Here is a 144,179-nt window from a genome sequence, read left to right as displayed (position 1 = left end):
AAACACTCAATTTAGTCAGCAACACGTTATTTCATTCTAAAGAAATATTTGCATGCAAAGTATGAATGTTCCTTAGAAATTACATCAGGATTATAGAAAAACTATGTAGAATAAAGCTGATAAGAAGCAGTGATGGGCTGTATACCTCATGAAATATTTAAAATACTGCCTGATAACCATGACTTCAATGCCTATATTGCCTTTTCACTTGGGGGGTTGTCATATCTTACCTTAGCAATGAGAATAAAGTACTGTATTCTTCAATTTTATTCCAGATGGGCTCGGAGAGAATACCCGTGTGAAAATACAAGAGATTTTAGCACTGCAAGTAGAAGATGTGCCTGGTGAAAATCCTCCATTTGAAAAACAAATAATTTTGTCTATATAAAATCGACACCACATCTAAAAGTTAGACAAAAATGCTGGAGAAACTCAGCGGGTGAGGCAGCATCTATGGAGTGAAGAAAATAGGCAAAGTTTCGGGTCAAGACCCTTCTTCAGTCTGACCCGAAATGTTGCCTATTTCCTTCTTCAGTCTGAAGAAGGGTCTCGACCCGAAACGTTGCCTATTTCCTTCGCTCCATAGATGCTGCCTCGCCCGCTGAGTTTCTCCAGCATTTTGGTCTACCTTCGATTTTCCAGCATCTGCAGTTCCTTCTTAAACACCACATTTAAAAAATCGTTTTGAGTTTTATCTGACATTTGTTATTACACAGGGGAGATAACAATACCACTCACCCCCACAGGCCAAAACACTCATTATTAGAAGGTGCAAATTTGCATCCTGCCCTAATATATAGTTTGATAAATCAGGGCTTCAACGGATGTTGACATCTTTCTTTAATGTGCCACTTACCTCGTATCTAGGGGGCGCTGACCTGTGCGCGGCTGCCCAGCCAGCAGCTGTCCGTCTTTTCATCTTTTTTTTATTTTTAGTTAGTTAAAGTGTTTTTGTTTCTGGAGTTCTAGACTTTTTTATGTGGGGGGTGGGGGGGGAAGGGGGAAACTACCTTTCAGGGTCCCTACCTGGTCGGAGAGGCAGCTTTTCTCCGGGCTGCAGTTTCGACCCGTCCTCGCGGCCTACCAGCGGGCCTGGAGCGGCGTTTCCTGTCGGGGACCGCCCAGAACCACGGCTTCGGCAGCGGCACAGCGCTGGAGCGCTATCGTGGAGCGGGCGATGCCTTGCCTGGGTCGCCGCGCTGGAGCTCCGGTGAGCTGAAGACCGCCGGGAACAACATCGCGGAGCTGCGGGTCTGAGGAGCGGCCAGCTGCGGGCGGCGGCGCCGAACTGTACACCGGGAGCCTGGGATCTCGCGACGAGATCGCCAGTAGTGGAGCTCCAACCGGCGCGGCCTTGTTGGCTTTGGAAGCCGCGGCCTCCAGTACGGAAGCGGCCGTTCCAGGTGTCCCAAGCCGCTGTGAGGATTCTCCCGACGCCGGAGCACCATCACCCGGCGAGAACGGCCAGGAACATCGGGCCTCCGTAGAGGCAACTGTGGAGGCCTCAATGGGCCCGACTATGGGTGAACTGGGGTTGGGGACTGGACTTTGTGCCTTCCCTCATGGTGGGAGCCATTGTGGGGGGATGTTCTTTATGTTTAAATCTCTTATTAATGTTATGTCTGTATTCTTTCTTTATGTGCTGCATTGGCAAGAAGCATTTCACTACACCTAGGTGTATGTGACCAATAAATAACCTTTGAACCTTTTGAACCTTTGAACCTTTCTGGGAGGATGTGAAACCAAATCCCGACAATCTCCTGTTCTTTATGATGCATCGTGCAGAGAAAAACAAGAAATGGAAAAGGCAGTACTTTTAAAGTAAAAGAGAATTAACCCTATAGACAGGAATATTACAAGGAGTACTACAGGTACAGACACAGGGCATTCAGGTTAACTGGTCTAAGCATGTTACCATTCCAGAAATACAATGCAGCTACAGCCATTTAGTCCCTTGTGACTGGTCAGGTTTTCAATTGGATCACTAGACTAAGTGGGACCCTTTGGGTCCCTGTCACACAGGAGGCTTGGTCCCCCAACGCAATATTCCACCACTCACCCATAGCCCCCTACTGCACAGGCGCAGCTCATTTCCCCGCACTCTCTCCCCCTCCTCTTCACCCTCACTCTTCATTCCCCCTCTCCTCCTCCCCTCCCCAAATCCCTCCCTCATCTCTCTCTCCCTCCCCTTTCTCCTACCCTGCCACTCCCTCCCTCCCTCTTCTCCCCTCCCTACCCCCCTCCTATCTCTCTACCCCCCTCTCCTCACCTCCTATCCCTCCTCCACTGCTCTCATGTCCCTCTATTCCCCACTCCCTACCTCCTCCACTTCTCTAACTCTATTCCCCCTCCTCCCCACCTTACCTCTTCTTTTCCCTCTCCTCCTACCCTCCCTTGATCCCTCCCTCACCTCTCCTTTCCCCTATCCTCAGTCACTCCCTCCCTCCTCTCCCTTCTCTCCCTTCCCCACCTCCCCTCCCCTCCCTCTATCCCCTCTCCTTCCCCACTCTCCCTCCCCAGGATCTCGATGTTGCCGCTCCTCTCCCTTCTTGCATGCCCCGGAGGAATATCAGCCGTCGATGCGGATCCTCAGCTCGGCCCAGAAACACCAGCAGTTCCGGCCGCACTGACGTGTGGGCAGGGACAGGGGGGGGGGGGGGGAAGCCATGGGGGAGAGGGGGATATCAGGGGAAGGGTGAGCAGGAGCCAGCGAGGGGGACCAGAAGGGAAAGGGCTGGAGCTGTAGGGCGTTGCGTTTGGCAATATCGGCAACATCTCCGATTTCGCGCCGGCCCAAGCCGGGCTGGACTGCTTCCAATCCCTCTGAAAACTGTGTCCAGTTGGAGACCTCCGTCGGCCACCCGCAGTGTCCCACAGCTCCAGTAAAGACGCGATGGCGCAGGAAGGGGCGGACCGTCCCGGGGAGTGACAGGAGAAGCAACTAATCTGCGCGGCGCTGACTGGCAGGAGAATCTGCGCATGCGCGTTTTTAAAGATTTTTAAACCTTGCTAATTTTTACAACATACTACTGATTGGAACAAATCTTAGTGCACTCGCAGCACAGGAGAACGGTGATACCCCAACAAGAAATCGTAGCGCTATCGCGTACCTTTTATGCGCAAATAGAAAACCGCGCAAACCGGAAGAGCACAAGATCAGAGTTTTAGTTATGTATAGATAGATGGTTCAGCATAAGATTCAGAATCAAGAGAAAATTCAACGGTCCCCCTAGTTACATTGCCTTCAATAAGGGCTTGACTGATTATATGCCTCACCTTTTTTTCCTGAGGCCTCCTATCCTCTGATTCTCTCCATCTCCAAAAAACATATTCAAGGTCTCCACCTTGAATATATTCAGCCAGAGCTCTCATCAGCTCATTCTAAATGGCTGACCCCTGTGACTGTGTGCCCTGGTTCTAAACTCACCAATGTGAGCAAATAGCTTTTCTGCATTTCCCTATCAATTTCTTTCAAAATAGATTATTTGTCATTCTATTAAAAATGTACAAGCTAATCTTGGTTACTTTAGCAACTACTTCATCCTAGGTGTGAAGCTAGTGAATCTATGCTGCAAGACTACAAAACAATTGCATCCTTCGTTACATACAGAGCCCAAAATTCCACAGTTCTCCAAATGAGCCATCTCCAAATTCCGGTATAAGCTTATTAAAACTACTTTACAATAACATCCACTATTGTAGATGATTTGGAAAGTGGTGATGTGCTGATGGTGAAGGGGATAATTTTAATTTATAGATATTGATCAGCTGGTAAATTTCGTGGAGCAATGGTGGATGGAATTTAGTCTTGGAAAATGTGAGGTCAAATAACGTAAGAACATGCGCCATGAATGGTCGGGCCCAAGGGAGCATTGAGGAACAGACCTTGATGTACAAATCCATTGATTTCTGTATGTGGCAGGACAGGTAGATGGGGGATACGGTTGGCAAAGAAGGCATATGGGATGCTGGCTATTAATAGATGCTGCATAAGAGAACAAAGGTCATGGTACAACTTTATAAGACATTAGTTATACCACATATTCTACATTAAGTATGGTGTGCAATTCTGGTTGCCATAGTATAGAATGGATGTTATTGCTTCAACAAAGGTGCATGTGTGATTTACCCTGATGTTGCTTGGTATGGAACATTTGAATTATGAGGAGAGACTGAATAGACTGTGTTTGTTTACCTTGGAGTAGAAGAGGCTTGGAAGTATGGGAGAGAAACTGCTAGAAGTATACAACATTTGAGAGGCATAGATAGGGTGGATGGTGATAAATGTTTCCCATAAGATAAGTCTAAAACCAGAAAGTTTAGGTTTATATATACATATATATATATATATATATATATATATATATATATATATATATATATATATATATATATATATATATATATATATATATCATGGAAACAGGAATCTATGCCGACCATTGATCACCCGTTCACAATACTTCTATGTTATCCTATGTTGTCTCCCTTTACATTATGGGCAATTTTATGGAGGCCACTTAACCGGCAAACCCACAGGTCTTTGGTATGTTGGAGGAAACCAGATTACAAGAATGAAGCCACGTGGTCGCAGGGAAAACGTGCCAACTCCACATGGGCAGCACCCGAGATCTGGATTTAATCTGGGTCTCTTGTGCTGCGAGGCAGCAGTTTTATCTGTTGAGCTGCCCGGTGAAGAGTAAAGAGGTTTGAGGGGGATCTGAGGAAAATAAAACCATGCAGAATTTGACAACAGGAATGCACAGCCTAAGAAGGTCGTGAAAGCAGGTACACTGACAACATTTAAAAAGTATCTGAACAGCACCTGAATCACTAAAACATATAAAGCTATGGAGTAAGTGTAGTAAATATTAATTATAGATGGGTACTTGCTGGTCAACAAGGATGCCAGAAAAGCCCGTTCCATTCTCTATGATTCAATTATGGTTTGCCTTCTTACTTGTTTGCTCTACCTGCATATTTATTTCCTGTGGCTGATGATCAACGTATCAAGATCCATTCTTACACCAATATTTATTTGTTTCCTTTGGGTGAGTGGATAAATGTTGAGGACTTTATGTTTAATTTATAATGACCTCAACACTTTTCTTTGGAGTTTAACTGTCAATCACAATGTTTAATTTTCAAATTATTAAGTATCCAAAAATCACAGTTGATGTATCTCCATACACATGTCTTTGCCCAATTTCCCTGATATTTTGAAGGTACTTTAGGTATCAGAACTAATTCATGCTGGCTTAATCTTATGTATCAGCATATTCTTGTAATAATTTCTCTCCTGTGTTTTTATCTGTCAACTGATGCATCTCTTCTCTTCATCTTAATTATTCCATGTGATAGAGAGTTTCACACTCTCACCAGTCTCTGAGTGAAGGAGTTTCTTCTGAATTCCCCATTGGCTATATTAGTGAGAAAGATAAATGCAGTCAACTCCACTTAACAATTTTTCCCCCCCAATGTCCTTGGAAATTCACATAACACCTGGTATAAAGCACTTGGAAATTATACATTTCAGCTTCCTATACAGGCTCCAATTTCAAAACTGTAAGAAGAGAGCAAATTTCTCACTGACTCAGAAAATGTGGTACAGAGATGCAACAATCTGATTAGAAACTGTAAGTGTCTCCCCTTAATGATGTACAGGATTTACAACACCTTTTCGACAGAAATTCAGAGTTATTTTTGTAAATGTTACAAGGCATTTCCCAATGAAGTAGTTCACTCTCATCAAATCTTTTATGTTCTGGATCTGACTTTATGACAATGTGATATGTTTTTTACTGTGTAGTAGATACGAAAGAAAAAAGTAATGTTAAAGGAATGTGAAAATAAAGACATTATTTACCCATGCATTTCAATAGATTGTTCATATATTATCCCAGAGGACAACCTAATACTTTATTTAACATTACCTAAAATATAATATTTCACTTTACTTAATGAAGTGGTACCAATTTCTCTTCCTAATCTTGGATATGCGTATTTACTGGTGATATTTTCTATATTACTAAAAGTCTATTCTTGACCGGTTTTGGCGATCTGTGCTGCGATTTCCGAGAGAACGCCGCCACCTACGGCCGTAATTTTTGGCCACCTCGCTCAGAGCCCCCCTCCGCCGCATGTGTGCTGAGGATTTTACCAGTCGATGAAAAATGACAGAGATATTAATGATTAAAAAAATTCCCCATTCTCTCTGCTGCCCCCGCTGGCGGCAGGGGGGATGGACTATAAAACCAGGAAGTGGTGTGCCTCAATTAGTCTGCAAGCTGGAGGAAGGCAGAGGGTCATGTTTCTCTGAGCTGTGAATAACACTGAACACATGTCCACACAACTGTGAGTAAGTACCCTTAATGTGGTTTGAAAATGAAAATATGGTTAAAGTAAAAAAGCACTGCCTGCAAATGGTGGTTTGGGTTGAAATAAAAAGTCACTCTCCCCCCCCCCACTCCTCTCTCCCCCCCCCCTCTCTCCCCCCCCTCTCTCCACCCCCTCCTCTCACCCCCCCCTCCTCCCCTCCCCCCTCCTCTCCACTCGCCCCTCTCTCTCCCCTCTTTTTCTCCCCCTCCTCTCCTCCATCCCCTCCCCCACCATCCCTCCCCTAAACCCCCCTTCCCCTCCCTGTTTCCCCACCTCTCCCCCTCCCCTCACCTCACCCCCCTCTCAGCACACCCCCTCACTCCCCCCCTCTCCACTCCCCCCTGTCCTCTCCCCCCCCTCTCTCTTTCTCCCCTCATTTTCTCCCACTCCTCCCCTCCATCCGCTCCCCCACCGTCCCTCCCCTAAACCCCCCTTCCAACACCCCTACCCCCTTCCCTCCACGCTCCCCACCTCTCCCCCTCCCCTCACCTCTCCCCCTCCCCTCACCTCTCCCCCTCCCCTCACCCCCTCTCTCTCACCCTCTCTCTCTCTCCTCCACCCCCACCTTTCCCCTCTCACCCACCCTCCCTCTTCTCCTCCTCGCCACCCCCTCTCCCTCTTGCCCCTCTCTCTGTGTCTCTGCCCCTTCTCTCTCTGCCCTCACTCTCTACCCCCCCTCTCTAGATGTGACTGCAAGTTGGGGGCTATGCGTCAGTAGATAGGATGGTTATGGGGTAAAAGGAGCAAATTAATAATATTGATATAATATCAAGGGGGGTAATTAGCGTGAGTGCAGGGGGGGGGGGGGGGGAATAGTTAATGTGTGTGACGCTGCATGCCGCCTCCCCCCCCCACAACCGCATGTTGGGGGAACAGACTCAACGGGTCTGCACTTTGTCTAGTAAATGATAGATTCTAAACCAGTAAATGGAAGCCTTTTGCAGTCATTTAATACAACAGCTGCAACATTTGTCTAGGCAATTGTGGATGCACATGTACCCATGAAGCATGGAACCAAACAACATAAATGATACTGTTTTACCGTACTCAAGTTCAGATAATTCAACGTTTTATGACTAAATTTAACATACTTGACTTAAGCGTGCCTTTCCATTGCTTTGTTAATATTAATGTCACAGAGCCCGACAAAATAAAGGAGCTGAAATAAGAACTAAAAATACTGGAAATACTCAGAAGGTTAACCAGCCTCCATGGATACAGAGAAATCATATCAGCTAGATAACTCTAGATCAGAACAGGTCAAAGATAAAGGCAATATTTAATGGAATTGCAGGCAGGAAATGAGGGACGAGGGAGCAGAAGTAAATAGTTTGTGATAGCATCGATGGCAGATTAAATTGGATTTAAAAAAAGGACAGGAAAAGGAAAAAGACGTTGATAGACACAAAATGCTGGAGTAACACAGCATCTGTGGAGAAAAGGATTAGGTGACATTTCGGGATGAGACTCTTCATCAGACTGAGAGTCAGGGAGGGGGACACTAGAGGTATGGGAAGGTAAAGATTAAAGCAGAACCTGCATCAATGTCTGAGGAAAGGTGGAGCCCACAATGGTGCATTGTTGACTGGGGACGAGGTGATAACGAGGGGATAGGAGCAGTGAAACTAGCAAGACAACCAGGTTGGTGGTGGGATGGAAAGAGATGGAATGCAATGGTTACTTGAAGTTAGAGAAATCAATACTAATGTCGCTGGGTTGTAAGCTAGCCCAAGAAAAATATGAGGTGCTGTTCCTCCAATTAGATTGTGGCCTCTGACAGTGGAGGAGGCTCAGGACAGAAAGGTTAGTATGGGAGTGGGAAGGGGATTGGTACTGGGAAAACCATGTAGGCCAAGGCAGACTGAGCATAGGTGTTCAGCAAAACGATCGCCCAGTCTACGCTTCATCTCGCCAATATACAGGAGTCCACAGCAAGAACACCGAATAGAGTAGGTAGACAAAAGTGCTGGAGAAACTCAGCGGGTGCGGCAGCATCTATGGAGCGAAGGAAATAGGCAACGTTTCGGGCCGAAACCCTTCTTCAGACATGGAGTTGAGGGGTGCTTTACCTCCCCCCCTTGACTCCATTCAAGGACCCAAGCAATCGTTCCAGGTGCGACCGAGGTTCATCTGCACCTCCTCCAACCTCATCTATTGCATCTGCTGCTCGAGTTGTCAGCTGATCTACATCAGTGAGACCAAGTGTAGGCTTGGCGATCGTTTCGCTGAACACCTCCGCTCGGTCCGCAATAACCTACCTGATCTCCCGGTGGCTCAGCACTTCAACTCCCCCTCCCATTCCGAATCCGACCTTTCTGTCCTGGGCCTCCTCCATGGCCAAAGTGAGCACCACCGGAAATTGGAGGAGCAGCACCTCATATTTCACTTGGGCAGTTTATACCCCAGCGGCATGAACATTTACTTCTCCAATTTCTAGTTGCCCTTATTGTCTCCTCCTCTTCTCAGCTCTCCCTCAGGCTCCTCCTCTTCCTTTCTTCTTCCCGCCCTCCCCCCCACATCAGTCTGAAGAAGGGTTTCGGCCCGAAATGTTGCCTATTTCCTTCACTCCTAGATGCTGCCACACCCGCTGAGTTTCTCCAGCATTTTTGTTTACCTTCGATTTTCCAGCATCTGCAGTTCCTTCTTAAACACCGAATACAGTAGATTGGGTTGGAAGAAATGCGAGTGAACCTCTGCCTCACCTGAAAGGACTGTCGGGGTCCCTGAATAGCATTGAGTGAGGAGGTGTAGGGACAGGTGTTGCATCTCCTGCAGTTGCACGGGAAAGTACCTAGGGAGGGGGTGATTTGGGTGGGAAGGGATGGAAACCAGGGAGTTTCGGAGGGAACAGTCTCTGTAGAAAACGGAAAGCGGTGGAGATGGGAAGATGTGACTGGTAGTGGGATCCCATTGCAGGTGAAAATGTCAGAGGTGCTGTATGCGAAGGCTGCTGGGGTGAAAGATGACGACAAGGGGGACTGTCCCTGGTGTGACTGGGGCAGGGGAAGCAAGTGCCGAGAACACATGTGTGAGAGCATTGTCCATGATAAAAGTGGGGAACCCCTGTTCCCAAAAGAATGAGGACATCTCGGATGTTCCTGTATGTCCTGTGTTGGGCGCAGTTGCGGCAGAGATAGAGGAATTGGGAGTAGAGGATAGAATCTTTGCAGGGTGGGAAGAAACGTAGTCTAGATAGCTGTGGGACTCAGTAGTTTTGAAATAGTCGTCAGTTGATAGTCTATCTCCTGTGATAGAGACAGTGAGATCAAGAACGGGGAGGGAGGTGTTGGAGATGGTCCAAGTGAATTTGAGAGCAGGATGGAAATTGGTTGTGAGGTTAATGAAGTTCATGAGTTCTGTCTGGGTACAGGAGGTAGCCTCGATGCAGTCATGAATGTAGCGGATATAGAGTTCCAGGATAAGGCCAGTGTATGCCTGGAGATGGAGACGATACCACTTTTGAATGGCCTGTGTCCATTTTTAAGTTATGTCCTCTTGTTTTGGGATGTATTGGAGAATATAGTTTACTTTAGTTAGAGATACAGCATGGAAACAGGCCCTTGGACCCACCAAGTCTACACTAACCATCTAGCACCCGTTAACATAGATTTTCTCTAATCTACCTTTGCAATTCTTTTAATCAACTTGAACATTTCAATTATGTGAAAGGATGAACTTTCAAATGTTCACATTCTCCTAATACAATCACTGTGCATTGAAATGAGTTAGCGGCAGGTGCACATGGTGTTAATTGCACTTTAGAATTGTTAACAGTGCCATATGGTTCTTGCTGCTATCACACATGAAGCGCCGTCAGTGCTCTTCTGTTACCAGAGCAACAACCATGAACCATTGGGACTATCTTTATCAGTATTTCACAGGGAGGGTCCAATTGCACAAAAGATTTGAAAGTTTACAGTACATTCTTCTTGTTTTTAAGTTACCCCACTTAGTTTACACAAGGGATTCACAAGCAATTGCCAAAACAGAGAATTCAAGTTCCAAAATATCAAAAGTTGATATCAAATGAAAGTAGCTGTTGACATTTTATTGCATATAGATATGAATCTTGTTTTGTTAAAATGCAACTTTTAATTTCATCGCCTGAAGAAGGGTCACAACCCGAAACGTCACCTGTCCATTTCCTCTCAAGATGCTACTGACCCGTTGAGTACTTCCAGCACTTTGTGTTTTGGTCTGAATTTCAAAAATGATATCACCTACTTTAGTATCATCTGTAAACATACTAATCATGTTTTGTACGTTCTCATCCAAATAATTAATATAGATGACAAACACCAATCAGACCAGTACCAATTCTTCAGGCACACACACAGGCCTCCACTATGAAATACAATCTTCCACCATCACCCTCTGTTTCTTACCATGAATCCAATTCTGTATCCAGTTTGCCTGCTCTCCCATATCATCTAACCTTCTAGAGCAACCTACTATGCGGAACTTTAGTCCATATACACTACGTCTACAGCCCTGCCATTGTTAACATTCTTGGATACTTCAAAAAACTCAATCAAATTTATGAGACATTATCTTCCATGTGCAAAATCATGCTGATAATCCCTAATCAAACTATGTCTATCGAAATGCATGTCGACCTTAACCTCAGAATCCTTGAGTAACGTTTCTACACCAAATTCAGAATTACTGGTCCACATCTATCCAGATTTTCATTTGCAGCCCTTTTTAAATAGAGACACAACATTATCCATCCTGTAATCATCCAGCACCTCACTCATGTCCAAAGATTCATATATCTAAGCCAAGACTCCTGCAATTTTTCCTGTAATTTCCCACAATGCCCTTGGATATATCTGATCAGGCCTGGGAAATCTATCATCATACGTCTTGGAACATCTAGCGCATCTTTGACTGTAATACAGACTATCCTCAAGACATCTCCACTACTGCCCCAAGTTCCCTAGTCCTCATGTCTTCCTCTGCAGAGGAGTAATATTCATTGAGGACATTGTCCAATCTCCTGAGGTTCCATGCATAGATAAGGCAAATGGGATGCTGGCCATTATTAAGTGCAGTATAAGAGCACAGAAGTCATGGTACGACTTTATAAGACATTGGTTATACCACATATTCATACATTAAGTATTGTGTGCAATTCTGGTTGCCACAGTATAGAACAGATGTGATTGCTTCAGCAAAGTACACGACTGATTTACCCTGTTGTTGCCAGGTATGGAACAGGCCTCCTCCCTGATTCCCGACAGCTCTCAATTCCCAATCATCCAAAAACGTATTTATTTCCTCTTTAAGTAATCCCCATGTTCTAGTCTCCGCAGCTTTCCATGATAGATAATTCCAAAGATTCACTACCCTCTGTGAGAGGTTTTAAATTACTTCCACAATTTTGTAACTAACTACATTCCCTCATTCAATATTCTCACATGTGGAAACATGATAACTTCTACCTTGTCATGCCCCTTGAAGGATCTTGAATGCTTCATTAAGATCACACCTATTCTCCTAAACCCCAAAGAACATGAATCTAATTTCTTTAGCTGCTTTTAACAGGATCACAACCCAACTCCAGCAGTTATCCTGGCATATCTCTTTTGAACTGCTCTAATGCCAATACAGTGCATTCAGAAAGTATTCAGACCCCTTCACTTTTCCCACATTTTGTTACATTACAGCCTTATTCTAAAATGGATTAAATTCATTTTTTTTAAATCATCAATCTGCACACAATAACCCCTAATAAAAAAGTGAAAACGGGCATTTTGAAATTTTTGCAAAGTAATAAAAAAAAATAACTGAAATAACATTTACATAAGTATTCAGAACCTTTACATGAGGCACCTTTGGCAGCGATTACAGCCTCAAGTCTTCATGGGTATGACGCTACAAGCCTGGCACACCTGTATTTGGGTAATTTCTCCCATTCTTCTCAATTCTTGAGATCCTCTCAAGCTCTGTCAGGTTGGATGGGGAGCGTCGATGTACAGCAATTTCCAGGTCCCTCCAGAGATGTTCGATCGGGGTCAAGTCCGGGCTCTGGCTGGGCCTCCAAAGGACATTCACAGACTTGTCACAAAGCCACTCCTGTGTTGTCTTGGCTATGTGCTTAGGTCATTGTCCTGTTGGAAGGTGAACCTCCACCCCAGTCTGAGGTCCAGAACGCTATGGAGCAGGTTTTCATCAAAGATCGCTCTGTACTTTGCTCCCTTAATCTTTCCCTCGATCCTGACTAGTCTCCCAGTTCCTGCTGCTGAAAAACATCCCCACAGCATGATGCTACCACCACCATGCTTCACCGTAGGTATGGTATTGGCCAGGTGATGAGCAGTGCCTGATTTCCTCCAGACATGACGCTTGGCATTCAGGCCAAAGAGTTCAATCATGGTTTCATCAGACCAGAGAATTTCCCATGCCTTTTGGCAAACTCCAAGAGGGCTGTCAGGTGCCTTTTACTGAGGAGTGGCTTCCGTCTGGCCACTCTACCATAAAGGCCTGATTGGTGGAGTGCTGCAGATATAGTTGTCATTCTGGAAGGTTCTCCCATCTCCACAGAGGAACTCTGGTGCTCTACCAGTGACCATCGGGTTCTTGGTCACCTCCCTGACCAAGGCACTTCTCCCCTGATTGCTCAGTTCTATGAAGAGTCCTGGTGGATTCAAAGTTCTTCCATTTAAGAATGACGGAAGCCACTGTGCTCTTCGGGACCTGCAATGCTGCAGAAATTGTTTTATACCCATAACCAGATCAGTGTCTCGACACAATCCTGTCTTGGAGGTCTACGGACAATTCCTTTGTCTTCATTGCTTGGTTTTTGCTCTGACATGCACTGTCAACTGTGGGGCCTTATATAGACAGGTGTGTGCCTTTCCAAATCATGTCCAATCAATTTAATTTACCACTGGTGGACTCCAATCAAGTTGTAGAAACAACTCAAGGATAATCAATGGAAACAGGATGAACCTAAGCTCAATTTTGAGTGTCATAGCAAAGGGTCTGAATACTTATGTAAATGTGATATTTTAGTTATTTCTTTTTAATTACTTTGCAAAAAATTCTAAACACCTGTTTTCGCTTCTTCTTTCTGGGATATTGTGTGTAGGTTGATGATAAAAAAAATTTTTAATCCATTTTAAAATAAGGCTGTAACATAACAAAATGTGGAAAAGGTGAAGGGGTCTAAATACTTTCTGAATGCACTGCATGTGCTTCCTTAAATAAGGAGGAGCAAAACTGTGTAGAGTAGTCCAGGTGTGGCCTCACCAGTTTCCCCCTCCCCACATTTTTAACAATCCTTATTGCAAAACTCCAACCTTCTTGCAATAAAGGCCTATAAGCAAATTTGTCTTCCTACTCACTTGTTGCACTTTCATGCTAACCTTTTATGATTCACGCATACGAATACATAGATCCTTCTGTACTTCACACCTACAATCTTTCTTCATTTGGATAAGTGTCTGCCTTTAGATTACTCATGCCAAATTAAACGACCACATACTTTTCCACATTATACCCCAAAGGTCAAGTTGTTGCCCATTCATTCACCTTATTTATATCCCATTGAAGGATCCAAATATTCTCATCGCAACATGCTGTCCCACTTATTTTTGTGCAATTTGCAAATTTGGACACATTATACGATGTTCCCGCCATAAATAATTGAGGGCAAATAAATTATCCTGAGTCGCTCCAGTAGTTATATACGTTCAGCCTGTAAAAAAACTATTTATTCCAACTTTCTGTCTTCTATGTGATAACCATGCTGATCATTATGTCCTCAATTGATAAGAAAGCTACTATAGCACGTACAGTATATAACACCCTCTGTAAGTGTGGAGTAAATTCCATTTAAGAATACAACTCTATCTATGCATTGTGACAAGGTGTCTTCAGCCTGAAATGTTAATTATGTTTTCTTTTCCACAAATGCTGCCTGACCTGCTAAGAATTTTCTATTTTAGTTTCTATTTCTTTATTCTCCAATTGCATATGGTTCTCCAATGGCACAGTACATCTTGGCACCTTTGCATTAGTGCCATAAATGGGTCACTATCCTCGGCAGCAGTTGCATTCTTGAGGGGCCTGCATAGCCACGCAATATGTCCTATCCAGTACCTATTAAAAGGATTGAATCTCCTTAAGTAGGTATATTGATGTTGGGTAATTGTGTTATTACTGACTCAATATCTTGCTCGCTGTTCATGTTCATGTTCCAAACAAAAAATGGTCAATGCCCTTTCCATTCAATAGCTTTCTCAACCTTCAGATAGAGCTAGAGAATGGAAATAGGCCTTTCAGCCCACTCGTCCATGCTGACCATATTGCCTAACCAAGTTAGTCACATTTGCCTGTGCCTGGACCATATCCCTCCTATGCATCTACCTGTCCAAGTGTTTTGTTGTAATTGTACCTGTCTACTACAGATTTAGTGTATCGAACTGTTTTGCTTGAATTCTCCTGTTTGTCATCCAAATGGGTGGACATTGTCTGGTCCATAATGAGTATTGACCTCCCACCATCACAGGGATCAACACAAAGTGCTGCCTCAAGAAGCCAGGCAATATCATAAAATATCTGAACCACCCTGGCCATGCTCTCTTCTCACTACTACCATTTGGAAAGAAAGGACAGGAGCCTGAGAACCGTTACCTCAAGGTTCAAGAACAGCTCCTTCCCATTAACCATCAGGCTCCAGAACCGCACCCACACAATCCTCACTACAACCCCCTCAACATCAAACTGCTATTTGCTTTGCATCGGCTGTATTACGTACTTTGGTCTGGTTAGGTTACCTAGCTGATATTAACTGATAATATATTGTACTATTGTTTATTATATATTTAATTGTTGTATTGTTGCAGTAAGTGAGAATTTAATTGCTCCATTCCAATGCAAATGACAATTAAAGACGCTTGACATAAATGATCCTGCATGCTCATTCTGAAAAGTTATTAAAATTTCAACCTTAAACCATCTCTTTCGATCCTGTTTGCACATATCAAATATTAAAGTGCACCCTCATCAGTCCTATTTCGACTTTCACAAATGTACACTGTCCTCCCCAGGACCTCAATTATATAATTTACTTTAGGCAACATCTGCATCCATTTCATTTTTCAGGATCTGAGCATAACTGACAAGGCCACCATTTATTGCCCATCCTAATTGCTCTTGGACTGTGTGGCTTGTTAGACTATTTTAAAGGAAATTTAAGAGACAGTCGTATGTACAGTGTGACAGTTGCAACCTGTCATATATTTTTGCTCAGCAACTTCCCCCACATGTTCGCAAACTGCCATTATTGTCCTGTTTTCCCTAACACTTGATTACTGCCTTGATACTTCCTCGGCAGTAGATGCCAATCCTTGTGATCAATGTGACATTGGTAGGTTCCTCATGTTGCTATTGAATAAGGCAAATAACAAGAAGCTTTTTTGTGAACCATCTTGACTTATAATGGATGGGATTTATATAGCGCCTTTCTAATACTCAAGGCGCTTTACATCGCATTATTCATTCACTCCTCAGTCACACTCGGTGGTGGTAAGCTACTTCTGTAGCCACAGCTGCCCTGGGGCAGACTGACGGAAGCGTGGCTGCCAATCTGCGCCTATGGCCCCTCCGACCACCACCAGTCACTCACACACATTCACACACATTCACACACAGGCAAAGGTGGGTGAAGTGTCTTGCCCAAGGACACAACGACAGTATGCACTCCAAGCGGGATTCGAACCGGCTACCTTCCGGTTGCCAGCCGAACACTTAGCCCATTGTGCCATCTGTCGTCCCCACTTATGGTATATAATAGTCGACGAACAACAATGGCCAATACATAAATGTATCAAAAATTATATAACATGGTACAGATAGTTCTTGAAGATATAAGCACATTCAATATATACCATAGTTAGGTTCCCATCCCCCTGACAATCCAGTGAAATCTCTTCCCAGCTGCAATAACAATCCTCTCCACAAGTCCCTGCCCAGTGGATTGCAAACTGTTTGGATTGTACTGATCCCATCTCCCCAGCACTGGTTCCAATGCCACATGATTCAAACATGCTCCCTTCTAAACCATCTGCTAAACTACACAATCATCTGCAGTTTTCTCCTACTTCTGTGCTTACTGACATGCAGTGTGGTAATAATTTTGAAATTACTGCCTTTAAGATCCTAATTATTAAACCCCTCCAATGTGGATCACACACACTGGTTGTGACCCCTCTCCCATTGGATTGTTCTGCAGCCACTCAGCGACATCCTTGAACCTGGGACTTGGAAGGCAAACACAGCATTGTGAAATTACATGTATGGCCACTGAGATAGCCTTCCCCAAAATATTGAATTCCCTATCATTGTGACTTTTCCAACCCCTTCCATGGCACTGTGGTATGCCCTCCCCATATACAGTGCCATGGACTTGACTCAGGCTGTCCTCCTTTGCAGAACCATTGTTCCCTTCAGTATTAATCTAAGAAAACTTTGATTAAAAACAAGCCAACCAAAGGCACTGAAAAATGGCCAGTCTATAATTCACTTTAGTCTGGCTCTGAGGTAGGAAGTCAGACAACAGCAAAATGCTTTCCAGGCAGTTCTAATTATATTCGATTGCAAGGTAAATCTTTGAAACTCTGCAATATGCTATTACTTTGTGAAGGAGAGTAGGTGGTTCCTCATCCGTGCCCAACAGACTGATTGCACAAAATCTGCTCAACTAATTGGGCTCTGTTTTGCTGCACGATGTGATGCAATTCAATAAAAATGTACAGCTCTGAAGCAACCTTCACAGTGATTGCCTCAGGTTCAATATTGCTTATAAGGGCAGTCACTCACTCTGTGTATAGGATGACATGAAGCACATTAATTTGAAAATTCTTGCTGGTTGCTTGTTTGTCAATTGCGCAGAATTGTATATCTCATGTCTTTCTTTTTTTTAAAATGGTAGTCTGATAGTGTCATTTGACAAAGGGCAAAATAAAACATGATAATATTCTCAGAAAGCAAGGGAATATATGGCTTAGTTGGCAACACTATCGACTGTTGGTAGATTTTTTGTTCAAGTCCCACTCTGGGATGAGCATGAAAATGCAGGTTGACGCATCACTGCGTTACTGTCTGAAATGATGAGCTGCTGAAAATCCCACCAAGTAAATGTAAAGGATCCTGTTTCTCTGATCAACATTTATCCGTCATTACTTGGAAACAATGAGGCACGCTATTTACGATGTCACTGTTAGTGGGTCCTTATAGTACATAAATTGTCTACCATGATTCCCACATTACAGCAGTAACCAAGCACCAAAAATACTTCATTAACTACAAAGGGCCACAAGATGTCCTGAGATCATGTCAGCCGACTGAAATGCCAATTGTTCCCTTGGTCATTTAAGTCCTGTATAACTGACACATCGGAATTGTTTACATTTCTACACCATTTTAATGGCACCATTTGTTTATTGTTTTTCCTGCCACTTTGCTCTGCAAGGTCTGAAGTACACAGTGATCTTTAATTCAAGGTTGTAAGATAATATTTCACTATGAATAGTACTTTAGCTCCCTCTAGAGTATTTGCAAGAACATACACTAAGGCAAGACAACCGAGGTCATCTTTCATGAGTATTTTATAACCGTCCCATTAGAAGCTATTATTTTGGTGTATGAATTTTGTGCTTAGTGAGGGAATCTTGTGCTGGCAGTAAAACACCTTACCTTCAGAATTTATTAAATATTCTTCTTCTTAGATGGTCTTTGGGATCGATCACTATTTTCTTTGTCGTGCTGACATTGAGGGAAAGGTTGTTGTCTTGACACCGGGTTACGAGTTTCTCAATTTCCTTCCTGTACTCTATCCCTTCATTATTTAATATCCGGCCCACTATAGTGGTGTTGTCTGCAAATTTGTAAAATTGAGTTGGATTTGTATTTGACTGCACAGTCATGGTTGTATAAGGAATACAAAAATTGCATTATTGCAGATTATCATAGAGAATGATTTGTCACCTATCCTCACTGACTGTGGTCTGTTGGTCTGGAACTTAAGGATCCAGTTGCAGAAATTTCTGCACCAAGTCGCTGCTCCAGGTTACATGAGTTTGGAACTCAATTTTACTTGGACCATCTCCGACACCTCCCACCCCTTTCTTGATCTCAGTCTCCATCACAGGAAATAGTCTATCGACTGATGTCTATTACAAACCCACAGCTATCTCGACTACACTTCATCCCACCCTGCTTCTATCCCTTTCTTCCAATTCCTCCGTCTATGCCACATCTGCGCATAAGATGAAGTATTCTATACCAGGACATCCAAGATGTACTCATTCTTTAGGGAACGGGGGTTCCCCTCTCCCATCATAGACGAGGCCCTCATTCATGTCTCCTCAGTACCCCGCAGTTCCGCCCTTACTCCCCCTTACCCTAGTCGCAACAGAGTCCCCCTAACCTTTCACCCTATCACCTATCATATACAACACATAATTCCACCACTAGCCACATTTTCCCATCTCCATCGCTTTCTGCCTTCCGCAGAGACCGTTCCCTCCGCAACTCCCTGGTTAACTCATCCCTTCCCACCCAAACTACCCCCACCCCATGTACCTTCCCCTGCAACCGCAGAGGATGCAACACCTGTCCCTATATCTCCTCCCTTGACTCTGTCCAGGGATCCCGACAGTCCTTTCAGGTTGGGCAGAAGGTCACTTGCACCTCCTCCAAACTCATCTACTGTATCCGTTGTTCAAAATGTGGACCCTTATACATCGGGGAGACCAAACACAGACTGTCAGCCCGCCTGAACCTACCCGATCTCCCAGTTGCTAAATACTTTAATTCTCCTTCTCATTCCCACAGACCTTTCTGTCCTAGGTCTCCTCCATTGCCAGAGTGAGGCTGAACACAAATTGGAGGAACAGCATCTCATATTTTGCTTGGGCAGCTTACAGCCAGTGATATGAATATTGATTTCTCTCACCAGGTAACCCCGGCATTCCCTCTCTCTCTCTCTCTCTCTCTATCCCTCCCCCATCTAAGTCACACTGGCTACTCGTTTTCAACCAACAAACAGATAACAATGGCCTTCCTTTATCGTTACTTTTTTGCATATCTTTTATTCATTGTTCTTTATCTCTCTACATCATCTATATCTCTCGATTCCCTTATCCCTAACCAGTCTGAAGAAGGGTCTCAGAACGGAGTAGGGAGATAAAAGATGTCCGCGGACACTTCCGCTAGTTGGTCCACACAGTTCCTAATGGTGCGCCCAGGGACTCTGTCCAGGCCAGTTAACCTTTAGGAAGAGCAATCTAACTTCTGCAACAGTGACCCTGGGAAGAGGCACACTGGAGTCTGATAGGACAGATGTCATTGCCCCATTAAATTCATCAGGTAGAACTGTACTACTAACAGTGATGTTGCTTGACTTCACTTTGCAGCCAATTATAATATTGAGACCATGACATAGTCTGTAGCTGTCCAAATGCTTATATTGGGTCATGTTTACCCTGGTATGGTCTCTTGGCATTCTTGTTCACTTTGGGAAGAGAAAGAGAGTGTTAGAGAGAAAGGCACTGATGGCTATATGTAATTTAATTCAATTTTATTAATCATCATCATCATCATCATCGTTGAAAACATTAGCGACATAGTGGTGCTGGTTTCCAACGGGAATGGTGACAGATGCACCACACATCTCTGTCCTCCAGTTCCTGCGGACTTCCGCCGCTGGAAGTAAAGGATTTTGGTGTGTGCTTTATCATCATTCCTTACAGTGCTATGTACGACAGTGATCGCAACTTCTACTGAAGTGTGGATGGCCGTTGGCTCGCTAGAAGCTCATCCGCCCTTTGACAGGTCTTGTTTTTGGTCCTGCTGGGGGTCCACAGCCCCCTAACATGACAAACCAGGTGGGGGAAAGACTGTTTAGACGCCGACTATCCGACCATGGACGGGATTACATGATACCCGTAGAGGCGGGAAAATAAAATTTTATTTTATTAGCCATTTACTAAAGACATTAATCATGAAGACTGAAGAAACTTCCTCGAATTTAGCTGCTTGCTGAAATCAGTATTCATATTATGTGTGCTTCATGAAGACATGCCATGATCCTTACTAACATGTTTGCACCAGAGCCATTCTCAAAGCAGCCCAGCGCCAAGGAAGCGTTATTACCAAATTCATTTTTTAGGATATTTCATCAAAATGCTGTATCTCACCTCGGATATGTCTCCTGCTGAGGTGAATCTAATCCACAGAAGTGCAGTATTAACAGCAGAGAAGCAGCCAATGTGGACCAATGAGATTATTGCTTTATATCTTCCTCTCACTGTACTTAGTCTTATTTGATCAGAGTATCCTTCTATTCCCAAAGTAACAAAGAAAACGGTAGCTGCTACATATTGGAATTAAAAACAGCTTAACTCGGAAAGGACGATCAGGTTTAACTGTTTAATACAGAGGATAATGAAAATTTAGGAAGAAGATAATGCAAAAATGGTCATGGTTGAATTTGGTTGACATTTTAAAGAGGGGGTGCCTGGGACTGAACAGGCAGACAGCATTTTTTTCCCTTTAGATTAAGAAGTATTTGGTTCACAAAGAAAACCACAGTTGAACCAAGACCTCTCACCCATGTCCACTCTCAACTTGTTTAAGAAGGAACTGCAGATGCTGGAAAATCGAAGGTACACAAAAATGCTGGAGAAACTCAGCGGGTGCAGCAGCATCTATGGAGCGAAGGAAATAGGCAATGTTTTGGGTCGAAACCCTTCTTCAGACTGAAGTTACTGTTATAGTGACAAACAGCATTTTTACAAAATCTAGTGTTGCAATTTTATTCTCCCAAAATTTCACTTAATTCCCCCCAGATTCTATCAATGCTTATAAACTTGGGGCAATTTACAGCAGCCAATTAACCTACCCATCTGTATATTTTTGGGATGCGAGAGGAGACCAGGGCACCAAGGGCAAACTTACCCGGTCACGAGATGAATGTGCAAACTTCACGCAGACATACATACAATCTAGTCTAGAACTTACTGGTAAATACACAATGGAAAGAATAGAAACAATTGGTATCCCAACTGTACTTCACTCCATGTAGTTCATCTTATTTCTTGAAAAGATACTGGGATCGTTTGGTTTGTGTGACTCACTGTCCATAGAATAAACTTACTAGACCCTATATCACTAATTATTCTTTTTCCTCTGCAACTATACTAAACAGTTTATCTGTAAGCAACAGCTTGAATTTATCTGACCTTTTAAACAATAAAATGCTTTAAGACGCTTAGAATTTTGAAAATATTTTTGAGAGCTTTGCGTCTCAACAGTAGAAGGCAGAGTCACCAAATGTAAATTGATCAAAATCTGCCAACTGTAAGAGATTGTATTCGGAGCACAGAGACTTTACAAGATTGTACAGAATCAGAAAATATTATAAACACTCAGCAGGTCAAAGCAGCATTTGTGAAGATCGGCCAAAGGATCTTCAACTCGAAGCATTAATTTTGTTTCTTTTTTCACAGATGTTGCCTGACCTGCAAGTCATAGTCATACAGCATGGACACAGGCCCTTCCACCCAACTTGCCTATGCCGACCAAGATGCCTCACTTAAACCCCTGTCTCACGGTGCGAGTCCACCCACGAGTGATCCCGAGTTAAAAACAAATCAAACTCGTGGTAATCACGTAGAATTAACGTAGCAGGAACGTCGGAACTCGTGGACGTAACTTAGTGACTCGTAATGCTAACGGCAGGTACTCGGGAAACTTGTTAACTTGTGAAAAATTTTCAACATGTTGAAAATTTCCACGAGTCAAATTTACTCTTGAAATAAAAATTTGAAACTTTTAAACTCGTTGCAATACCATAGTAGCCCGTGAGTTTACCATAGTGACTCGTGAGTAACCCGTGGGTTTGGCCTGAGTGCCAGAAGTGAAATGTTGAAGATTAGTCAGATCTTAATGGAAATTTTTTAGTGAAGGAGCAAAAAGCACTCACCGGGGATCTGAGAAACAGTGGCAAAAAGACTGAACCATGCAGTGTGGGGAAAGCCGCATTGCGAGAGTTAATTTACATAGAAACATAGAAAATAGGTGCAGGAGGAGGCCACTTGTCCCTTCGAGCCAGCCATTCATTGTGATCATGGCTGATCATCCACAATCAGTAACCTGTGCCTGCCTTCTCCACATATCACTTGATTCCGTGACTATAAATTAAACTAAACTATACATCTTGTATGTGTGCACTGTGGACGGCCTGATTCTAATCATGTATAGTCTTTCTGCTGACTGAAGCACGGAACAAACAAAAACTTCTCACTGTACCTCGGTTTACAGGACAATTAAATAAACAAAATATTCATCATAGTGCTGATCTCATGCAGCTGATGATGTGAAATTCAAAATACTGGCACGGTGGCCAGCGGTGGAGTTGCTGCCTTACAGCGCCAGAGACTGTAGTTCAATCTTGTTGCGTGCACCCAGTCAATGGAAATACTATATATGATTACAATCGAGCCGTCCAGAGTGTACGGATACAGGATAAAGGGAATAACGTTTATTGAGAGGGAATTGGTGAGCTTGGTTTTCAATTTTATTTCAGCATGGAACTATTGCACGGCTTCTGTGAATAATATTTATAGACTATGTTCTATATTCTACCAAAGATTGCATTACAAAATGGTTGAGCCCTGAATGACATGAACCTTTTACTGATAACATGGCTCATAACTCACCAAAATGCTGGAGTAACTCAGCGGGTCAGGCAGCATCTCTGGAGAGCATAGGTAGGTGACGTTTTGGGTCAAGACCCTTCTTCAGAAGGGCCTACTCAGGACTGTTTGACCCAAATCGTCACCTTTCCACGTTTTCCAGAAATACTGCTGCCCGACCCGCTGAGTTACACTAGCACCTTGTGGCTTAGGAACTGTAGATGCTGCTTTACTTAAAAAGACACAAAGTGTTGGAGTAACTCAGCAGGTCAGGCAGCAGCATCTCCAGAGAACATTGATAGACGGATGACGTTTTGGGTCGGCAGCGTTAACATAGAAGATAGAACAGTTCCTTCTATCTGCATTAACCTCGGAGTTTGTTTGTGAAATGCCTTCAGGTCCCCTGTAGAGAGAGGATATCTCTCCTATCTGTTGGTCAATTATAATCACAGAGCTCGCTCCCTCTCGAGGGTCAATATAGTCTATCTCCCACTTCATCATCAGCTGTAAAATCAGTTTCTGCCCACTGCCTCAAAGTGCAACCGAGCTGCAAGTCATCCAAGTTAGCTTTAACCCATGCTCTCTCTCACTATATCATTGAAATGATAAGCCATCGATCGGCCCGCTCCATGCTGGCTGCCTGCCCAGCCTGCGTTCTTAATGTTCTCACTGCAACAGGTCACAAGTCACCATTACTGGAGTAAACAGGCTCTCTGAGCAAGCCAGGGTGTACCCTACAGCAATGGTGCATAGATTAGCGTAATTTATACACGCTTTATGTTACAAACTGTGGTACAGAGAGAGAGTGGGAAGGAGAGGGAGGGGGGGGGTTAGAGGGGAGAGAGGGAGAGGGGAAGAGGGAGGGGGAGAGAGGAGAGAGGGAGGGGGATGAGAGGGGAGAGGGAGGGGGATGGGAGAGAGAGGGAGGGGGAGAGGGGATAGAGGGAGGGGGAGAGGTTGAGAGAGGGAGGGGGAGGGGGAGAGAGGGAGGGGGAGAGAGGGGGGGGAGAGGGAAGGGGAGAGAGGGAGGGGGAGAAGGGAGAGAGGGAGGGAAGAAGGGAGAGAGGGAGGGGGAGAAGGGAGAGAGGGAGGGGGAGGGGGAGAAGGGAGAGAGGGAGGGGGAGAAGGGAGAGAGGGAGGGGGAGAAGGGAGAGAGGGAGGGGGAGAAGGGAGAGAGGGAGGGGGAGAAGGGAGAGAGGGAGGGGGAGAAGGGAGAGAGGGAGGGGGAGAAGGGAGAGAGAGAGGGGGACGGAGAGAGAAACAGAGAGAGAATCAGAGGAACAGAAGAATCTGAAGCAAGCACCTCACTATTATTGGTTCTTATTTATGGGAATGAAAATCTTTTATCCAAGGCAACAAGAATAACAATGCACAAAATGAAAATGGTTATTGTGACGAAATGGGGAAGAAGGATTTAAAAAGCTGCCGCTAACAATTATATTAACCGTGTGGAAATTTCTGCATGGATAGATGACGACTCAGAGCATGTCAATAGCGATCTTTTTGTTTATTTCTCCTATCTCAGGATAAAGATAAAAAAGTAACCAAATAGTCCTGCATGTTCAGTGCATATCAAGAGCGACTAAAGGTCAGAGCTGTCCCTTCCACACCTCATTATGCACATACCAAAGATGGGTAAAAATACCAGATTTAAACCAATTCAGACAGGAAATCTTTTATCAATTAAACTTTCTCGTTGCTTTTGCTGTTTATTAACTGATAAAAATTTATCATCAGTAGCTTTTGCTTTCAATTCTTTTAATTGATAATTTTTTTATCATCCTGGCAGCACCAGAGACCCAGGTTCGATCCTGACCTCGGTGCAGAATTTGAGCTTTGTCTTTCATTCAGAGGTTCGCGGGCGAGCTGGGGTGACTGTAGGGCTCTGAAAACTTTGTTCCACAGCGCTGGGGTGAGTGTGAAAGGGGTGGTTTCTGGGCAGATCTGCCCAATCAGTAATGTTTTGAGCCGCTGCTTTTTATATAGTTTAAGTCGCGATGGTGGGACGGCTGCTCTGACGGACATACTGGGTGAGTAGAGAGACACACACTACTATCCCTCTGGTCTACGGACCTTGCTGTCGGGGTGGGGGGGGGGGGGGAAATAACGTTAATGTTCAATTTACCTAATCTTTTTGTTAGAAGTTTACCAACGTTTTGATGAGAGATAAATTAAGGGAATAAAACAATCTTACTAGACACAAAAAGCTGGAGTAACTCAGCCAAGCCGGCAGCATCTCTGGAGAGAAGGGTCAAAACTTTTTTTCAGTCTGAAGAAGGGACTCGACCAGAAACGTCCCCCATTCCTTCTCTCCAGAAATGCTGCATGTTCCGCTGAGTTACTCCAGCATTTTGTGTCTATCTTCGGTGTAAACCAACATCTGCAGTTTCTCCCGACACAAAACTGCCTATGCCTTTCAATGATTGATGCCAGACCTTGAACAAATGCAGTTCAAATGGACTTTTGAATGCAATTTTGGAAGGATTGTTTCTTGAAACAAACTGTTCTAAAAGTTTGAAGGAAGGAATTGCAGATACTAGTTTAAACCAAAGATAGGCACAAAATGATGGACTAACTCAGCTGGTCAGGCAGCATTTCTGGAGAAAAGAAAAAGGTGATGTTTCGGGTCGAGATCGTTCTTCAGGCTGGATCTTTTTATAGTGTAAAAAATAACTTCATTACATCATTTTTACCATGTGATGATTTTTCCACACGTCGGTAGTCGTTGTTGGCTCAAGAGTAACTCGGGAGAGGAACTTGGTAACTCAATAGACAATAGACAATAGACTAGAGGTGCAGGAGTAGGCCATTTGGTCCTTCGAGCCAGCACCACCATTCAATGTGATCACAGCTGATCATCCCCAATCAGTACCCCTGCCTTCTCCCCATATCCCAACTCTGCTATTTTTAAGAGCCCTATCTAGCTCTCTCTTGAAAGCATCCAGAGAACCTGCCTCCACCGCCCTCTGAGGCAGAGAATTCCAGACTCACCACTCTCTGTGAGAAAAAGTGTTTCCTCGTCTCCGTTCTAAATGGCTTACTCCTAATTCTTAAACTGTGGCCCCTGGTTCTGGACTCCCCCAACATCAGGAACATGTTTCCTGCCTCTAGCATGTCCAAGCCCTTAACAATCTTATATGTCTCAATGAGATCCCCTCTCATCCTTCTAAACTCCAGAGTGTACAAGCCCAGCTGCTCCATTCTCTCAGCATATGAAAGTCCCACCACCCTGACTGATGAAGAAGGACCCCCAGATCCTGTTGTCCTTCCCCATTTCCCAACTTGACACCATTTAGATAGTAATCTGCCTTCCTGTTTTTGCTACCAAAGTGGATAACCTCACATTTATCCGTATTAAACATCATCTGCCATGCATCTGCCCACTCCCCCAACCTGTCCAAGTCACCCTGCATTCTCATAGCATCCTCCTCACAGTTCACACTGCCACACAGCTTTGTGTAATCTGCAAATTTGCTAATGTTACTTTGAATCCCTTCATCCAAATCATTGATGTATATTGTAAATAGCTGCGGTCCCAGCACCGAGCCTTGCGGTACCCCACTAGTCACTGCCTGCCATTCTGAAAGGGACCCGTTAATCCCTACTCTTTGTTTCCTGTCTGCCAACCACTTTTCTATCCATGTCAGCACTCTACCCCCAATACCATGTGCCCTAATTTTGCCCACTAACTCCTATGTGGGACCTTATCAAATGCTTTCTGAAAGTCCAGGTACACTACATCTACTGGCTCTCCCTTGTCCATTTTCCTAGTTACATCTTCAAAAAATTCCAGAAGATTAGTCAAGCATGATTTCCCCTTCGTAAACTCAGGAGAGGAACTTGGTACATCGCAGAAATGAGAAGTAAAGGGCAAACTTAGACATACACGTGGGAACTCGTTTAAAACTGTGAACATAAACTTGGAACCTCATAGTTCACCACGAGTTTGATTTTTTCTTTCACTCAGCATCACTGGTGGGTGGACTCGCACCGTGAGACAGGGCTAATACACTAGTCCCACTTGCCCGCCTTGGGCCCATATCCTACTACAATTCATGTACCTCTCCAAATGTATTTTAAATGTTTTATAGTACCTGCCTCAACTACCTCCTCTGGCAGGTACACAAAAATGCTGGAGAAACTCAGCATCTATGGAGCGAAGGAAATAGGCAACGTTTCGGGCCGAAACCCTTGTGATCCCCCCTGCCCTCCAACACTGCGAAACCTCCTCTAGCAGCTCGTTCCAGATACCCACCTGTGTGGGTTAGCGCTGCTCCACTCTGCAGCCCCCGGTGCCCCCCAGCCCGTTACCATGGTAACAGAAACCGGGGCCGGCCAGAGCCGGGTGACGGAGGAGCGCCGGCGCGTCACGTGCCGGGGGGGGGGGGGGTCGCTACAGGATCTTTGCTGGTGTCATGGCCGCGGCGGATGGAAGCGGCGGTTGTAGCGCCGTGCGCGCGCCTTGGTTGGTGGAGCAGGCGCGCGCCCTGAGAGCAGAGATGAAGAACTTGAGGTGAGCGACCGTGGGCGGCATCTAGTCCCCGGGACCGGCACCAGTGGTGGGCCTTGGAGCGGCGGCATCTAGTCCCCGGCACCGGCACCAGTGGTGGGCCGTGGAGCGGCGGCATCTAGTCCCCGGCACCGGCACCAGTGGTGGGCCGTGGAGCGGCGGCATCTAGTCCCCGGGACCGGCACCAGTGGTGGGCCGTGGAGCGGCGGCATCTAGTCCCCGGGACCGGCACCAGTGGTGGGCCGTGGAGCGGCGGCATCTAGTCCCCGGGACCGGCACCAGTGGTGGGCCGTGGAGCGGCGGCATCTAGTCCCCGGGACCGGCACCAGTGGTGGGCCTTGGAGCGGCGGCATCTAGTCCCCGGGACCGGCACCAGCACCAGTGGCGGGCCGAAGAGCGGCGGCATCTAGTCCCCGGGACCCGACTAGCTGGCCGTCCACCCGCCCGTCTCCTCCTCCTCCTCACCAATGGCCCAGAGCAGCTGCAGACACTCGTCCGTCTTGTCTTTACAGAGCCCTCTGCCCATGTTACCGAACCATTTGCTAGATAGATGGAGTCTCGACCCGAAACGTCACCTATTCCTTCTCTCCAGAGATGCTGCCTGACCCGCTGAGTTACTCCAGCATTTTGAGTCCATCTTTGGTGTAAACCAGCGTTTGCTGTTCCTTCCTACACATTTGGTAGCCGTTACGATCATGCTGACCTATCACACAGCAACAACACAAGCCCTTCGGCCCAACTCCCTCATGCCAACCAAGATGTCTTCTTGAGTAGTTGATTAATTGGCCAATATAATTACTAGAGCACTCAAATTTTTAGCACAAACCAACCGTCCTTGGCTTTTGTGTCTGTGATCTTACAACTCTTCCATTGGTGTAATGATGGTACAGGTCATAATTAGTGCATATGCTGATATCTAGAAGAAATGGAGACACAAGAGACTGCAGATGCTGGAATCTTGAGCAAAAACAAACTGCCTGAGGAACTCGGTATGTCAGACAGCATGCATGGGGGGGGGGGGGGGGGGGGGGGGGGGAATGACATTTTGGGTCAGGACCCGACCAGGTTTTCTGCCCAATCTCTCCACAGATGATAAAGCTGACCTCTGAGTTCCCCAACACTTTATTTTTTATCATGAAAAGGGGTTGGTGGGCTGCTTTTCTGTGCTTCACAATGATTGTAAGTGCAACTGTACTGCCCATCACAAATGGAGCAAATCTGATGGAGGTGAAGTGGAGTCCCATTTGCCTGTAATTGACCCATATCCGTCTAAACCTCGTGTGTAGGAAAGAACTGCAGATGCTGGTTTAAATCAAAGGTAGACATAAAATGCTGGAGTAACTCGGCGGGACAGGCAGCATCTCTAGAGAGGAATGGGTGATGTTTCGGGTTACCTCTCTGTTCATGAATCTGTCCAAATGTTTGGGGTCACTACTTAAAGTGCCAATGTGTGCAATGGGAGATCTGAAAAGCAACAATGTGATAAAGCAAATAAAAGTACAAGAAATGCCAGAGACGCTCAGCAGAACTGGAAAGAAGATGAATGAAGCTTGTAAAACGGCAGGGTCGGTGTGACGTGTCGCATTTTAGGAGGTCGAATGTAAACCAAAAGTATACTGTTAATGTCAAGACCCTTAACAGCATTGATATACAATGATCTTGCAGTCCAAGTCCATAGCTCCCTTAAAGCGGCAACACAGGTAGATAGTATGATAAAGAAGGTGTTTGGTATGCTTACTTTGAAGGGTCTCGATCTGAAATATCACCTATCCATGGTCTCCAGAGATGTTACATGACCTGCTGAGTTGGTCCAGCCTTTTGTGTCCTTTTTTTCATTGGCTGGGCACAGAGTGAAAGAGGCAGGAAATCATGTTTTGGAGATTTACAGGGCTATGGTTAGGCTGTATTTGGAGTATTGTCTACAGTTCTTGTTGCCCCATTACAGGAAGGATGTGGAGGCTTTGGAAAGGTGCAGAGGAGATTTGCCAGAATTATTTCAGGATTAGGAGGCATTTGATGCAGGGAGAGGGGGAGTTAAGGGGAGACGATGGAAGAAAAGCAACTTATGAGAGGCGTAGACAGACACGGGTAAACATCCATAACATTTTTCCTAGGATGGAAACATCAAATATTACAGGACATGGGTATAAGGGGTGAGGGACAGTTTAAAGGAAATGCGTGGGACAAGTTTTTTTTACACAGAAAATGGTGGGTGCCTGGAATGGGATGCCAGCGATGGTGGTGGAGGCAGATACGATAGTGGCGTGTAGGAGGCTTTTAAATAGGTTTGTGATATACAGGAATGGAGAAATATAATTTAACTTGGTATCATGTTTGGTGCAGACATGGGCTTGAAAAGCCTGGTCCTCTGCTATTCTGTTATTTGTACTACGAGGGAACTGTCTCTGACAAGGTAAAACCAGGGTGACTATTGGGAATAGACTGTAAACAGGGTTATCTGATCAATGAAGAATGGACCAGTTAAAGAGAGGGAATGTCAACAAAAGAATGAGGGAGTTGTGAAATGCAGAGTATGAAGTCGGGTCAGGTTGGGCAAAACCTCCACTTTCAACAGAAAAAATTGAATCAGCCAAGTCAGTATTACAGGGTGGTAACTGATGCAAACCATGAAATCAAAGTTAACTGAAGTTATAAAATTCAATATTGAGTCCAGAAGGCAATATGCCTGGAATTGTACCCCATTTTCATCTAAGACTTCTGGAGTACCATTGGAGAATGGGGTACTGTTCTGGCACATTGCAGGCTACTGGATTCAATGTTTAATTCTACAACTTAAGGTAACTTGATTTATCTGTATCATTTGTCCATCCTGTGATATTAGTTGAGCTTATTCTTTTCTTCAAAGCTTCTTTAGCCTCTTTCCAGTTCTGACGAAGGATCTTTAATAGGGATTGAAGAAGGGACATGACCCTGTCATTGCTTGTCCATTCCCTCCATAGATGCTGCCTGATCTGCTGAGTTCTTCCAGCACTTTGTTTCGCTAAACCTTAGGTTCCAGCATCTGCAGACTCTCTTTGTCTCTCTTTGATATTAATTATGTTTCACTTCCCACATGTGTGGCCTAACCTGCTGAGTATTTCCAGCCTTTTCTGTTTTTGTTTTAAATTTTGTACGAAGCAGTTTTTTTTTGTGAAATGTGAGAAAGACTAGATACTACATTGATGTTGATTGCAGAAAAAGCATTGCCCTCAGGACAGTAGAACTCCCCTGTTCATTCATACAGCAGCCCCGGGATATTTTAGGTTAAAGGCAGATATTGCTGGAAAATCTCAGCAAGCCAGGCAGCATCTCTGGGGAGAGAAAGTTAATGATTCAGATTAACAATTCTTTTTTTAGATATTTTTATTTTCATTCACTAGAATCTTTAATCCATTTGTGAGGACAGTAGACTTATTGACAGGGTGTGCTGCACTCACTCTGTACTCCATGGAAGACTGATTTGATTTTCTTGTGCTCCAATCTCTGAGTGGAACTGAAAGTCACATCATTCTGGTGCAAAGGAAGAACTGGAAATGGGATGGGAGTAGGTGGATTGTGCAAGAGGTTTTAATTGATTTGATTTAGTAACACTAGCTTAATACACAGTTACACAGTTAATGCTGTTTATGAAACCCAGGGTAAATTGTCTGCAAATCCCTTGGGGCATCCTGAAATTGTGAAAAATTTTATATATTTGAAACTCCTTTACTGCATTTGCTTTAACAATTAATGACTGTACACATCACTTGTTCTAATCTCGTCTAATAGTCCCCAGGTGCCTCTCAAAAGTTTCCCTATGAGTAAATCCTGACCTACAATCATTCAAAAACTCTTATCTTCATGCTCTTTGGTCAATGTCCACCACTTCTTCCTTTTACTATTGATGAGCATACCATCAGATGTTTTGGTCCTGGAATTTTCTATCTTGAATCATTCATCCTCTTTTCCTGTCCTCAAAGCTTGCCTTTTTGAATGAGCATTTTCCCACCTTCCCTAATATCTTTATAGGTTCAGCATCTATGATGGCCTTCATTTGTTTCAAACATGCCATTGTAAATGTAAATTCTTTAAAGCTCATAGTGGTGTCCTAAATGCATCCCAAAACCCAAATATCTATTCGAGATCTGTTGAATGATTGCTGCACAACAGGTGGAATTCAAGATATTCAAGAGGACATGACTTCAGAATTAAGGGACTGAAGTTTAGGGGTAACATGAGGGGGAACTTCTTTACTCAGAGAGTGGTAGCGGTGTGGAATGAGCTTCCAGTGGAAGTGGTGGAGGCAGGTTCGTTGGTATTTAAAAATAAATTGGATAGGCATATGGATGAGAAGGGAATGGAGGGTTATGGTATGAGTGCAGGCAGGTGGGACTAAGGGAAAATAATTGTTCGGCACGGACTTGTAGGGCCGAGATGGCCTGTTTCCGTGCTGTAATTGTTATATGGTTATATCTCTTAAACCTGCTGCAAGGTATTCCCTTTGTTTCATGTACTCTTGTAGTGTTTTGAAAATGACACTGTTGCAAAATATATTTTATAAATATTAGTTGATGCTGTCTCATTAATTCAGTTGCAAAGTTGGAATGACTCTAAAATGTTTTGTATCTATTGGTGACACATGATTTTAAATATATATATATAGGCAGGAAGTCAACAAGGCTGTTTATGTATATAAGAATTCTATTGAGGATTTACGAACTCTCCTGCATAGTTTGAAAAGGGAACCTATCCAAGATGATGTTCCCGTCCAGAATGATGCACCTATCAGAAATCAAACGCCTCTATCTTTGGAGAAAGGTAAGAAATAATCGTTGCTTAATGCGTTAATTCAAAAAATAACCAATGTATTTCTCAGCACAAATTGATACTATTTAATTTCATTAGGTGTTTATTATGGTTTGTAGTATATTTTTAAAGAATTGTTTGGACAACTCAATGGTAACAAAGTAAGTCTTTGACATTAAAAATATTTAGATTATTTTCAGCCTGCTAGCCATGACTAATAAGTGGAGCCATTGATGACTGGTAATGGAACAACTATTAATTTTATTGTACATTTGACTGAGACTGTGCTAAATTGCTTTTATTTGATCTGCTTGTCTCTGATTTTCAAATACTATATTCAAGAGCAGACCATATGCCAATCATCATTTAATCTTCATCCTTTTTCACTCACATTTTGATGTTACCTAGGCTTAATTATGTCCCTCTGAGGTCTGATGAAAGGACCTACATGCAAAATGGTAACTGTTTCTCTTTCCACAGGTGCTGTCTAATCTGCATTTCCCATTTTCTGTTTTTATATCATCGGCTCAGTTTTTCTCTTCCAACGTATAGTTAAACCTGCTCAGTGGTTCCCACCACCTCCCAATTAACTACTCATTATTTAGAGCAAGAGGCTTAATGTGCTGGTGATGACTTTCCTGCCATTTCGACTCATTCTTGACTTATTTTACAAATTCCTCTTGCCCCTTCTTGTCTAATTAAAATGTAACTTGCAGCTTTCTGCCTTTCTCCTTTTTGATGAAGTGTCACAGACCTCAAGTGCTGCCTCAGTTTTTGGGCCTTTACTACTTTTATTTTAGACTATTGTCTATGTTACTGCAGTAAGTTTGATTGTTAAAGTATTACTTCTTTGTATTTGGATTCGGAACAGTCTGTGCCATGTTAGTATCAGAACAACTTTTTGTACTGTCCTATGCTATTCTGCCAATATTTATGTAAAATAAGGCCTGGCTAATTGAGTGCAATGGGATAAAACTATATGCATTTGGGTTGGGTTGGGTTGACGTAGCTTTAAGAAAGTCCTTGGTTATGGCTTGAGTTGGAATAGGTAGGATCGGCATTTTATTAATAAATGTATTGATTATCAGGACTTGGGGTCAAGGAAAGAGCGTTCACGTCGCAGCCCTGTTTCAACCAATCTTTCCACCACCACGCACAAGACGCACAAGAAGTGCAAGACAGACACCATTGTGCAGATGCCGAGAAGTGTGTTCAGCTCTTGCTGAACAACTTCTAATCTTGTGTGTGGACTCGATAAGAAGAAGAAGATCAGCACTTTATTTATAAAGTTGTTCATTTATGTATGTACATTGTTACATGTTGGTGTTAGTTCTAAATCTTGGGTGGTATGTTCATATGTCGGAAGCCTAGGGCGAGCCAGGATTCCAAATTTGCGATTGTTGGGCATCAAAAAATAAATTCTGTGGGCACATGTTGGATTTGGGTAGGTTAAGTTTGTCATAAGATCATTGATTTTGCAGTTCTAGGTTTAATATATACACATTGGTGGCAGCCTTTACCAGCTTTGTGTGAAGAAGATCCCAAATACAACCAAGAGTGGCAAACCCATAATGGTAACTGAATTAGGAAGCCAGAAGAAAAGAGAAAGTTGGAGTGCATTATTGAAGTTGCATTGACATATTTTTACTGAACTTTATAATAAAACTGACAGGGGAATATTATGCCAGAGAATTAGAAAGTCTTCAATTTGTGGAAACTTCACCTGCAGATGCAAGTATAAATGCTTTCAATGTAGAATATATATATTTGAACAACAATAATTGTACTTGTATATCTGGGAATAAATATATTTCCAAGTCACATTTCTCTCGTATATAGCTTTATTGTATTCAAGTGTGCTTACATTTTAATTCATCTTTTTTGTCTCTCCAGACATGCTGATTAGAAATGTAAATGGTATAATTCCACTGCAACTATGTCATGAAATAAAACAAATTATATTTTGGTAATTATTCAGGAAACATCCAAACTGCACCCATTGGATATATCGAATCGTGCTTTTCTACCAAAAATGGCACACCTCGACAACCAACAATTTGTGGTTTATCTCGTGCACGACTTAAAATTAGCAAGACTGTTTTTACCAATGCAGAGCATTCACTCATGGGCTTGGAACAATTTTCACATGTCTGGTAAGTTGGCTTTAATTGTATAATTGCATATGTGTATGACCTGCATCTTTTAACTTTTGTGAGTGATAATTAAGTTCAATGTTGCAATATGAATTAAAATCACTTCCAATTTCTCTAGAGAATTGTTGTTAAGTTCTTTTATTCTTTTGGCTGATCACTCAATTGTGACAAAAGATTACAAATATTGACTTTATTAAATTGGCTGGAAATGTTGGCTGTCAGCAAGTTCATTGTATCCAACAGTTTCACTTTGTGTAATCAATTGATTGATTTAATTACTTGTGTAGGAAGGAACTGCAAAAGGGTCTCGACCCGAAACGTCACCCATTCCTTCTCTCCAGAGATGCTGCTTGTCGTGCTGAGTTATGGGCCTGTCCCACTTAGGTGATTTTTCAGGCGACTGCCGACGACAGTCAAATCGTAGCAGGTCGCTGAAAAACCGGCGACTGGAATGGCGACTGTCAGAGTGAAACACACACACATACATACACAAATAGCATCCTTCACCAGCCAATTATGCAGGCGGGGGATAGGGCAAGTGGGGTGAGCGCTGTCTGAGTGAAATTCACACGGTGAAAGCCAATGTGATACAGACACGATGAACAGGAAGGTTGGCGCTGTAATTAAGACAGTTAAAGCACAGTGTATAGGAAGGGTCACACAAGTCCTTTAAAAGAGGGGGGTGGGAGAAGGAGTGGAGACAACTTTTAAGAAGGCAGAGATATGCGGCTGTGAAGCTCGGCGGACACTAACATTACCGGTCGGTTATCCTTGGTTCTGAAACCTACTGTTTACGTTTTATTTTTCCAATGAGCCAACAAAATTCACTGGTCAGCACCGGCGACAACCTACGACCTCCTGGCAACCCACTACAACTGCACCTACTTCATGAGAATTCTTGCTCTGCATGGCGTCAAAATTCTGGTCGCTGCGGTGACCAGAATGAAGCCGCGACTAGTTAACAGAATGCGGGAACTGCTCACCATCATGCAGGCGACTCTCCGGCGAACATGTGGCGACCTCGTAGTCGCCTAAAAAGTCGCGTAAGTGGGACAGGCCCATTACTCCAGCTTTTTGTGTCTATCTTTGATATAATAACTTTATAGGTGGACGTAATGGCAGATACTTTGCGTTTCATGCATGTTTGATTTATGCGTTTTTAATATAAAGCACGTTCTTTTAATACCAAAGCTTGATTTATGCGCTGGTATTTTAGGAATAACACGTTCAAATTTATTGCTGACAGCATAGTCATGTGTATATTTAATTGACTGTTTATTTAACTATGTGCTGCTTTTCAAGCACGTAATCCCTGCATAAAATGTGTGGTGCCTGTACAGCAGTAAAACTTTGGCATCAACCAAATTGTCTCTTGGGTTTTCCTTTAAAAAAAATAAATATATCTGATCTTTTCTATTAGGCTTTCCTTTAGTGTAAAGACTACCAGGTTATGGTTCATGCATATCCTGTTACCCTAAAAAGGAGTTGGTGGGCTGCCTTCCATTGTGCTTCATGGTAATTGTTACTGCAGCTATATTGCCCATCGCGCAAATTTGATAGAATGCAGTAGAGTTATTTATAATAGCATCTCCAGTATTGTAGGTTTCCTTACCTGACATTGCTGAACCAGTAGATACAAGGAACTACAGATGCTCATTTACAAAAATACACAAAGTGCTGGAATAACTCAGTGGGTCAGGCAGCATCGACATTAAGTGCTGGAACGTTGTCTTTGTATAAAGCGCTTGTTTTTATTGTTTTAATGAAAAATCAGCAGCCATGTCACCTTATGTGTGATGTCACTATATTTAGCAAATTTAATTTCATAACATAGTAATAGGATTGCAAATCACTCCCTCAGAGTTTCCATTCTTGCATTCTCACCTCAATAATAATTGAAAGTATACTGTGATCCACATTGTAAAAAGTCTCTCTCCTGAATTCCCCACTGGACTGATCAATGACAAGCTCTTATTTCTAACTTCCAGTTTTGAATTTCCAAACAGAAAATATTTGATGCATTATGTCTTTTTTTATCTTGTGAAACTCTAGAGGGACAACCGCCACTCTATCCACCCTGTATTTTATAGAGGAAATAACTGCAACAAATTCAACCTTAATGAATGCAAATTGACAGATTCTATCTTTTTTGAGTTCTATTTATGGAGACAAGAAATCTGTCTAGGACTGCAGGTGTTTAATAAAGCATCTCTACTTTTCAGGTGTACTTGTCAAGAAATGAACTCTGCTGATGTTTGCTTCTTATGGTTCATTAACCTACATCGTTATTTTTGGCCGTTTGTCCATCTGCTGCTATATTCCAATGAGCAATGCTGCAGAAAATAAACAAATCCATTATATTAAATTAGCATTGTCACTCAGATTGTGTAGGGAATGTTTGGAGTTGACAGCAAGGCAGCTAGGCTACTCCACTGTGAATTTAACTTTTATATTTAAAGGTTTGAATGTTAACTTTCAGCAAGATAAGAAAAATGTTGAATTATGTTTCGGTTTTAATGCTCTGCACTCCCAGTGGCGTATAATGCCGAAAGAAGTAATAAGAACAGCACCACAGCTCTGTTTCTTTATCTCAGACCAGCATTCCTTTTTGGTGTTGTTCCCAGCTAGGAGTATCGAATTACTGAATATATCTTTTGACTAAAGAGCAGAATAAAAACAAATTAGGAGAGTCTCTGACTCACACTCCCACCCTGAAATTCTCCTGGAGAGCAGTGGAACCGTGGAAAATCCTTTCTTAGTTTTGTGTCCTGTCAGAAATCTTTCTATTGGGAATGGTAAATGTACATTTTAAAACCAGTTACCCAGTATAGAAAGGATGTTGTTAAAGCTGGAAAAATGCAGAGAAGATTTACGAAGATGTTGCCAAGATTTGAGGGCCTGAGCTACAGGGAGAGGTTAGGCAGGCAAGGACTTTATTCCTTGGAGTGCAGTAACCTGAAGGTTGATTTTATAGAGGTGTATAAGATCGTGAGGGAAATAGAAAGAGTGAATGCACAGTGTCTTTTATCCAGAGTTAGGGAATCTAGAACCAGAGGACATAAATTTAAGGTATAGGATCCTGAGGGGCAACTTTTTCACACAGAGGGTGGTTTGTATATGGAATGCACTGCCAGAGGAGGTAGTTGCGACAGGCACGATAATAATATTTGAAAGACATTTGGCCAAGTACATGAATCGTAAAAGTTTAAAGGGTTATGAGCCGAGTGCAATAGATGGGACTAGCATAGATGGGGCATCTTGATCGACATAGGCAAGTTGGGGCCATAGGGCCTGTTTCTGTGCTGTATTACTCCAAGACTGATTCCAATGCCAACTAAAAGAAAGACCTATCTTTTCAGAACAGAATTCGTGTATATTTTGTTGAAGTAACATGCAGAATGTATTATTTTAATGTGACTTTGACTTTCCTTAAAGAATAGAAGAAAAAAAATCCACAAATTTTATGGCAATTGGGTACAGAATTTGCAAGATTCTTCTGTCATGAGTTGTACTAAACATTCCTCAGGCTGGATATTGTGTACAGTTTTAGTTTCTACATCAAGAGAGAGCTAGATAGGGCTTTTAAAGATAGCGGAGTCAGGGGATATGGGGAGCAGGCAGGAACGGGGTACTGATTGTGGATGATCAGCCATGATCACATTGAATGGCGGTGCTGGCTCGAAGGGCCGAATGGCCTACTCCTGCACCTATTGTCTATTACAGGATGGATGCGGTAGATTAGAAAAAGTTCAGAAGAGATTCACCCGGACTTAACTTGTAAGGAGAAGTTGCATGGGCAGGGTTATTCTCACTGGAATCTAGATGGCTGAAGGGTGACTTTATAGAAATTTATAAAATTGGAAGGGGGCAAAGATATAATATATAGTCAATCTTTCTCCTGGGGTAGGGCAGTCTAAAACTAGAGGACATTGGTGTAAGGTGAGAGGGGAGAAATTTAAAGGAATACTAGACTAAGTGTTCACATGGGAGGGCTGGTCCCCCGACGCAATATTCCACCTCTCCACCAATTCCAATATTGGTGGCCAGTGGGGGGGCTTTCTGGAGGGGGGAGGCTTTCTGGAGTGCTGGTATGGGTTCTTGGGGTGGCAGCTCAGTCCCTCAAACCTGATCTGCTGGCAGCTCACTCACGGCTGGTGGGCTGGCTGTTGACTCGTGACTATTCCTTGAAATTCCATTTCAAGTAGGGTGCAAGGCCACCAAATTCAAATCCATGTTCCTACCATTTCAAGCAGGGTGCAAGGCCACCAAATTCAAATCCATGTTCCTACCATTTCAAGCAGGGTGCAAGGCCACCAAATTCAAGTGCAGTTTCTTACCACTATGAGCAGGGTGCAAGGCCACCGAATTCAAGTGCAGTTTCTAACCACTTCAAGCAGGGTGCAAGGCCACCGAATTCAAGTGCAGTTTCATACCACTTCAAGCTGGATCCAAGGCCACCAAATTCAAGTGCAGTTTCATACCACTTTCAGTAGGGTGCAAGGCCACCAAATTCAGGGCAGTTTCATACCACTTCAAGCAGGATGCAAGGCCGCCAAATTCAAGTGCAGTTTCATTCCACTTCAAGCAGGGTCGAAGGCCACCAAATTCAAATGCAACTTCATACCATTTCATGCAGGGTGAAACCACCATAAAACCACAAAAAACACCAAACTCACAGTTCAGTAGACATTCATTGTGTTCAGTTGACTCACAGATCAGCCAGAGTCATGACCTCTCCCCCCCCCCATCAGGCAGAGACCGAGCCACACCAACACTTCCGGGTTTTATAACCCCTCCCCCTCCGGCCGGAAAAGGTGTGGCTTTCAGGGCGTGATTGACAGGAGAGAGATTCTCAACATTTTTTAAACACTAATAACACTTTTATTTTTAATTGATGGGAAGAATTCTCTGCACCTGCTCAGCGGAGGGGGGGACTCAGTAAGATGGCCAAAAATCACAGCCGCAAGTGGTAGCGTTTTATCTAAAATGAATATACAGAGCAAACAGGAAGTAAGTGCATTTGCAGTAGTGCCTTTTAACTTCAAGCCAAAGCACCCAAGCCGCCATTTACAGTAAATAGTGCATTTCAACTTCAAGCCAAAGCACCCAAGCCACCATTTGCATTAAGTAGTGCCTTTCAACTTCATGCCACCATTTGCAGTAAGTAGGGCTTTTCAACTTCAAGCCAAAGCACCCAAGCCACCATTTGCAGTAAGTAGTGCCTTTCAACTTCGCCAAAGCACCCGCCACCATTTGCAGTAAGTAGTGCCTTTCAACTTCAAGCCAAAGCACCCAAGCCACCATTAGCAGTAAGAAGTGCCTTTCAACTTCAAGCCAAATCACCCGCCACCATTTGCAGTAAGTAATGCCTTTCAATTTCAAGCAAAGCACCCAAGCCACCATTTGCAGTAAGTAGTGCCTTTCAACCTCAAGCTAAAGCACCCAAGCCACCATTTTCAGTAAGTAGTGCCTTTCAACTTCAAGCCAAAGCACCCAAGCCACCATTTGCAGTAAGAAGTGCCTTTCAACCTCAAGTCAAAGCACCCAAGCCACCATTTACAGTAAGTAGTGCCTTTCAACTTCAAACCAAAGCACCCAAACAACCATTTGCAGGCAGTACCTTTTTACATCAAACAAACCATATTTTCATTTTCAAACCACATTAAGGGTACTCACAGTTGTGTAGACATTTATTCAGTGTTATTCAGAGATCAGAGACGTGACCCTTGGCTTCATCCATCTTGCAGAGAGTGAGTGAGGCACACCACTTCCTGGTTTTATAGTCAACCCCCCCCCCTCCCTCCAGCAGGTACAGCAGGGAGAATGGTGATTTTTTTAAACTTCAAGCCAAAGCTGCCAAGCCACCATTTGCAGTGAGTAGTGCCTTTCAACTTTAAACCAAAGCTCCCAAGCCTCCATTTGCAGTAAATAATGCAATTCAACTTCAAGCCAAAGCACCCAAGCCACCATTTGCAGTAAGAAGTGCCTTTCAACTTCAAGCCAAATCACCCAAACCATCATTTGCAGTAAGTAGTGCCTTTCAACTTCAAGCAAAGCACCCAAGCCACCATTTGCAGTAAGTAGTGCCTTTCAACCTCAAGACAAAGCACCCAAGCCACCATTTGTAGCAAGTAGTGCCTTTCAACTTCAAGCAAAGCACCCAATCCACCATTTGCAGTAAGTAGTGACTTTCAACTTCAAGTCAAAGCACCAAAGCCACCATTTGCAGTAAGTAGTGCCTTTCAACTTCAAGCCAACATTTGCAGTAAGTAGTGCATTTCAACTTCATGCCACCATTTGCAGTGTAGTGCCTTTCAACTTCAAGCCAAAGCACCTAAGCCACCATTAGCAGTAAGTAGTGCCTTTCAACCTCACGCCAAAGCACCCAAGCTACCATTTGCAGTAAGTAGTGCCTTTTAACCTCACGCCAAAGCACCCAAGCCACCATTTGCAGTAAGTAGTGCCTTTCAACTTCAAGCCAAAGCACCCAAGCCACCATTAGCAGTAAGAAGTGCCTTTCAACTTCAAGCCAAATCACCCCAGCCACCATTTGCAGTAAGTAATGCCTTTCAATTTCAAGCAAAGCACCCAAGCCACGATTTGCAGTAAGTAGTGCCTTTCAACCTCAAGCTAAAGCACCCAAGCCACCATTTGCAGTAAGTATTGCCTTTCAACTTCAAGCCAAAGCACCCAAGCCACCATTTGCAGTAAGAAGTGCCTTTCAACCTCAAGTAAAAGCACCCAAGCCACCATTTACAGTAAGTAGTGCCTTTCAACCTCACGCCAAAGCACCCAAGCCACCATTTGCAGTAAGTAGTGCCTTTCAACTTCAAGCCAAAGCACCCAAGCCACCATATGCAGTAAGTAGTGCCTTTCAACTTCATGCCACCATTTCCAGTAAGTAGTGCCTTTTAACCTCACGCCAAAGCACCCAAGCCACCATTTGCAGTAAGTAGTGCCTTTCAACTTAAAGCCAAAGCACCCAAGCCACCATTAGCAGTAAGAAGTGCCTTTCAACTTCAAGCCAAATCACCCGCCACCATTTGCAGTAAGTAGTGCCTTTCAACTTCAAGCCAAAGCACCCCAGCCACCATTTGCAGTAAGTAATGCCTTTCAATTTCAAGCAAAGCACCCAAGCCACGATTTGCAGTAAGTAGTGCCTTTCAACCTCAAGCTAAAGCACCCAAGCCACCATTTGCAGTAAGTATTGCCTTTCAACTTCAAGCCAAAGCACCCAAGCCACCATTTGCAGTAAGAAGTGCCTTTCAACCTCAAGTAAAAGCACCCAAGCCACCATTTACAGTAAGTAGTGCCTTTCAACCTCACGCCAAAGCACCCAAGCCACCATTTGCAGTAAGTAGTGCCTTTCAACTTCAAGCCAAAGCACCCAAGCCACCATATGCAGTAAGTAGTGCCTTTCAACTCCATGCCACCATTTGCAGTAAGTAGTGCCTTTCAACCTCATGCCACCATTTCCAGTAAGTAGTGCCTTTCAACTTCAAGCCAAAGCACCCAAGCCACCATTAGCAGTAAGAATTGCCTTTCAACTTCAAGTCAAATCACCCGCCACCATTTGCAGTAAGTAGTGCCTTTCAACCTCAAGTCAAAGCACCCAAGCCACCATTTACAGTAAGTAGTGCCTTTCACCTTCAAACCAAAGCACCCAAACAACCATTTGCAGGCAGTACCTTTTTACATCAAACAAACCATATTTTCATTTTCAAACCACATTAAGGGTACTCACAGTTGTGTAGACATTTATTCAGTGTTATTCAGAGATCAGAGACGTGACCCTTGGCTTCATCCATCTTGCAGAGAGTGAGTGAGGCACACCACTTCCTGGTTTTATAGTCACCCCCCCCTCCCTCCAGCAGGTACAGCAGGGAGAATGGTGATTTTTTTAAACTTCAAGCCAAAGCTGCCAAGCCACCATTTGCAGTGAGTAGTGCCTTTCAACTTTAAACCAAAGCTCCCAAGCCTCCATTTGCAGTAAATAATGCAATTCAACTTCAAGCCAAAGCACCCAAGCCACCATTTGCAGTAAGAAGTGCCTTTCAACTTCAAGCCAAATCACCCAAGCCATCATTTGCAGTAAGTAGTGCCTTTCAACTTCAAGCAAAGCACCCAAGCCACCATTTGCAGTAAGTAGTGCCTTTCAACCTCAAGACAAAGCACCCAAGCCACCATTTGTAGCAAGTAGTGCCTTTCAACTTCAAGCAAAGCACCCAATCCACCATTTGCAGTAAGTAGTGACTTTCAACTTCAAGTCAAAGCACCAAAGCCACCATTTGCAGTAAGTAGTGCCTTTCAACCTCATGCCACCATTTGCAGTAAGGAGTGCCTTTCAACTTCAAGCCAAAGCACCCAAGCCACCATGTGCAGTAAGTAGTGCCTTTCAACTTCAAGCAAATCACCCGCCACCATTTGCAGTAAGTAGTGCCTTTCAACTTCAAGCCAAAGCTCCCAAGCCACCATTTGCAGTAAGTAGTGCCTTTCAACTATAAACCAAAGCTCCCAACCTACCATTTGCAGTAAGTAGTGCCTTTCAACTTCAAGCCAACATTTGCAGTAAGTAGTGCATTTCAACTTCATGCCACCATTTGCAGTGTAGTGCCTTTCAACTTCAAGCCAAAGCACCCAAGCCACCATTAGCAGTAAGTAGTGCCTTTCAACCTCACGCCAAAGCACCCAAGCCACCATTTGCAGTAAGTAGTGCCTTTTAACCTCACGCCAAAGCACCCAAGCCACCATTTGCAGTAAGTAGTGCCTTTCAACTTCAAGCCAAAGCACCCAAGCCACCATTAGCAGTAAGAAGTACCTTTCAACTTCAAGCCAAATCACCCGCCACCATTTGCAGTAAGTAGTGCCTTTCAACTTCAAGCCAAAGCACCCAAGCCACCATTTGCAGTAAGTAATGCCTTTCAATTTCAAGCAAAGCACCCAAGCCACGATTTGCAGTTAGTGCCTTTCAACCTCAAGCTAAAGCACCCAAGCCACCATTTGCAGTAAGTAGTGCCTTTCAACTTCAAGCCAAAGCACCCAAGCCACCATTTGCAGTAAGAAGTGCCTTTCAACCTCAAGTAAAAGCACCCAAGCCACCATTTACAGTAAGTAGTGCCTTTCAACTTCAAACCAAAGCACCCAAACAACCATTTGCAGGCAGTACCTTTTTAAATCAAACAAACCATATTTTCATTTTCAAACCACATTAAGGGTACTCACAGTTGTGTAGACATTTATTCAGTGTTATTCAGAGATCAGAGACGTGACCCTTGGCTTCATCCATCTTGCAGAGACTGGGTGAGGCACACCACTTCCTGGTTTTATAGTCACCCCCCCCCCCCTTCCAGCAGGTACAGCAGAGAGAATGGTGATTTTTTTAAACTTCAAGCCAAAGCTGGCAAGCACCATTTGCAGTGAGTAGTGCCTTTCAACTTTAAACCAAAGCTCCCAAGCCTCCATTTGCAGTAAATAATGCAATTCAACTTCAAGCCAAAGCACCCAAGCCACCATTTGCAGTAAGAAGTGCCTTTCAACTTCAAGCCAAATCACCCAAGCCATCATTTGCAGTAAGTAGTGCCTTTCAACTTCAAGCAAAGCACCCAAGCCACCATTTGCAGTAAGTAGTGCCTTTCAACCTCAAGACAAAGCACCCAAGCCACCATTTGTAGCAAGTAGTGCCTTTCAACTTCAAGCAAAGCACCCAATCCACCATTTGCAGTAAGTAGTGACTTTCAACTTCAAGTCAAAGCACCAAAGCCACCATTTGCAGTAAGTAGTGCCTTTCAACTTCATGCCACCATTTGCAGTAAGGTGCCTTTCAACTTCAAGCCAAAGCACCCAAGCTACCATGTGCAATAAGTAGTGCCTTTCAACTTCAAGCAAATCACCCGCCACCATTTGCAGTAAGTAGTGCCTTTCAACTTCAAGCCAAAGCTCCCAAGCCACCATTTGCAGTAAGTAGTGCCTTTCAACTATAAACCAAAGCTCCCAACCTACCATTTGCAGTAAGTAGTGCCTTTCAACTTCAAGCCAACATTTGCAGTAAGTAGTGCATTTCAACTTCATGCCACCATTTGCAGTGTAGTGCCTTTCAACTTCAAGCCAAAGCACCCAAGCCACCATTAGCAGTAAGTTGTGCCTTTCAACCTCACGCCAAAGCACCCAAGCCACCATTTGCAGTAAGTAGTGCCTTTTAACCTCACGCCAAAGCACCCAAGCCACCATTTGCAGTAAGTAGTGCCTTTCAACTTCAAGCCAAAGCACCCAAGCCACCATTAGCAGTAAGAAGTGCCTTTCAACTTCAAGCCAAATCACCCGCCACCAATTGCAGTAAGTAGTGCCTTTCAACTTCAAGCCAAAGCACCCAAGCCACCATTTGCAGTAAGTAATGCCTTTCAATTTCAAGCAAAGCACCCAAGCCACGATTTGCAGTAAGTAGTGCCTTTCAACCTCAAGCTAAAGCACCCAATACACCATTTGCAGTAAGTAGTGCCTTTCAACTTCAAGCCAAAGCACCCAAGCCACCATTTGCAGTAAGAAGTGCCTTTCAACCTCAAGTCAAAGCACCCAAGCCACCATTTACAGTAAGTAGTGCCTTTCAACTTCAAACCAAAGCACCCAAACAACCATTTGCAGGCAGTACCTTTTTAAATCAAACAAACCATATTTTCATTTTCAAACCACATTAAGGGTACTCACAGTAGTGTAGACATTTATTCAGTGTTATTCAGAGATCAGAGACGTGACCCTTGGGTTCATCCATCTTGCAGAGAGTGAGTGAGGCACACCACTTCCTGGTTTTATAGTCACCCCCCCCCCCCCCTCCAGCAGGTACAGCAGAGAGAATGGTGATTTTTTTAAACTTCAAGCCAAAGCTGCCAAGCCACCATTTGCAGTAAGTAGTGCCTTTCAACTTCAAGCCAAAGCACCCAAGCCACCATTAGCAGTAAGAAGTGCCTTTCAACTTCAAGCCAAATCACCCGCCACCAATTGCAGTAAGTAGTGCCTTTCAACTTCAAGCCAAAGCACCCAAGCCACCATTTGCAGTAAGTAATGCCTTTCAATTTCAAGCAAAGCACCCAAGCCACGATTTGCAGTAAGTAGTGCCTTTCAACCTCAAGCTAAAGCACCCAATACACCATTTGCAGTAAGTAGTGCCTTTCAACTTCAAGCCAAAGCACCCAAGCCACCATTTGCAGTAAGAAGTGCCTTTCAACCTCAAGTCAAAGCACCCAAGCCACCATTTACAGTAAGTAGTGCCTTTCAACTTCAAACCAAAGCACCCAAACAACCATTTGCAGGCAGTACCTTTTTAAATCAAACAAACCATATTTTCATTTTCAAACCACATTAAGGGTACTCACAGTAGTGTAGACATTTATTCAGTGTTATTCAGAGATCAGAGACGTGACCCTTGGGTTCATCCATCTTGCAGAGAGTGAGTGAGGCACACCACTTCCTGGTTTTATAGTCACCCCCCCCCCCCTCCAGCAGGTACAGCAGAGAGAATGGTGATTTTTTTAAACTTCAAGCCAAAGCTGCCAAGCCACCATTTGCAGTGAGTAGTGCCTTTCAACTTTAAACCAAAGCTCCCAAGCCTCCATTTGCAGTAAATAGTGCAATTCAACTTCAAGCCAAAGCACCCAAGCCACCATTTGCAGTAAGTAGTGCCTTTCAACTTCAAGCAAAGCACCCAAGCCACCATTTGCAGTAAGTAGCGCCTTTCAACCTCAAGACAAAGCACCCTAGCCACCATTTGTAGTAAGTAGTGCCTTTCAACTTCATGCCACCATTTCCAGTAAGTAGTGCCTTTTAACCTCACGCCAAAGCACCCAAGCCACCATTTGCAGTAAGTAGTGCCTTTCAACTTAAAGCCAAAGCACCCAAGCCACCATTAGCAGTAAGAAGTGCCTTTCAACTTCAAGCCAAATCACCCGCCACCATTTGCAGTAAGTAGTGCCTTTCAACTTCAAGCCAAAGCACCCCAGCCACCATTTGCAGTAAGTAATGCCTTTCAATTTCAAGCAAAGCACCCAAGCCACGATTTGCAGTAAGTAGTGCCTTTCAACCTCAAGCTAAAGGACCCAAGCCACCATTTGCAGTAAGTATTGCCTTTCAACTTCAAGCCAAAGCACCCAAGCCACCATTTGCAGTAAGAAGTGCCTTTCAACCTCAAGTAAAAGCACCCAAGCCACCATTTACAGTAAGTAGTGCCTTTCAACCTCACGCCAAAGCACCCAAGCCACCATTTGCAGTAAGTAGTGCCTTTCAACTTCAAGCCAAAGCACCCAAGCCACCATATGCAGTAAGTAGTGCCTTTCAACTCCATGCCACCATTTGCAGTAAGTAGTGCCTTTCAACCTCATGCCACCATTTCCAGTAAGTAGTGCCTTTCAACTTCAAGCCAAAGCACCCAAGCCACCATTAGCAGTAAGAATTGCCTTTCAACTTCAAGTCAAATCACCCGCCACCATTTGCAGTAAGTAGTGCCTTTCAACCTCAAGTCAAAGCACCCAAGCCACCATTTACAGTAAGTAGTGCCTTTCACCTTCAAACCAAAGCACCCAAACAACCATTTGCAGGCAGTACCTTTTTACATCAAACAAACCATATTTTCATTTTCAAACCACATTAAGGGTACTCACAGTTGTGTAGACATTTATTCAGTGTTATTCAGAGATCAGAGACGTGACCCTTGGCTTCATCCATCTTGCAGAGAGTGAGTGAGGCACACCACTTCCTGGTTTTATAGTCACCCCCCCCCCTCCCTCCAGCAGGTACAGCAGGGAGAATGGTGATTTTTTTAAACTTCAAGCCAAAGCTGCCAAGCCACCATTTGCAGTGAGTAGTGCCTTTCAACTTTAAACCAAAGCACCCAAGCCTCCATTTGCAGTAAATAATGCAATTCAACTTCAAGCCAAAGCACCCAAGCCACCATTTGCAGTAAGAAGTGCCTTTCAACTTCAAGTCAAAGCACCAAAGCCACCATTTGCAGTAAGTAGTGCCTTTCAACCTCATGCCACCATTTGCAGTAAGGAGTGCCTTTCAACTTCAAGCCAAAGCACCCAAGCCACCATGTGCAGTAAGTAGTGCCTTTCAACTTCAAGCAAATCACCCGCCACCATTTGCAGTAAGTAGTGCCTTTCAACTTCAAGCCAAAGCTCCCAAGCCACCATTTGCAGTAAGTAGTGCCTTTCAACTATAAACCAAAGCTCCCAACCTACCATTTGCAGTAAGTAGTGCCTTTCAACTTCAAGCCAACATTTGCAGTAAGTAGTGCATTTCAACTTCATGCCACCATTTGCAGTGTAGTGCCTTTCAACTTCAAGCCAAAGCACCCAAGCCACCATTAGCAGTAAGTAGTGCCTTTCAACCTCACGCCAAAGCACCCAAGCCACCATTTGCAGTAAGTAGTGCCTTTCAACCTCACGCCAAAGCACCCAAGCCACCATTTGCAGTAAGTAGTGCCTTTCAACTTCAAGCCAAAGCACCCAAGCCACCATTAGCAGTAAGAAGTGCCTTTCAACTTCAAGCCAAATCACCCGCCTCCATTTGCAGTAAGTAGTGCCTTTCAACTTCAAGCCAAAGCACCCAAGCCACCATTTGCAGTAAGTAATGCCTTTCAATTTCAAGCAAAGCACCCAAGCCACGATTTGCAGTTAGTGCCTTTCAACCTCAAGCTAAAGCACCCAAACCACCATTTGCAGTAAGTAGTGCCTTTCAACTTCAAGCCAAAGCACCCAAGCCACCATTTGCAGTAAGAAGTGCCTTTCAACCTCAAGTAAAAGCACCCAAGCCACCATTTACAGTAAGTAGTGCCTTTCAACTTCAAACCAAAGCACCCAAACAACCATTTGCAGGCAGTACCTTTTTAAATCAAACAAACCATATTTTCATTTTCAAACCACATTAAGGGTACTCACAGTTGTGTAGACATTTATTCAGTGTTATTCAGAGATCAGAGACGTGACCCTTGGCTTCATCCATCTTGCAGAGACTGGGTGAGGCACACCACTTCCTGGTTTTATAGTCACCCCCCCCCCCCCCTTCCAGCAGGTACAGCAGAGAGAATGGTGATTTTTTTAAACTTCAAGCCAAAGCTGTCAAGCACCATTTGCAGTGAGTAGTGCCTTTCAACTTTAAACCAAAGCTCCCAAGCCTCCATTTGCAGTAAATAATGCAATTCAACTTCAAGCCAAAGCACCCAAGCCACCATTTGCAGTAAGAAGTGCCTTTCAACTTCAAGCCAAATCACCCAAGCCATCATTTGCAGTAAGTAGTGCCTTTCAACTTCAAGCAAAGCACCCAAGCCACCATTTGCAGTAAGTAGTGCCTTTCAACCTCAAGACAAGCACCCAAGCCACCATTTGTAGCAAGTAGTGCCTTTCAACTTCAAGCAAAGCACCCAATCCACCATTTGCAGTAAGTAGTGACTTTCAACTTCAAGTCAAAGCACCAAAGCCACCATTTGCAGTAAGTAGTGCCTTTCAACTTCATGCCACCATTTGCAGTAAGGTGCCTTTCAACTTCAAGCCAAAGCACCCAAGCTACCATGTGCAATAAGTAGTGCCTTTCAACTTCAAGCAAATCACCCGCCACCATTTGCAGTAAGTAGTGCCTTTCAACTTCAAGCCAAAGCTCCCAAGCCACCATTTGCAGTAAGTAGTGCCTTTCAACCTCAAGACAAAGCACCCAAGCCACCATTTGTAGCAAGTAGTGCCTTTCAACTTCAAGCAAAGCACCCAATCCACCATTTGCAGTAAGTAGTGACTTTCAACCTCAAGTAAAAGCACCCAAGCCACCATTTACAGTAAGTAGTGCCTTTCAACTTCAAACCAAAGCACCCAAACAACCATTTGCAGGCAGTACCTTTTTAAATCAAACAAACCATATTTTCATTTTCAAACCACATTAAGGGTACTCACAGTTGTGTAGACATTTATTCAGTGTTATTCAGAGATCAGAGACGTGACCCTTGGCTTCATCCATCTTGCAGAGACTGGGTGAGGCACACCACTTCCTGGTTTTATAGTCACCCCCCCCCCCTTCCAGCAGGTACAGCAGAGAGAATGGTGATTTTTTTAAACTTCAAGCCAAAGCTGTCAAGCACCATTTGCAGTGAGTAGTGCCTTTCAACTTTAAACCAAAGCTCCCAAGCCTCCATTTGCAGTAAATAATGCAATTCAACTTCAAGCCAAAGCACCCAAGCCACCATTTGCAGTAAGAAGTGCCTTTCAACTTCAAGCCAAATCACCCAAGCCATCATTTGCAGTAAGTAGTGCCTTTCAACTTCAAGCAAAGCACCCAAGCCACCATTTGCAGTAAGTAGTGCCTTTCAACCTCAAGACAAAGCACCCAAGCCACCATTTGTAGCAAGTAGTGCCTTTCAACTTCAAGCAAAGCACCCAATCCACCATTTGCAGTAAGTAGTGACTTTCAACTTCAAGTCAAAGCACCAAAGCCACCATTTGCAGTAAGTAGTGCCTTTCAACTTCATGCCACCATTTGCAGTAAGGTGCCTTTCAACTTCAAGCCAAAGCACCCAAGCTACCATGTGCAATAAGTAGTGCCTTTCAACTTCAAGCAAATCACCCGCCACCATTTGCAGTAAGTAGTGCCTTTCAACTTCAAGCCAAAGCTCCCAAGCCACCATTTGCAGTAAGTAGTGCCTTTCAACTATAAACCAAAGCTCCCAACCTACCATTTGCAGTAAGTAGTGCCTTTCAACTTCAAGCCAACATTTGCAGTAAGTAGTGCATTTCAACTTCATGCCACCATTTGCAGTGTAGTGCCTTTCAACTTCAAGCCAAAGCACCCAAGCCACCATTAGCAGTAAGTTGTGCCTTTCAACCTCACGCCAAAGCACCCAAGCCACCATTTGCAGTAAGTAGTGCCTTTTAACCTCACGCCAAAGCACCCAAGCCACCATTTGCAGTAAGTAGTGCCTTTCAACCTCAAGACAAAGCACCCAAGCCACCATTTGTAGCAAGTAGTGCCTTTCAACTTCAAGCAAAGCACCCAATCCACCATTTGCAGTAAGTAGTGACTTTCAACTTCAAGTCAAAGCACCAAAGCCACCATTTGCAGTAAGTAGTGCCTTTCAACCTCATGCCACCATTTGCAGTAAGGAGTGCCTTTCAACTTCAAGCCAAAGCACCCAAGCCACCATGTGCAGTAAGTAGTGCCTTTCAACTTCAAGCAAATCACCCGCCACCATTTGCAGTAAGTAGTGCCTTTCAACTTCAAGCCAAAGCTCCCAAGCCACCATTTGCAGTAAGTAGTGCCTTTCAACTATAAACCAAAGCTCCCAACCTACCATTTGCAGTAAGTAGTGCTTTTCAACTTCAAGCCAACATTTGCAGTAAGTAGTGCATTTCAACTTCATGCCACCATTTGCAGTGTAGTGCCTTTCAACTTCAAGCCAAAGCACCCAAGCCACCATTAGCAGTAAGTAGTGCCTTTCAACCTCACGCCAAAGCACCCAAGCCACCATTTGCAGTAAGTAGTGCCTTTTAACCTCACGCCAAAGCACCCAAGCCACCATTTGCAGTAAGTAGTGCCTTTCAACTTCAAGCCAAAGCACCCAAGCCACCATTAGCAGTAAGAAGTGCCTTTCAACTTCAAGCCAAATCACCCGCCACCATTTGCAGTAAGTAGTGCCTTTCAACTTCAAGCCAAAGCACCCAAGCCACCATTTGCAGTAAGTAATGCCTTTCAATTTCAAGCAAAGCACCCAAGCCACGATTTGCAGTTAGTGCCTTTCAACCTCAAGCTAAAGCACCCAAGCCACCATTTGCAGTAAGTAGTGCCTTTCAACTTCAAGCCAAAGCACCCAAGCCACCATTTGCAGTAAGAAGTGCCTTTCAACCTCAAGTAAAAGCACCCAAGCCACCATTTACAGTAAGTAGTGCCTTTCAACTTCAAACCAAAGCACCCAAACAACCATTTGCAGGCAGTACCTTTTTAAATCAAACAAACCATATTTTCATTTTCAAACCACATTAAGGGTACTCACAGTTGTGTAGACATTTATTCAGTGTTATTCAGAGATCAGAGACGTGACCCTTGGCTTCATCCATCTTGCAGAGACTGGGTGAGGCACACCACTTCCTGGTTTTATAGTCACCCCCCCCCCCCCCCCTTCCAGCAGGTACAGCAGAGAGAATGGTGATTTTTTTAAACTTCAAGCCAAAGCTGTCAAGCACCATTTGCAGTGAGTAGTGCCTTTCAACTTTAAACCAAAGCTCCCAAGCCTCCATTTGCAGTAAATAATGCAATTCAACTTCAAGCCAAAGCACCCAAGCCACCATTTGCAGTAAGAAGTGCCTTTCAACTTCAAGCCAAATCACCCAAGCCATCATTTGCAGTAAGTAGTGCCTTTCAACTTCAAGCAAAGCACCCAAGCCACCATTTGCAGTAAGTAGTGCCTTTCAACCTCAAGACAAAGCACCCAAGCCACCATTTGTAGCAAGTAGTGCCTTTCAACTTCAAGCAAAGCACCCAATCCACCATTTGCAGTAAGTAGTGACTTTCAACTTCAAGTCAAAGCACCAAAGCCACCATTTGCAGTAAGTAGTGCCTTTCAACTTCATGCCACCATTTGCAGTAAGGTGCCTTTCAACTTCAAGCCAAAGCACCCAAGCTACCATGTGCAATAAGTAGTGCCTTTCAACTTCAAGCAAATCACCCGCCACCATTTGCAGTAAGTAGTGCCTTTCAACTTCAAGCCAAAGCTCCCAAGCCACCATTTGCAGTAAGTAGTGCCTTTCAACTATAAACCAAAGCTCCCAACCTACCATTTGCAGTAAGTAGTGCCTTTCAACTTCAAGCCAACATTTGCAGTAAGTAGTGCATTTCAACTTCATGCCACCATTTGCAGTGTAGTGCCTTTCAACTTCAAGCCAAAGCACCCAAGCCACCATTAGCAGTAAGTTGTGCCTTTCAACCTCACGCCAAAGCACCCAAGCCACCATTTGCAGTAAGTAGTGCCTTTTAACCTCACGCCAAAGCACCCAAGCCACCATTTGCAGTAAGTAGTGCCTTTCAACTTCAAGCCAAAGCACCCAAGCCACCATTAGCAGTAAGAAGTGCCTTTCAACTTCAAGCCAAATCACCCGCCACCAATTGCAGTAAGTAGTGCCTTTCAACTTCAAGCCAAAGCACCCAAGCCACCATTTGCAGTAAGTAATGCCTTTCAATTTCAAGCAAAGCACCCAAGCCACGATTTGCAGTAAGTAGTGCCATTCAACCTCAAGCTAAAGCACCCAATACACCATTTGCAGTAAGTAGTGCCTTTCAACTTCAAGCCAAAGCACCCAAGCCACCATTTGCAGTAAGAAGTGCCTTTCAACCTCAAGTCAAAGCACCCAAGCCACCATTTACAGTAAGTAGTGCCTTTCAACTTCAAACCAAAGCACCCAAACAACCATTTGCAGGCAGTACCTTTTTAAATCAAACAAACCATATTTTCATTTTCAAACCACATTAAGGGTACTCACAGTAGTGTAGACATTTATTCAGTGTTATTCAGAGATCAGAGACGTGACCCTTGGGTTCATCCATCTTGCAGAGAGTGAGTGAGGCACACCACTTCCTGGTTTTATAGTCACCCCCCACCCCTCCAGCAGGTACAGCAGAGAGAATGGTGATTTTTTTTAAACTTCAAGCCAAAGCTGCCAAGCCACCATTTGCAGTAAGTAGTGCCTTTCAACTTCAAGCCAAAGCACCCAAGCCACCATTAGCAGTAAGAAGTGCCTTTCAACTTCAAGCCAAATCACCCGCCACCAATTGCAGTAAGTAGTGCCTTTCAACTTCAAGCCAAAGCACCCAAGCCACCATTTGCAGTAAGTAATGCCTTTCAATTTCAAGCAAAGCACCCAAGCCACGATTTGCAGTAAGTAGTGCCTTTCAACCTCAAGCTAAAGCACCCAATACACCATTTGCAGTAAGTAGTGCCTTTCAACTTCAAGCCAAAGCACCCAAGCCACCATTTGCAGTAAGAAGTGCCTTTCAACCTCAAGTCAAAGCACCCAAGCCACCATTTACAGTAAGTAGTGCCTTTCAACTTCAAACCAAAGCACCCAAACAACCATTTGCAGGCAGTACCTTTTTAAATCAAACAAACCATATTTTCATTTTCAAACCACATTAAGGGTACTCACAGTAGTGTAGACATTTATTCAGTGTTATTCAGAGATCAGAGACGTGACCCTTGGGTTCATCCATCTTGCAGAGAGTGAGTGAGGCACACCACTTCCTGGTTTTATAGTCACCCCCCCCCCCCTCCAGCAGGTACAGCAGAGAGAATGGTGATTTTTTTAAACTTCAAGCCAAAGCTGCCAAGCCACCATTTGCAGTGAGTAGTGCCTTTCAACTTTAAACCAAAGCTCCCAAGCCTCCATTTGCAGTAAATAGTGCAATTCAACTTCAAGCCAAAGCACCCAAGCCACCATTTGCAGTAAGAAGTGCCTTTCAACTTCAAGCCAAATCACCCGCCATCATTTGCAGTATGTAGTGCCTTTCAACTTCAAGCAAAGCACCCAAGCCACCATTTGCAGTAAGTAGCGCCTTTCAACCTCAAGACAAAGCACCCTAGCCACCATTTGTAGTAAGTAGTGCCTTTCAACTTCATGCCACCATTTCCAGTAAGTAGTGCCTTTTAACCTCACGCCAAAGCACCCAAGCCACCATTTGCAGTAAGTAGTGCCTTTCAACTTAAAGCCAAAGCACCCAAGCCACCATTAGCAGTAAGAAGTGCCTTTCAACTTCAAGCCAAATCACCCGCCACCATTTGCAGTAAGTAGTGCCTTTCAACTTCAAGCCAAAGCACCCCAGCCACCATTTGCAGTAAGTAATGCCTTTCAATTTCAAGCAAAGCACCCAAGCCACGATTTGCAGTAAGTAGTGCCTTTCAACCTCAAGCTAAAGGACCCAAGCCACCATTTGCAGTAAGTATTGCCTTTCAACTTCAAGCCAAAGCACCCAAGCCACCATTTGCAGTAAGAAGTGCCTTTCAACCTCAAGTAAAAGCACCCAAGCCACCATTTACAGTAAGTAGTGCCTTTCAACCTCACGCCAAAGCACCCAAGCCACCATTTGCAGTAAGTAGTGCCTTTCAACTTCAAGCCAAAGCACCCAAGCCACCATATGCAGTAAGTAGTGCCTTTCAACTCCATGCCACCATTTGCAGTAAGTAGTGCCTTTCAACCTCATGCCACCATTTCCAGTAAGTAGTGCCTTTCAACTTCAAGCCAAAGCACCCAAGCCACCATTAGCAGTAAGAATTGCCTTTCAACTTCAAGTCAAATCACCCGCCACCATTTGCAGTAAGTAGTGCCTTTCAACCTCAAGTCAAAGCACCCAAGCCACCATTTACAGTAAGTAGTGCCTTTCACCTTCAAACCAAAGCACCCAAACAACCATTTGCAGGCAGTACCTTTTTACATCAAACAAACCATATTTTCATTTTCAAACCACATTAAGGGTACTCACAGTTGTGTAGACATTTATTCAGTGTTATTCAGAGATCAGAGACGTGACCCTTGGCTTCATCCATCTTGCAGAGAGTGAGTGAGGCACACCACTTCCTGGTTTTATAGTCACCCCCCCCCTCCCTCCAGCAGGTACAGCAGGGAGAATGGTGATTTTTTTAAACTTCAAGCCAAAGCTGCCAAGCCACCATTTGCAGTGAGTAGTGCCTTTCAACTTTAAACCAAAGCTCCCAAGCCTCCATTTGCAGTAAATAATGCAATTCAACTTCAAGCCAAAGCACCCAAGCCACCATTTGCAGTAAGAAGTGCCTTTCAACTTCAAGCCAAATCACCCAAACCATCATTTGCAGTAAGTAGTGCCTTTCAACTTCAAGCAAAGCACCCAAGCCACCATTTGCAGTAAGTAGTGCCTTTCAACCTCAAGACAAAGCACCCAAGCCACCATTTGTAGCAAGTAGTGCCTTTCAACTTCAAGCAAAGCACCCAATCCACCATTTGCAGTAAGTAGTGACTTTCAACTTCAAGTCAAAGCACCAAAGCCACCATTTGCAGTAAGTAGTGCCTTTCAACTTCAAGCCAACATTTGCAGTAAGTAGTGCATTTCAACTTCATGCCACCATTTGCAGTGTAGTGCCTTTCAACTTCAAGCCAAAGCACCTAAGCCACCATTAGCAGTAAGTAGTGCCTTTCAACCTCACGCCAAAGCACCCAAGCTACCATTTGCAGTAAGTAGTGCCTTTTAACCTCACGCCAAAGCACCCAAGCCACCATTTGCAGTAAGTAGTGCCTTTCAACTTCAAGCCAAAGCACCCAAGCCACCATTAGCAGTAAGAAGTGCCTTTCAACTTCAAGCCAAATCACCCCAGCCACCATTTGCAGTAAGTAATGCCTTTCAATTTCAAGCAAAGCACCCAAGCCACGATTTGCAGTAAGTAGTGCCTTTCAACCTCAAGCTAAAGCACCCAAGCCACCATTTGCAGTAAGTATTGCCTTTCAACTTCAAGCCAAAGCACCCAAGCCACCATTTGCAGTAAGAAGTGCCTTTCAACCTCAAGTAAAAGCACCCAAGCCACCATTTACAGTAAGTAGTGCCTTTCAACCTCACGCCAAAGCACCCAAGCCACCATTTGCAGTAAGTAGTGCCTTTCAACTTCAAGCCAAAGCACCCAAGCCACCATATGCAGTAAGTAGTGCCTTTCAACTTCATGCCACCATTTCCAGTAAGTAGTGCCTTTTAACCTCACGCCAAAGCACCCAAGCCACCATTTGCAGTAAGTAGTGCCTTTCAACTTAAAGCCAAAGCACCCAAGCCACCATTAGCAGTAAGAAGTGCCTTTCAACTTCAAGCCAAATCACCCGCCACCATTTGCAGTAAGTAGTGCCTTTCAACTTCAAGCCAAAGCACCCCAGCCACCATTTGCAGTAAGTAATGCCTTTCAATTTCAAGCAAAGCACCCAAGCCACGATTTGCAGTAAGTAGTGCCTTTCAACCTCAAGCTAAAGGACCCAAGCCACCATTTGCAGTAAGTATTGCCTTTCAACTTCAAGCCAAAGCACCCAAGCCACCATTTGCAGTAAGAAGTGCCTTTCAACCTCAAGTAAAAGCACCCAAGCCACCATTTACAGTAAGTAGTGCCTTTCAACCTCACGCCAAAGCACCCAAGCCACCATTTGCAGTAAGTAGTGCCTTTCAACTTCAAGCCAAAGCACCCAAGCCACCATATGCAGTAAGTAGTGCCTTTCAACTCCATGCCACCATTTGCAGTAAGTAGTGCCTTTCAACCTCATGCCACCATTTCCAGTAAGTAGTGCCTTTCAACTTCAAGCCAAAGCACCCAAGCCACCATTAGCAGTAAGAATTGCCTTTCAACTTCAAGTCAAATCACCCGCCACCATTTGCAGTAAGTAGTGCCTTTCAACCTCAAGTCAAAGCACCCAAGCCACCATTTACAGTAAGTAGTGCCTTTCACCTTCAAACCAAAGCACCCAAACAACCATTTGCAGGCAGTACCTTTTTACATCAAACAAACCATATTTTCATTTTCAAACCACATTAAGGGTACTCACAGTTGTGTAGACATTTATTCAGTGTTATTCAGAGATCAGAGACGTGACCCTTGGCTTCATCCATCTTGCAGAGAGTGAGTGAGGCACACCACTTCCTGGTTTTATAGTCACCCCCCCCTCCCTCCAGCAGGTACAGCAGGGAGAATGGTGATTTTTTTAAACTTCAAGCCAAAGCTGCCAAGCCACCATTTGCAGTGAGTAGTGCCTTTCAACTTTAAACCAAAGCTCCCAAGCCTCCATTTGCAGTAAATAATGCAATTCAACTTCAAGCCAAAGCACCCAAGCCACCATTTGCAGTAAGAAGTGCCTTTCAACTTCAAGCCAAATCACCCAAGCCATCATTTGCAGTAAGTAGTGCCTTTCAACTTCAAGCAAAGCACCCAAGCCACCATTTGCAGTAAGTAGTGCCTTTCAACCTCAAGACAAAGCACCCAAGCCACCATTTGTAGCAAGTAGTGCCTTTCAACTTCAAGCAAAGCACCCAATCCACCATTTGCAGTAAGTAGTGACTTTCAACTTCAAGTCAAAGCACCAAAGCCACCATTTGCAGTAAGTAGTGCCTTTCAACCTCATGCCACCATTTGCAGTAAGGAGTGCCTTTCAACTTCAAGCCAAAGCACCCAAGCCACCATGTGCAGTAAGTAGTGCCTTTCAACTTCAAGCAAATCACCCGCCACCATTTGCAGTAAGTAGTGCCTTTCAACTTCAAGCCAAAGCTCCCAAGCCACCATTTGCAGTAAGTAGTGCCTTTCAACTATAAACCAAAGCTCCCAACCTACCATTTGCAGTAAGTAGTGCCTTTCAACTTCAAGCCAACATTTGCAGTAAGTAGTGCATTTCAACTTCATGCCACCATTTGCAGTGTAGTGCCTTTCAACTTCAAGCCAAAGCACCCAAGCCACCATTAGCAGTAAGTAGTGCCTTTCAACCTCACGCCAAAGCACCCAAGCCACCATTTGCAGTAAGTAGTGCCTTTTAACCTCACGCCAAAGCACCCAAGCCACCATTTGCAGTAAGTAGTGCCTTTCAACTTCAAGCCAAAGCACCCAAGCCACCATTAGCAGTAAGAAGTGCCTTTCAACTTCAAGCCAAATCACCCGCCACCATTTGCAGTAAGTAGTGCCTTTCAACTTCAAGCCAAAGCACCCAAGCCACCATTTGCAGTAAGTAATGCCTTTCAATTTCAAGCAAAGCACCCAAGCCACGATTTGCAGTTAGTGCCTTTCAACCTCAAGCTAAAGCACCCAAGCCACCATTTGCAGTAAGTAGTGCCTTTCAACTTCAAGCCAAAGCACCCAAGCCACCATTTGCAGTAAGAAGTGCCTTTCAACCTCAAGTAAAAGCACCCAAGCCACCATTTACAGTAAGTAGTGCCTTTCAACTTCAAACCAAAGCACCCAAACAACCATTTGCAGGCAGTACCTTTTTAAATCAAACAAACCATATTTTCATTTTCAAACCACATTAAGGGTACTCACAGTTGTGTAGACATTTATTCAGTGTTATTCAGAGATCAGAGACGTGACCCTTGGCTTCATCCATCTTGCAGAGACTGGGTGAGGCACACCACTTCCTGGTTTTATAGTCACCCCCCCCCCCCTTCCAGCAGGTACAGCAGAGAGAATGGTGATTTTTTTAAACTTCAAGCCAAAGCTGTCAAGCACCATTTGCAGTGAGTAGTGCCTTTCAACTTTAAACCAAAGCTCCCAAGCCTCCATTTGCAGTAAATAATGCAATTCAACTTCAAGCCAAAGCACCCAAGCCACCATTTGCAGTAAGAAGTGCCTTTCAACTTCAAGCCAAATCACCCAAGCCATCATTTGCAGTAAGTAGTGCCTTTCAACTTCAAGCAAAGCACCCAAGCCACCATTTGCAGTAAGTAGTGCCTTTCAACCTCAAGACAAAGCACCCAAGCCACCATTTGTAGCAAGTAGTGCCTTTCAACTTCAAGCAAAGCACCCAATCCACCATTTGCAGTAAGTAGTGACTTTCAACTTCAAGTCAAAGCACCAAAGCCACCATTTGCAGTAAGTAGTGCCTTTCAACTTCATGCCACCATTTGCAGTAAGGTGCCTTTCAACTTCAAGCCAAAGCACCCAAGCTACCATGTGCAATAAGTAGTGCCTTTCAACTTCAAGCAAATCACCCGCCACCATTTGCAGTAAGTAGTGCCTTTCAACTTCAAGCCAAAGCTCCCAAGCCACCATTTGCAGTAAGTAGTGCCTTTCAACTATAAACCAAAGCTCCCAACCTACCATTTGCAGTAAGTAGTGCCTTTCAACTTCAAGCCAACATTTGCAGTAAGTAGTGCATTTCAACTTCATGCCACCATTTGCAGTGTAGTGCCTTTCAACTTCAAGCCAAAGCACCCAAGCCACCATTAGCAGTAAGTTGTGCCTTTCAACCTCACGCCAAAGCACCCAAGCCACCATTTGCAGTAAGTAGTGCCTTTTAACCTCACGCCAAAGCACCCAAGCCACCATTTGCAGTAAGTAGTGCCTTTCAACTTCAAGCCAAAGCACCCAAGCCACCATTAGCAGTAAGAAGTGCCTTTCAACTTCAAGCCAAATCACCCGCCACCAATTGCAGTAAGTAGTGCCTTTCAACTTCAAGCCAAAGCACCCAAGCCACCATTTGCAGTAAGTAATGCCTTTCAATTTCAAGCAAAGCACCCAAGCCACGATTTGCAGTAAGTAGTGCCTTTCAACCTCAAGCTAAAGCACCCAATACACCATTTGCAGTAAGTAGTGCCTTTCAACTTCAAGCCAAAGCACCCAAGCCACCATTTGCAGTAAGAAGTGCCTTTCAACCTCAAGTCAAAGCACCCAAGCCACCATTTACAGTAAGTAGTGCCTTTCAACTTCAAACCAAAGCACCCAAACAACCATTTGCAGGCAGTACCTTTTTAAATCAAACAAACCATATTTTCATTTTCAAACCACATTAAGGGTACTCACAGTAGTGTAGACATTTATTCAGTGTTATTCAGAGATCAGAGACGTGACCCTTGGGTTCATCCATCTTGCAGAGAGTGAGTGAGGCACACCACTTCCTGGTTTTATAGTCACCCCCCCCCCCCCTCCAGCAGGTACAGCAGGGAGAATGGTGATTTTTTTAAACTTCAAGCCAAAGCTGCCAAGCCACCATTTGCAGTAAGTAGTGCATTTCAACCTCAAGACAAAGCACCCAAGCCACCATTAGCAGTAAGAAGTGCCTTTCAACTTCAAGCCAAATCACCCGCCACCAATTGCAGTAAGTAGTGCCTTTCAACTTCAAGCCAAAGCACCCAAGCCACCATTTGCAGTAAGTAATGCCTTTCAATTTCAAGCAAAGCACCCAAGCCACGATTTGCAGTAAGTAGTGCCTTTCAACCTCAAGCTAAAGCACCCAATACACCATTTGCAGTAAGTAGTGCCTTTCAACTTCAAGCCAAAGCACCCAAGCCACCATTTGCAGTAAGAAGTGCCTTTCAACCTCAAGTCAAAGCACCCAAGCCACCATTTACAGTAAGTAGTGCCTTTCAACTTCAAACCAAAGCACCCAAACAACCATTTGCAGGCAGTACCTTTTTAAATCAAACAAACCATATTTTCATTTTCAAACCACATTAAGGGTACTCACAGTAGTGTAGACATTTATTCAGTGTTATTCAGAGATCAGAGACGTGACCCTTGGGTTCATCCATCTTGCAGAGAGTGAGTGAGGCACACCACTTCCTGGTTTTATAGTCACCCCCCCCCCCCCTCCAGCAGGTACAGCAGAGAGAATGGTGATTTTTTTAAACTTCAAGCCAAAGCTGCCAAGCCACCATTTGCAGTGAGTAGTGCCTTTCAACTTTAAACCAAAGCTCCCAAGCCTCCATTTGCAGTAAATAGTGCAATTCAACTTCAAGCCAAAGCACCCAAGCCACCATTTGCAGTAAGAAGTGCCTTTCAACTTCAAGCAAAGCACCCAAGCCACCATTTGCAGTAAGTAGCGCCTTTCAACCTCAAGACAAAGCACCCTAGCCACCATTTGTAGTAAGTAGTGCCTTTCAACTTCATGCCACCATTTCCAGTAAGTAGTGCCTTTTAACCTCACGCCAAAGCACCCAAGCCACCATTTGCAGTAAGTAGTGCCTTTCAACTTAAAGCCAAAGCACCCAAGCCACCATTAGCAGTAAGAAGTGCCTTTCAACTTCAAGCCAAATCACCCGCCACCATTTGCAGTAAGTAGTGCCTTTCAACTTCAAGCCAAAGCACCCCAGCCACCATTTGCAGTAAGTAATGCCTTTCAATTTCAAGCAAAGCACCCAAGCCACGATTTGCAGTAAGTAGTGCCTTTCAACCTCAAGCTAAAGGACCCAAGCCACCATTTGCAGTAAGTATTGCCTTTCAACTTCAAGCCAAAGCACCCAAGCCACCATTTGCAGTAAGAAGTGCCTTTCAACCTCAAGTAAAAGCACCCAAGCCACCATTTACAGTAAGTAGTGCCTTTCAACCTCACGCCAAAGCACCCAAGCCACCATTTGCAGTAAGTAGTGCCTTTCAACTTCAAGCCAAAGCACCCAAGCCACCATATGCAGTAAGTAGTGCCTTTCAACTCCATGCCACCATTTGCAGTAAGTAGTGCCTTTCAACCTCATGCCACCATTTCCAGTAAGTAGTGCCTTTCAACTTCAAGCCAAAGCACCCAAGCCACCATTAGCAGTAAGAATTGCCTTTCAACTTCAAGTCAAATCACCCGCCACCATTTGCAGTAAGTAGTGCCTTTCAACCTCAAGTCAAAGCACCCAAGCCACCATTTACAGTAAGTAGTGCCTTTCACCTTCAAACCAAAGCACCCAAACAACCATTTGCAGGCAGTACCTTTTTACATCAAACAAACCATATTTTCATTTTCAAACCACATTAAGGGTACTCACAGTTGTGTAGACATTTATTCAGTGTTATTCAGAGATCAGAGACGTGACCCTTGGCTTCATCCATCTTGCAGAGAGTGAGTGAGGCACACCACTTCCTGGTTTTATAGTCACCCCCCCCCTCCCTCCAGCAGGTACAGCAGGGAGAATGGTGATTTTTTTAAACTTCAAGCCAAAGCTGCCAAGCCACCATTTGCAGTGAGTAGTGCCTTTCAACTTTAAACCAAAGCTCCCAAGCCTCCATTTGCAGTAAATAATGCAATTCAACTTCAAGCCAAAGCACCCAAGCCACCATTTGCAGTAAGAAGTGCCTTTCAACTTCAAGTCAAAGCACCAAAGCCACCATTTGCAGTAAGTAGTGCCTTTCAACCTCATGCCACCATTTGCAGTAAGGAGTGCCTTTCAACTTCAAGCCAAAGCACCCAAGCCACCATGTGCAGTAAGTAGTGCCTTTCAACTTCAAGCAAATCACCCGCCACCATTTGCAGTAAGTAGTGCCTTTCAACTTCAAGCCAAAGCTCCCAAGCCACCATTTGCAGTAAGTAGTGCCTTTCAACTATAAACCAAAGCTCCCAACCTACCATTTGCAGTAAGTAGTGCCTTTCAACTTCAAGCCAACATTTGCAGTAAGTAGTGCATTTCAACTTCATGCCACCATTTGCAGTGTAGTGCCTTTCAACTTCAAGCCAAAGCACCCAAGCCACCATTAGCAGTAAGTAGTGCCTTTCAACCTCACGCCAAAGCACCCAAGCCACCATTTGCAGTAAGTAGTGCCTTTTAACCTCACGCCAAAGCACCCAAGCCACCATTTGCAGTAAGTAGTGCCTTTCAACTTCAAGCCAAAGCACCCAAGCCACCATTAGCAGTAAGAAGTGCCTTTCAACTTCAAGCCAAATCACCCGCCTCCATTTGCAGTAAGTAGTGCCTTTCAACTTCAAGCCAAAGCACCCAAGCCACCATTTGCAGTAAGTAATGCCTTTCAATTTCAAGCAAAGCACCCAAGCCACGATTTGCAGTTAGTGCCTTTCAACCTCAAGCTAAAGCACCCAAACCACCATTTGCAGTAAGTAGTGCCTTTCAACTTCAAGCCAAAGCACCCAAGCCACCATTTGCAGTAAGAAGTGCCTTTCAACCTCAAGTAAAAGCACCCAAGCCACCATTTACAGTAAGTAGTGCCTTTCAACTTCAAACCAAAGCACCCAAACAACCATTTGCAGGCAGTACCTTTTTAAATCAAACAAACCATATTTTCATTTTCAAACCACATTAAGGGTACTCACAGTTGTGTAGACATTTATTCAGTGTTATTCAGAGATCAGAGACGTGACCCTTGGCTTCATCCATCTTGCAGAGACTGGGTGAGGCACACCACTTCCTGGTTTTATAGTCACCCCCCCCCCCCCCTTCCAGCAGGTACAGCAGAGAGAATGGTGATTTTTTTAAACTTCAAGCCAAAGCTGTCAAGCACCATTTGCAGTGAGTAGTGCCTTTCAACTTTAAACCAAAGCTCCCAAGCCTCCATTTGCAGTAAATAATGCAATTCAACTTCAAGCCAAAGCACCCAAGCCACCATTTGCAGTAAGAAGTGCCTTTCAACTTCAAGCCAAATCACCCAAGCCATCATTTGCAGTAAGTAGTGCCTTTCAACTTCAAGCAAAGCACCCAAGCCACCATTTGCAGTAAGTAGTGCCTTTCAACCTCAAGACAAAGCACCCAAGCCACCATTTGTAGCAAGTAGTGCCTTTCAACTTCAAGCAAAGCACCCAATCCACCATTTGCAGTAAGTAGTGACTTTCAACTTCAAGTCAAAGCACCAAAGCCACCATTTGCAGTAAGTAGTGCCTTTCAACTTCATGCCACCATTTGCAGTAAGGTGCCTTTCAACTTCAAGCCAAAGCACCCAAGCTACCATGTGCAATAAGTAGTGCCTTTCAACTTCAAGCAAATCACCCGCCACCATTTGCAGTAAGTAGTGCCTTTCAACTTCAAGCCAAAGCTCCCAAGCCACCATTTGCAGTAAGTAGTGCCTTTCAACCTCAAGACAAAGCACCCAAGCCACCATTTGTAGCAAGTAGTGCCTTTCAACTTCAAGCAAAGCACCCAATCCACCATTTGCAGTAAGTAGTGACTTTCAACCTCAAGTAAAAGCACCCAAGCCACCATTTACAGTAAGTAGTGCCTTTCAACTTCAAACCAAAGCACCCAAACAACCATTTGCAGGCAGTACCTTTTTAAATCAAACAAACCATATTTTCATTTTCAAACCACATTAAGGGTACTCACAGTTGTGTAGACATTTATTCAGTGTTATTCAGAGATCAGAGACGTGACCCTTGGCTTCATCCATCTTGCAGAGACTGGGTGAGGCACACCACTTCCTGGTTTTATAGTCACCCCCCCCCCCTTCCAGCAGGTACAGCAGAGAGAATGGTGATTTTTTTAAACTTCAAGCCAAAGCTGTCAAGCACCATTTGCAGTGAGTAGTGCCTTTCAACTTTAAACCAAAGCTCCCAAGCCTCCATTTGCAGTAAATAATGCAATTCAACTTCAAGCCAAAGCACCCAAGCCACCATTTGCAGTAAGAAGTGCCTTTCAACTTCAAGCCAAATCACCCAAGCCATCATTTGCAGTAAGTAGTGCCTTTCAACTTCAAGCAAAGCACCCAAGCCACCATTTGCAGTAAGTAGTGCCTTTCAACCTCAAGACAAAGCACCCAAGCCACCATTTGTAGCAAGTAGTGCCTTTCAACTTCAAGCAAAGCACCCAATCCACCATTTGCAGTAAGTAGTGACTTTCAACTTCAAGTCAAAGCACCAAAGCCACCATTTGCAGTAAGTAGTGCCTTTCAACTTCATGCCACCATTTGCAGTAAGGTGCCTTTCAACTTCAAGCCAAAGCACCCAAGCTACCATGTGCAATAAGTAGTGCCTTTCAACTTCAAGCAAATCACCCGCCACCATTTGCAGTAAGTAGTGCCTTTCAACTTCAAGCCAAAGCTCCCAAGCCACCATTTGCAGTAAGTAGTGCCTTTCAACTATAAACCAAAGCTCCCAACCTACCATTTGCAGTAAGTAGTGCCTTTCAACTTCAAGCCAACATTTGCAGTAAGTAGTGCATTTCAACTTCATGCCACCATTTGCAGTGTAGTGCCTTTCAACTTCAAGCCAAAGCACCCAAGCCACCATTAGCAGTAAGTTGTGCCTTTCAACCTCACGCCAAAGCACCCAAGCCACCATTTGCAGTAAGTAGTGCCTTTTAACCTCACGCCAAAGCACCCAAGCCACCATTTGCAGTAAGTAGTGCCTTTCAACCTCAAGACAAAGCACCCAAGCCACCATTTGTAGCAAGTAGTGCCTTTCAACTTCAAGCAAAGCACCCAATCCACCATTTGCAGTAAGTAGTGACTTTCAACTTCAAGTCAAAGCACCAAAGCCACCATTTGCAGTAAGTAGTGCCTTTCAACCTCATGCCACCATTTGCAGTAAGGAGTGCCTTTCAACTTCAAGCCAAAGCACCCAAGCCACCATGTGCAGTAAGTAGTGCCTTTCAACTTCAAGCAAATCACCCGCCACCATTTGCAGTAAGTAGTGCCTTTCAACTTCAAGCCAAAGCTCCCAAGCCACCATTTGCAGTAAGTAGTGCCTTTCAACTATAAACCAAAGCTCCCAACCTACCATTTGCAGTAAGTAGTGCTTTTCAACTTCAAGCCAACATTTGCAGTAAGTAGTGCATTTCAACTTCATGCCACCATTTGCAGTGTAGTGCCTTTCAACTTCAAGCCAAAGCACCCAAGCCACCATTAGCAGTAAGTAGTGCCTTTCAACCTCACGCCAAAGCACCCAAGCCACCATTTGCAGTAAGTAGTGCCTTTTAACCTCACGCCAAAGCACCCAAGCCACCATTTGCAGTAAGTAGTGCCTTTCAACTTCAAGCCAAAGCACCCAAGCCACCATTAGCAGTAAGAAGTGCCTTTCAACTTCAAGCCAAATCACCCGCCACCATTTGCAGTAAGTAGTGCCTTTCAACTTCAAGCCAAAGCACCCAAGCCACCATTTGCAGTAAGTAATGCCTTTCAATTTCAAGCAAAGCACCCAAGCCACGATTTGCAGTTAGTGCCTTTCAACCTCAAGCTAAAGCACCCAAGCCACCATTTGCAGTAAGTAGTGCCTTTCAACTTCAAGCCAAAGCACCCAAGCCACCATTTGCAGTAAGAAGTGCCTTTCAACCTCAAGTAAAAGCACCCAAGCCACCATTTACAGTAAGTAGTGCCTTTCAACTTCAAACCAAAGCACCCAAACAACCATTTGCAGGCAGTACCTTTTTAAATCAAACAAACCATATTTTCATTTTCAAACCACATTAAGGGTACTCACAGTTGTGTAGACATTTATTCAGTGTTATTCAGAGATCAGAGACGTGACCCTTGGCTTCATCCATCTTGCAGAGACTGGGTGAGGCACACCACTTCCTGGTTTTATAGTCACCCCCCCCCCCCCCCCCTTCCAGCAGGTACAGCAGAGAGAATGGTGATTTTTTTAAACTTCAAGCCAAAGCTGTCAAGCACCATTTGCAGTGAGTAGTGCCTTTCAACTTTAAACCAAAGCTCCCAAGCCTCCATTTGCAGTAAATAATGCAATTCAACTTCAAGCCAAAGCACCCAAGCCACCATTTGCAGTAAGAAGTGCCTTTCAACTTCAAGCCAAATCACCCAAGCCATCATTTGCAGTAAGTAGTGCCTTTCAACTTCAAGCAAAGCACCCAAGCCACCATTTGCAGTAAGTAGTGCCTTTCAACCTCAAGACAAAGCACCCAAGCCACCATTTGTAGCAAGTAGTGCCTTTCAACTTCAAGCAAAGCACCCAATCCACCATTTGCAGTAAGTAGTGACTTTCAACTTCAAGTCAAAGCACCAAAGCCACCATTTGCAGTAAGTAGTGCCTTTCAACTTCATGCCACCATTTGCAGTAAGGTGCCTTTCAACTTCAAGCCAAAGCACCCAAGCTACCATGTGCAATAAGTAGTGCCTTTCAACTTCAAGCAAATCACCCGCCACCATTTGCAGTAAGTAGTGCCTTTCAACTTCAAGCCAAAGCTCCCAAGCCACCATTTGCAGTAAGTAGTGCCTTTCAACCTCAAGACAAAGCACCCAAGCCACCATTTGTAGCAAGTAGTGCCTTTCAACTTCAAGCAAAGCACCCAATCCACCATTTGCAGTAAGTAGTGACTTTCAACCTCAAGTAAAAGCACCCAAGCCACCATTTACAGTAAGTAGTGCCTTTCAACTTCAAACCAAAGCACCCAAACAACCATTTGCAGGCAGTACCTTTTTAAATCAAACAAACCATATTTTCATTTTCAAACCACATTAAGGGTACTCACAGTTGTGTAGACATTTATTCAGTGTTATTCAGAGATCAGAGACGTGACCCTTGGCTTCATCCATCTTGCAGAGACTGGGTGAGGCACACCACTTCCTGGTTTTATAGTCACCCCCCCCCCCCCCTTCCAGCAGGTACAGCAGAGAGAATGGTGATTTTTTTAAACTTCAAGCCAAAGCTGTCAAGCACCATTTGCAGTGAGTAGTGCCTTTCAACTTTAAACCAAAGCTCCCAAGCCTCCATTTGCAGTAAATAATGCAATTCAACTTCAAGCCAAAGCACCCAAGCCACCATTTGCAGTAAGAAGTGCCTTTCAACTTCAAGCCAAATCACCCAAGCCATCATTTGCAGTAAGTAGTGCCTTTCAACTTCAAGCAAAGCACCCAAGCCACCATTTGCAGTAAGTAGTGCCTTTCAACCTCAAGACAAAGCACCCAAGCCACCATTTGTAGCAAGTAGTGCCTTTCAACTTCAAGCAAAGCACCCAATCCACCATTTGCAGTAAGTAGTGACTTTCAACTTCAAGTCAAAGCACCAAAGCCACCATTTGCAGTAAGTAGTGCCTTTTAACTTCATGCCACCATTTGCAGTAAGGTGCCTTTCAACTTCAAGCCAAAGCACCCAAGCTACCATGTGCAATAAGTAGTGCCTTTCAACTTCAAGCAAAACACCCGCCACCATTTGCAGTAAGTAGTGCCTTTCAACTTCAAGCCAAAGCTCCCAAGCCACCATTTGCAGTAAGTAGTGCCTTTCAACTATAAACCAAAGCTCCCAACCTACCATTTGCAGTAAGTAGTGCCTTTCAACTTCAAGCCAACATTTGCAGTAAGTAGTGCATTTCAACTTCATGCCACCATTTGCAGTGTAGTGCCTTTCAACTTCAAGCCAAAGCACCCAAGCCACCATTAGCAGTAAGTTGTGCCTTTCAACCTCACGCCAAAGCACCCAAGCCACCATTTGCAGTAAGTAGTGCCTTTTAACCTCACGCCAAAGCACCCAAGCCACCATTTGCAGTAAGTAGTGCCTTTCAACTTCAAGCCAAAGCACCCAAGCCACCATTAGCAGTAAGAAGTGCCTTTCAACTTCAAGCCAAATCACCCGCCACCAATTGCAGTAAGTAGTGCCTTTCAACTTCAAGCCAAAGCACCCAAGCCACCATTTGCAGTAAGTAATGCCTTTCAATTTCAAGCAAAGCACCCAAGCCACGATTTGCAGTAAGTAGTGCCATTCAACCTCAAGCTAAAGCACCCAATACACCATTTGCAGTAAGTAGTGCCTTTCAACTTCAAGCCAAAGCACCCAAGCCACCATTTGCAGTAAGAAGTGCCTTTCAACCTCAAGTCAAAGCACCCAAGCCACCATTTACAGTAAGTAGTGCCTTTCAACTTCAAACCAAAGCACCCAAACAACCATTTGCAGGCAGTACCTTTTTAAATCAAACAAACCATATTTTCATTTTCAAACCACATTAAGGGTACTCACAGTAGTGTAGACATTTATTCAGTGTTATTCAGAGATCAGAGACGTGACCCTTGGGTTCATCCATCTTGCAGAGAGTGAGTGAGGCACACCACTTCCTGGTTTTATAGTCACCCCCCACCCCTCCAGCAGGTACAGCAGAGAGAATGGTGATTTTTTTAAACTTCAAGCCAAAGCTGCCAAGCCACCATTTGCAGTAAGTAGTGCCTTTCAACTTCAAGCCAAAGCACCCAAGCCACCATTAGCAGTAAGAAGTGCCTTTCAACTTCAAGCCAAATCACCCGCCACCAATTGCAGTAAGTAGTGCCTTTCAACTTCAAGCCAAAGCACCCAAGCCACCATTTGCAGTAAGTAATGCCTTTCAATTTCAAGCAAAGCACCCAAGCCACGATTTGCAGTAAGTAGTGCCTTTCAACCTCAAGCTAAAGCACCCAATACACCATTTGCAGTAAGTAGTGCCTTTCAACTTCAAGCCAAAGCACCCAAGCCACCATTTGCAGTAAGAAGTGCCTTTCAACCTCAAGTCAAAGCACCCAAGCCACCATTTACAGTAAGTAGTGCCTTTCAACTTCAAACCAAAGCACCCAAACAACCATTTGCAGGCAGTACCTTTTTAAATCAAACAAACCATATTTTCATTTTCAAACCACATTAAGGGTACTCACAGTAGTGTAGACATTTATTCAGTGTTATTCAGAGATCAGAGACGTGACCCTTGGGTTCATCCATCTTGCAGAGAGTGAGTGAGGCACACCACTTCCTGGTTTTATAGTCACCCCCCCCCCCCTCCAGCAGGTACAGCAGAGAGAATGGTGATTTTTTTAAACTTCAAGCCAAAGCTGCCAAGCCACCATTTGCAGTGAGTAGTGCCTTTCAACTTTAAACCAAAGCTCCCAAGCCTCCATTTGCAGTAAATAGTGCAATTCAACTTCAAGCCAAAGCACCCAAGCCACCATTTGCAGTAAGAAGTGCCTTTCAACTTCAAGCCAAATCACCCGCCATCATTTGCAGTATGTAGTGCCTTTCAACTTCAAGCAAAGCACCCAAGCCACCATTTGCAGTAAGTAGCGCCTTTCAACCTCAAGACAAAGCACCCTAGCCACCATTTGTAGTAAGTAGTGCCTTTCAACTTCATGCCACCATTTCCAGTAAGTAGTGCCTTTTAACCTCACGCCAAAGCACCCAAGCCACCATTTGCAGTAAGTAGTGCCTTTCAACTTAAAGCCAAAGCACCCAAGCCACCATTAGCAGTAAGAAGTGCCTTTCAACTTCAAGCCAAATCACCCGCCACCATTTGCAGTAAGTAGTGCCTTTCAACTTCAAGCCAAAGCACCCCAGCCACCATTTGCAGTAAGTAATGCCTTTCAATTTCAAGCAAAGCACCCAAGCCACGATTTGCAGTAAGTAGTGCCTTTCAACCTCAAGCTAAAGGACCCAAGCCACCATTTGCAGTAAGTATTGCCTTTCAACTTCAAGCCAAAGCACCCAAGCCACCATTTGCAGTAAGAAGTGCCTTTCAACCTCAAGTAAAAGCACCCAAGCCACCATTTACAGTAAGTAGTGCCTTTCAACCTCACGCCAAAGCACCCAAGCCACCATTTGCAGTAAGTAGTGCCTTTCAACTCCATGCCACCATTTGCAGTAAGTAGTGCCTTTCAACCTCATGCCACCATTTCCAGTAAGTAGTGCCTTTCAACTTCAAGCCAAAGCACCCAAGCCACCATTAGCAGTAAGAATTGCCTTTCAACTTCAAGTCAAATCACCCGCCACCATTTGCAGTAAGTAGTGCCTTTCAACCTCAAGTCAAAGCACCCAAGCCACCATTTACAGTAAGTAGTGCCTTTCACCTTCAAACCAAAGCACCCAAACAACCATTTGCAGGCAGTACCTTTTTACATCAAACAAACCATATTTTCATTTTCAAACCACATTCAGGGTACTCACAGTTGTGTAGACATTTATTCAGTGTTATTCAGAGATCAGAGACGTGACCCTTGGCTTCATCCATCTTGCAGAGAGTGAGTGAGGCACACCACTTCCTGGTTTTATAGTCACCCCCCCCTCCCTCCAGCAGGTACAGCAGGGAGAATGGTGATTTTTTTAAACTTCAAGCCAAAGCTGCCAAGCCACCATTTGCAGTGAGTAGTGCCTTTCAACTTTAAACCAAAGCTCCCAAGCCTCCATTTGCAGTAAATAATGCAATTCAACTTCAAGCCAAAGCACCCAAGCCACCATTTGCAGTAAGAAGTGCCTTTCAACTTCAAGCCAAATCACCCAAGCCATCATTTGCAGTAAGTAGTGCCTTTCAACTTCAAGCAAAGCACCCAAGCCACCATTTGCAGTAAGTAGTGCCTTTCAACCTCAAGACAAAGCACCCAAGCCACCATTTGTAGCAAGTAGTGCCTTTCAACTTCAAGCAAAGCACCCAATCCACCATTTGCAGTAAGTAGTGACTTTCAACTTCAAGTCAAAGCACCAAAGCCACCATTTGCAGTAAGTAGTGCCTTTCAACTTCATGCCACCATTTGCAGTAAGGTGCCTTTCAACTTCAAGCCAAAGCACCCAAGCTACCATGTGCAATAAGTAGTGCCTTTCAACTTCAAGCAAATCACCCGCCACCATTTGCAGTAAGTAGTGCCTTTCAACTTCAAGCCAAAGCTCCCAAGCCACCATTTGCAGTAAGTAGTGCCTTTCAACCTCAAGACAAAGCACCCAAGCCACCATTTGTAGCAAGTAGTGCCTTTCAACTTCAAGCAAAGCACCCAATCCACCATTTGCAGTAAGTAGTGACTTTCAACCTCAAGTAAAAGCACCCAAGCCACCATTTACAGTATGTAGTGCCTTTCAACTTCAAACCAAAGCACCCAAACAACCATTTGCAGGCAGTACCTTTTTAAATCAAACAAACCATATTTTCATTTTCAAACCACATTAAGGGTACTCACAGTTGTGTAGACATTTATTCAGTGTTATTCAGAGATCAGAGACGTGACCCTTGGCTTCATCCATCTTGCAGAGACTGGGTGAGGCACACCACTTCCTGGTTTTATAGTCACCCCCCCCCCCCCTTCCAGCAGGTACAGCAGAGAGAATGGTGATTTTTTTAAACTTCAAGCCAAAGCTGTCAAGCACCATTTGCAGTGAGTAGTGCCTTTCAACTTTAAACCAAAGCTCCCAAGCCTCCATTTGCAGTAAATAATGCAATTCAACTTCAAGCCAAAGCACCCAAGCCACCATTTGCAGTAAGAAGTGCCTTTCAACTTCAAGCCAAATCACCCAAGCCATCATTTGCAGTAAGTAGTGCCTTTCAACTTCAAGCAAAGCACCCAAGCCACCATTTGCAGTAAGTAGTGCCTTTCAACCTCAAGACAAAGCACCCAAGCCACCATTTGTAGCAAGTAGTGCCTTTCAACTTCAAGCAAAGCACCCAATCCACCATTTGCAGTAAGTAGTGCCTTTCAACCTCAAGACAAAGCACCCAAGCCACCATTTGTAGCAAGTAGTGCCTTTCAACTTCAAGCAAAGCACCCAATCCACCATTTGCAGTAAGTAGTGACTTTCAACCTCAAGTAAAAGCACCCAAGCCACCATTTACAGTAAGTAGTGCCTTTCAACTTCAAACCAAAGCACCCAAACAACCATTTGCAGGCAGTACCTTTTTAAATCAAACAAACCATATTTTCATTTTCAAACCACATTAAGGGTACTCACAGTTGTGTAGACATTTATTCAGTGTTATTCAGAGATCAGAGACGTGACCCTTGGCTTCATCCATCTTGCAGAGACTGGGTGAGGCACACCACTTCCTGGTTTTATAGTCACCCCCCCCCCCCCCCCTTCCAGCAGGTACAGCAGAGAGAATGGTGATTTTTTTAAACTTCAAGCCAAAGCTGTCAAGCACCATTTGCAGTGAGTAGTGCCTTTCAACTTTAAACCAAAGCTCCCAAGCCTCCATTTGCAGTAAATAATGCAATTCAACTTCAAGCCAAAGCACCCAAGCCACCATTTGCAGTAAGAAGTGCCTTTCAACTTCAAGCCAAATCACCCAAGCCATCATTTGCAGTAAGTAGTGCCTTTCAACTTCAAGCAAAGCACCCAAGCCACCATTTGCAGTAAGTAGTGCCTTTCAACCTCAAGACAAAGCACCCAAGCCACCATTTGTAGCAAGTAGTGCCTTTCAACTTCAAGCAAAGCACCCAATCCACCATTTGCAGTAAGTAGTGACTTTCAACTTCAAGTCAAAGCACCAAAGCCACCATTTGCAGTAAGTAGTGCCTTTCAACTTCATGCCACCATTTGCAGTAAGGTGCCTTTCAACTTCAAGCCAAAGCACCCAAGCTACCATGTGCAATAAGTAGTGCATTTCAACTTCATGCCACCATTTGCAGTGTAGTGCCTTTCAACCTCACGCCAAAGCACCCAAGCCACCATTTGCAGTAAGTAGTGCCTTTTAACCTCACGCCAAAGCACCCAAGCCACCATTTGCAGTAAGTAGTGCCTTTCAACTTCAAGCCAAAGCACCCAAGCCACCATTAGCAGTAAGAAGTGCCTTTCAACTTCAAGCCAAATCACCCGCCACCAATTGCAGTAAGTAGTGCCTTTCAACTTCAAGCCAAAGCACCCAAGCCACCATTTGCAGTAAGTAATGCCTTTCAATTTCAAGCAAAGCACCCAAGCCACGATTTGCAGTAAGTAGTGCCTTTCAACCTCAAGCTAAAGCACCCAATACACCATTTGCAGTAAGTAGTGCCTTTCAACTTCAAGCCAAAGCACCCAAGCCACCATTTGCAGTAAGAAGTGCCTTTCAACCTCAAGTCAAAGCACCCAAGCCACCATTTACAGTAAGTAGTGCCTTTCAACTTCAAACCAAAGCACCCAAACAACCATTTGCAGGCAGTACCTTTTTAAATCAAACAAACCATATTTTCATTTTCAAACCACATTAAGGGTACTCACAGTAGTGTAGACATTTATTCAGTGTTATTCAGAGATCAGAGACGTGACCCTTGGGTTCATCCATCTTGCAGAGAGTGAGTGAGGCACACCACTTCCTGGTTTTATAGTCACCCCCCCCCCCTCCAGCAGGTACAGCAGAGAGAATGGTGATTTTTTTAAACTTCAAGCCAAAGCTGCCAAGCCACCATTTGCAGTAAGTAGTGCCTTTCAACTTCAAGCCAAAGCACCCAAGCCACCATTAGCAGTAAGAAGTGCCTTTCAACTTCAAGCCAAATCACCCGCCACCAATTGCAGTAAGTAGTGCCTTTCAACTTCAAGCCAAAGCACCCAAGCCACCATTTGCAGTAAGTAATGCCTTTCAATTTCAAGCAAAGCACCCAAGCCACGATTTGCAGTAAGTAGTGCCTTTCAACCTCAAGCTAAAGCACCCAATACACCATTTGCAGTAAGTAGTGCCTTTCAACTTCAAGCCAAAGCACCCAAGCCACCATTTGCAGTAAGAAGTGCCTTTCAACCTCAAGTCAAAGCACCCAAGCCACCATTTACAGTAAGTAGTGCCTTTCAACTTCAAACCAAAGCACCCAAACAACCATTTGCAGGCAGTACCTTTTTAATCAAACAAACCATATTTTCATTTTCAAACCACATTAAGGGTACTCACAGTAGTGTAGACATTTATTCAGTGTTATTCAGAGATCAGAGACGTGACCCTTGGATTCATCCATCTTGCAGAGAGTGAGTGAGGCACACCACTTCCTGGTTTTATAGTCACCCCCCCCCCCCCTCCAGCAGGTACAGCAGAGAGAATGGTGATTTTTTTAAACTTCAAGCCAAAGCTGCCAAGCCACCATTTGCAGTGAGTAGTGCCTTTCAACTTTAAACCAAAGCTCCCAAGCCTCCATTTGCAGTAAATAGTGCAATTCAACTTCAAGCCAAAGCACCCAAGCCACCATTTGCAGTAAGAAGTGCCTTTCAACTTCAAGCCAAATCACCCGCCATCATTTGCAGTATGTAGTGCCTTTCAACTTCAAGCAAAGCACCCAAGCCACCATTTGCAGTAAGTAGCGCCTTTCAACCTCAAGACAAAGCACCCTAGCCACCATTTGTAGTAAGTAGTGCCTTTCAACTTCAAGCAAAGCACCCAATCCACCATTTGCAGTAAGTAGTGACTTTCAACTTCAAGTCAAAGCACCCAAGCCACCATTTGCAGTAAGTAGTGCCTTTCAACTTCATGCCACCATTTGCAGTAAGGAGTGCCTTTCAACTTCAAGCCAAAGCACCCAAGCCACCATGTGCAGTAAGTAGTGCCTTTCAACTTCAAGCAAATCACCCGCCACCATTTGCAGTAAGTAGTGCCTTTCAACTTCAAGCCAAAGCTCCCAAGCCACCATTTGCAGTAAGTAGTGCCTTTCAACTATAAACCAAAGCTCCCAACCTACCATTTGCAGTAAGTAGTGCCTTTCAACTTCAAGCCAAAGCACCTAAGCCACCATTTGCAGTAAGTAGTGCCTTTCAACTTCAAGCCAACGCACCCAAGCCACCATTTGCAGTAAGAAGAACCTTTCAACTACATGCCACCATTTGCAGTAAGTAGTGCCTTTCAACTTCAAGCCAAAACACACAAACAACCATTTGCAGGCAGTGCCTTTTTACTTCAAACAAAGCATATTTTCATTTTTTAACCACATTATGGGTACTCACAGTTGTGTAGACATTTGTTCAGTGTTATTCAGAGCTCAGAGAGACGTAACCCTTGGCTTGAACCATTTTGCAGAGGGTGAGTGAGGCACACCACTTCCTGGTTTTATAGTCCCTCCCCCTCCCTCCAGCAGGTGCAGCAGAGAGAATGGTGATTTTTTTAAACTTCAAGCCAAAGCTCCCAAGCCACCATTTGCAGTAAATAGTGCAATTCATCTTCAAGCCAAAGCACCCAAGCCACCATTTGCAGTAAGTAGTGCCTTTCAACTTTAAACCAAAGCTTCCAACCCACCATTTGCAGTAAGTAGTGCCTTTCAACTTCGTCATAACACCCAAGCCACCATTTGCAGTAAGTAGTGCCTTTCAACTTCAAGCCAAAGCACCTAAACAACCATTTGCAGGCAGTGCCTTTTTACTTCAAACAAACCATATTTTCATTTTCAAACCACATTAAGGGTACTCACAGTTGTGTAGTCATTTATTCAGTGTAATTCAGAGCTCAGAGAGACGTGACCCTTGGCTTCATCCATCTTGCAGAGTGTGAGTGAGGCACACCACTTCCTGGTTTTATAGTCCCTCCCCCTCCCTCCAGCAGGGGCAGCAGAGAGAATGGTGAATTTAAAAAAAACATTAATATCTCTCTGATTTGTCATCGATAGGAAAAATTATCCGCACCCGTAAGGCGGAGAGGGGCTCTGAGCGAGGTGGCCAAAAATGACGGCCGTAGGTGGCGGCGTTCTGTCGGAAATCGCAGCACAGTGGGCCAAAAGCGGTCAAGATCAGAGATTTAGTAATATAGATGACTGGCATGTTTATCACACAGAGGGTGTTGAGAACATAGATTGTGCTGCCAGAGGAAATGGCAGAAGCAGGTACAATTGTGAAGTTTAAATGACCTTGGCCATGTACTTGGGTCAGAAAGAATTTGAGATATGTGGGCAAATGGGATTAACGTGAACAGGCATCACAGTCAGTATGGACATTTTGCGCTGAAGGGCCCATTTTTGTGCTGTACAATTCAAGGATTTATTTAAAGTTAAGTGTTAATGATTGCAATAAATTGGATATGATGGCTACAGTAAAGTATTCAAATTCAAGAGATAAAGAGTAAGGCATGAACTAATTCATTGATGGAACTGGTATGAGGGTGTTGCTTCTATTTCATGTGTCTCAAGACCACAATGCTTAACTTCAATCTGTGTATGAACCATTTTTGTGTTCTGCAATCGATAATCAAAAGTTAAATTGCAGGTTTAGTTCGAGATTCTTTACCATTTCTGTACCAATAAATAATCTTATTCCTATGTTTAAATGTAAATGCTTTTATTGCATTTCTAAATTTTAAATATGGAACAATTGATTTATGCAGGATTATCTTTGTTTTTCACAAGAATGGACATCAAAGTTGCAAAGCTAAAGTTAAGCCACCTCGGCTGAATGGATTAAAAACTGGAGTATTTTCAACAAGAAGTCCTCACCGCCCCAATGCAATTGGTTTAACACTGGGGAAGTTGGATAGGATTGAAGGTAAGCTGCTATAAAGATGTTCGATATGTAGGTAGAATGCTTTGCTGCACACGATAAGCCAACTTTATTGAAAATAGGAAAAGGAGGGTTAAGAATCTTGCTAGAATATAATATAATATAATATAACATAACAATTACAGCACGGAAACAGGCCATCTCGGCCCTACAAGTCCGTGCCGAACAACTTTTTTCCCTTAGTCCCACCTGCCTGCACTCATACCATAACCCTCCATTCCCTTCTCATCCATATGCCTATCCAATTTATTTTTAAATGATACCAACGAACCTGCCTCCACCACTTCCACTGTAAGCTCATTCCACACCGCTACCACTCTCTGAGTAAATAAGCCCCCCCTCATGTTACCCCTAATCTTCTGTCCCTTAATTCTGAAGTCATGTCCTCTTGTTTGAATCTTCCCTATTCTCAAAGGGAAAAGCTGATCCACATCAACTCTGTCTATCCCTCTCATTATTTTAAAGACCTCTATCAAGTCCCCCCTTAACCTTCTGCGCTCCAGAGAATAAAGACCTAACTTATTCAACCTTTCTCTGTAACTTAGTTGTTGAAACCCAGGCAACATTCTAGTAAATCTCCTCTGTACTCTCTCTATTTTGTTGACATCCTTCCTATAATTGGGCGACCAAAATTGTATACCATACTCCAGATTTGGTCTCACCAATGCCTTGTACAATTTTAACATTACATCCCAGCTTCTATACTCAATGCTCTGATTTATAAAGGCTAGCATACCAAAAGCTTTCTTTACCACCCTATCTATATGAGATTCCACCTTCAAGGAACTATGCACGGTTATTCCCAGATCCCTCTGTTCAACTGTATTCTTCAATTCCCTACCGTTTACCATGTACGTCCTATTTTGATTTGTCCTGCCAAGGTGTAGCACCTCACATTTATCAGCATTAAACTCCATCTGCCATCTTTCAGCCCATTCTTCCAAATGGCCTAAATCACTCTGTAGACTTTGGAAATCCTCTTCATTATCCACAACACCCCCTATCTTGGTATCATCTGCATACTTACTAATCCAATTTACCACACCTTCATCCAGATCATTGATGTACATGACAAACAACAAAGGACCCAACACCGATCCCTGAGGCACCCCACTAGTCACCTGCCTCCAACCCGACAAACAACCATCCACCATTACCCTCTGGTGTCTCCCATTCAGCCACTGTTGAATCCATCTTGCTACTCCTGCATTTATACCCAACAGTTGAACCTTCTTAACCAACCTTCCATGAGGAACCTTGTCAAAGGCCTTATGCGGCTTTTTCACGGGGCGACTTGACGCAAGATGTAACCAGAGTGAAGTGGTCGTGGTCTAGCACGATATCACACGATATAACGGGGGGTAGATAAAGAGTTCCCACGGTATTCGGCATTTCTGTTATTTGTGCGAGTGACTTGTCCGTCTCCCGAGCTTTCCCGTTAAATCTTGAATGAACATTGTGAAGTGTTGTTAAATCATCACATGGCACAAATGATGTCACTTTTTTTTCACACTATAAATATCCTCCCTTGGTTGAATTGGCTCATTTGGAGACATGTTTTACTGTGTATGTGGGAGACACAGATGGACTGAGCACAGTACCTCGGTCTTACTGTGTGTGGGAGAGGGGGAGAAAGAGACGTACACTCACAGAGGCAGTGTCTCTCAGCCTGTGTAAGAGGGAGGGAGGGAGAGAGAGAGAGAGGCACACACAAGGTGGATGTGAAATCTCACCTGCCTGTTTCAGTGACAGACACCCGCCGCCAGTAAATGAAGACTGTAAAACTGGGACCCTGGTTCTGGACTCCCCCAACATCGGGAACATTCTTCCTGCATCTAGCCTGTCCAATCCCGTAGATACTGATTAGACCGGTATCTATTTATTTACTTTATTGATGATTTCAATTAAATATTGGGAACATCAGGCCGCAAACGTTATTTCTTGAGTGTTAGTGCTGGACTTTGACTCGACCTTCCTAGTTAGCCGGCGCCTGAGACTGAGCCAAGCAATGTCCAGACCTGACTTCAACACAAAGTGAGGGAGGAACTCAAAGGGTCAGGCTCGTGTTTTGCTCGTGATTCCTGCATCTGCAGTTCCTCGTGTCTACAGACCAGAGTTGCCACTAGACTCCGAGATGACCATCACAGAACATACGGAAGATAGACACGAAATGCTGGAGTAACACAGCCGGACGGGCAGCATCTCTGGAGAGAAGGAATGTGTGACGTTTCGGTTCGAGACCCTTCTTCAGAGTCTCGTCCCGAAACGTCACCCATTCCTTTTATCCAGATGCTGCCCGACCAGTATTTTATGTCTGTCTCCAGTATTACTGTGTCTATCATCGGCGCAAACCAACATCTACAGTTCTTCCCGACACATTAGAGGATACCGTCTCGCCATCACTCGGATTACCCGCTTCATTTCCATAACGTTGCCACCTCTCTTTACTTTGCTTACTGAAGCCTGATCCTTGTCACACTCAGTGCTCTATTGCCCAGCCTCTCATCTTTCAATCGGGTTCGGCCCGGAAGGAACTGCAGATGCTGGATTAAAACGAAGATAGACACAACATGTAGCTCAGCGGGACAAGCAGCATATCAGAAGGGTCTCGACCCGAAATGTCACCCATTCCTTCTCCCCAGAGATGCTGCCTGCTGTCGAGTTACTCCAGCATTCTCTTTAAACCGGCATCTGCTGTTCCTTCCGACACATGCACAAGAAATAGGCAACTTTTCGGGCCGAAACGTTGCCTATTTCCTTCGTTCCATAGATGTTGCTGCACCCGCTGAGTTTCTCCAGCATTTGTGTGTGTGGGTGGGAGTTGGGGGGGGGGGGGGGATTTGAATCGGAACCCTTCTTCAGACATCCTAATCGGAATTGAGTCTGAAGATGTGTCTCGTCCCGAAACATCACCTATTTTTCTCCAGACATGCTGCTTGACTCGCTGAGTTACTCCAGCTTTTTGTGTCTGTCTTCGATTTAAACCAGCATGTGCAGTTCACTCCTTACACGGGTCTCTGGAGAACATTGATTGGTAGCGTTCCGGTCCCTGCTTCGGAAAGGCATCGATCGCTAGTTGGCGAGGACTCCGAGCTGTATCTCTCAAAGAAGTACATGTGAAAATTTTCTCACGGACCCTAAAAATGCGGGACCTTTCAGTAAAGTCCCTTTTAAAGATTCTTGAATCTCATTAACATAACTCATGAATAAGTTGATGTCCATATGCGGATGCAAATCTTTATTTTTTAAATTCAATCCCACAGAAGACAATTTTTACTCACCTTCTGTCCCCTCTGTCCAGCTTCCGGGTTCACCGTTCGCAGGAGTTCCCACGGTAACCGCAAGAGTTATTACGGATATCGCACGGATATCGCACTGGCCACTACGTTCATATAATGTTGCAATGCTCAACCACAAATGTACAAGTCACTCTTGGAGAAATTCAAACTTGCTTGAATTTTCTCCCGAGTCACCAAGTTACACGATTACCTGCCGTTAGCGCCACGGTGGTCCACGGTGGTCCACGAATGCCGTACTGTTATCGCACGAGGTTCCCACGATGTTAAACTCTGGTTAACTCTTGCGTCAAGTCGCCCCGTGAAAAAGCCCCATTACTAAAGTCCATATAGACAACATCCACTGCTTTATCCTTGTCAATTTCCCTAGTAACCTCTTCAAAAAATTCAAGAAGATTAGTCAAACATGACCTTCCAGGCACAAATCCATGCTGACTGTTCCTAATCAGACCCTGTTTATCCAGATGCTTATATATATTATCTCGAAGTATCTTTTCCATTAATTTGCCCACCACTGAAGTCAAACTTACAGGCCTATAATTGCTAGGTTTACTCTTAGAACCCTTTTTAAACAATGGAACAACATGCGCAGTACGCCAATCCTCGGGGACTATTCCCGTTTCTAATGACATTTGAAATATTTCTGTCATAGCCCCGGCTATTTCTACACTAACTTCCCTCAATGTCCTAGGGAATATCCTGTCAGGATCTGGAGACTTATCCACTTTTATATTTTTCAAAAGTGTCAGTACTTCTTTTACTTTGAAACTCATAGTATCCATAGCTACTCTACTAGTTTCCCTTACCTCACATAATTCAATATCCTTCTCCTTGGTGAATACCGAAGAAAAGAAATTGTTCAATATCTCCCCCATCTCTTTTGGCTCTGCAGATAGCTGTCCACTCTGTCTCTCCAATGAACCAATTTTATCCCTCGTTATCCTTTTGCTATTAATATAGCTGTAGAAACCCTTTGGATTTATTTTCACCTTACTTGCCAAAGCAACCCCATGTCTTTTAGCTTTTCTAATTTCTTTCTTAAGATTCTTTTTACATTCCTTATACTCCTCAAGCACCTCATTTACTTCATGCTGCCTATAATTATTGTAGATCTCCCTCTTTTTCCGAACAAGATGTCCAATTTCCCTTGAAAACCAGGGCTCTTTCCAATTTTTACTGTTTCCTTTCTGCATGAATTTCAAATTAAAGCGGCTGTATCAAAACTTTTACGTCCGAGGGTGGAACTTTTTCTCAAGGCACGATACTTCCTGCATGACCAACTGTAGTGTTCATAAAATATGAGCAGTCAATAAATCACTAACATAGTGAGTGGTATGAATATTGATTTCTCTCATTTCAGGTGGCCCCGGCATTCCCTCTTTCGCTATCCCTTCCCCACCCGAGTCGCACTAGCTTCTTATTTTCACCCTACAAACAGCCTGTTTCCTTTATCATCGTTACTTTTTTGCATATCTTTCATTCATTGTTCTTTATCTCTCCACATCACCGTCTATATCTCTCGTCTCCCTTACCCCTAACCAGTCTGAAGAAGGGTCTCGACCTGAAACGTCATCCATTCTTTCTCTCCAGAGATGCTGCCTGTCCCGCTGAGATACTCCAGCTTTTTGTGTCTATCTTTGGTTTAAACCAGCATCTGCAGTTCCTTCTTACACAACATAGTGACTCCAGCAGGTTAAACTTTCAATGAAAATGTACCGATTAAAGAATCTGAAAAACAAGCCTATAAATCTTTTAAAAATTGCTAATGGCCATAAAGGAACAGTAAAATATTTGATTGGAAATATTGGAAATTTTGTATCTCGCATGCTGAAACCACAGGTCTTTGGCACCACTGAGATTCATTACTTGTTCCTACTTGTCTGAAAGTGGTGAAAAGCCACAACCTTGTACGTACAGATAGTATAGTGAGGTTTCTCCATAGAAAGTTCCAGAATACCGACTTAACAGTGATGTAATTACAAGTCCGGTTGATCTGGTAATTGTTGGGGGACTTGGATTTAAGACTATTTCCCAACCTAGCTCACCTGTTGAAGCTGTATCAACAACATAGAGTCATACAACATAGACACAAACCCTTCGGCCCAACTCATCGATGCCGACCAAGATGCCCCATCTAAGCTAGTTAAATTTGCCCATGTTTGGCCCACATTCTCTTAAACCTTTCCTATCCATTTACTTGTCCAAGTGTCTTTAAAATGCTGTTGCAGTACCCACCTCAACAACCTCCTCTGGCAGCTTGTTCCATATACCCACAGCCCTCTGAGTGAAAAAGTTGCCCCTCAGGTTCCTAGTAAATGATGCATCTCTCACTTTAAACCTATGTAATCTGCTTCTTGATTCCCCGACCTTGGGTAAGAGTCTCTGTGGGTTCACGCTATTGATTCCTCTCATTTTTAAACACCTTTATAAAATCATCCTTCAGCTTCAAGGAATAACATCCTAGCTTAGCCAACTTTTCCATATAGTTTAGGGCCTCAAGTCCTCGCAACGTCCTCGTAAATCTTCTCTGCCTCTTTCTGGCTTACAATATTTTAGTTCAATATTTTCAATTAAAAAAAAATAGATAAAATTGATTCATTCTCTGAATTTTAAATGTTGTGGATAACCATGTTAAAACAATACTAAATGAATGTGAAATTTTACATGTGTAAGAAGGAACAGCAGATGCTGGTTTAAACCGAAGATAGACACAAAAAGCTGGAGTAACTCAGCGGGACAGGCAGCATCCCTGGAGATGTTACATGTTAGATGTTACATTAATTTTTACATGTTTGATGTGTAACATATTTCTAAACCTTTCTTAGGTGATGCTCTTTACCTTTCGGGTATTGACATGATACATGGGACCCCAGTACTGGACATTAAACCATATATTCCAGATTATGACACACCTCGGGTTGACCCAATAAATAATATAAATGAGTGTCGGCTGCATCAAGTGCTTTCTGTGCCAGATGAGCAATGCCAAGGAATAACCAATCCAATCTCTGGGATGGTAACTGAGGAGAGTGATGATAAGGAATCTATTCCTGTCAAGGTGGCTTCAAAGGTAGCGTGTGATCGTTCTACTGAAGTGCAAGAACATTCTCCCAAGGATGGTATGTGTCCATTCAGTAAGATAAAAGGTGAGATAGTGGTTGATGAAGGCAAGATTGCAAAGAAATCACCATCATTCATCGGCAAAACTCCCAAAAAGAAGTATTGTGAACATCAACTAAGTGAGAAAGTTGATCGGCCTACTGGAAAAGGGAATGCTTCTTATGAAAGTATACACAAAACTGTGGAGAAAATCCAAAGTCAACTGGTTCACAGTGACATTGTAAGCCACATAACAGAAGAAGACCAGGCAATTTGTTTCAAACCTGAGAAATCCGTGGCGATCAGTCCGATGAAAAAAACAAAGAACGCTGTTGTTATTTATACGCCTCTGAATAAACTGTCCAATGGTAATATTGCAACGTGGATAAAACAGTCACCCGTGACTTCTTTAGATGTTCGATTCACCCCTCATGCGGAAATGGATTTGCAGCAGTTTCAGGCTCCAGGAGGGTCAGGTATGAGTAGTGGTGGAGTAACGTTTAATGACAAGACTGAATAGTGGAATCCCAATCTCTGCTTTCTGACATTTCATTAACTTAACAATGAAACTATCCGATCAGTCGTGACACAGAAGTCTGGTGTTTTGGCCCACCATGCCTCTGTCAGTTCTTTGGTACAGTTCTTGGCTCCTTCTCCATTACTTGTGGTCCTGAGATTTTTATTTTGTTTTGTTTCCCTTTTAAGTATCCAATTTGCCTTGGAATGTTACTGATCTGTTTCCACCTCCTTTCCGTGTGCCTGTTTAATATGTCATAAATTGCTGAATAAAGTAACTAATTTTCCCACTGATTCCTTTTCCCTGTCACTTTAAGTTCATACCCTTTGGCTGCAGGCCCTGCTGCTGTGTACTTGTGTTCTGTATCATAACACATCATGATTTTCAAAGACCTATATTAAACCTGTGTATTTCTTCACTTTTTTCAAATGATTGATGTCCCTGATCCCTCACATCTCTCCTGCACCTTCTCCCTGATCTTCACATTCTTTCTTTGGGTGCACTGTCCATACCAGAACCCAGCACTGCAAATGAGATCAAACTAGCGTTTTATAGGATTTAATAGTAACTTTGCATTTCTACTGTATGAATAAGTCTAAAGATCCTGCACGTTTAAAAGATGAGTACAAATGCACCCATCATACATCAATGGCCTTGCATAGAATTTAAAAATTAATTTAAATTAATCCTAGAATGGAAGATGCAGGAAGAGGGGATTAGTACTTTTAAAATTGGGGCAGTTTGCATTTAACTCGCCAATTATGAACCAAGCACAAATTCTGCACCATTATTTTTCACTTACTATACCAATAACAGGTTTGTTCACACATGGGCTGCTGCATTTTGTGAGCATTAATCTTGATGTCTGAATATTTATGTTAAAATGAAAATGTATGCATTTTGTTATTTATGAAGATTAGTTACTTTTGAATGATGTAGAATACCTTGATCAAACAGCCTTGTGGCATTTGTTAAGTACTTAAGTTGTACTTTATGTGTTGGGTGTGGCTCGCTGAGTATTTGAGGCAGAAACATATGGGCTCAAGTTGCAGTCTTGAAAATTTAGAATAAAATCTGGGTTGATACAATAGTGGACTGAGGAAGTGCAATGCTGCTGGAAGTGCTTTTAGATGAGCTGCAACATTGAGTCCGCTCTCTCGTGGGGCATAAAAAGCTTGAGACAGAAACAGAGATGATGAGTCCAGCTAATGCTCTGCTGAAATTACTATCGTTGACCTGAAATGTTAATTCTGCGTCTCTTCCCACGGATGCTTTTAGATCTGTTCAACATTTCCAGCGTCTACCCCCAAACCCCCACACCATCTGAAACATTTTTTTGTTTTTATAACCCTTTTTATGTTTCTTACATTTGTTTTAATGCCTGACCTCGAGTCTTAAATCTTTCACTTTCTTACCTTTTACAGATCCAGACAAAGTGACATTGAAATATTTCCACTCTGTAGAGGAAATAAAGTCTGCCATGGTGGCTGTATTATCAGCTGATCCAAGATCTATATATCGAAGGAAACAGTGCCAGGACATGCTCTTTTACTTCACTTTGGATACTGCCCACGTCACTACTTGGTTTGGAGATGACTTTACTGAAATCTTGAGGATAAAGCCTGTGAAAGAGGAGCCTGATGTTGGAATTGTCTGCACTTAAATTCTTCTAGCTTGAGAACATTGCACTTTCTGTAAAATAATAGATCTATGTTAATGATCTTCCTGTGATCAGCCACGATATTGATCCAGCAATGACTCTAATTTTACAACCTGCATTTCCATTATTATTACACTGAAGATTTTAATCGTGAGATTACCATCCAAAGTGACGGTGCTTAAAATATGTTATAAATTAACGTGAAGATCTCAACCTATAATTGACTTCAGACTGGAAACAGTTTGTAACCTATCCCTAAAGTCTTCAGTTGAATATAATAATTTATTTTGACAACTCTCATCAACTGCTGTGATTGTTTTCATCTTTGGGTCAGGGCCACATTTCTGGCAAAATTGCTGGTTTCCACCAGTAATTTTAATTTCAAGTGGTTCGGTTATTTCAGCTGTCAATCTCCCCAGGGATATAACGTGTATATATATGTTTCCATAAATACGGCATTCGGTAGTGAAACTGAAGGTCTCCAAACTTCTAGGTTATTTTCCCGTTGTTTTTTTTCTGCAATATTCCCATTGTTTCATATCCTGTATTTTAAGTAGTATAGATCATGGTGTATAGCCAAAATAATGTGATGAAGCAAAAATAAATAAATCTGTTTTTACAAAGAAAAGTATCAGATATGTCCCTGTGTTTTCTTGCCTTTTCTTGTGATATTTTTCAAGCAGGATTTCACCAAATTATCTAATTTGTACTAGAAAGATTACATTAATTTTGCAATTAAATAACTCTAAACAAGCCAAATTCTGATTATGCTTATGAATTTTATTATTTATCACCCGATTAGATGGTTTTCTGATGTCCCACGTTTTTGCAGCAGAACGCGAGTCGTGGTGCCCCTTTGGTCACGTGTGAAATGTGTCACGTGTGAAGCGTTTTTATATTTATTGTTTCTTTTTTTATTGCTTATATTTTGTGTTTAAGCTTTCCATTGAAATACTTAATAATGAATAGATCTTAAAATCATGAAATAAATCTAATTTGCGCACCTATTTTAGCGATGCCTCATTCTGTAATCCCTCATGTCAACACTATTTATAGCGCTATAACGGGGTTTTTGCACTCGTGATTTAAAAAAAATATTCAAAACGTGATTATAATGACCCTGGCATGAACTACGGGCACGTGGTGGTTATGTGCCGACATTTTGTAAAGGAGCTTCGAAATTAATAAGTGTCCCATTTTTCACATTTTGAAAGTATCAAATTTTGGTTGACTTTCACCACAAATTAGCTCAAGGATCATTATGTTTTGCAGGTAAAGCATGTGCCATATATCTAATGTCTGTGATGTCTGTATGTTCATTCTTTTTCTTTCAGTGAATAAAACAAAGCCTGAAGAAATAGTTTGGTCTGAAAAAGCTTGTTTTAAAAAAAAAAAAACTTTTTCTATTTTTGCCATGAGTGGAGATGGATGCAGGAAAAAAAATAGTTAAGCTTGCGTATACAGTGCCCTCCATAATAGACTATAGGTGCAGGAGTAGGCCATTTGGACCTACGAGCCAGCACAACCATTCACTGTGATCATGGCTGATCATCCACAATCAGTCCCCGTTCCTGCATTCTCCCCATATCCCTTGACTCTGCAATCTTTAAGAGCTATATCTAACTCTCTTGAAAGCATCCAGAGAATTGGCCTCCACTGCCTTCTGAGGCAGAGAATTCCACAGATTCACAACTCACTGGGTGACAAAGTTTTTCCTTATCTCCGTTTCGAAAACGGCCTACCACTTATTCTTAAACTGTGGCCCCTGGTTCTGGACTCCCTCAACGTCGGGAACATGTTTCCTGCCTCTAGCGTTTTCAATCCCTTAATAATCTTATATGTTTCATTAAGATCCCTTCTCATCCTTCTAAATTCCAGTGTGTACAAGTCCAGTCACTCAATTCTATCAACATATGACAGTCTCGCCATCCTGGGAATTAACCGTGTGAACCTACGCTGCACTCGCTCAATAGCAAGAATGTCCTTCCTCAAATTTGGAAACCAAAACTGCACACAATACTCCAGGTGTGGTCTCACTAGGGCCCTGTACAACTGTAGAAGGACCTCTTTGCTCCTATACTCCTCTTGTTATGAAGGTCAACATGCCATTAACTTTCTTCACTGCCTGCTGTACCTGCATGCTTACTTTCAGTGACTGATGAACAAGGACACCCAGATCTTGTTGTACTTCCCCTTTTCCGAACTTGGCACCATTCAGATAATAACCTGCCTTCCTGTTCTTGCCACCAAAGTGGATAACCTCACATTTATCCACATTAAACTGCATCTGCCATGCATATGCCCACTCACCCAACCTGTCCGTCACCCTGCATTCTCATAGCATCCTCCTCACAGTTCACACTGCCACCCAGCTTTGTGTCATTTGCAAATTTGTCAATGTTACTTTTAATCGCTTCATCTAAATCATTAATGTATATTGTAAATAGCTGCGGTCCCAGCACTGAGCCTTGCGGTACCCCACTATTCACTGCCTGCCATTCTGAAAGGGACCCGTTAATCCCTACTGTTTGTTTCCTGTCTGCCAATCAATTTTCTATCCATGTCAGTACCCTACCCCCAATCCCATGTGCTCTAATTTTGTTCACTAATCTGCTCTGTGGGACATTAGCAAAGGCTTTCTGAAAGTCCAGGTATGCTACATCCACTGGCTCTTCCTTGTCCATTTCCCTAATCACATCCTCAAAACATTCCAGCAGATTAGTCTAGCATGATGTTCCCATCGTAAATCCATGCTGACTCGGACCGATCCTGTTACTGCTAATGTTTGGGACAAAGACCCATCATTTATTTATTTGCCTCTGTACTCCACAATTTGAGATTTATAATAGAAAAAATCACATGTGGTTAAAGTGCACCTTGTCAGATTTTATTAAAGGACATTTTAATACATTTTGGTTTCACCGTGTTAAAATTATAGCTGTGTTTATACATAGTATAATGATCCCAAGACAATGATCCCAAGCATACTGCTAAAGCAACAAAGGAGTTTTTCAAAGCTAAAAAATGGTAAATTCTTGAGTGGCCAAGTCAATCACCCGATCTGAACCCAACTGAGCATGCCTTTTATATGCTGAAGAGAAAACTGAAGGGGACTAGCCCCCAAAACTAACGTAGCGAAAGATGGCTGCAATACAGGCCTGGCAGAGCATCACCAGAGAAGACACCTAGCAACTGGTGATGTCCATGAATCGCAGACTTCAAGCAGTTATTGCATGCAAAGGATATGCAACAAAATACTAAACATGACTATTTTCTTTCACATGACATTGCTGTGTCCCAAATATTATGGTGCCCTGAAATGGGGGGGACTACGTATAAACACTGCTGTAATTTCTACAGGTGAAACCAAAATGTATAAAAATAGCCTTTATTAAAACCTGACAATGTGCACTTTAACCACATATGATTTTTTTTTTCTATTACAATCTAAAATTGTGGAGTACAGAGACAAATAAATAAATGATGGGTCTTTGTCCCAAACATTACGGAGGGCACGGTACCTTGTGCCTCTCACCTCTGGGATTACAGTCGTTACTCAATTACTCAATTTAGGATGGTGTTTGCCCATTAAAACAATTGTGGATGGTCAATTTGCACTTAAATGCCAATTAAATAAAAATGTTTAATTGATTTTTAATTGGTGGTGGATGTAATGGTTGTTAATAATCTGGAAGTACATCTGGTCTATTTATTTTATAATGTGGTCGGAATGCAGTAGGAAGTGGCAGCAATTCTCCAAATAAACATGAGTATTGCAGTTGGAATACAGAAGTCCAAACTTGTTGGTCAATCCTTGCCAACCATTTCCTGAGTGCACTTTGATGTTGAACTCCTATTGGAAAGTGCCACCAGCAGAATTTTTTTAACACTATGCTAGAGCATTTGTTTGCTGAATCTGGAGCATGCTCTGGCTGTGTTATATTATGATCTGGTTACCTAGTATTACTGATAATTTATTGTATTGCTGTATATTTATTTGTTGTTATTAGCAGCCTTAAGTGGGGGGCTACCATTGACTCCACAGTCAAAAAGGCACAACAGAGGATGTGCTTCCTGCGGCAGAACAATCTAACACAGGCAAGGATGGTCCAATTCTATACAGCCATTATAGAGTCTGTCCTCACCTTCTCCATCATGGTCTGGTTTTGCTCAGCCACCAAGCACGATACCCGGAGGCTGCAGTGAATCATCCGATCAGCTGAGAAGGTTATTGGCTGCAACCTTCCCTCCATTGACGAACAGTACACTGCGAGGGCCAGGAAGGGAGCGGGTAAGATCATCTCTCACCCTGGCCACAAACTCTTTGTATCACTTCCCTCTAGAAGGCGACTGCAGACTGTCAAAGCTGCCACAGCCAGACATAAAAACAGCTTTTTTTTCCACGAGTAGTAGCTCTACTCCATTACCAAAAATCCGTGGCCTCCTTTTGCTCTGGTATTTTTTTAATTCACATGTTTAATCAATAATGTTTTATTATTAATGTTTAATGTTTTATGTATCATTCTTAACTGTCACTATATGTCACGTTGTCACTTGCTGGTGGAGCACCAAGGCAAATTCCTTGTATGTGAATACTTGGCCAATAAACTTATTCATTCATTCATTATTACACTAATGGACATCGAGCTGCAGCAAGTAAGATTTTTGTTGTTCCATTCCCAGTACATATGACAAATAAGCACTCTTAATCTCAGCAGGAAGAGGATTCCACTGGCAATATACCATTCATCAATAGTTTACCAACCTGTTCCTTGGTTATGTCTCAGATCAATATTTAGTGGCCTAGTCATTATTTCATTGTTAATTTGGTGCATGTTTGCTGTGTGTAAATTAGCTACTCTCCTGTGTTTCAAAACTTTAATTTTAAAAAAACTAATTGCTGTGAGCTGCTCTGTGATGCCCTGAGTTGTTAATATACTGTATGGGCGGGTCATTTACGGCATGTGGCTGCTATTAACATGTCAAAGTTATCCACTTAATCACATGGTTTCTTTGCTAAGGATCAAATGGCTAAGAAATATGTCAGAAGTCATAGTTTGGTGTTGTTTTTGATGCCAAAATATGGCCACATAGAAAAGGGAGGAAATGATGGACTAAGACTAAGTAGTGTATTACATATTGCAGGAAGCACAATAGGGAAAATGTTTCAACTATGATTTATAAGAAAAATTCAAAATAGTATTATATTACATGAATTGCTGCCTTTTCTAGCAACCATATAAACTGAGGAATTTTAGAATCCAACAAAAGACATTTAAAAATTAAACTGCTGGAGGAACTTGAGCGTCAGGCAGTATCTGTGGAGGGAATGGACAGAGGACATTTCAGCTTTGGATCCTTTAGGATCGTCAACAATTTGATCAAGGAAAAGAACAATAAAGTATAAGTGAAAAACATAAGAGCCTCCTGAAGCATGTGAAAAGGAGAAGGCTGGCGTTGGAGCGGCAGGGACAGTGGTTCCTTAGTGGGAAATTATATAATGAGAAACAAGGAAATTATTGAAGAATTAAACAAATATTGAGTCTGTCTTCACTGAGGAAAACACAGAAAGCTGCCCAGAAATAATGGTGAAACAAAGATCCAGTGAAACGAGGAAATGAAAGCAGTGAGTTAATAAAGAAATAATGCCAATGTTATGAGCCTGTTAGATCCCAACGACTTGCATCCCACAGTTTTGAAAGATATTGCACCATTAGTACTCATTCTTTAGGTTGTCATAGTCATATAGCATGGACACTGCCCTTTGCCCAATTTACTCATGCCGACCAACATGCCCCATCTATATTAGTCCCACCTGCCGGTGTTTGGCCCATACCCCTCTAGACCTATCCTATCCATGTACATGCCCAAATATTTTTTAAACGTAATAGTACCTGCCTCATTTACCTTGTCTGACAGCTTTCTGCCATATACCTACCACCCTTTGCGTAAAAAAAGTTACTCCTCCTCTGATCAGTCAGAAGCAGGGTTTCGGCCCGAAACGTTGCCTATTTCTTTCGCTCCATAGATGCTGCTGCACCCGCTGAGTTTCTCCAGCACTTTTGTCTACCTTCGATTTTCCAGCATCTGCAGTTCCTTCTTAAACACTGCTCCTATTAAATCATTCCCATCACTCAAACCTATGTCCTCTGGTTCTTGATTCCCCTATTATGGGTAAAAGACTTATGCATTTACCCTATCTCTTCCTCCCATGATCCTATATACCTCTATAAGATCACCCCTCATCCTCTACACTCCAAGGTATAAAGTTCTTGTCTGCTCCACCTCTCCCTATAACTGAGGCCCTCAAGTCCTGGCAACATCGTGAATCTTCTCTGCACCCTTTCCAACTTGCATCTTTCCTATAACAGGGTGAACAAAACCGAACACAATACTCTAAATGTGGACTCACCAATGTCTTGTACAACTGTAACATGACTTCCCAACTTCCATACTCAGTTCTCTGGGTGATGATGGCAATGTGCCAAAAGCCTTCTTGACCACCCTATATACCTGTGGTGACACTTTCAAGGAAAGGGCCAATGTCCTATGTTCTGGTAATCGATCTTTAAACATCTTTATTTCGCTCTCTCACTCATTCCTTTACTTTGTTTAAGAAATAACTGCAGATGCTGGAAAAATCAAAGGTAGACAAAAATGCTGGAGAAACTCAGCGGGTGAGGCAGCATCTATGGAGCGAAGGAATAGGTGACATTTCGGGTCAAGACCCTTCTTCAGACTCATTAACTTTAATTCTTTTTAAAATTTACCTTTTTGCTGAAGACCTTCGTTGTCGATCCTAAAATTTTCTTATATGAATTGTCAACTTTTGTATGATATTAATCCTGTGAAATACTTTGATAAATTAGATAAATTGCTAAATCTGTTTCATGAGTCATTGGTATTTTTTTCCCTAGTAACTTTTTGGTGTATAACTATCCAGATCAACAGCAGTTTAACATAACAATTGTTCTTCAGTGTGAATTTCAAACTCACTGCTCTGAAAAATAACATTCTCATTTACTCAGAACAACCAAGATTTCACAGCCTATTTTATTTAAAAGGCAAACACTCAAATTACATGCCATCTTCACAGAGATCTGTGACTTCCCGCCACCTCTAATACATCCCCCCCCATGTAATTTAATTGCTTTATCTGTGGAGGATAAGGTCATGCTCAGCTTCCTGGCCTCCAGACTATTCCAAGCTGCTGCAGCTGATCTTTACCACTTTTCATAGTCTGCTGCTCACTGGTGTATTAGAGAGGCCACCATTTGCTTTTCCTTCTATCCAGAAGAGCAGGCGTGAATTTATGCCTGCATTGAAGATGCTCCCAAAGTTCATTGCTTTAAACTCGTGTCCTTACAATGACTGCCCAGGTAATCTCCTGCAAGGAGCAGTTTATTGTAAATCTGCAGGTTCCCTGTTGCTTCCTTACACAAAGAACATGCTTTGACTGGACTGTTTTTTACAACCTATCCATGTCCATCCCCTTTCCAGTTGCATTCTCACATCACCATTAATGGATCATTATTAATTTTGTTGCCACACTTCCCTACAACTTGATGAGTGTTGTTCATAATCTGCTATATTTCTCCAAGAGCAAAGATTGCAACTGCATGCTCAATACAGATAACAGTGTGAACTTGAGATACATTAATAGAGAGCAGCACACTGTGCAATCCAGCACAGTATTAGACAGAAACACTTGACAACACTATTCTGTGAATCTCTCACCTGGATGTCTCTAAAGATCTCTCCCTGTATGCAACTTTCCGCCAACAATGGTCCATAATATTATTTTAAGGCATTGAAAGGTGGTGAAATAAATTTCAACCCTTCATCTCATTGAGCTAATGGAGCAGATGAGGTGTGAATGAACCATTCCCAGAATATTCCTTTCTTTTAAAAAAGATGGGCAATAAAGATCTTTCTCTAAATGACATCTTGCCTCAGCCAAAATGGTCAAGATTAGATTAAGGAATTTTTGAAAATCTCAATTTTTAACAAACATCAAATGTGATACATTTCATGGAATAAATTTCAAAATGCCCCCTGTCCCTTAATCCCAAAGGAATATTTTAATTTATTGGAACATGATCTGGTTTGCACAATTTCAAAACCACATTATGGAGACTGCATGCTCCCAAGCTGTTCCCAAGTAGGTCAAGGGCAGCGGATACATGGAAACAATACCTGCTCCAAGTTCCCTTCCAATCACATATCACACTTTGCTGAGCACTTTTGGTCAGTGCCCCTGAACTTCCGGTTGCCTGCCAATTTATGTGGAGATACACCGTATAAACTGGCCCTTCAGCCCACCAGGTCTGCGTTGACCAGCGACCACCAATGCACTCATTCTATCGTGTACAGGAGAGACAATTACAGAAGCCAATTTATCTACAAACCTGCACACCTTTGGAATGTGGGAATAAACCAGTGCACCCTGAGAGAACCCACGTGGTCACAGGGAGAAAGTACAAACTCCGTAAAGGCAGCACCAGTAGTTGAGATCAAACCCTGGTCTCCAGCTCTGTAAGGCATCAGCTCTGCCTCTGCGTCATTGTGTCATCACCTTACTGCTCCCACTCTGACCTTTATGTCTGTGGCCTCCCGCAGTGGTACATCATGACCCACCTTATCTTTCACATTTGCAGCCTTTCTTTTACGTTTACTTGTATACTCTGGTAGGATGCATATATTGTAATCGTGCCAGATGATATAATATTACCAACACATTACACAGACAAAGAAACTTGGCATAGTTTTTCACCTATCTAGAAACACAGGGAATTTGTATTATTCCACCCACTGCCTTCCCCCAATTTTCTGCAGAGACTAAAACCGGAATGTCAACTATCCCTCTGCTTCTGCAAAAGCTGCTCCACCTGCTGATTTTCTCCAGCAGTTTGTGTTTTGCTTTCTGCTTGACTAATATTTATTCTTGACTCATTTTTTTGATGTGATGAAAGGTTTCACCAGTGGCATATTAACTGTTTCACTATTTTACCATTACTTTGTCAAATTCTTGGAACTTTCTAACCAAACGATAGTGGGAGCTCTTCACCCTACACAGACCAAAATGGTACATTGGTTCACTATTACTTTCTGATGGGCAGACTGGAAAGGTAAACGTATATATTGGCTTCACCTGCATTGCCATCAGCCTTTATTTAAAAAAATGAATACCACTATTTGTTTGGTCATAAATAAAACTATCAACGTTTAAGAAACAGATAAACCTACGGCAAGAATATTAACTAACAATATGCTATCTCCAAAATGTTACTTATCAAGGGGTAATAGGCAGGGTTGTGCCTTATCACCATTGCTATTTGCCCTTATGATAGAACCGCTGGCCGAAAGGATTAGAAATCACCTGAATATTCACGGATATAACACTAAGGACTCAAAGAATAAAATTTCATTATACGCTGATGATATTCTTTTATATATTACTAATACACAAACGAGTATACCCACATTATTAACACTAATTGAGGAATTCGGCTCTTTTTCAGGTTATAGAATAAATTGGAACAAAAGCGAAATTATGTCTTTAAAACCACAGGATTTGAGACACTTATTAAAATTCCCCTTCAAAATTGCAACAGAAAAATTCAAGTATCTGGGTATTCAAATTACGAGAAGACACAAATCATTATTTAGTGCCAATTTTATGCCACTATTAAATAAACTGAATGATATGATTAAATTTTGGAAAACGCTCCCGCTCTCATTGATAGGTAGAATTAACGCTATAAAAATGACTTTCTTACCACAATTAATATATTTGTTTCAAGCGATCCCAATATATATTCCAAAATACTTTTTCAAAAAACTAGATTCTACTATCACTAATTTTATATGGGATTACAGAGCACACAGAACTCAACGAAAGCATTTGTGTAAACTGAAAGAAGTTGGGGGTTTATCATTACCTAACTTCGTGTATTACTACTGGGCAGTGCATATTAAGAACATAATGTACTGGTTGGATAGTTCCACTCAGCAGTTGGAGTGGATAAGAATGGAGAAAGAGGAGTGCTATCCGTACGATATAGGAACGATCTTGCTCTCACCAATAAAATTGAATAGTATAATATATAAGAAGAATCCAATTATTCACAATACAATAAGAATTTGGAAACAAATAAAAGTATCCTTGAAATTAAATAATCTATCAGTACTAATCCCACTATTGAACAACCCCGCATTTAAACCATCTCTCATCGACAAAACATATCAACAATGGGATAGACTGGGGATTAGGAAAGTAGGAGATATGTATGAATTGGGCAAACTGTTATCATTTCAACATTTAAAATAAAAATTTAAACTGAAGGATAATCAATATTTTAAATATATACAGATATGTGACTTTATGAAGAAATATACACATAGATTTCAAACTATATTTTTAGACCCTTTAGAAGAAGCAATTAATATTAAGGCTGATTAACAAAAACTAATATCATACTTTTATAATAATATATTAAATAGAGAATTACCCTCAACAGAAGCACTAAGAGAAGATTGGGAACATGAGCTAATGATAAAGATCTCGAAGGATAAATGGGAAAAGTATTTGATGAACACATATAATTGTTCCATTAATGCAAGACATAATTTAATTCAATTCAAATTATTACATAGACTATATTATTCAAAAACGAGGTTGAATAAATTTTACCCAAACGTCTCTCCCAGATGCGATAAATGTTTGTTTCAAAACGCTAATATAACACATTCATTTGTAGGATGTACAAAGTTGAATAAGTTTTGGAGCGATATATTTGATATATTCACAAAGCTTTTCAAGTCAAGAATAGAACCTAAAACGGAATGGATTATATTTGGAATAATAGTAGAAGATATCAATTTAAATAAAGACCAAAACGTTTTTTTTAATTATGGGTTAATAATTGGATAGAAATTGATACTTAAATTTTGGAAAAATACAGCTATACCAACTGTTAAAATGTGGATTAGGAATATGATGGACATAGCACGCCTTGAAGAAATGAGACTCCGATTAATAGATAAATATGACCAATTCTTAAGGAGTTGGTCTCCTTTCATCGACTTTTTGGAATCATGTGATGTAGCGGTACCGTACAGATTTCTGATTTCAGTTCATGCCGTGGATAGATCTACATCTCCGAATAAAGATTTGAAAATTTCTCTTTTAAGGGGCCTTCTCTCCTATTTCTACTTCCCACTTTTTCTTTTTTTTATATACACACTTCACGTTTTTCTATTCTCTACTATCTATTTTTACTCTTTTTCCCCTTTCCATTGTTTTCTTTTTCTTGTCTTGTTTACTTCCTTTTCAAAGCATAAAACTAGAGGTTGTACATAGAATGGATTACGGTATGACATAGTTGACACCTAAAATTAGGTTCCACTGTATTGTTTTGTACTGTATTAACCTAATAAAATAAACAAAACAAAAAAAACAAAACAAAAAAAAAAGAAACATTTCGACAGGTACATGGATAGGACAGGTTTAGAGAGGTATGAGCCAAATGCAGGGAGGTGGAACTAGTGTAGATGGGACATGTTGGTAAGTGTGGGCAAGTTTGGCCGAAGGGCCTCTTTCCACCCTGTATGACACTGACTCTATGACTACCTATTTGCTTAACAAAGCACTTCCCAAAGTCCAGAGTAATGCTAAAAGTAGCATAGGCTGACAATTGTTCTCATCTTACTTGACTCCACTGAAATTAATTATCTGTTTGAAATGTATGCAAATTGAAAGCTGCTTTTCCTATAATACAACCGTGTCCTTTCACAATAAAAATGGCTACACTTCAAATAGCAACAACCATAATATCAATTTACATAACATCTTTTATAAAGCAAAACATACTACAATGCTTCACTGGAGAGTTGTCCACCAAATAAAGATAATAAAGAAATATTAACGGATTGGATTAAAAGCTAGGTCCAAAGCTAGCTTTTTACGTGGGAAGAGAGGGAAGGAATTTCACAGCATTAGTCTTCGTTCCTGTCGACATGGCTGACAATGGTGGGTCAATTAAATACTGGAATGATCAATAAGCCAGATTTAAAGGAGATGGATGAGGGTTTTAAGACTGAGGAGATTAGAGATATCAAAGGGTGAAATTTTTTAAAGTATTTGAAAACAAAGATAAAAATTGGAACATTGAGACATTGCTTAAGCAGGATCCAAAGTAAAACAAGCACAAGGCATGATGGTGAACAGAAGCTGTTGCAAAATGACATCACTGCAATAGAGAGTTAGATGATCCCAAATTTGTAAAGGATAGGATGAGGGAGGTTGGTTTAGAGTGTATTGGAACAGTCAAGTCTAAAAGCATGAAAGTTATGGATGAGAGCTTCAGTAACAGATTATCTGCGATGGGTATAGAATCAGGAGATGTTAAATATAAAGATGGTTGATCTTGGTGATGATTTGAAGCTTGATCTTAGGGTCAAAGAGGACAATAGAGATAAACATGCAGGTTGGTTTGAGTGAGGGATGAACTTGGTGTCTGGGAAACAACATGACAGCTTTGGTTTTACAATATTTAATAGAAAACAGTTTGTGCCTATCTAGTCCCGTATGTTGCGCAGTTTAACAATTTAAATACAGTGGAAGGGTCAAGAATCTGTACTGAGGTACATGTAGGTGTGCATTTAGTTCATTCTGCATTGTTGGTATAATGTTTAGAAACATAGAAACATAGAAAATAGGTGCAGGAGTAGGCCATTCGGCCCTTCGAGCCTGCACCACCATTCAATATGATCATGGCTGATCATCCAACTCAGTATCCTGTACCTGCCTTCTCTCCACACCCCCTGATCCCTTTAGCCACAAGGGCCACATCTAACTCCCTCTTAAATATAGCCAATGAACTGACCTCAACTACCTTCTGTGGCAGAGAATTCCAGAGATTCACCATTCTCTGTGTGAAAAATGTTTTTCTCATCTCGGTCCTAAAAGATTTCTCCCTTATCCTTAAACTGTGACCCCTTGTTCTGGACTTCCCCAACATCGGGAACAATCTTCCTGCATCTAGCCTGTCCAACCCCTTAAGAATTTTGTAAGTTTCTATAAGATCCCCCCTCAATCTTCTAAATTCTAGCGAGTACAAGTCGAGTCTATCCAGTCTTTCTTCATATGAAAGTCCTGACATCCCAGGAATCAGTCTGGTGAACCTTCTCTGTACTCCCGATATGGCAAGAATGTCTTTCCTCAGATTAGGAGACCAAAACTGTACACAATACTCCAGATGTGGTCTCACCAAGACCCCGTACATCTGCAGTAGAACCTCCCTGCTCCTATACTCAAATCCTAGTTTTATATAATTTAGGTTTATATAAGGATGTGAACGATGCTTTTTATTGGAACAATTGAATTTGACATGAAAATAAGAAATTGAGACCAAAGTTGAAACCAAACTCAAAATCATAATGATATTTTTTCATGTAAAAAAGATGCTTTATAATGCATTGATGTTTCATCTTTTTTTTACATCAGAGAAGGCTGTTTTCACTATTAAATAATTCGACGTGATTGAAACTTATGGAGACATTGGAAAATGGCCCTCATGATTATATCTTGTTAACCAGGTACATTTCGGTTTATCAACAGCCATTTTATCCATCTTTTAACTTTACTTGTCTTACCGTAGCACACTTCTTTATAGTTACATAATTATAGATTATTTATAAAATTTGCCTGAGTAATGGGAATTAAAATGATGTTACAAACAGTTTTGGTTTGGGATTTTCTTAAATTAAAATAAAAAATAGGCAAAGTATTGTGCAACAGTCAAACCTTATGAATTTGAGTTTTCCTGACAAAGTATCAGACAGCGTCTCTGGAGAAAAGGAATAGTTGACGTTTCGGATGTGAACCCTTCTTCAGACTGACTGAATACTAAGATCGGTTACGACCCGAAACGACACATATTTATTTTCTCCAAAAACGATGCCTGACTCGCTGAGTTTCTTCAGCATGTCGTGTCTACGGTATAAACCAGCATCCGCAGTTCCTTCTTACATAAAGTGTCAGATATATTCACTTGACAACAGACAGCCACATTTTAGCCCGTCATTACTTTGAAGCCCCTTGTTAGCCATTTTCATTTGCAAATCATTCAAACAGACAGCAAATCATTGTGAGACAGCCGACTGAGTCCGCGCCGACCAGCGGTCACCCGTGGACTAGTTCTATCCTAGACACTAGGAACAATTTACAAAAGCCAATTAACTTACAAACCTGCATGTCTTTGGAATGTGGGAGGAAACCTGAGCACCCGGAGAAAACCCATGCGGTCACAGCGAGAACGTACAAGCACCGTACATAATTCTATCTCGTCGTCAGGATCGAACCGGGGTCTCTGACACTGAAAGACAGCAACACTACCGCCGTGCCACTTGTTGAAATAGTCCAGGTAATACAAATACTTGAAAGTTTTTACGTTAGTATTCAGTTGGAATAAGATTTTGGGCAGAGTTGATTTGATTCTCCACATATTTAACTAGCAATTTAAATATATATATAAATAGTTAAGTATAGACTGTCCCTTTATCTATCTTATCCAATATTCTCCACTTCAATCAATTAAATCAATCTTGATACTAATTCTTACAAGATGTAGCACAATATGTTGTTTTTTTGAAAGGATAATGTTATTGGCAGCAATATGCGGTCAATAGTATTCAGTCTGTCGTACATAACCAATCTATTACGCCTTTGTATCTTGGCATTGTAGACAATGAAAGTTTCCCAAGCAGAAATTGAAAATATTGGCGCATTTCAATATATTCCATGGAATTCATATACATAAAATCCCAATCTAAGGCTTTATTTATCTAATATTTATTTAATATTAACATGGTGCAACCATCAATCTAACTTCAAACATCAGATATTCTAATCAATGGTTGAATATTATTTTGAAGATAGACATACCATGCTGGAGTAACTCAGCGGGACAGAGAGCATCTCTGGAGTAAAGGAACATACAACATTTTGAATGTTATACTACTGAGGGGTTGTTGCTTTAGACCGAGCTTCTGCCTCTGCTTCTGGGGAGATGTTTTCATGGAAAAACATGTCAAAGAAAACTCACGACGTTTTGCCCAGTGTCCAAACCAATATCCATCCCACGATGAACATCCCTAAAATAGTTAATCTGGTCATTATCTTTTTAAAAAATATTCTGGGATCTGGCTGTGCATACTGTTTCCTACACTACAACATTATACGTTCGAGTAATTAACTGGTTGTACTATAGCACTATATAAGTGCAAATCTGTATCTCTTCTGCAATCTCTATACTGAGCAGAATATGCACCCGCTGCCATTACATTAGCCTGTATAAACGAATCTCCAATCGATTAGCTTTCTAATAAACACTGCGCATACATTATGCTTTAAATCAAACTGTATTGCAGTGCCTAATTTTCAAACCAAGTCATAATCAACAAACTGAATCAAAATAATGTGGAAACTGTCTTTGTATAAGTTAAATAATTATTCGCGCTGATAACTGTGACCTCTACAACAGTCAGTCTCAAGAATTTTGGCGTTAAAACGAATAGGTTTAACGCCAAAATACTAAATATTCCCCACAAGCCTCAAATCATTGCAGGTAGTAGATGAAATGGCTCCAAAACGTTAAATTTCCTGAATCTCAGTAGTTGTTGCACATTCGGTTGTATCGTCTGTTTTATCCCCCCCCCCCCTCATTTTACCTCTTCAGATTAAACAAAAACAATGCACTTCGGTCGGTTTCAATAACTAAACCAATAACTAAACAAAATTGCCTTCGATTCTAATGAAGAGACAATGTCGTTATATTTTTCAAACAAAAAGCTTAAAGGATAAGATTGTACAGACAAGTTCATAAACAAATACACATGTTTAAACTGTACTGTAACCTGCACTTAGAAGTAGCCGTATAAAATGCAAACATTCATAAATCGGACGATTGAACCATGTTAAGTTAGTTTCACTTTAACGCCCGGACAGTTTACATCTGCAGAGTTCTCCATGAACCTTTTAAAGTGCGTTGTAGTTTTCAGTGGAGTGTAGAAACCCTTCGACTTTTGTATAGTAAGAAGGGTGATTAATGCATGCGTTGGTGCAATTGATCTGCCCGCTCGCGTTATATTGTCGGAGTGATGTGAACTGTCCCGAAGAGATTATTCCGAAGGGGCCCATTGGCTCATTATTTACGGGGGAGTGAGGGACGGGGAAGCGACCAGAGGCGCCATACGCTTGGTTATTAGCGAGACGATACGTTGATGGATCCATTTGCAGATGTGAATTAGATCTGGTGTAGGGGCAGGGATCAGCGTTAGCATTCCTGGGAAGCACTGCTCCATTGCAGGCCTGATGGTGGTAAGAACCCAGCCCAAGGTTGGTATAACCAGCACTCAGCTCTGAAGGAAACCGGCTGGTAGTGTTGTGGGACAAATCTGTCCCCGGACCGTGGTGCTCCGCCAGACTGCTGAAATTGTACATCCGTGGCTGGCTGTTGTTAAAGCTGCAGGTTGGGGTGGTGTAATGGGCAGTGGAGTAAGATGGGAGAGTTGAAGCACAGTTGGAGTTGATGCTCACGTTGGCATAGACCGGCCTGGAGTACGGACTGCTCGCTGGTACTGGACTGAAGACGTTGGATTCTTGGATGTAGCTCGGGTATGTGGACATATCCGACCTCTTGAATCTCTTACGCCTTCGCAAGAAACTGCCACTCTCGAACATGTCATCAGCCGCTGGGTCCAGCGTCCAATAGTTGCCCTTTCCCGGCCGCCCTGGCTCTCGGGGAACTTTGACGAAACAGTCATTTAGGGTAAGATTATGCCTGATGGAGTTCTGCCATTTCTTGGAGTTGTCCCTGTAGAAGGGGAATCGTTCTGTGATGAACCTGTAGATCCCGCCCAAGGTGAGCTTTCTGTCCAGGGAATTGGCGATGGCCATGGCGATAAGGGCGATGTAGCTGTAGGGAGGTTTGCCCCGTTGCTGCGGCCGCTTGCGCCTCTTTACGCGATGAAGCTCCGCATGGCTTGTCTCCAGCTGCTCCCTCTCCACCTTCACCTCCGGCTGGCTCCTACTCCACGCACAGCACGAAGCTTCGGAAGGCGGCCGCTGGCTCTCGGCAGTCATTCCCCCAACATCAAGCCAATCGCATTGGCACAGGGTATGTTACAAGTCTCCTATCTCCCCCGGACAGGGAGGGAATGAGCATCGGACACCTTCGCTCCTGACTCTGGAGCGCCGAGTCTGTGTCGAGACGTGCGCGCTTCTTTCAGTCACTCCCACTCCAGCGCAGCGCTCCCTATTTTAAATATGAACATTCACATACATGCCAAGTCAGGGAAGATATTGTACAGTTTACGAATTGAGCTATTTAAGCATTAACTATAAATAGGATTTCCGTAAGATGAGCTCTGCAATTTTCCCCTTAAATTTTAAAACTAGTAGATGCCCTCGAGAATTGCCCACCTAAAATCTTATGACTGACATTCGGTTGACTAGACGGCTTTACGTTACTGTCCGCGTCTTGTTACGGTTTAAGATTTAAGCAAAACTTACATTTGGTAATGCTCGACTCGATCTCACAGCGTCTTACAGCTAAATAATTAATTTTGGACGAGTAGTCACTGCCGTATTCAAACGTAGAAGTCATGAGAAAATTCCAAGATAATTTGCTTTTTAATGATGATGCTTGTGGATAAACATTGACGCCCTTGCACTGGGTAGAACACTTTAAAGTAATGCTAAGGTGTTCCACCGATGACCATGAAAGAAAGCTTGCGGGGAATATAAAAACTGAATGTAAAAGTTTATTTAGGTATTTAAAAAGAAGATTAGTGAAAACGAATGTAGATCCCTTGTAGTCAGAGATAGGTGAATTTATAATGGGAAACAAGGAAATGGCAGAACAGTTAAACGAGTACTTTGGTTCTGTCTTCAAAATGTGAGGTTATCCACTTTGGTCAGGAAGGCAGATTATTATCTGAATGGTGTCAGATTAGGAGAAGGGGAAGTGCAACGAGACCTGGGTGTGCTTGTACATCAGTTACTGAAAGTAAGCATGCAGATACAACAGGCAGTGAAGAAAGCTAATGGCATATTGGCCTTCATTGCGAGAGGATTTGAGTTTAGGAGCAAGGAGGTCCTACTGTAGTTGTACAGGGCCCGTGTGAGACCGCACCTGGAGTATTGTGTGCAATTTTGGTCTCCTAATTTGAGAAAGGACATTCTTGCTATTGAGAGAGTGCAGCGTATGTTCACCAGATTAATTCCCGGGATGGTGGGTCTGGCATATGATGAAATAATGGGTCTACTGGGCTTGTATTCGCTGGAATTTAGAAGAATGAGAGGGGATCTTATAGAAACATTTACTTTTTTTAGGGGATTGGACAGGGTAGATGCAGGGGAAATGTTCCCGATTTTGGAGGAGTCCAGAACCAGGGTTCACAGTTTAAGGATAAGGGGCAGGCCATTTAGGTCTGGGATGAGGAAAATAATTTTCACCCAGAGAGTTGTGAATCTGTGGAATTCTCTGTCAAAGAAGGCAGTGGAGGCCAATTAACTGGATGTTTTCAAGAGAGAGTAAGATTTAGTTCTTAGGGCTAAGGGAATCAAGGGATATGGGGGTGGGGGAGGGGATGGGGAGCCGGAACGGGGTACTGATTTTGGATGATCAGCCTTGATCATATTGAATGGCGTTGCTGGCTCGAAGGGCCGAATGGCCTACTCCTGCACCTATTTCATATGTTTCTATGAAGTATCCCCGTTTAAAATTTTTGCTCTCAACTCTCTGGAGTGAGACTTATATTTACCGTTCCCAAAACAATTACAGTTCGCCAGATATGCGTTGAATATTTATATATATTTAAAAAAAAGATGGTCAATGGGACAACGCAGGGAAGTGGTACTAATGGACTGCTCATTCTGAGTTCCCATTGACCGGATGGATAATTACTTAAATGCATCTTTTAAAATAAAATTCCCAATTATGGCTGCTGTGACTACTTTGAATATATTTTACAAAAGTTAAAATATATATTTAAAAAAAGGATCAATTGGAACAATGGGGTTTGTGGACAGGGAAATTAAAATAATTACAATTTACTGTATCAGTTCGTGATAAAAAGCAGTATAGGCTAAATGTTGAAATATTGCGACGAACCATTTGTGTCTTTGGAACCTTTGAAAAGTTAATGGCTCGCAATAATGAAACGATTTCACTGTTGCTGCTACTCCGTAGATCAGCGGTTCCCAACCTTTTTCGTCCCGTAGTCCCCTGGCAACTTAATAATAGCACATAACAATGTTATTTCACTTATTTGTGAACAACTAATCAGGAACAGGTTATAACAGAGCCAAACAATATGTACAAAGCCAGAATCAACAAACTTACTCGCTGGGTAGGCGACATTTACCCCAAGGGGAGTAAATTTGCCCCAGGTTGGGAACCTTTGCTGTAGATGGTGAATGTATTGCATCCTGTCCTGTACTTCAACCGAGAGTCTATAATAGTTTCGAGCTTGGCCTCTGATATGAGCATATAGAATATTGAAAGTAGCGTGCGAAAGTTGCGTCCTCAACCAATCTGCCTCCGCGTTTTAATTTCAAACATCGACGTTATTCATATAAATACATACCTGGAGTTGAATACAATCTACTTAGTAGATTAGTAAATAGAATACAATCATGTGCGTTTTACATTAATTGTGCCATTAAACCAACCCATCCTGCTTATATTGCAACGATTCTACTCACATTTCCTTTTTAAACAGCACATCCATGAAGTGTGATCTGCCTCCACTGTACAACACTATCATCTGACATTAAGATTCAGTACCGGAGCCTGGAAAAAGTAAACCACTTTCCATATCTCAGGAACCATCTCTCAGTAATGACACTGGGCGTTGACAATGAAAAATGATCAAATTAGTTTATTGCCATATACACCAAGCACTAAATTCAGCGGATCCCTTTCCTCCGATTTACTTCCGAGACTTGGACTACTTGCAGCAGACACTTAGGCAATGGAAACATGTCACCATAGATTGTTTTCCTCCGAATTCACTGGAAGAGTAAATGTCCGTGTCCACTCTCAGGCCAGGATCCACAGCGTTGAGACTACTCTAAAGTCAGCTGACTGTTCCCATGTCCAACACCAAACTCCCAAAATAGACACTCTTTTGTATCTGTCAGCCTCATTGAGTTCTACAACACGAAGACATCTCCTCAGTCCAACACTTCAATGCTGACCTGATCTAAACCCATTTGCCTGCGTTTGGACCACAACCTTCAAAATCTGATATTTTCATGTACAATGCTCTTTGAACCTTGCAATTACACCCATCTCTACCCCTTTCTCCACTTTCACTTTCTCATTCCACATACTTAATGCCTTACATGTGAAAAAAATGCACATCGGGTCACCTTTAAAACGTCCCCTATCATCTTAAACCTATGCCCTATAGTTTTAAACTCCCCAAACGTGAAAAAGTGACCATTCACCTTATCATGCCTCTCATGATTTTACACACCTCTATAAGGTCGCCCCTCAATCACCTCAGCTGCAGGGGAAAAAGCCCCAACATATCCACTCTCTCCTTACTGCTCAACTCCTTCAGTCCCATAAGAATCGCGAATTTTTTTGCACCCTTTCCATCATTCCCATAGTTGGCCAACCGGAATTGAACGCAATATTCCAAGCGTGGTCTCAAAAAAACGAATTGTACAGCTGTAACATAATATCCCAACTCTTGTACTAAATACACTGACCGATGAAGGCAAATGTGCCCTTGACTACCTGCCTAGCTATGCCATGACCTTCAGGGAATTGTGTCATTTTAATCACAGGTCCCTCTATTCTCCAGGGCCTGGCATGTTACTGTGTATCCGCAGAGCTCTGCTGTTCACTGCACGAGGAAGAACTTACTAACCCAACCATGGGAACGTGTAAGGAGGAACTGCCGATGTTGGTTTACACGGAAGATGGGCACAAAGTGATGGGGTAACTCAACCATTCAGGCAACATATCTGGCGAAATGGAATAGGTGACGTTTCGGGTCGAGAGCCTTCTTCAGATTGAGAGTCGGGGTGAGGGAAACTAGAGGTAGGGGAATGGACAGAACAAAGCAGGAAAGGTGGAACTCACAATGGTCCATTGTTGGCGGTGGACGAGGTGATAACGAAGGGATACAAACCGTGAAATTAGCAAAACGACTAGGATGGGGGTGCAACGGGGAGAGAGGGAATGCAAGGGTTATTTGAAGTTAGAAAAATCAATATTCATGATTGTAAGGTGCCCAAGCGAAATATGAGGTACTGTTCCTTCAATGTACGTGTGGCCTCAAAGCCTCATCCACCCCACTATCTTCCCAGAACTTGTGAAGTTCTGGCCCAAGACCGCTCAAAGTATAGAGAGTGATACTGAGAACACACAGAGTACACCCCATTCACCACCTGTTCGTCTGTGGCACAGTCTGCAGTTCCCGCTACGATCCAATAATCACCAAAGTGCCAAAACACTGGTGGAAGGAACTTATCCTCGAACCCGAGGGAGTGCTTGAGAAGACGATGGACTGTCGTTGCACGTTACGGTGTATTTGCATTTGGAAACATTTCGTTGTATGCAATCAAATCAGAAATCAGGTATTTGAGCAGGAATCTGCCCTCGGGTTGACATCTTTTTCAAATACCCTGGTTTTTAGTTTGTTCTATTTTAATTTCAAATCAAATAGTTTGAATATTTCCTTTCATGGTTAGAATATGATAATCATGAATATTCACACACACACACACACACACACACACACACACACACACACACACACGCGCGCGCGCGCACACGCACTCACACACACACACATTTAAGCAATTGTATCTAAACTCGTGAGTTTCAGAAAAAAAATTCCAGAGATACACAATGTCAGAACTCCTGGGTAGGTCAGATTATTATCTACATTGATAGTGTATTAAAAATATTAGCTGCATTGACAGTATTAAAAAATAACACCTTTAAAATATTTCGTTTATCATTGTCAATAAAGAGCGCGCTGTGAGGATATGTCAGTTTCAGTGGTGGCATGAACACTTTGTTGAATATTGCAACAGTGGAAAGATCAACAAAAATATCCTGAAAATTAAGGAGAACTATTTCAGACCAATCTTCCATGCACCGGATTGAAAATGGAAAGATAACCAATGAACCGCAAATGAAGGTCTTTACACGCACAATGGATGAACAGTTCCAGGGACGAAGTTGGGGATTACATGGTGCCGGGTGTCGATAATAAAAGATGTTCGCATTTCTTCTGTAACATAATTCCAACATTTCCCGGAAGAAGCTGCTGTTTGTTCAGCTGAAGATCTTTCCTTGGGTCTTTTGACCAACACCTTTGCACTACCCCTCTTCACCTGCAACCACTGATCTCTGTAAATACACTTAATCCGGTCGATCTGCTTTTCAGATTCAGACAACGTGACTTTTTTGTGTGGAAGGGAAAAAGAAACTAGTCTGTTCTCATTTTAAACTTTACATTGTTTTCTCTCCCAGGTGGCAGCTTCCATTATTTTAACCCCCCATACCCCACACATATATACACACACACACACACACAGCATTTTGCTAGTAAATCCTAACTTTTGCAAACTACTAAAATGATTTGAATTTATGCCACAAATTGCTAATAGAAATATTTAATATGAAGAAATATATATTTTACATTAAAAAGCAAACACCTCTGCAAAACGCATTTTGAAAACTTGACATGGCTTTTTAGTTTTCATCAACAATATCGATTAATAAACAGTTTAAAATTAAATCAGAAATGCAGTGTCGCGCTTCAAGTGGAGGCAGGCAAGAAAATCTCCAGCTGCTGATGAAGGAAGTTAGAAAGGGCAATCCCACAGTTTAGGGTTTTTCTTTAAAAGCTGGAGAGTGGGTAATGGCGAGAGAGATCGGGCGTAACATTGATCTTTGCAAGTGGTACAAAACAAGGCCGATCTTATTGCACAGTATGTAATCACAATTAGCCTAGAATCACAAGAAAGAAGTAGAAGGCGAGGAATTCGCCAACAGGGCCAAAAAACACGCCAGCCCGTTTCCACGGGACGTTTCTTTGGGAAGATTGGTGTCCACTGCGAAGAGAGGGCCGAGGGCGTGCGTGAAACTGGACCCTTTCTCCAGAAACTGCGGGAACAACGTGGATCCGCCAGGGTCGCATCAGTCAGGGAACATCACGGCAACATTCACTGCTAACACGTTCTACATCGGAATCAACTCGTCGAGTAAATAGTTTAAAACGTTCGTTTAAAATTGTGCAAAACATAAAGTGTTGGCGGAACTCGGCGGGCCAGGCAGCACCTGTGGAGAGAATAAAGAGGCGGCGTCTCGGGTCAGGACTCTAAATTGTACCAGGATTACTCTCTTTCGACCTAAATACGTGTCAGACAGGTTTATATTTTAAATTGACATTTTAACTATTTTTAATTCGTCCATATTTCATTAAACATTTATTACTAATTTCCCTGTAATATTATACCAGTCGTTCAAAACAACACAATATTCGAGCCGTTAAGGAGATGTTCGAGCCAATGTGGGTTTTATTACATGAACGACAAGCAATGAATATGGTGCAGTAACTATATTTATGAAGTTGAATTTTTAAGGTATGTTGCCGCGTTTTGCCCCCACCGCAATGTTCATATCAACTAACGCTACAATCAAAATTACTTGATTTTATTGATAGCACATCCAAAATCAAAACTTCCTTCAGCATTTGTGGGTTCTCTAAAAATATTAATTCCGATCCACCGGTTTTGCAACTTCAACATTTTTTTTAAAGAAAGCCCCATCGTTAACTATTTTAGTGCCCAATGCCTCTCACTGCCCAATGAACCAGTCAGCATTCTGGTAACCTTCTTCTGCATCCAAAGGCTGTATTAGGAAGCAAACAGAATGACTAAATGAAAATAGACACAAAAAGCTGGAGTAACTCAGCGGGACAGGCAGCATCTCTGGAGAGAAAGAAAGGGTGACGTTTGGGGTCGAGACCCTTCTTCAGACCTAAATGAACCCCCACTCATAGAAACATAGAAAATAGGTGCAGGACTAGGCCATTCGGTCCTTCGAGCCAATACCGCCATTCAATGCTGATCATCCACATATCCCTTGATTCCTCTAGCCCTAAGAGCTCTATTTAACTCTCTTTTGAATGCATCCGGTGAATCGGCCTCCACTGCCTTCTGAGGCAGAGAATTCCACAAATTCACAACTGTCTGGGTGAAAAGATCTTTCCTCATCTCAGTTCTAAATGATGACCTACCGCTTATTTTTAAACCGTGGCTCCTGGTTATGGACATCGGGAACATGTTTCCTGCATCTAGCTTGTCCAATCCCTTAATAATTTTATAGGTTTCAGCGAATAATCCACAGCGAACTTCAGCGAATAACCCACACTAAACGTCGGCTCAAACCTACCTCACTTTAAAAAAAAGTGGTGATATTCTCCCTGTGGTGGTGAAATTAGTCTTCAACTCTAATTATTTCCCCCCCAGACCTCCACACTGGAACTTTACCTGGTATAATCTTCAGTTGCTCTTCGGCCACAAAACCGATGGTGGTTTACAATATATAAAATGCAGGTTCATCAGATATAATAACATTGGTAATTTGAAGCTCTAACTGGGTTTGGCCACAAACACTACACTGATCTACAAAATACTTTCAATATTTGTTTTCCACTTCTCATCAACCACAATGATAATTATTCCCCCCTTGCTGCATCGAACACGTTGGTTTCAAACTGGTTAATATTGTTACATTAAATCAGTATAATTCGGGCTTTCGTTCATTTTTTTTTTTTTTTTTTGCATTCTCTCTTTTCCTATCTCGCCCGTCCCATCCCAAATCCCGGTAATTTTTTGACGCCGGTAAAAGTTCTTGCTCGAACTATAAATCCACAAGAAATCTGATCTATTGGGCATATTGTACGCTTGCAAATGCACGGAGAACATCCGATTCGACTGTCTTCTATAGGTAAAACAAAACGCTATGTAAAATTAATTATTTCCTTTGGAGTAGAGACGTCAACTTGTTTCCTCACGTAAGAGCCGAACATTTATTTTACACGGTAGACTGTAGAACATCGGTTCCCGTTTCGACAAATCTTACCCTGAACGATCAATCGACTAGATTAAGTTTAGTACTACATCGAGTGTTCCTTCCTTACCTTGTTTTCTCACCACTTCCATGCAATACAGCGAGATTTTATTTGACATCTGGAGGTGGCAGAAAAAAACGCTGCAATCCACTCAATTTATATCATTCCTTCCAATATATCTGCCGCAGCTTCACTTGACGTTAGCAAATCTTGCCTTTATAGTATGTTATGCTTAATCGAATAGTTTAACGTTTAGAACATGCCCTAAAACTAAAACAATTATGTTTCTCTTCCCGGAATATTCATATTTTTGGTTTTGAGTTACTTTCAGATTCAAATACTGTGGCCAAAATATTTTAACATAACTATTAAGACATTACACAAATCAAATGTCATTCAAAAAGTATTGTGGTTGAGGGAAAGTGGAAAAAAACAACAAAATATTGAAAGTATTTTGTAGATCAGTGCCTGCGGCCAAACCCAGTTAGAGCTTCAAATTAACCACCTTATTATATCTGATGGACCTGCACTTTATTTATTGCAAACCACCAGCAGTCCCCGAATCATTTTTTTAGCTGAAGTGCAACAAGATTGTACAAGGTAGAACGTTTTAATGTTGAGGTCTTGGAAAGAACAATTCGAGTTAAAGACTAATTTCCCCACTGCAGGGAGAATATAAAATGTTTTAATTGAAGATGGGAGAAAGAGCGTAAGATATAGAACATTGAACAGTACAGGTCCTTCAGCCCACAATGCTTGTGCCGAACATAATGCCAAAGTAAACTAATCTCATCTGCCTGTAAGAGACCCATATTCCTCCAGTCCTGGGATATCCAGCTGCCTGCCTAAAAACCTTTTAAATGCCACTATAGTATCTGCTGCCGCCACCCTGGCAGCATGTTCTGGAAAAAATAATGCCCTGCACATCTCCTTTAAACTTTAAACTTTAAACTTTGTTCCTATCACCTAAAAGCTATGTCTAATCTTTAACATTTTCATCCTGAGAAAAAAGTTCAGATTCTACCTATTTTTGCCTCATTTAAGTTTATATACTTATATCAGGTCTTCCCATCAAACACTGATGTTCTAGAGAAAACAATCCATTTTTTCAACCTCCCCTTATAGCTAAAACCCCATAATCCAGTCAGCATTCTGGTGACCAAGTGTTCGTGAGTTTATTGTCTTGTGTCCCTGATAGGACAATGAAATTCTTCCTTTGCTTCAGCACACAGAACATAGTAGGTATTTACTACAAAACAGATCAGTGTGTCCATATACCATTATATAAATATATACCTTCTTCTGCATCAAAGTCTCTGCGTTCTTTGTGCAACTGGATAAACAGAACTGCATGCAATACTCAAAATGTGGCATAACCAAAGTCTTATTGAGCTGTATTTTGACTACCAGATACTTATACTCAATGACACAACCAATGAATGCGAGCATAGCATATGTCTTATTGACCACTCTATCTACTTGTGTTTCCACTTTCAGGAAGCTATGGACCTGGACCACAATCCCTCTGCACATCAATGCCTTAAGGGTCTTGCCACAACTGTATACCTTCTCCATACATTCAACCTGCCAAAGTGCAACACCTCATACTTGTTTGGATCAAACTCCATCTGCCATTTCTTCATCTGTTTCTGCAGTAGATCTATGTCCCGTTGTATACTTTGAGAGCCTTTCTCACGGTCTGCAACTCCAGCAATATTGGTGTCATCTGCAAACTTTCTAACTACCCATTTACATTGAGATGTGTCATTAATATACAGCACAAACCGCAGAGGTCCCGCACAGTTCCCTGCGGAACTCCACTGATCACAGGCCTCCAGGCAGAATAATGTTCTTCCTCCACAACACTGTGTTCTATGAGTAAGCCTGTCTTGTCATTAAGGATTTAAACGGATTATGAGGAACAACTTCTTCACATATAATAAGGTGTGCATATGTTTTTCTAATTATGCATTTTTGCACATTGCCTTATTTTTTGCACAATTTTTGTTTTCAGTCTTCTAGAATTTATGTGTTACATATGTATCATTTATGTTTTGTGCCTTTGGCAGGGGCTACGGACTGTAACCAACTACCGGAGCAGCCACCCCTCAACCGGAAGTGCCGGCACCTCTCTAGCTGATGACCTGAACTCTTTCTATACTCGTTTCGAGATGTGCAACATCACCCCAGGTCTGCCGACTAACAACAACACCACCAGCTTTCTGGCTAGCGAGGCTGGAGGGAGGGTCGCCGCTGGGGATGGGTACACACTCGTTGTCCGAGCACGACGTGAGGAGGGCTCTGACACGTGTGAACACGAGGAAAGCTGTAGGCCCAGATGGCATCTCGGGGCGAGTACTTAAGTCTTGTGCTACGCAGCTAGCTCCGGTGCTCACTACAATATTCAACCTCTCCCTGGCCAAGTCCACGGTCCCTGCCTGCTTCAAAAGATCCATCATTGTACCTGTACTAAAGATGCCTCCCCAGCCTGTCTGAATGACTACCGTCCGGTGGCCCTCACCTCGGTAGTCATGAAATGCTTTGAGAGGCTGGTCAAGAAACACATCTGCACCTTCCTCCCTCGTAACATGGATCCGCTACAGTTCGCATACCGTCCGAACAGATCCACGGACAATGCAGTCTCCCAGGTTCTGCACACCGCTCTCTCTCAACCTTGACAGCCAGAAGGGGGGCTACGTGAGGATGCTGTTCATAGACTTCAGTTCAGCCTTCAACACGATAGTCCCCACCAGACTTGGTGAGAAGCTGCTGGAATTGTGGCTCAACACCCCTCTGTGTTCCTGGGTCCTGGACTTTCTCACTGCCAGGCCCCAGGTAGTCAAGATGGGAGGAAATACATCGAAGTCCCTCACCCTGAGCACAGGATCCTCCCAGGGTTGCATCCTCAGCCCCCTACTGTACTCCCTGTACACACATGACTGTGTGGCTAGGTTCAGTTCCAACTCTATAATCAAGTTTGCTGATGTCACTGTGGTGGTGAGCCTGATCTCCGATAACGATGAGAAGGTCTACCGGGAGGAGGTGGCTGATCTGGCACTCTGGTGTCAGGACAACAGCCTCCTCGAACATCAAAAAAGCTAAGGAGCTGATCGTGGACTTTAGGAGGGCACAACATCCGAGGACGTACACACCACTGAAGATACATGGGGATACTGTAGATAGGGTGAGCTGCTTTAAATACCTGGGAGTCCACATCTCAGAGGATCTGACATGGACATCACCTGCTGCCGCACTGGTGAGTAAGGCAAGGCAACGCCTTTACCATCTCAGGTAATTGAGGAAATTCAGAGTGTCTCTGAGGATCCTCCAGTGCTTCTACTCAGCGGCTGTGGAAAGCATCTTGTCCGGAAACATTACAATTTGGTTTGGGAACTGCTCTGCCCAGGACAAGAAGGCTCTGCAGAGAGTAGTGTGTTTGGCCGAACGCACTATGGGAATTACACTCGCCCCCCTGCAGGAACTATACATCAGAAGGTGCAGATCCAGAGCCAACAAGAGACTCCTTCCACCCCAGCTGCTATGATCAGGCAAACGCCTCCGTTGCTATGCTGTGAAAACAGAGAGGATGAGAAGGAGTTTCTTCCCAGAGGCCATTAGGACTGTAAACTCCTATCTCACTTACTGTACCAAACTACTGTTGTGTGGTATCTTTTTTAAATTGCTGTTTTTTCTTTCTTTTTTTTTCTCCCACAAATATGTAATTACTGATTCTGCTCCATTCTGTTTTGTAGCTACTTTTTGCACAATCCACAAGCATTGCCACTTTTCATTTCACTGCACATCTCGTAGGCTTGACTTGACTTGAAGTGCCCGAGATGCTGCTGCAAGGAAAATGTTCATTGTGCCAATACTTCAATGTACTTGTGTACTTGTGTACCTCCTTCTTTCACCTCCGCAACATCGCCAAAATCAGACCCTCTCTCACACCTCCCGCTGCTGAAAGACTCATCCATGCCTTCATCTCCTCCCGACTGGACTACTGCAACTCACTTCTCCTTGGCATCAGCTCCACCTACATCAACCGACTCCAACTGCTCCAGAACGCAGCCGCCCGACTCATCACCCACACCAAATCCTGGCATCACATCACTCCAGTCCTCAAACAACTTCACTGGCTTCCCATCTCCCACCGGATCACCTCCAAAATCCTGGTCCTCACCTATAAAGCCCTCCACCATCTGGTTCCCCCATATCTCACTGACCTCCACTCCCCCTACCAACCATCACGGTCCCTCAGATCCACATCAGCAGGTCTCCTCTCCATCCACAAATCCAACCTCCGCAGTTTTGGGGACAGAGCCTTCTCCAGGGCAGCTCCCAGGCTCTGGAACTCCCTCCCCCAACTGATCTGCAATTCCGTGTCCCTCACCATCTTCCAGTCCCGCCTCAAGACCCATCTCTTCACCTCTGCCTATCCTTAGCCCCACGTCCCCCTCCCTTTTCATCTGTGCTTGAATTGCCTCATATTGTGTTTTGAATTGAATTCTGTCTTTAATTTGTGTACTAGTCATGTCTCTACTATTTATTTCATTCTGCTTACATGTTTTTCCTCTACTTGCTAAATTTTAGTAAGGTGTCCTTGAGACTCTTGAAAGGCGCCCATAAATAAAATTTATTATTATTATTATATGACAATAAACCAGGCCACTATGTTTGACTGGAACAAGTTGCCAGAGGAAGTGGGAGAGGCAGATGCAATTATGCTACAGCTACATGCATAGGAAAGGTTTCGAGGGAGGCAGGCCAGGCACAGGCAAATGCACTATTTTGGTTAGGCAATTTGGTTGGCATGTAGGAGTTGGGCAGAAGGGCCTGTTTCCATGCTGCATAGTTCCATGATTCTATGCTAGACAATAAACGCTTATCAGTCATGTCCAGATTACAAAGAAATTAATAAATGCAAATCAATCCACATTGCTAACAAAATTAATACTAGCTAAATTCATTAATATTCTACCCCAGGTAAAGGTATTTTATGGGAGTATCAGTGGAGTGTTAGTGAGTATTGATGAGAGAATATGAAACAAGTGGGGGAATGTGATTAATGGCTTTGGTTTGAGAGCTGGCATAGATTTAATGGGCTAAATCGCCTCCTTTGTTGTTACAAAAAACTATGACAAAAAGAAAATATACAGTGATGTGCACATGAATTTAAATTGCACGATGGCAGTTGGGGCGTATATGTGCAGGAAGGAACTGCAGATGCTGGTTTAAACTAAAGATAGATACAAAAAGCTGGAGTAACAACGGGTCAGACAGCATCTCTGGGGAAAAGAAATAGGTGACGTTTCGCGTTGAGACCCTCCTTCTCGACCCGAAACGTCATCAATTCCTTTTCTCCAGAGCTGCTGTCTGACCCATTGGGCTACTCCAGCTTTTTGTGTCTATCTATCTAGTTGGGGAGTATACATTGGTTAAATATTCTGGAGTTAATTCTTGGAAAAGCTAGTACCAATGATAATGACAAAACTGGATTATTCTATTCCATATATCTGTGGTTCCTTGTGACATCAAGAAGGTCATTTCAACCCATTAGCTAACCCCCCCCCCCTCCTCCACCAGCTGATTCATGCATTTCTACTGGCAAATAAAGTCTTCCATTTTTAGTCTAATCCAAATGTGACTCTAAATTTTCAAAGTTCATTGCTGACCAACTGCCTGTGAAATGGCCCAACAAACTAACACTTTGAAGTTGGCTCACTTAAAGGTAATTAGGTCAAGGCATTAATGACCAAAGCATTCAAATGCTGTAAGGGAATAAAAAGAACTTGACTGAAATGTTATTTTAGTATTTTCCAATTAGTTTAGCTTACAACATGGAAACAAAACCTTCGGCCCACTAAGCCCGTGCTGACCACGATCACCCATACACTTGTTCGATCCTACACACTGGGGACAATTTACAGAAGCCAATTAACCTATAAACTTGCATGTCTTTGGAATGTGGGAGGACGGCGGAGCGTCCAGAGAAAACCCACGCGGTCACGGGGAGAGCGTTCAAACACCATACGTAGCACCCAGAGTCAGGATCTAACATGGGTCTCTGGATCTGTAAAGCAGCAACTCAACCACTGTGCCACTGTGCTGCCCAAAGCTGGTGTTTTATTGATATTTCATATGATGTGTTAAATAAAATCAGGGTTCCCAAACAAAACTGGAAGAAATTGAACATATGTACATGGAGGATTGATTTTCAGGTTAATTTAAACCTGTTAATAATCATAATATTTATACATCGTATCAAATTGCATTGGTGTTGCTCACTAATGTTGTGACATTAAACATGACTCAAAACCATATAAATTAGGTGATCAAGAACTTGGATGAAGAAGTAGTTTTTAAGAATTTGGTTTTTGGATGAGAATGAGGTGGAGAGATTGCATTGTGTACATTTCAAACTCAGGGAATGATGTGTTCCCTTATCCTTTGCTTATACTGGACCCAGAACGTCACAGTTTCATTGCTCTGTAATACTGCCAGTTTCACCAAAGGGATTTTATACCATTAAGTGCAGTTTATTGAGTGAAACCAGTGCCTTTTGTCAGCTAAAGATTGATTGAATTACCTGTAAAGGAGGACAACGTATCAGCAACTCGATTTTAATTAATATCTTAGCATAAATAGTCATGCAGCATGGAAACAGGTGCTTCTGCCCAACTTGCCCATACCGACCAAGATGACCCGTCTCCACTAGACCCACCTGCCTGCGTTTGCCCCATATACTTCTAAACCTTCTTCTTTATTTCCAATTTATCTTTTCTTTAAGTTTCTTCATTATTTACAATTTAAATTAATGTGAAGCAATTTACTCAACTGTAGTTAACCATCAAATGTACAATGATGTAATGTAAAGTTCACAGAACCAATGTCAAGCAATTGGTTTGCCCTAAAGAGATGTCTTGAAATCACGTACACTCACCCATTCACAGGAACTCTATCCAGCTGTGTTACGGATGATGCACGTACAAGGCAAACTATTTTGTTAATATTAAAGAAAAAAAGACAAACATGATGAGCATGTTACATTATTTGCACACCAGTAAATTAAAATTTGTGTTCAAATGGGTAGCTTTCTGTAAGCATGTTCACCATTCACATTTTGATCTCCTTTATGTTGGTAATGTTCTTCCCTTAGAATAGAAAACTTATTTATGTAAGAGTTCTACATTCTGTGATTCATTAAACTGCAAATGCCATTCTTTTTGTACAATGGTAATGAATCATCCAGCTAATATGTACACTGTCAAACAACTGAGATAATTTGTAATGCATTTGGTACAACATCCATCATGTTAAATTATGCAGGTGCCTCAGGGCTCCATTTGTCTGCTCAGATTGTAATGTAGGGTGGGGTCTTTTTTCGTCTCATAGACTTTCTTCCTTAATTATTGAGATTCAGGTAATTTCTCTGAGCAATGCATTTCCTATTTTCTCTTGCAGTCTGCTTCCACTTTTTTTCTGTCTTAGGGGCCTGCCCCACTTAGGCGACTTTTTAGGCGACTGCATGAGACTATGCAGTCGCCACATGTTCGCGGGTGGTTGCCGGGGAGTCGCCTTCATAGTCGTGAGGAGTTCCCGCATTCTGGGAACTAGTCGCGGCCTCATTATGGTCGCTGCAAATTTTTCCACATGTTGAAAAATTATCGGCGTCTAGAATGAAGCCTCCATGGAGAGTAGCGAGAATTCTCGTGCCTTAGGTGGGTCGCCAGGAGGTCCTAGTGGGTTGCCAGGAGGTCGAAGGTTCTCTGAGGTTCTCGTAGGTTGTAGCCGGTGCTGACCGGTGAATCTCATTGGCTCATTGGGAAAAAAAACATAAGCAGTAGTTTCCAGAACCAAGGATAACCGACCGGTAATGTTAATGCCCGCCGAGCTTCACAGCCGTGTATCTGTGGCTTCGTAAAATTTGTCTCCACTCCTTCTCCCCCCTCTCTCACCCTTCTCCCCCCCTCTCTCACCCTTCACCCCACCCCTCTCCCCCCCCCCTTTTAAAGGACTTACTGTGCTTTTTAGGTTCTTAATTACAGCGCCAACCTTCCTGTTCATCGTGGTGTGTGTCTGTATCACATTGGCTTTGCACCGTGTGAATTTCACTCAGACAGCACTTCCCCCAGGCTGCCCTGTCCCCCGCCTGCATAACGGGCTGGTGAAGGAAGCGATGTGTTCGTGTGTGTGTGTGTGATAGTCACCGGCAGTCGTCTGAAAAATCGCCTAAGTGGGACAGGCCCATAACTTCTCTCGTCTGTTTTAATATATATTTTCTTTTGACCAATTGTCGCTGATATGAGGATAGATCAAGTTCTGTGAAAACTGAAGTGCGGCAGTTCTAGTGTTCAGAACGCAAACAAAATCACTGTTTTATGTAGGGTCTCAACTCGAAACGTCACCCATTCTTTCTATCCAGAGATGTTGCTTGCCCCGCTGAGTTACTCCAGCATTTTGTGTCCATCTTCGGTGTAAACCAGCATCTGCAGTTCCTTTCTGCACACTAACTATTTTATGTGTTGGCAAGTGGGTATTACTTGGGTGTATAACATTGTATATTAATTTAGGTTCCGCACTAATTGCAAACAGAATTTGAAGCAAATATCTGAAGATGCTGAAAATCTGAAACAAAATCTGAAAATATTGGAAGCACTCAGCAAGTGGGGAAAGAAACAAAATAGGCTTTTCACGTTAAGGACCCTTGATCAGAACTGGACAAATTTGAAGACAAAAGTATTTTAAGATGTGGGAGTGGGTAGAGTGTGCGGGGAGAGGGAAGAGAGAGAATGCCTGTTAGGAGGTACAGACCCGATATTGCCAAGGTAACAATTACTTTCATAACTGGCAGCTGGAGACAGAAAAGTAAAAAAAGATACATATTAAAACCAAAAAGTACAGCTACATTTCACAGGTAGAAGACGTATCTGTAAATTGTTAAATTGAACACTGAGTCCAGAGTGGTGCCATGTGTTGTTATGTAGAGGATGAGGTGTTGACCTTTGGCCTTTGTTGGAGCAATGTGGGGGGCCGTAGATTTCAGTGGCGCAGAGAATTGAATTGACGGCCATCAGAAGCCCAGGGTCATCATTGCAGAGTGAACAGGGGGGCGTTGCAAAGCTATCACCCATTTCTGTTCTCCATTGTAGGGGGGACAAAGTTAAATGGGCGATGAGAGGGATGTCGCAATCAAGGAAGGCGATGGCTGGGGGCCGACAGCAGCCTGGGGCCTTGTCTGGATTGGGCAACGCTCATAGGACCAGTGACTTTGAAAATGGCTCTAAAACATGGCACCTCTTTCATGTGGGCTCAGTGGACTGTTTCTGTGCACTTTGCTAATTGGGGGATTATGCTTGTATGGCAATACACTACTGGACTTTTTGTAAGAAAATAATGTCACTGTGCATTTGCACGTGACAATAAAACACCGTTAAATCATCGAACCATTGTTTTTTTGTTTTTGTTATAAACACAGAATGTTGCATCGTGCGAGTTGGAAGTTGGGGAGAATATCTCTTGACTGAATGTTGTCACTGAAGTAAAAATTTAGAACAAGATATGTTCACACATAATTCGTATTTAAATTAGAAGTCTGCAGATATAAATGCTTTCAGTCATGAAACCTGGGCTGCTATCTCTTTTAGCTTTGGGCTGGAAATTGAATAGAACATCTTCTTCTTCTTCTTCTTGCGTATGGCGTGCACAGCCTAAAGTTGTAGGACAACTTGTTCTAATTGATCTTATTTGATTGTGCACGCCGGGTTGATTGCATTCGTCGAAACAGGGCGGACCACATGAAGGTTGCAATCTTCCACCCCGAGTAGAACATCTGAAGTAGGAGAAGGACTGACCACTGGGCACCTTGAGTGTGATCCACATTTAATAAGATCATGGCTGATCTGATTGAAACCTCAGCTCCACATTGCCATCTCGCCTGGGAAATCTTCACTCCTTTGCTCGGCAGGAATCTGGCCACTTTTGAAAATAATCGCAGAATTTGTCATGATTTTATGCTTCGAGAGTTTTTTCCACAACAAACCCTGGCCTATCCAATAACATACAACTAAAATAATCTGTTCTTCCTCAATATGCTACACCCATCGCTTATGATGGCTTTAAATTCTTAATATAATTGTATCCCAACATTTTATTTACTGAATTGTCAAAGAGTCACACTGCATTGAAGCAAGGTCTCCTGCCCACTCAGTCCACACATATCATCAAGCTCCCAATTGCACTAATCCCAATTATTCTTCTCCTTAACTTATAAAGAGTGCACCACAGCTACGTACAGTACATGGAGATATTAACATAACAGCTCAAAATAAACTTCCCAGCATCTGTTGCAAACCTACACGCCCACCACTCACCACACGGCTTACTTTGTATTCAAATATCCTGTAGGAAGTGGTAAGCTAATGCATTCTCATGTCTGTGTGCATTGTCATTATCATTGGTTTGGATCAGAACAATATGAATGGATGAGATTGTTGGTGATTGTAACTTGCCAACCGATAACCAGATAGACTGATAGATGTAAACAGGCAATGCCATAGAGTCAGCAGCAACTAGTTAAAGAGACTTGAGGCTGGCTTTCCTTGGACAATCATATTCCTCAGTAAGCACTTTAAAGATATGCATTGATATTCAATTGTGCATACAGTTGCCAAAAATCTCATATGGATTAATTAGTGAAATTAATTATCTCTGTGCAGTTGGTGTAAATCTATATTGACCTACGGCATCACTTCCTGGTTTGGGAGCTGCAAAGCTTATGAGCAAAACCAACTTAACCGGATAGTGAAGACAGCCAGCAGGATCATTGGTGCCCCACTCCCTTTCCTTGAGATCTATCAGAAGCGGAGCATCAGCAGAGCCATCTCCATAATCAAGGACCCCCACCATCCATCACACCACATCTTCTCCATTCTGCCATCTGGGAAGAGGTACAGGAGCATCAGCTGCAAAACCAACAGGATGCTACACAGCTTCTTCCCACAGGCAATAAGACTGGTTAACGGACTGTGTCCCCTCCCCATACATCATACACCAACACATCTAACCTCGCCCATACTTTGACAGCTAGGCACCTGTCAAAGCAAAGCCACTGTTCGGTCTGAATGTCTGTTTTTATTTCAATTTTTAGGCCTATTTTTAGATATGGTAATTTTAATTTTTAAAGCCATATGTATTTATTCTGTTTTTATTAACCGCACTGATGGGAACTGATTGAGAAACAATGTTTTCATTTCATCTGTGTATGTAAGTACTCAGTTAAAATGACATTAAAGTAAATACTGAATACTGAATCTACTATTTTTGATTTTATTATTCACATTGTACAAAATATTTTCTCCTTTGCCAAAATATACTTTTCTTCCCTTATTCAACGCAGTTTTCACGACGAAGAATATTTTTATTAGTTTTATTGCCCCAATTTCCGTTGCTTTTTTCTGCCAGAAATTGCTAACTATGGACCATCCAGTGCACAACCTGTACATATTGTCCCACAGGGTGCCGGGGAGAACAAGTCTACTCTCCCTCAAAATATCACCATGGGATCTTTTACATCTATGTTGGAGAGCAGAGAGGACAATAATTTAGTCCTTCCAAATTAGGACTTTGGAGGAAATTGCATTTCGTTGTCTCTGTACTGTACACTGACAATGACAATTAAAATTGAATCTGAATCTGAATCTGAAATTGGAGGAACAGCGTCAAAGAGGGGTGGTTCCACTGATGGAGTAGAGGGGAGACATCTGGTGGAAAGAGGTTGGGGCGATAACTGGCAAGTGATGGGTGGATTTAACTGACGAGGGATGATTGGCAGTGGGTTGAGATGGTAACCAAGGCCAGAGGTGAAGTGGAAAGAAAAGGGTGCAGATGTGGAATCTGATAGGAAGGAATGTGCAGCAAGGAACTGCAGATGCTGGTTTACATTGAAGATAGACACAAAGTGTGAAAAGGGTAAAGACAGAGCTCCAAAAATGAGACCCTTTACTTTTCCTTCTCAGCTACTGACAAACCAGTTGTGTATTCCTGCAATTTTCTTATTTAGTTGCAATAACTCAAAACCATCCATCTAACATCCAGGACCAATACACTAAAATGCGAAACTTTCAGGCGCTCACTTTTAGTGTTGTTTTTCACTAATTAACTTAATTTGCATATGATTTGGTTACATTTCAAATGCCTTTCCTTGTTCATGCAGGCCAAACGAGCAGCTGGCCAGTATGCAAAGACAAACAAAAATTACGCATCAGCTTGCTTAGCGGAGAATGCACTTGGAATACTGTTCTTTAATCAGGCATAAATATTTTTGATGTAAACTCCACAGTTCTTCTGTCAGTATACTCCTGCATTTGACTTTCAGTGACGTCTTTAAAGAGGTGCAGATGAGTGCAATAAAATCATTGTGTTCTCCTGGGCAAGCAACAGTTTAGCCCGAGCAAATACCTGTTAGCGTATTTAATACTGGTGCATCCGTACTATCCCATGTTGGTTGTACTGGTATCAATTACTTCAGGACTTCAAGCAACAATGTTCAACTTTAGCTGCCAGATGCTTTGCAATAAGAGTCATTCTCCTCCACCTCACCCCCAATCAACTTACCTCTAAATTGGAAGGTATGAGCTCATCCGTACTTGAGACTTGAGCATCCAAATTTAAGTTGACTATCTTGTTCAGAAAGGATTGTTGCATTGGATGTTGGCAAAAACAGGAAAGCAGACTATTATCTAAATGGTGGCCGACTAGGAAAAGGGGAGATGCAGCGAGACCTGGGTGTCATGGTACACCAGTCATTGAAAGTAGGCATGCAGGTGTAGCAGGCAGTGAAGAAAGCGAATGGTATGTTAGCTTTCATAGCAAAAGGATTTGAGTATAGGAGCAGGGAGGTTCTACTGCAGTTGTACAGGGTCTTGGTGAGACCACACCTGGAGTATTGCGCACAGTTTTGGTCTCCAAATCTGAGGAAGGACATTATTGCCATAGAGGAAGTGCAGAGAAGGTTCACCAGACTGATTCCTGGGATGTCAGGACTGTCTTATGAAGAAAGACTGGATAGACTTGGTTTATAATCTCTAGAATTTAGGAGATTGAGAGGGGATCTTATAGAAACTTACAAAATTCTTAAGGGGTTGGACAGGCTAGATGCAGGAAGATTGCTCCCGATGTTGGGGAAGTCCAGGACAAGGGGTCACTGCTTAAGGATAAGGGGGAAATCCTTTAAAACCGAGATGAGAAGAACTTTTTTCACACAGAGAGTGGTGAATCTCTGGAACTCTCTGCCACAGAGGGTAGTCGAGGCCAGTTCATTGGCTATATTTAAGAGGGAGTTAGATGTGGCCCTTGTGGCTAAGGGGATCAGAGGGTATGGAGAGAAGGCAGGTACGGGATACTGAGTTGGATGATCAGCCATGATCATATTGAATGGCGGTGCAGGCTCGAAGGGCCGAATGGCCTACTCCTGCACCTAATTTCTATGTTTCTATGTTTCTATGTTAAATCAAGGCGCTGTTTACTGTATGGTAAATAATTGGTAGTGCCATTTTGAGGACAAAGAGAGAAGTTTTCAGTGCCTTGTTAATATTTATATCTCACTCGTCATCACCAAATATCAGATCATTTTGTCACTATCACGTTGCTCTTTGTGGGAGCATGCTGGGAACAATTTGGTTGCCGTGTTGTTTAATTTACAACACTTCAAAAGCCTTTCATTGTATATTGTTTCTCTTTGGATGATGTGCTGCTAGCATGTTCTTCTGGCATATCCGATACCAGACTTTGTGTCTGCTGTATTATCATTGCTGCTTTTGGGATACTTGCATTGTTGAGGTGTCAGAAAGTCCTTACTTCGATAAAATAGTTAAGGAGAGAGAAATGGATCGAAAACAAGCAGAGTTTTTGTGTGTATGCCACATATTTGACAAACAAATACAAAACACTATTTTATATTTATGGGAATTATCAAAGTTTAAAGATTTGATTTGGCTTGTCTCAGCAAGAAGCAGAATAGTTAATGTTGCAATTCAATCAACAATGATCAGTCACAAGTTTTAAAGGATGACATTTTTATCCGTTTTTTTTATCATTTTTATTATTTTTTATCAGTAAGCATTTCCAAGTTCCATAACTTTATTTCAAGCAGGCCTAAGAAGGAATGCCATAAAGTTGATATTTGTCACGTGAATGTTGCATGGATTTATTGATGGCAATGGAGAATTTCTCTTCCTAAACTTCTGTGGTACATTGCTGGGACAATTTATTTCATTCAGCTATTGTACCGCAATTAAGACTAGCCCTTTGATGAAAGGATACATGGAAAAAAGGGGGAAAAAAGGGGGAAACAAGTGTTTTCTATCAATTTCAAGTAGTGTCCACTGCAGTTCACTGTCCCATTGATTCTATGACCTAGAGATCACATTGGATAGGTGTGGATGTAGAAATAGCCTTTAATGAAGGTACAAATAAGGGGCAATGTTGGAAGAAGATATTTTATCCACTGAAATATGACCAAATTTGCATTAGTTTGGATTATTCCTCTGGGCTCTTTCCTTTCTGGTAGGTAGACACATGGATCTGGCCTAGCATGTAGTCACCACTAAGGAAGATAACTCTGCATGTGGTTTCATATGTCCACCAGGGGCGCTGTAGGCAGCCTCTGCCTACATTCTGTCTGTTTTTTTTGTCATTTTGTTATTTTTAGTCTGTTTGTTTTTGGAGGTTTCGTAGTCTTTTTATGTGGGAGAGGTGGGGAGGGTAAGGGAGAAACCGTTTCTCAGTCACTTCCTGGTCGAGGGTGCGACTATTCTCCGAGTTGCCCCCCCCCCCCACGACCTCCGGAGTGTTGGGCCTTCTGCTTTGACATCGTGGGGCTGTGGTTTGCAAAGCATCTAGCCGCGGGCGGCGCTAACTTTAACAACACGGCGTCCCGGGATCCCTTTGCCGAGGGCCGCCAGTGTTGAATCTCTGCCCATCTCGGCCTGTAGACTTCGGGAGCCACAGTCTCCGGTAAGAAGTGGCCGATTCAGAAACTCTAAGCCACTGAGAATGTTCTTCTATTCCGACGTCGGAGTTCCGATCATCCCGGCGAGAGGGCCTGTCCATCGGGCCGCTGTAGCGGCAACTGCGGAGGGCTCAAAAAGCCCCGACCACGGGTGACCAACAAAGAGGAAGATGACTGAACTTTTTTGCCTTCCCTCACAGTGGGAAACATTGATTCTGCTGTGTGGGGATGTTCTTTTTATTCGTATGGCTGTATGGTAACTCTAATTTCACTGTACCAATTGGTGCATGTGACAATGAATGTAAACTTGAACATGAATATGATTTTTTTCTCAACATGTAGTGGATCCGGGGGGAGCAAGAGTTACCATTTATGCAGACATGAGACAAATTGCACATTAGATATTTTGTATTTCCTTTCCCTGCTCTTCTTCCTCACATGTCCTGGGATTGGGTCAATTTAAAGGGTTGTAATCAGATGATTTGACATTTCCTTTGTACACACACACATACACACACAAACACATACAAACACACAAAAGCATCTGTGAACAACTAGGTACACTGTCTCACAGTGCCAAATACCCAATTCTCTCCTCTGTGTGGAATTTACACGTTCTCTCTGTGACCTCATTAAATACTAAGGCGCTAAGATTTCTTCCAAAATCCAGAAAATATTTGGGTTAGAAGATGAATTCCTCCCTCCTCCCTCGCCTTCCTCCCTCGCAACATGGACCCGTTACAATTCGCATACCGTCCGAACAGATCCACGGACGATGCGGTCTGCCAGGTTCTGCACACCGCTCTCTCTCATCTTGACAGCCAGAAGGAGGGCTACGTGAGGATGCTGTTCATAGACTTCAGTTCAGCCTTCAACACCATAGTCCCCACCAGACTGGCCGAGGAGCTACTGGAATTGGGGCTCAACACCCCCCCTGGGTCCTGGCACGGAAACAGGCCCTTTGGCCCACAAGTTTGTGCCGACCAACAATCCCTATTCTATACACACTAGGGACAATTTTCAATTATACCAAGTCAATTAGCCTACAAACCTGTACATCTTTGGAGTGTGTGAGGATACTGGAGATCCCAGAAAAACCCCATGTAGGTCACGGGGAAAACGTACAACCTCTGTACAGACAAGCACCCATAGTCAGGATAGAACCCAGGTCTCTGGCAGCAACTCTACCGCTGTGCCACCGTACCACCCTAATTGGCCACTGCAAATTGTACCCTGTATGCATGTGAGCGGTAAAATCTGGAAGTTGATGAAAATGTGTGAAGAATGTAAATTGGGATTAATGTAGCATTAGTGTCATTAGTTGGGCTGTCAGTGGACTGAAGGTGCGGTATCTTTCTATGACTCTATAAAATGTCAAGTAGATGTAGATGTAAAATATTTGTTTGCATTTGAAATGAATGCAAAAGATAAAGAAATCTCCTGCTTATTTCACAAACTATGGCTATCAGTCGTTGCAATTTGCTACATGCAAACATGTCTCAGCATGCACTTCTTTGCATTTTACTTCAATACAGGTGGGGGACTGATTCACTGCTGAATGCAGATGCAAATGGTTTGAATGGGTTTATGCATGTAGGTTATTCTTGGTATCACTGTGTTGCTTTCAGTTTTTGCGATATGGGCATAATGGCCAGAGACTTAAAAGGTTCAATTTCTTCAGAATTTTAACTAACGTATCAAATTGCAATTTCAGAAAATAAATAAGAAATATTACACCTTTTCCAGGTAAATTGGGCGGGTGACTGAGAACTGAAAGCATCAGAGTGAAGGCACTGGATTTAGAATCAGCCAATCTGATGGGCATCATCTTAAAGGTTTACAGCAAAGAAGGACATTCAACTCAGTGTCTGCATACTGCTCCCATAAAAAACGATTTAGTCCAGCAGATCGTTAATCACCATGGCTTTTGGTGAAGAGTGGCCATAAAGATTTTGACTTCAGTTCTTGCACATGAATCATAAATGCATTAAGACTTGCACTGTGAAAAACAGTGGTTTGTGTGCTCCCTATCCATGGTCTGGAGGTTCTCAATGTTATCCTGCTCACTCCTTCTCCACTTTGAGTGGTCGTGGGCCAGAGGTACCCGATGGGGATGTTGCATTTCTTTATGGAGACTTAAAACACATCCTTGAATCTTTATTTTTCCCCACATGCTCCATTTGGTAATCTTTTGCCACAAAAGAGCACTGAACAGAATGTCTGGGAGGAAAGGAGAGAAGGGAGGGGGGGAGAGAAGGGAGGAAGGAGAGAAAGGAGGGAGGAAAGTAGAGAAGGGAAGGAGAGAAAGAAGGGAGTGAAGGAGAGAAGGGAAAAGAGAGAGAGGAAGGAGGGAGGGAAGGAGAGAAGGGAGGGAGGGAAAGTTGGGAAGGGAGGGAGGGAAGGGAAAGAGAGAAGGGAGGAAGAGGGGCGGCGGCGGGATTAAATGCCGGGGTCCTGAGCCGAGAGGAGATTACTCCAGCATGGGGCCCAATTGGGAGCTCTCAGCGGCCCAGAGCCTCCGAATCGGCCGCTACTAATCAACGAATCAACCTACCAGTCTGAGCCACCGCTGCTGAAGCTCGCTAACATGGAGGGAGAGTGAGGCAGCGTCAATTACGTGAGCCTACGTAATTGATGCTCGCACTCCCTTCACTGGGCTCAAGACACGCCCCCTTGTGAGGCAGACGTGATCACTGCCTCCCCTGCTGCTTTTTCATTGCAGTTTTATGAAGAGACCAGCGAGCCTCAATTTAACATATTTATATGTGAAATAAGCTACCTGGATTATGGAAGGTAAGGACATGTAATGAAGGGATCTACAAACATTACATTGGTGACATACATAGAGATAGTAACAGACACACACTTATTGCCCGCACTCCATGCAGTTTCTAAGGGGTTGCGCAATCAGAGGGGCAGCTCAGCTCGTCACTGCTTCACCTCTCATCTCTCCCTGTATTTGCAGCGGAACTGCGAAAATATGGTGATTTTGACTATAAAAATGATTAGATTCATATAGAAATGACATTTATAACAGATCAGTGGAAAAATCTTTATATTTATGTTATTTTATTATTATTTTTCTTTACTTTTCTTAACAGATATTTTCATTGGGAGTATGACAGGTGAGGCTCTGCCTCCCCTGCCTCCCCTGACCGCACGTCCATGCTGGGGAGGTTGGCCTGGGACAGGATACTGACGTTGCTTATGCCAAATGGAAATTTGGAGGATTTTGCAAGAGTGCCGGTGGTATTTTTCCAGTGCTTTGAGATGTGTGATGTAGGTAGTCCACATCTCAGGGACGTATAGAAGTGTAGGGATCACTGCTATCTGTGGTAGACCATGGGCTTTGCACCAGCATTGACATCTTCATCTTCAAATACCTTTTCCTTGAATTGAGCAATGCCTGGGCAGTGCATTGAAGCTGGCAGATTAAGGTAGCACATTGATGCAACTAGTGGAACTGCCACACTGTACCAGACGCAGGATTAATCCTGACCTCAGGTGCTCCATGAGTGGCGTTTGGACACTCTCTCTGTGAGCCCAGGTGTTTCTTCTGGGTGCTTTGGTTTCCTCCAACATCCCAAAGATGTGCAAGGTGGTGGGTTAATTGGCCACTGTAAATTGCCCTTGGAGCACAAGTACAGGGTAGAATCTGGGGGCATTGAAGAGAACGTGGAAAGAATAGAAAATAATTGGTTTAAAGATGTGTGGCTGATGAATGCCATGGTCTCAGTGATAAGTAGCTATGTGGTGGTGAAATCAACAAAGCAACAACATATTGTGGAATCAGTCGCCGATGTTAAAAGTGTAGATATAACTCCCAATCACCCCAGTTAAACCTAAATCTGAGGCCTTCATGTCTCGTAGTTATCAATTCTGTTAATGAGTTCCACAATTCTACCACTCTCAGGCTGGCCTCTGTTCCTGGAACATTATTCACATCAGACAAAGAATTTAGCTGCTGAGTTTAATTTAAGTTGTGTATAATTTCAAAACCGTGCAGCACAGAATTAGCAATGGACCGAGACTGCCTGGTTTCCACCAGTCACTTATTACAGCCTTAAACCAAATCAAGCTCAGTCAGAATTACTGCCCCTGCTGCACCCTGTTTATTTTCTGTAGATTGATCCTGTCCAAAGGGTGTTGTCCTACCACGTTGGTTTATGCGTGAGGTTGAAACATTGCAACTGCTGAATCGACAGACATTCTTTTGAGTATCTCTTTGTTTTCAGTAATGCAAGTAGTCAAAATTTGACAGGTCAATTAGATAGCCAACTGGAGTCAGAGGATCAAAACAAGTTAGTTGTTCATGTTCATGTTTAAGTGTAACCAGGGAAAGTGTAGGACCCATGAAGGATCGGAGTGGCAATCTGAGTGTTGAGCTAGAGGACTTGCAGAGGCCGTCTTAAATGGTGGTGTAGTGGAGGTATGGTGAAATTGTAGAACAAGTAGTCACTAATAAGGTGGAGTAATTGGATGTCTTAGCAAACAAGGTCAATAAATCCCCAGGGTCTGATGAGGTGTAGTCTAAAGTGCTATAGGAACCAAGGGAAGAGATAGCAGGGGCCCTGATGTAGAATTATTAACTCTTTGCTAGCCACAGGTGTGGTGCCAGATGACTGGAGGACAGCAAATGTGGTGCACTTATTCAAAATGTGCAAAGGTAGGCAATTACTGGTCTGCAAGTCCAACCTCAGTAGTAGGGAGGTTGTAGGAAGAGGGACTGGATTAATCCACATTTGGAAGGCCATGGATTAATCAAAGATATTCAGCATGCCTTTTTTGTGGGGCGATCCTATTATGACCAATTTGACTGAATTTTAACAAAGTGTATTGATGTGCACCATGCAATTGATATAGTCCATGTGGACTTCAGTAAGGTTAGTGACAAGATCCACAAGGGAACTGGCCCAGAACATTACAGACCATGGGATCCAGGGCAAATTGCAACCAACATTGGCTTGGCAATGGAAGGGAGGGTCTGATGATGGAAGGTTGTTTTATGATTGAATACCTGTGACTAGTGGTGTACCTGTGATTGGCTGGAGGAGCCTTACTGTTGATTATATAAATCAATAATTCGGACATGAATTTGGGAAATATGATTAGTAATGATTAGTAATCCTTGCTGATGACAAGGGCATTGGTAGGAAAGAACTACAGATGCTGGTTTCAATCGAAGGTAGACACAAAATGCTGGAGTACCTCAGCAGGACAGGCAGCGTCTCTGTAGAGAAGGAATGGGTGACGTTTCGGGGCAAGAATTGAAGAAGGGTCTCGATTGGAAACGTCACCCATTCCTTCTCTCCAGAGATACTGCGGAGAAGATCCCGCTGAGTTACTCCAGCATTTTGTGTTTATGAAATTGTTGGTGTATTGATAGTAAATGTGGTAGTCTTAGCTGTAGGACGATATTGAATGGTTTGTAAAATGGATGGAGTAATACTAGATGTGATTTAATCCTGGGAAGTCTGAGAATGCATTTTGGGAAGAAGAAAAAGTCAGGACATATACAATGACTGTTAGGGTCCTATGATAAAGATGACTGAGGAATGGAGAGATCTTGGTGTACCTGTCCAAGGATCCGTGAAGATAAAGATAAGGTGATGAAAAAGTTATATATGAGAATTTGCCTGCATTAGCTGGGTCACAGAACATAAGGACATTATGATGCATTAGTTAGGTGGAGTACTGCTTTGAATGTATCCTTCCTTAAGAAGACCAATCACATGCACAGTACTCCAGATGAGGTCTCATCCATGCCCAATATAGCTGAAGCAATACAGCTTTTGCTTTTAGTTCAATGCTATTTTGAAGTTTTTTTTTTTCATTAGTCACAAATGGTGGGTCCTCTCTTTAGAAATTTTCTTTGGCATCAAAATATATCTATACTATGTTTTCTGCCTTTGCATCTTAACTGACAGATCCTGTAATTTAATTTGCCAATTCACTTTAGCTGCCTATTTTACTTCAGAGTCACGTGAGTGACTACGTGAAGAACCCCGCCAGGACGCATGCGTGACATATCGCTACACGCATTGCAACGAGTCACAGCAGGGGGAACGACGTTCCCCTTAGCGGCAAAAATTGAAAGTCGGGAACAGCAGGTAAGGAGACTCTGCGTTCCAGAATTTGAAAGTCGGGAACAGCAGGTAAGGAGACTCTGCGTTCCTTCCACTTACCTTACAGGTGGAGACATGGACCAGATCCACGAAGGCTGCGGAAAAGCTGGCGGGGGAGAACCGCGGAGTTGCGGGCAGCCGGCAGCAGCAGCCAACGGCACGCCAATCTCCCGTAATGGGAACAGCTGTGCCAGACTTCGCTCCTGCACCGGCACCGGCCGGGCGGTAGAGCGAAGCAGAAAACTAACAGGGTCGTTGACTCCGATGAGTCCGACTCTGAATAGCCGCGAGCGTCCAGTGCCCGTGCGCATTGGAGCCGGTTGGAGCGGCTGGGAGCGGGGAACAAAGCAGCCGCAACGGCCAGTGCCTGTGAGCATTGGAGCCGGTTGGAGCGGCTGCAGGAGGAACAGCTTCAAGCAGCCGCGACGGCCAGTGCCTGTGAGCATTGGAACCGGTTGGAGCGGCTGCTGGAGGAAATACTCCAAAGTGGCAGGCTCCGGGAGATGGAGGCTAGCCACAGTGGGCCGTTAGTAAGTCCCACAGCAGTACCTCTTGTGGGGCTGCACAGTGTTCTCCCTCATCAGTGGGGAGCACGGAGGGTCAATCCTGGGCTGACTGCAGGAACTGGAGCAGGAGCGGCTTCAGGAGTAGCGGCTTCAGGAGCAGCCGCGACGGCCAGTGACCATGAGGTGGCCAGTGCCCGAGAGCATCGGAGCCAGCTGGAGCGGCTGTTGGAGCAGGTAAGTGGCAGGCTCCGGGAGATGGAGACTAGTCACAGGGGGCAGCTAATAAGTCCTACAGCAGTACCTCTTGTAGGGCTGCACAGTGTTTCTCCCTCATCAGAGGGGAGTATAGGGGGTCAATTCTGGGCTGAACCTGAAGAGGGGTGCAGAACATACCCCTAGTGCACATGGGGTGCAAGAAAACCTATTGGAAGACACTTACCATCAGGGAACTGCAAAACACTGAATGTTCCCAGTATTAACCAGTGTATTTGAAAACATGGCAGGGCCAGTGACTTGAAACAACGGAAAGTTCTGAAAGTCCTAACAGCAGGAATTACGGGTTTCGCCCGCACAATAAACAAAAAAGACATGACAAGATCCAGGATGCACTAGCTTTATTTTGCAACTACCAATACGAGTAAACAGCATTAGGAATAAGTGCCATCCAACCGGCTTTAGACCCTAATTTGCAGGCCTATGCAAACCTGGAACCTCCAAACCACCAATATTACTATTTGGAGGCAACTTATCAAAACAGGTAAAAGAACTTGACAGAGGGTAAAACCCTAGGGTTCATTAAAGCAACGTCTAAAAACTACTTCCTGGGGAATGTGCTAATCCTCAACACCGACCCAACTACAGACCCAGACACCGGCACCTCAACGTCCACGGAGGATGCCGAAAAAGTAACAAACCTACTAATAGTAACCATGGAGGAAGGTGGGTCTGGTTCCTTACGAGGTTGGTGGGAGATTACAATTCTATCTGGATGCATGGAATAAATTAACTACCGACACTTATATTTTCAGAAGTATAGGGTTATACCATAGAATTTATACAAAACATAATCCTCCAGTTCAGCATGTACCGAACTGAATGTTCGTGCTTACAGGCAAAGAGAAAAAAAAAATAAAAAATCAAAAGCGCATACTACAGTGCCCATATAAAAAAGGAGTAGTGGAGGATATCCAACACGAATCACAAGAAATCGTGTCCAAAATCTTTATCATAAAATAGATGGTGGTTGCCACATCATCATAGATTTGACTAATTTGAATACTTTCGTACTTTATATTCATTACTAGATGGGAACCTTTGTTACTGCTAAGCAATTGATTCCTAGGTTACTACATGGCAAGCATCGTATTAAAAAATGCTTACTATACAGTACCCATTAGAGGTGATCACAGATGTTATTTAACACAATGGATCATCTGCAGTTCACCTTTAACACAGTTCACATGTAAGTGACTTTGCCGAAAGAAAAGGTTACAGCCTTAATGGAGGCTTGCAGCAAAACAAAACCATCCATCAGACTGGTAGCAAGAATAATTGGCATTATAGTGGCTGCGTTTCCAGCCACACAAATCGGACCTTTACCTTATCAAAAATTACAGAGGGCAAACATTCGTGCACTCAAAAATTATGGGGGTCATTCTGACAGACCAATGAAGCTACCAGCAGAGGCCACAATGGAACTAAAATGGTGGAAACATAACATTAGACATTGTTCCGATCCAAACATTATCAGCCAACCGTCTATGGAACTACATACTGATGCCAGTGCACTTGGATGGGATGCTACCAATTCCATCTCCAGCTGTGGCGGAGATGGAATGCACAGGAGGCATCATTATTACAAATACTGGGCATAAACTACCTGGGAATGTTGAGTGCATTCCATGGCTTTAAGTCATATTGTTCTGGGTTATATCACCAGCATGTTAGACTACAAATTGACAACACCACCGTGGTAGCATATATCAACCATATGGGTGGAAACATATCGACATCATGTGACAATCTGACCAACACAATTTGGCAATAGTGTATCCAGAGATATATTTGGATATCAGCTACCTACTTACCAGGTAAACTGAATTTGGTGGCAGACAACAGGTCACTCTAATTCTATGAAAAACACTGAATGGATGTTGGATAAAAAATGTATTGCTGAAATTACAGCACGGTATGGAACACCAGATATCGACCTATTCGCATCCATGCTCTCACCAGTTATCGAATTATGTTCATGGGAACCAGAACCTGGGGCAGTGGCTACAGATGCATTTTCGCTGCATTGGGGGATTATTTATTTATGCATTCCCTCCTTCTGCCTCATCAGTCGGGTATTTAGGAATATACAGTAGACTCCGCGTCTGATATTTTGATAGTACCCGATTGGCCTACTCAACCATGGGTCCCGGTGATACACAACATGGTTTTAGAACCATGCATCACCATCCATCATAGACCTAATTTACTGGTTCTTCCCGCAACAAGGGGTAGTTACCCATGTCATAATTATATAAACCTATTAATTTATAGAGTTGCAAGCACCTCTACTACACCTGGGACTGACGGACCGAACAGTGGATATTATTTCAGCGGCCCACAGACAGTTGACCAAAAAACAGTACTTGGTGTCTTCAAGAAATGGGAAAAGTACTGTCACAACAATAACATCACCCACAGATCTATGAACATCCCGTCTGTTCTGGAATTCCTGGCAAGCCTCCATTACGATGAGAGGCTCAGTCATAGTGCCATCAACTGCGGCAGAAGTGCTCTGTCAACATACCTGTGGCTAGGAACAGAGCGGCATTCTGTTGGGACACACCCTGGTAACCAAACTCATGAGGGGCATTTTAATGTTAAGGAGCTGTGTTGTGGGGGGGGGGGGGCGAACATCTTCCCCCCAACCTCTCTTTGAACCTCTGAGGCTGAATGGGCAGACAGTTGAGCAGGTAGAGGCCTTTAGATACCTGGGCACAGAGATTGACACCCGCCTGTCCTTCTCCCAGCACACAGACTCTGTGTACAAGAAGGCACAGCAACGCCTGTTCCTGCTGAGGAAACTCAGGAGCTTTGATGTCAGACAGGACATTTTAACAGCTGTCTATAAATCACATAGAATCTGTACTCACCTTTAACATCACATCCTGGTTCACCCTCACCTCTGTCAAAGACAAATCAAAGCTTTCCCGGATCATCAATCAAGCAAGCAAAATAACTGGCAAAACTCAAAATCAATTATCAGTACTCCACACCCAGGCAGTTAAAAGGAAAGCCAACCTCATTACACAGGATCCCACCCACCCCCTGCACAAGTCCTTCCAACTTCTGCCATCAGGCCGCCGATATAAAGTCCCCCTATCCAAGAAAAACATCCACAAAAACCCATTCATTCATACCCATTGCCATAAACAGCTTAAATAAAAAATGAACAAGGGACAAATTAACCCTGACGCACTGTCACTTTACACGTATCCACAACTTTTATCTTGTCTATTTTTATAGTTTCGAATCTTTATACTTGCTTTTAAGATCTATACACACTGTGTGTGCTCGCAGAAATCTGTGTTGTATGGCTGCTTATCAGTACATTGTCCTGGTTGTATGTTGAGCCACGTCAAAGAAGATTTTCTGTTACGACAGACAATAAAGTTTTCTGAATCTGAATCTGAATCTGAATATGGGATGTGAGCATTGTACTGACCATGTTAAGAAACTGGTCTCCAGCTACAGCTCTGTCCCTACAGAAACTGACTATGAAAACAGTCATGCTGATGGCCTTGGTCACGGCACAAAGGGTCCAGTCACTACAGAAACTAAGGCTGGACAACATGATTATTTCATCTGGAAATTTAACTTTTCACATCAATGAAATAGTCAAACAGAACAGACAGGGGTCAGCAGGCCTAAAAACAGAATTCAGGGCCTACCCGACAGATGGTCGTCTCTGTATTGTAACACACTTACTATTATTTATGGAGTATACTAAGATCATCAGAGGGAAAGAAATGTCACTTTAATCAGCTACAAACAGCCACTCAAAACAGTGACAGTCCAGACCATCTCTAGATGGCTAAAACAGGTCCTAATAAAGGCTGGAGTAGACACTAGCATTTTTAAATCTCACTCCACCAGGGCTGCAGCTACATCGGCAGCTATGAAGTTGGACGTTCCTATGGACCAAATCCTCAAGACAGCAGGATGGTCAACGGAGGAAACTTTCCAACGACTTTATAACAAACCAGTCACTGAACCTGGAACATTTGCAGAAACAAATTTAAGTTCTGTAATATAATTTACCCCATAAATAGGGGCAATAATTGGTGTTAATATATTTATCGTTGGGTTTCAATATCGTTATTGATGTCTAATGATGTTAACTCTATTCTCCCCATAATCAAGGCAGATGTGATGCATGGACTCGTTTCCACGGCATGAAATCACAGAGCTTTAAAACCTTCACGTAGTCACTCACGTGACTCTAAAGTAAAATAATAAGATTAAACGAGAACTTGCCAGTTTGAAGTTTGATCGTTATTTTATGGGGAGTAACGTTGAGGGATTACGTGCCCTCCGCTCCCACCCTTGATCATATACTCAACTGGTATCTCTTCTCTAATCTTACTATGTTTAGTCATTACAGTTATCTGTGATTTCACACCGCTGCTTTGAAGAATGACACGCATGCGTCCTGGCGGGGTTCTTCACGTATTCCCTCAACGTTACTCCTCATAAAATAACGATCAAACTTCAAACTGGCAAGTTCTCGTTTAATCTTACTATTCTTTCATGCTTCACAACCACACTTGTTTAAGTTCAGAATCTAGTCTTGGGACCATCTTCTCTCCCACAAACCTGAATATAATATTCAACCATCCAACCAACCAGGAGTGTCTTTACTATCAGATCAAAAGCACATCAGATAAGAAAAAACTATTTTGAAACAATGCGGGTAACATAAATAATGGAAGTGGGGGGAGTTTCTGAACTACTAGAGCATTGAAGAGGCCAATAAATCCCTGTTTATTTTATACATACTCGTCTACTTAAGATCAGTGCATTCATTTTAGTCACAGGAATTTAGTTATTAACTCTGGATAATGTTTTATCTGAGAGATCCAGTTTGTCTTTAAGTGAGGCCAGTTGGACTGCAGATGATATTCATTCTCATTCGGGAATTGCAGAGAGAAGGCAACGGTGCTAATTATACTTAATTTGCAGGTGCCTAATTTAATATAATTTCATTTTTAGATGACGTAAATAATAGCTGTCATGGTCCATATTCTTTTTTATTATAGTAATAAGAACAATCTTCACAGGCATTACGAAGGCAAGTGGCTGACAATGTGTTGAAATAGCAATGGGGAAGCACAATTCATCTTTCAGTCACTCATATTTGACATTTCACTCATACTTTACAGAATAAGACCAACAATTACGTAAATACCTGAGAGATGAATCATTTCAAGATAAATATTTTCAGACAATATAAAATCAGACCTATCCATCATTCTTTCATTTGTTCCTTAAGGGCCTGTCCCACTGCGGCAACCTAATTGGCGAGTTTAGAAGAGTTTGCCCTCGACTCATACTCGCAGCATGGTCGACACGAGGTCCGAGGGGATCTTTGTAACTCCTTCATGCTCGAGAGTAGTCCCCACGTAGTCGAGGCCTCAGCTAGGTCGCGGCGTTTTTTTCAACATGCTGAAAAATGCCTGCGAGTAAAAAAAGTTCGCCATGGAAAAAGTCGATACATTTTTACTTGTACGTTTAGTCGAGGTAGGTTGTAGTAGGTCGTAGGTCATATATAATCAAAGGCAATCAAAGGTAATTGAAGGTAGTCGAAGATAAAGCTCACTGAGAAAGAAAAGGTAAGTAAACCAACCGGTAATGTTAAATGCCCGCTAAACATTATTAAAAGTTGTCTGGTTTATTAAACGTGTCTCCACTCCCTCTCCCCCCCGCCCCCCACCCCTCCTCCCCCATCCTCTCCCCTTCTCTTCCCTTCTTCTCCCCCGCCCCACGCGCTCTCTAAAGGACATACCGGCAGCCGTCTTTTACCTTCCTGCTCATTGCGGGTGTGAATTTCAGACAGCGCTCGCCCGCTTTGGGGTGGGTGTGGGTGTGTGTGTGTGTGTGTGTGTGTGTGTGTGTGTGTGTGTGTGTGTGTGTGTGTGTGTGTGTGTGTGTGTGTGTGTGTGTGTGTGTGGGACAGGCCCTTTAGTCTCTACCCATTCTGCAATAGAGATAATCCCATTGAGGGGTTGTGTGGATTAAACTGTTAAAATAGGAATAAAAAACTAAATTTGTGATATGCAATCAATAATAAAGAAAACTTGGCACTGAAGTGAAGCATTGCGAGGAGATGTGCAGATTATTTTAATGTAACAAGCAAAGTCGAAACACTCTGTTGAAATTGTATCTCACCTATTCAGATTGTGATTGCATTGTCACATCAAGCTGCTTTCCAGCAGTTTTGATGTATTCAAACTAGCCAGAAACTTTACTGAAGGTCATAAGCCAGCAGCAATTGTCGACTGGCCCATATTAGACTGCAGGACGATGTCTGAGGGATGTACCCGTTGCTTGGTGCAGTCAACGCAAAGGCTCTGTGGGTGGGCAATAGTCGCGGATCCTTCTGCCGCTGGATATTAAGGGGCTGAGTCTGGTGGGGACACCCCTCATATAAGGGAAGGGATATCACCTATAGGGCCACATGTGACTAGTGACAATAATAATACCACTGAATGAAAACGGAACGTATGAAGAGTTTTAGCACAGTTTTTGTTTTGTATGTATTTTTTATTTTAAATAAAGTTTATTTTTAAATTAAAAAATAAGTCATCCACTTATGACCACCCTTTTCTCGAGTCAAAAATTTGTGAGTTTGAATTTCCCTCAAGAACCTTTTGCCCAGATGTTTGGGCTGATGTCCCCAGTGTAAAATGGGGAAACTTGCAGTGTTAGAGGTACTGGCTTGTGGACCAAACTCCAGCTCAGGTTCTGTATTTAGCTGGAGCTAAAAAGTCCCATGCTTTTGTAAAGGTGAACATCAATCTGCACATTTACAATTACACACAATCAAAGGTGACGTTCACATTTATCTGAGGAGTTATTCATTAACTAATCAATCTGGGGTAAGAGCTGCCATTCAGTTTGTTAATAATGCAAAGGGATTGGATTTTTCAGGGAGGTAACAATAACAATTTCCATTTATAAGAAGTCAATGGACTGAAACATGTTCCCGATGTTGGGAGAGTCCAGAACCCGGGGCCACAGTTTAAGAATAAGGGGTAATCCATTTAGAACGGAGACGAGGAAACACTTTTTCCTCACAGAGAGTTGTGAGTCTGTGGAATTCTCTGCCTCAGAAGGTGATGGAGGCCGGTTCTCTGGATACTTTCAAGGGAAAGCTAGATAGGGCTCTTAAAGATAGTGGAGTCAGGGGATATGGGGAGAAGGCAGGAACGGGGTACTGATTGGGGATGATCAGCCATGATCACACTGAATGGCGGTGCTGGCTCAAAGGGCCGAATGGCCTATTCCTGCACCTATTGTCTATTGCCTATTGTCTAAAAGCATCATAGGTGCTGACCATGTCTGGCACTTTACAAATTAGCAGTGAGATATGATAAACGATGGTACATGCTTTGATCACTGGGATGCATTGACTCGAGAGTCAGAAATAGTAGATAGCTTTTGTTGGAACTGAGTAAGACTCCCTGCTCAGGTGAATAAACAGAGTCTGTGAAGTTTGGAAAGATTCCTGAGTTTAATGGTCAGGTCCAAGCAAGCTCCATGTGGGTCATAGAGTCATACAGGTAGGTGCTGGCCTTGTCCATGCCAACATAGAAGCCCCATCTACTCTAGTCCCATTTACCTGCATTTGGCCAATATCCCTCTAACCCTTTTCTATCCATATATCTGTTCAAATATCTTTTGAATGTTGTTATTGTATCTGTCTCAATAACTTCCTCTGGCAGCTCATTCTAGATAATTAATATGCCATGTGTCAAAGATAGCCCCTCAAGTTCCTTTTAAATCTTTCCCCCTAGTCTTCTGTGCCCTCTAATTCATAAATTCATGTCATAGGAGCAGAAGTAGGCCATTCAGCCTATCAAGTCTACTCCGTCATTCATTTATGGCTGATCTATCTTTCCCTCTCCTGCCTTCTCCCCATAACCCATGACACCCTCACTAATGAAGAATCTATCAATCTCCTAGTTCTAGTTCTTAATATAGTTATTGATTCCCCTATCCTGGGAAAAATACTCTGTACAGCAATGATAGCTGCGTGGCTCGAATGGCGGGGAACCTTGATGGTAGAAGCTACCTTTTTGAGGCAACACCTCATGTAGATTCTTTTGAAGATGGGGACGGTTTTGCCCGCAATGGACTGTGCTGAGAGTTCGCCACTCTCTACAGCCCCTTGCATTCCTCTGTGGTGGAATTGGCATACCAAAATCATCCTGACCTCCGGTGCTCTCTGTGTGGAGTTTGCAAGTTCTAATTGTGGTTGTCTTGGATATTGCTACGCCACCAAGGTACTTTGATTTCTTCCCAAAACCCAAAGACCTGCTGGTAGGTTAACTGGCTGATGTAAATGACCCCTAGGCCAGCTAAGAGGAAAAGTAAATCAAAGTGAAAGCTGGTAGTCATCTATGAAAAATGTGTAAGGCTACAGGGAAATTAAGAAGAGGGGAATGAGACAGTTGGGATTGTTCTGCGGGATGCTGGCAGGGAGTTCTTGCCTTCTTCTATGCTGCAGCATGTAGGTCATTGTTGATTTTAGTATGGGTGGAGGTCAATGTCTTTCAGAATAGATGGCTGCCTTAGTTTTTCCTGATTGTCGGCACCCGAGGCAGTCAGTCACAGGGCCACATACGTGGCTGAATGCTGCAGAGGGATATTCAAAGCATGCTGAACATAAAGAAAGACACTGTTGAAAGGTATACTGATGGGTGCAGCTGCTGGGAGTTTAGTCTTACTGCACTCTGCTTGCAGATGCTTGTCATCACTTCCTGAGCTTCACTCAACTTATGGATTTGAATAGACTTTTGGCTGTTGCATAAACCTGTCATTGCAGGCTTTACTGTCAAATCCACATATTTACCTTTGCACATGAATCTGAATATTGGTGCTGTGGTATGAGGATATTGCCTCTCCCTTGTGTACGTGGTTTCAGGGTTTAATTGAGACCATCATGGTAACATGGTTACAGGTAGTTCTGCCATAACATGATAGATGTACTGCTCAGAAACCTCGTGTAATAGAAAATTGCATTAGGAAAAACAATAGTGTCAATTGGGAAGAGAGGGTTAGAGGCTAGAACTCGCCAGAACAAGGTTATTTTTTCCCATGAGATTTTCAAAAATAAAGATCTTTTTAATAGGTTAAATTTATTCATGTTACTGTAAGCTAAAAGTATTAAAGGACACAGAGGGGGGAAAGAGAGAGAGAGAGAGAGAGGGGGAGGGAGGGGGGGAGAGGAGAGGAGGAGGGGAGAGGAGAGGGGGGGGAGAGGAGAGGAGGGGGAGAGGAGAGGAGAGGGGGGGAGGAGAGGGGGGGAGGAGAGGAGGGGGGAGAGGAGGGAGAGGAGAGGGAGAGGAGAGGGGCAGAGGAGAGGGGGGCGAGGAGAGTGGGGGAGGAGAGGGTGGAGAGGAGATGGGGGGTGGAGAGGGGGGGGAGGGGAGGGGGGGGAGGAGAGGGGGGGAGGAGAGAGGGGGGGAGGATGAGGGGGGGAGGAGAGGGGAGAGGAGAGGGGAGAGGAGAGGGGGAGAGAGGGCGGGGGGAGAGAGGGCGGGGGGAAGAGGGGGAGAGAGGAGAGGGGGGAGAGAGGAGGGAGGGGAGGGGGAGAGAAAGGAGGGGGGGAGAGGGGGGGGGGAGAGAAGGGGGGGAGAGGGAGGGGGGGGGGGAGGAGGGGGGGGGGAAGAAGAGAGGGGGAGAAGAGGGGAGAGAGGGGAGAGGGAGAGGGAGAGAGGGGGGAGAGACAGGGGGGAGAGAGAGAGAGAAAGAGCGGGATCGGGAGAGAGGTGGAGAGAGAGAGGAGGGGAGAGAGAGAGGAGGGGAGAGAGAGGAGGGGAGAGAGAGGAGGGGAGAGAGAGGAGGGGAGAGAGAGGAGGGGAGAGAGAGGAGGGGAGAGAGAGGAGGGGAGAGAGAGGAGGGAAGAGAGAGGAGGGGAGAGAGAGAAGGAAGCTTCCAGTGGGAGGGAGGAAGGATTCAGCCATGCTCTCCATTGTGCTCAGGTATAACATTGACTGGGCTCTGAAAATCTTTGCGGTTTTGCCTTGTTCGCAGTCAGTGGTGATCCCAGTCCCTCAGACTGAAGAGTTTGGGAATGGAGTAAGCTTAAATCATAACTTCCATTACTTTATGGCGCTAACTATGGGACGGGCTAACTTGGATCTGGTAATGAGGCAGTTTCAAGAAATGCTCCCAGAGTAAAATATCTCCTATAGAGTAGTGGGGGCACAGGGGGCTGCACTTGCTGAGAATCTTTGGGGGGGGGGGAGGGGGAGGGGAAGGAATCATCAGTGTTTGAGTTATGACCCTGCCCAGTCCTGATGCAGGGTCTTGACCCAATACACTGACAATTTATTTCCCCCCTTCACAGATGCTGCTCAATCTGAAGAGATCCTCCGGCGGTTTGCTATTTGCTCTGGCAAGTGGTGGCAATAGTTAGGCAGAACTCTGTATTGGTTTCGAGAGGAGAGAAACTTGCATTGTGTTTAACTTAATGAGAGGCAATTGCAATAGGATGCGGATGGAGTTCGCTGAAGTAGATTCGCAACCTATTTTGTGGATTGTAAGCAAGCAGTGGCATACATTGAAGGAGACGGTGCTCAACAAAAATGAATTCTGGTCAGGGGAAAGATTCGAAGGGAGAGATAATAATAATGATAATAATGGATGGGATTTATATAGCGCCTTTCTAGAATACTCAAGGCGCTTTACATCGCATTATTCATACACTCCTCAGTCACACTCGGTGGTGGTAAGCTACTTCTGTAGCCACAGCTGCCCTGGGGCAGACTGACGGAAGCGTGGATGCTAATCTGCGCCTACGGCCCCTCCGACCACCACCAATCACTCACACACATTCACACACAGGCAAAGGTGGGTGAAGTGTCTTGCCCAAGGACACAACGACAGTATGCACTCCAAGCGGGATTCGAACCGGCTACCTTTCCGGTTGCCAGCCGAACACTTAGCCCATTGTGCCATCTGTCGTCCCTACCTAGGTGAGGTGAGGGGAGGGGGAGAGGTGGGGAGCAGGGAGGGGAGGGAGGGTGGAGGGAAGGGGGTAGGGGTGTGTGGAGGGGAGGGGGGTTTAGGGGAGGGATGGTGGGGGAGGAGATGGAGGGGAGGAGAGGGAGAAAAAGAGGGGAGAGAGAGAGAGAGGGAGGGAGGGGGGAGAGGAGAGGAGAGGGGGGGAGAGGAGAGGGGGGGGAGAGGAGAGGGGGGGAGAGGAGAGGGGGGGAGAGGAGAGGGGGGGAGAGGAGAGGGGGGGAGAGGAGAGGGGGGAGAGGAGAAGAAAGGGGAGGAGAGGAGAAGAAAGGGGAGGAGAGGGGGGGGAGAGGAGAGGGGGGAGAGGAGAGGGGGGAGAGGAGAGGGGGGGAGGAGAGGGGGGAGGAGAGAGGGGGGAGGAGAGGGGGGAAGAGGGGAGAGGAGAGGAGAGGGGAGAGGAGAGGGGGGAGAGAGGGGGGAGGAGAGAGGGGGCAGGGGGAGAGGGGTGGGAGAG

At 43.2% G+C, this 144,179-nt stretch overlaps 3 protein-coding genes and 1 long non-coding RNA gene across 6 annotated transcripts in view; 2 read left to right on the top strand and 2 right to left on the bottom strand.

Moving 5' to 3' along the window:
- LOC116971148 (protein TonB-like) overlaps positions 1-478 on the top strand; it is an 11,535-nt gene extending 11,057 nt beyond the window's left edge. For both annotated transcript variants that reach the window (XM_033018074.1, XM_033018073.1), the window contains exon 4: positions 276-478. In XM_033018074.1, the coding sequence (XP_032873965.1) occupies positions 276-388 (113 nt within the window). In that variant the 3' untranslated portion in view covers positions 389-478. The remainder of the gene's footprint in view (positions 1-275) is intronic.
- Positions 479-27,471: 26,993 nt separating this feature from the next.
- Positions 27,472-104,884, top strand: trmo (tRNA methyltransferase O). 2 transcript variants are annotated; one of them, XR_004411422.1, is made up of 9 exons: positions 27,472-27,597; positions 32,237-32,391; positions 34,358-34,532; positions 76,872-77,029; positions 83,166-83,915; positions 85,381-86,001; positions 92,919-92,920; positions 93,014-93,022; positions 104,873-104,884. XR_004411422.1 is itself a non-coding variant. In XM_033018070.1 (6 exons), exons 1-6 carry the CDS (start codon positions 27,500-27,502, stop codon positions 85,617-85,619), a joined length of 1,575 nt encoding a protein of 524 aa, XP_032873961.1. In that variant the 5' UTR covers positions 27,472-27,499; the 3' UTR covers positions 85,620-86,976. The 2 variants fall into 2 exon arrangements, 1 of the variants encoding a protein (XP_032873961.1); XM_033018070.1 differs by lacking the exons at positions 92,919-92,920; positions 93,014-93,022; positions 104,873-104,884 and having other exon boundaries at positions 85,381-86,976.
- On the bottom strand, positions 100,616-106,171 carry LOC116971147. The gene is made up of 3 exons (XR_004411423.1): positions 106,162-106,171; positions 105,022-105,028; positions 100,616-101,152 (listed from the first exon to the last, which is right to left on the bottom strand). It is a non-coding gene; the product is annotated as an uncharacterized LOC116971147 (long non-coding RNA).
- On the bottom strand, positions 101,219-102,906 carry LOC116971146 (forkhead box protein E1-like). The gene has a single exon (XM_033018072.1). It carries the CDS (start codon positions 102,760-102,762, stop codon positions 101,656-101,658), a length of 1,107 nt encoding a protein of 368 aa, XP_032873963.1. The 5' UTR covers positions 102,763-102,906; the 3' UTR covers positions 101,219-101,655.
- Positions 106,172-144,179: the final 38,008 nt, after the last annotated feature.

This window comes from Amblyraja radiata, chromosome 3, assembly GCF_010909765.2.
Source record: "Amblyraja radiata isolate CabotCenter1 chromosome 3, sAmbRad1.1.pri, whole genome shotgun sequence".
Taxonomy (NCBI): domain Eukaryota; kingdom Metazoa; phylum Chordata; class Chondrichthyes; order Rajiformes; family Rajidae; genus Amblyraja; species Amblyraja radiata.
The sequence above is the reverse complement of the archived record's forward strand: the minus strand, read 5'-3'. Positions and strand labels throughout refer to the sequence as shown.

Excerpts from the sequence above, each read along its gene's own strand:
- trmo (XM_033018070.1), top strand. The coding sequence starts at position 27,500 with ATGGCCGCGGCGGATGGAAGCGGCGGTTGTAGCGCCGTGCGCGCGCCT. Across the intron at positions 32,392-34,357 it reads GCCTCTATCTTTGGAGAAAG|GAAACATCCAAACTGCACCC; the intron begins GTAAGAAATAAT and ends GTAATTATTCAG. Across the intron at positions 34,533-76,871 it reads GAACAATTTTCACATGTCTG|GATTATCTTTGTTTTTCACA; the intron begins GTAAGTTGGCTT and ends TGATTTATGCAG.
- LOC116971146 (XM_033018072.1), bottom strand. The coding sequence starts at position 102,762 with ATGACTGCCGAGAGCCAGCGGCCGCCTTCCGAAGCTTCGTGCTGTGCG.